Below are 144,179 nucleotides of genomic sequence, written 5' to 3' on the forward strand. Positions count from 1 at the left end.
AGCATCTTCAGCTGCCAAGTTATGATGGATACATAGACATGAACTTTCCTCTTGCCAGTGTTAAATAGCAGGAACACATCATGTTTAGGTAAAAGAATTTAGATTGGTGGGAATGGCTTGGTGTGCTACAAAAGCTGATGTTTATCTCGAGCTCCTTTTTTTCCACCCTAAAATGGGTAAACAGATGGCCTATGGCAGATGATTAGACTTATATCCTGCCCTTTCTCTCTGTGCAAGTATCAGCTGCAAGGGGTCAGATCACCTTATCTTAGCACTATCAGATCCATACCAGAATGTTCCGGAGCAGCTCTACTCTGCAAACACAACTCATGATGTGTTTAATCCTCAGAGCTAGTGGGCATCTCCTCTGACTCCTACTCGCAATCAAAAGATTTGGGAGGTGAGTGAGAATCACTTTCTTTTACTTCTACACCAAATATAGCATGTTCTCAGTTAAATTAACTATGGACTGATTTGTATATTTATGCAATCCTCCCCCACTGACCAGGGAAAATAAGATATTTTTTTCCAAAAGTTGATAACACTACATCCCTCTAAAGGAGACCTGAATCTTTTGCCACTTTGGCTGGAAACTTCCTGGCACTCTCTAGTCTAAAATGTCAGCTCTCCAAGTTAAAGTTATCTCCATGAAGGTGTCTACAGCCAGCGATGTTGGTGCCCTGCAAGAAGGTTTCCTATTCAACCACCCTGCAATTGCTGTTTTTCACATCTGTACCTGTGACCATGTAGAAACTTTGAAGCCAACTTCTAAGGGACACTGTGTCCACTCCAATAATCTTTTAGGATGTCTTCCAAATACCTAGACCACACAACATGTTCACTGAAAGACCTTGTTACATTATTTGCAAGTTAATGGTAAGACGCTCTGGATTACTCACTGCAACCAGATCTACAGAAACTGCTGAATTTCAAGGGTTTTCTATCTTCTCGTTTCTGGAGTTACCCAAAGGGACCTACAGCTATGTTATACCCTCAAGTCCTTGCTTGCCAAGCTAAGGAAGAAAAGAATCACTTATTGTTCTGATCTAAAACAGACTTCTCGTCCAACGCAACTCCTTTTATTCTCCACATTTCACCAAAGTTCTAAGCATGTGCCCTAATGGATAGTCTAGCCCCCTCTCCTCCTCAGCCTTCTCTGAAAGGGATTAGTAACACCTAGTTGACAAAATTAGTTTTGCTTGAGTCTGTTGGTAGAATTTATCAAGCCTTGCACGCCAGCATTCTGGCTTCAAAATGTAGCAAGAAATTAAGGGGCACATTTATTAAGATCAGCGTTTTAGACGCTGGTCTTAATAAAGGCCCATAGCTGCAGGAGGATTCAACAAAGTTATAAAGAGGCACCCGCGCCAGTTCTAAATGTAAGCCAGCTTCCTTGCTGTCTTACGTTTAGACCATTCTTTACACCTAAAATAGGCGTAGAAAGTGGCAAATGAGATGGGCCTGCCTGCCGGCCCATCCCTTTTCCTGCTCACACCACTAGTGGTGCAACTAACAAATTGAATATCTTAGGAACTTTGGCAAAGCTGCCGAATTGAATTTTTCAAAACTTCGCTCATCTCTAGTGATGACCATTAGGTTGGTATTGGAAGGCATTGAGACTCTGAGTGTAACAAATCTGTGGTGCTTTTATGATGTGGCCTGTACCCACCACTGCACCACTCTGCCTGTCAGGAGTGGACGCTATTCTGCTCAATGGCTCCTATGCTCCAGTGGCTCGGACCCGCCGACCCTCCTCTTCTCCTTCCAGATGGGTCCAACTGCCAGAGCCACCTGGCTGTTCCTTCTTGCAGGCCGTGACCTACTTTGTGCTGACAGTCCATGACTATAAAAAAACAGTATAGCTTCAAAACGCATAGGTTAAGAGTTTTATGGGCTGTGCACAAATCTGTTTTTAATACATACCAAATAAAGAAGTGATTTAAGTGCTAGAACAATCTAGGCACCAAGATGTATTATTAACTTAAAGGGGTGATTGTCTGCAGCTACCATGTCATCAATTTGGTAATGGGTGAGTGAACTTCTGACTTTCTACTTTCTTCTTCTTGCAGGCAATGTTTTTCTGTGCCCATAGGGCACACACACATTCCCTCCAGCTCTTAAAGGGTCAGCACTCGCACCCTAATCTTAAGGTATACTTAAGACACCTTTCCCTGTTTGAGAATGCCTGAGCAATAGGTTCTAGTCCTCTAGTTTTCAGGACATCTCATCCTTGAAAAGCAGGATGATAATTACACTAGAAACTAAACTGTCACAAAGTAGGGGAGCACAAAGTAGGGGGAGGGGAGGAACACCAGAATGACAAGAGAAGGAAATGATCAGAAATTAGGCCTCACTGCTAGGGAAAGGAAAAAGGTCACCACCTAGGAAACCCTAAACCTAGCCCTGACTCCTGTCAGTATGAATAGACCCTGAAGGTAGGAATATTCATGCACCGGAAACCTAGGCCCTAGAAACCCTAAAATCCCTGGGAGTAGTGACAGGGTCTGAGACCAGAGGTCTAGTAAACAACAAGCAAATGGGAGCAACAAAATACCAAAATAAGTACACTTATCTTCAATAGAAAATGGATGAGCAGGAACTCAGATGAGGACAAACCAGCTCTTCCAACTCCAGGCAGATAATACCAACCGCATGGTATGAAGTATGAGTCCAGTCTAAATAGAGGGGCAGTAATGACCACAAGCTGCACCTGATACAAGAGGTATGGTCATTCCCAACAAAAACACTGTAACAAGTGAAAACAGATAGGCTGTCAGATAACCTAACGTGTAGCCAGTCTATTGGATCGTCTAACCTCTGTCACAGGAGAGACCGTGACATAAACTTACTCTGCAAAGGTGTGCTGTTCTACATTTGTCTGCCCGTGTACAGACTTCTTCTTGTTTTCTGGATTCGTACAATGATTGCCTAAATTGACCTCTTCCTTATCTCTATGCTGACCCTGAGCTGTCTGCCTTGACCTCGACTTGTCCCTGAACAGAGTTTTGCCTGATCCCTTGGGCTCGTCACTGGTGTCTCTTGTCCCCTGGGGTTCAGAAGTCACTTAAACAGAGACCATTCTAAGAAGTGGCAGCCTGTTGATTCTACTGCAGCAACATCCAGATTCCTGCATAGGGGTTAAAGGGTGAATGCCAGGTGGGCCACTTTGATAATGCCCTTTGGAGTAGCTCCAAGCCAAATCTGTTCAAGTTGCAGAGGATCCACATCCATTTCGTAATAGTTCTAACAGTACACGTAATGCTAAGTTTAGTTTCCAGTGTAATTATCATCCTGCTTTTGCAGGATGAGATGTCCTGAAGACTGCCAGCAAGGTGTTCAGGTTCATTTTCGCAGTTAAATCACAGATCTTCAAATAAACCGGCTATAAGAAAGTGCAGCTGAGATATCCTCTACTTGTCACAGAAAGGGCTCCATTTCCTGTGTGAGAGATAACACTGCTCACAAAGCTGTGCTATAATTGTCTTAATCTGATCTCAGATAAATGACATTGGTGCTGACAATATTTAAACATAATGGTAGTTTCCTGCTGTTATCAGGATTACTGATTATTGAATCAAGCATCATTTTAATGCTGGTTAGATACTCTTACTTGGCAAGTTCCTCATTTGAGCTGCAATCTGCCTGTCTATTGTAAGATCAGAATTAACCATCTGTGCTGGTGGAAGCATGGCAGGGAGCATAATATGTTCCAGTTAACATGAAAATATAGCCTTGAAGAAGAAAAAATTATTGGAATTTACTTTGATCTGTTTGTATTTTTCTGCATTGTTCATTTTGTGGAAGATTTGTTATGCAGAAATGTTCCATATAGCCCACATAATCATATACAGTACTTACATACACTCCTACAACCCAATCCACTATAGCAACCATTCATCTGTGATGGACAGTTGTAGGATCACTTGTCTTAAAGGTGGTCATAAACATTTAATAGCTGTCAGACAATTTGACAGACAGCTATTCCTGACCTGCATGCTCAGTTTGGGTAAGTGTGCATGTATTCTGAATGGGGAGTGCATCACTGCGACACCTCTGATAGTAGCTCATCTCTCTTGAGAACAAAGGATGGGACATGAAATTCAACCTTTTCTTCTCAGACACAGTCTGAATTTCCAATACATATTAAATTATTGCTGGTCCCACTGAAAATTGGTGAGTTTGGCCTGCCTTTGTCTAGGGTGCATGGCCATCCTTAAAATATAATGTAAGAAATATGTAAAAACTGTGTCCCATTTTTACTTACAAAAATGTGCAGACACAGAGACTCTTTCAGAGAGATTTCCACCCTATTGTTTCAGTAATCAACACATTTGCCTTGCGTGATAATTGTCTGTAGACTGCAGAATGCCATGCCATAAGGCTTACATTATAAATACATAAGACACTGATATATTAAATATTTTATTTACAGTTACAAAAACATAAAATATATGATAAAAATGATCATTTATACTATGAAGTCATTGTATGAATCCATTTTGTAGCCTACAAGATGGTGATATTCTGTCACACGTTTTGAGAATAATATCTATAAAAACACCAAATATAAGTAAAACTTCAAATTCACAACTAAAAATATGAGAAGGTCTCAATTCTTCCATTACTTCGCCTATATTCTCTCTATAGTGCATCCATGATACTCTCCTGCTATAGGTTGCTCCACTTGGCCTTCCAGGGATATTTATTTCTTGCTCTGTATGTAATGCAAAGTGTGAAATCATCAGAAACCTGTAAGAGAACAGAGACAAAAAATATGTAAGAAGTGGCATATAATGTAATTATCTCCAACTCTATTTAGTCCCTTAACCCCACACATCCTCGGTTTGGCAGAGAAAGAATAACTGGTGACCTCCAGTGTGAGGAAAACCAAATACCATCCCATATAAGAACCCAAGGAAGTTGTATATGTGAGAAGGGAAAGGGGAAATTAGGGTAACTGGGGTAACTTTCATTGGAATTGGGCTTTTTAAAGAGGACCTTTCATGGGTCCAAACATTGTAAGATAATTATCAGGCTACATAAAGCGGCGCCAGGGATCTCACTGCACTTACTATTATCCCTGGGCGCCGCTTCGGTTGGCTCGCTGTGTCCTCCAGTATCTTCACTGAATTGGTTCTACGAGGCGGAGTATGCCCTGTTTCACCCTGGGCATTCCTTCTACCTGGCTGTAGCGCTGTCCAATCACAGAGCAGATCTCACAGCCTGGGAGGTTTGGAACCAAACCCGAGTTCGGGAAATGTTTTTTTACCGTACAAATTAATTTATGAAGTTATTGTATGAAGTCTCACGAGACTTTGCAAAGCAATAACTTCGCTCTTCGGAGCCAATACATTCTAATACTGTACGGAGCTCCTGTTCCGTACAGTTTTAGAATGAAGTTTTATGCGAATCGACTTTGGATGTTTCATCTAAAGTCAATTCGCTCATCATTAAACACCACCATACAGTGACTGGATAACAATTATACCATGACTGGATAACACCACCATACTGTGAGTGGATAACACCACCATATAGTGACTAAATAACACCACCATTGAGTGATTGGATACCATCATACCATGACTGAATAACACCACCATACAATGGCTGGATAACACCACCATAACATGACTGGGTAACATCACCATACAATGGCTGGATAACACCACCATAACATGGCTGGATAACACCACCATAACATGACTGGGTAACATCACCATACAATGGCTGGATAACACCACCATAACATGATTGGATAACACCACCATAATATGACTGGATAACACCATCATGCAGTGACTGGATAACACTGCAATACCATGATTGGATGACACCACCATACAATGACTGGATAACACCACCATACTGTGAGTGGGTAACACCATCATAACATGACTGGCTAACACCACCATAACATGACTAAATAACACCACCATACTGTGACTGGATAACGCCACCATAACATGACTGGATAACAACATCATACAGTGACAGGATAACATCACCATAACATGACTGGATAACACCATCATTTAGTGACTGGATAACACCACTATACAGTGATTGGATAACATCACCATAAAATGACTGGATAACACCACCATACTGTGACTGGATAACACCACCATACTGTGACTGGATAACACCACTAAACCATAACTGGGTAACACCACCATAACATAACTGGATAAAACCACCATAACATGACTGGATAACACCACCATAACATGACTGGATAACACCACAATACCGTGACTAAATAACACCACCATACTGTGACTGGATAACACCACCATGAAGTGACTGGATAACACCACCATAACATGACTGGATAATGCCATCATACCATGACTGGATAACACCACCATATAGTGATTGGATAACACCACTATACAGGGACCGGATAGCACCACTATGTAGTGGCTGGATATTAAACTACTATGCCATTACCGATACTATATTCAATAAGCTTGCTTAAATGCTCAAAAGCATTCTATCTACTGTGATCATGGCAAGGTGCCATGATCAGCTAGGGTCATACAATTTAGGGCCTCGTGCACATAGCCGTGTTCCACGGCCTAGAGCGGTCCATGGTAACCTGGCTGGGATTCCTGCTGACAGCAGGAGCGCAAGGCATCATTGGTTGCTATGACGCCGTGCGCTTCATGCTGCTGCTGCACTACAGTAATACACTCGTATAGATCATAGGAGTGTATAACTGTAGTGCAGCGGCAGCATAAAGCGCACGGCGTCATAGCAACCAATGACGCCGTGCGCTCCTGCTGTCAGCAGGATGCCAGGCCGGGATAACACGGACCGCTCTCGGCCGTGGAACACTGCCGTGTGCATGAGGCCTAATGATGAAGCTTTTACATTGAAGCTGCACACAGGGGATGTGCACTGCTGGAAGTTGTAGGACATTTGGTGTTATAGGTAGATTAGCACAGGGGTACAGAATGAACCTACACAGGACACTGCAGGCATCTAAGATATGTGTTGTTTTTTTATCTCCAGAAAGATTTGCTAAATCAAAACCATTTGTTTTCTACCTCTAGTAGAATCCTGCACTACTGACCATTGTGGCACTCCACATATCAGTAGAACAGTACAAGGGAATTTCAATGGAAAGCAAGTGTCAAAGCAACTGTGTCCAGACAGGGGAGTGGGCAATTTAGAAGAGTCATCCAAAGTGCACAAGTAATTGAATATTGTAGCGTAATTCTATAAATATGATCATGATTATAGGATGTATGTTATTACAGAGTGCAGATGTTATGCATGTAGTCAGAATATAGTTATGATTTTAAAAAAAATGTGCAATTCCTTATGGTTAAAAAGAAAAAAAAATTGTAGAGCCCAAGCTTAGAATATCTCCCTCCTATTCTTCACAAGTATGTATCATCTGTTGAAGTTATCCTAAATAATACCATTCTTGTGGCTCTAAAGTTCTGTAAAGATTCTCATCCATTAAGTCGTGGGTGTAGTTGTTTTTCACAGAAGTGGTTATCTTGTTTGGTGTAAGGGTGACATAATTGATGAGGTTCTGATTTCCTGCATAACTTCTAGGTAACAGCAATCTGAGTGCAGACCTACTGCTCCTTTAATTCATTTCTGTAAAAGTCTATTTTCAATGGAGCCCTATGTGAACTTCAAATGCCATCGCTATTGTTTATTAAAAAAATTTTTTTAAAAAGGAGAGTAAAAGAAATAAAGATAGAAGAAATACAGTTGGGTGGAGAAAGAGAGAATAAATTATAGATCCATAAACGACCGATCAGTATTTAATGGACACACAGATAGATCCTATAACATTTCATGATTTCATTAGCACATTATAACTATTGCTAGAACCTTGTGGGGTACAATATGTCAACCGTTAGATTGTGCACCTCAATGCATATGTGCTTATTTATCTTTAAATTACGATATACAGTAAGAATCTGTGCACTTGTTCTTACTGATATCAAATAGCATTATCTGATAAACGTCTGGGTTTGTAGGATAAATTGGTTAACGTAGATTTGGTGAATTACATGGATTGAGCCTCAGCTACTATTAGATTTAAAGAAGAAAAAAAATGTTATCATTAAAATAAACTGTATAAAGAATTATAAAAAACATCCAGGTGAATGCCGCTTCTGCAGTTTATTACTCAACTTCACTATTTCAAAACATAACCTTCAGATGGCTTCAAATCTGTCTTTATACTTCTATAAAGATATTACAATATTTAAGATGTAGCACAGAATCATGACCTATAATTCTACAATCTGTATGAAGATTCACAGCATGAATTTTGTGTTATTTCAATTTATAATGCAGCAATATAACTACATAATGTGATATAGTGTCCAGCATGGTGCTGGGTTACATTTCAGTACCATAATGATGGACAGCGACCAGACCAAACCTAGAGCATCTGCGTACACTGTATACCCAAAATCATACACAACTATAGGAAGAGGCATGGAAGGATAGGTAGATAAATAGATGCAGACTAGATGAATATATATAGGTATAGAGATGATAGATAGATCGATAGATAGATAGATAGATAGATAGATAGATAGATAGATAGATAGATATGTAAATTAACACATCAATCTTTATTACATAGATAAATAGATGCATGTAATACTGTATAGATGTTATGTTATTCTACAGATAACTGCAGATAGCTATAGACATGAACAGACAGATATTTACAGATATTATCCACTATATAATTCCATAAAGGTTAATTATGTTGTAATTGTCATTGTAATGTATGTGTTTATCTTTGTATGATCCATTTTATTGATCATTAGAAAAGATGGCATACTCATTATACTTTACTACTAGGGAAGTTTTCACATAGCAAACACACCACTGTTGTTCCCATACATTACAGATTGATGTTGTGCTAGAAGTGATGTGGTGGCCGGTGATCACATTGTAGATGTTGTATGTGGTGATTTTTGCTGTTCTGTTATATCAGCCTGTTTTATTCACACAGTTTAAGTCTCCCCAGCAGTTTTGTCCCCGTCACGTTCCGGCTGCAGATTACTGTGACTGATAATTAGCCGTTGTCACCTCTGAGCAGCTTGCCCATTCGAGAGAGGACAACCCAGCTCTGCAGATGTCATCCTCCTCCTGCCTCTGTGGCACATCCTCTACAAGACGCTATCGTTTACTGCACTCACTTGAAAGACTCTGCCAACCTACACTCCTATCACACTCACAAGACGGTTTCACGATGTCCTTAGGCTAGTTCTTTATTTATCAGACAAGAAGCAGGATCTTCAAGTATTGGAATGAGTCTACAAACTGCTATACAGCACAGAGCATCCAGTGCAGAAAAAGTTAAATCATCCCAATGCATTACCAGCAAGACTGTATTCTACATGTTGTGCATTGTATACATGACATCATCCAAAGTCAATCCATCATGCATTGACTTCCAATGTATTTAGTGATGGATCTGTTTTTTCTTTTCTATTTTGATTTCACACAAGGGAACAGATGCATCCTGATGTGCAAAATAAAAACGGATCAGTTTAATTGCGGTATTGAGATCCTCTGCCAGCTCTCAATACCAGAATTAATAACACAAGTGTGAAAGTAGCCTAAAACATCTCCTGATTGAATGGAGCATTTACCACCTCCACAACCAGGTCTACTGTATCCAGTGACAGGCTGGAGGTTTACAGATTGACTACCTGCTTAATAGAAAGCATGCATGATTGTGTTCCCCTTCACTGTAGCCACTGGAAACAGTTCCCATTAACCCCCAGCCCCCCAAATCATACACTTGCTTCAGAAAAGTCTCTTTCAGTATGAAACAGACGTCTGTCTATAAAACAAGCCGAAACAAGTACGGTACTTTATAACCATTTATAAAAGACTCTTTGTCCCCTCTGCACAGGTCCGTCCTTGATACCAATTTGTGTTCCATTAAAGGTTTTTATAACATTAACAATGGAGTATTGTGGAGATAGAGATTAATAGATTAGTTAAGTGGTTTGGGATTATTAGTGGGAATATGTGCCATAATTAACATGCATCATTTATTTTTTGCATTATTGAATAACAGCTGAAAGGAGTCTATCCAAGCGAATGCGATGCATCAGGAGGTATGAATATAAATATTCAGTAAGCACATTAGTTGATATGGTCAAAATACAGTATCTAATCTACAGACATAACCTACTTACTACAGTATTCATTCTGCTACATAGATGCAACCTACATAAAGTCTACTTTATAGGTACGATATTAAATCAAATCAATAGATAACATATATTCAAGTGTTTCAATAGTTAATAGGAACAACTAATACTCGATAAATACAATATTTAATGGATACTGTGGGGGACATTTATTAAAGTTTTTAAGCTACTATTGTGGAATAAATAAGCCACACATTATGGGGCATGCCATATTTGTGCCATAATTTGTGACTATTTCAGCTTCTCGACACTTTTATGAAGTAGCTATAAATGAGGTGGGGCTTAGCTGGAGCAGGCGGGGCTTCCTGACACCCATTGAGGTGGGGCTTAGCTGGACCAGGCGGGGATTCCTGACGCCCATTGAGGTGGGGCTTAGCTGGAGCAGGCGTGGCTTACTGACACCCATTGAGGTGGGGCTTAGCTGGAGCAGGCGGGGCTTCCTGACGCCCACAGGATCTAGAATAACTTGCACCAGAAAGCAATGTACATTATAGTTCAAGTCTATGCCAGCTCCTGGTTGATGTAGACTTGGGTTTCTGGTGCATAGGGTGCCAGAGATGTGACTAATCTATTAAAGGGGTTGTGTCACTTCAGCAAATGGCATTTATCATTTAGAGAAAGTTAATACGATGCAATTACTAATGTATTGTGATTGTCCATATTGCTTGCTTTCCTGGCTAGATATTTATTTTTTCATTACATTATACAGTGCTGGTTTCCATGGTTACAACCACCCTGCAATCTAGCAGCGGTTGCCATGCTTGTACATTATAGAAAATAGTGTTGGACTTGCGCATTCCCAAGGTCTTGACCACCAGAGAGGCCAGTGCTTTTTCCAATATTGGGCAACCGCGGCCACCACTGCTGAATTGCAGGGTGGTCGTAACCATGGAAATGAGCAGTGTATAATGTGATGGGAAAATTTATCTAACCAGCAAAGGAAGCAATATGGACAATTACAATACATTAGTAAGTACCTTGTATTAACTTTCTCTACATAATCAATGTAATTTGCTGAAGTGAGACAACCAATTTAAGAGGCATTTACCATCTTACTGAAGTGCAGGGAGGTCAAGACTGAAATATGGAAATGCCAATCTTAATAAATTCCCCACAATATACCAAATGCATAGAAAATTCAATGCATTCAATAGATACAGGATGCTGTATAGATACTACACACATTCCATTCCTTAGAAGCTATATACCTATATATACAGCATGCAATATGGTTTATAAATCTATAATGCAAGTTTCTAACTTCAGGCAAAGGGATTGTGTATGTTGCAAATAAGTCACAAGAAGACATGTCATAGTAATGTATACAGTTATGAAAAGTATACAGAGCCTTTCCTGTATGGTCCTAAGACTACCCTCTTATGTTTATAGTGCAGTGGGGGTTTCATTCATCCCAAGTTATGCAAATTTATTTGTGGGGTGTTTCAAGACTTTGTTTATCCCATCGTCTCCTCACTCTAATAAAATCCCTCATTATCGAAGATACATTGATGATCTGTTCTTCATTTGGTCCAGAAATGAAGATGAAAACAGTTTGTACATACTAAGAATTAAAATGAATAGGGCTTGATTTTATATGAACTTATTCCACATCTTCCATTGAATTCCTAGATCTTGTTGTATTTAAACAGGATGACGACAGCATTGCCACAAAACAATGCACTTTAAAAGTGTGGATAACAATAGTTACTGTATCTGCGATTTATCAGTATTCTCCTCCTTATGTGGCTAGAGAATGCACCGTATGGGCAATACAAACACATAAGAAAAAAAATTGTACTAGTGCAGTGGATTTCAAAGACCAATTTAAAAATATATATATATTTTTGGTAAAAGTTTATACCGATTTAATCATAGCTTCTGCCTTCATAGGAACTCAGAAACACTGAGAAATGAAGAAGACCCTAAGAATACACAAGATTACAAACATAAGTTTGCAGCAACCATCATTATTGTTAGCGATCTTATCTTAAAGAAAAAAAAGCAAGTCATCTATAGACGGAATCACACGCTGAGCGCTACTTGCTCCTACTTGTTTACACCCAAGAAAGAACAGTCTAGACCCTGATACTAATCAAACTTTTCCACATCCTTAGTTGGTACATTTAGATGTGACAACAGTGTATATGCTGTCACATCATCCAACAGGATACTGGTAAATTTATGTCTAATACCAGTGGTGACTCATTTCAAATAAAGAGATTTATTTAAACAGTGAATCATCCTATGTTATCTACCTAATCCAATGTGATTGTAAATTACGGTACATTGGAAGAACCACACTAAATATGATATCAATGACTCAATATTACACCACAATCTATCCCATCATCTTCATTTTGTACGTAAAAAGACATCTTCATTGAAATGTATAATATTAGAACAGATACAGAAGGAAACTGGAAATAGACATCTCTTATTAGAAGAAAGTCATACTGGATATTTAGAATGGGTACTCTAGCGCCGAATGACCTAAACTAGGCTATTGAACATTTAAAAAACCCGAAACTGAATAAAGTATTAACATTTCATTCTTATATTCCACATACATATTGCAAATCCATATACATTTTATTGATAAATTGATAACTTAATCAAAGATAAATTAGTAAGCATACACACAAATAGACATCTTTTACATATAGCTTGTAGCTATTATACAGGTGAAACTCGGAAAATTAGAATATCGTGCAAAAGTTCATTTATTTCAGTAATGCAACTTAAAATTATAATTTTGTGAAAAGGTTCAATATTCTAGGCTCAAAGTGTCACACTCTAGTCAGCTAATTAATCCATACCTCCTGAGCAAAGGGGACCTGAGATTGTGACTTTTGGGTTTCATAAGCTGTAAGCCATAATCATCCAAATTATAACAAATAAAGCCCTGAAATATCTCACTTTGCATGTAATGAGTCTATCTCATATATTAGTTTCACTTTTTATGTTGGATTACTGAAATAAATAAACTTTGCACAATATTCTAATTTTTCGAGTTTCACCTGTACATAGTTATATTCACATATTTTCTATATCAAATGTATATATGGATATATCATGGCTATAAATTATATTATGTATTTTTTGTTACAATTAGATACTGTTCTCCGTATTATATATTTTACTGTGATGTATTTTCTGTTAAATTATATTTGTCAAAAGAAGTACCTCCTTAGGTGAACACCACATGCATTCATTGACATTAGCAGAACCTTTGCTTACTGCTTCACTCCGGAGCATCTTCTCCACATGTGTACACTTCATCTATCAGTTTATATTAGTTGGGATCACACTCTTCTATCTTTTGCTTCCCCTTTTCTTTTACTTTCCCAACACATCTACATTTACAATTTCCCCTTTATATTGCTTCATGACTCCCCATCATCCACCTTTCCGCTATATACCATGCACAGTTTGGTTTTATTCCGCTTATAGACACTTTTTAGATCACATTTATAACACTTAAGACGACTACCGTAGTTAGCATTTCTTTATTTACTCTTGCTCTCTCACTTTTATCATTTCTATCACTTCCCCAGCTCTGCGCTTCTGATCTTTCATACATTTTATACATGTCTATTATAGGACACCCTACACTTGTTTCTTCATTTCTAGTGTCTCCTTCTTTTATTTTTAGTAGGTCTCTCGTGCTGACGTAGACTTTCCCCTGATCCCTCCTGTCCGCTTTCCAGCTTCACGCTCCTGATCCTCGCTTTATCCCACATACTGTATATACACTCATTTATTCTACACAACACGTTTGTTCTGATATCTTCTCCTTTTGTTTCTCAGCTGGTCCCTTGTGCTCAAACAATTGAATCTATACTACTTTAAATTTACCTCATGGAATTTTTGGGATTGTACTTTTGTAACGCTATCAATTATTGCTTACATTAATTGCAGGTATGCTCTGCTACTAGTACCCTCCCCCCAATGTATACGTACATATTTTTTTTGAAATATTTTTTTCACTTTATTTTCTTGCTATTTTGTTCATTTATCGATAGACTACCAATTGTGACACACTTGTTTCTTCTAGTTCTTACATATGCCAATACACACACTCTTATATTGTCCCTGTTTAAAAGCCATATTACTACTTACAATTAAACCCCTCTGTAATTGATTACTTTTTCTCCTTCTCATACCACCATTGTCATGTCCACCCACAAGCTCATCCTACCATACTTTAGTTTATCTTTGCTATTCCCTATATATACCTGAACAATTGTTTTTTGTGTAATACCCACATGTTGATGCATATGTAGGTATTTTTCGTTTGAGATGCTATATCCTGTTTGAATGCAATACATTTTATATGAATTCCAATTCTTACAATTGAAATTTCGTTTGATCATTTCTGGGTCAATTGCATTTAAAGGTATGGCCACTATATGTTACTTGCTGCGCATGTGCTGGGAACAACACATAAAGGCAGCCAGTAATTCAGTTATTAAACCAGTGGTGTAGATGTCTGGAGGTTGAGTAAGCATAGTTCTTTACTAGCAGTTCCTCTTACCAGCTGCATTCCCAAAATGACAGCTCATGGAGGGTCATGTGACCAGTCCATCAGCAGCCACCATTGACTTAAGCCTCATTCACACGTCAGTGTTATGGTCAGTGATTTCCATCAGTGATTGTGAGCCAAAACCTGGATTGGAGCCTCCACAGACATAAGGTATAAGGGAAAGATCTGCACCTGTTCTGTGTTTAGAGACACAATCACTGATGGAAATCACTGACCAAAACACTGACGTGTGACTGAGGCATTGTTCTGTGGATGTACAGTGTAGTCAGTGCATGTACAGTCCCTCTGCAGTATTAGTCATGGAGGCCACTGATGGATAGGACTGGTTACTTGAGCCTTCATCCGTGTCAGTTTTGAGACTGTAGCATGGTGCTGGAAATTGGAGAAACTGCTGATGAGCATGAATTACACCTATTAAACCATCAGACATCTACACCAAAAGTTTTATAACAGCTACTAGCCGCCTTTATGTGCTATACCCAACATATATGCAGCAAGTAACATATAGTGGCCAGCCCTTTTAATACCCCACCTTATTTAATATAAACATGTGTCTGATCTGGCTCACCTCTTGGTTTCACCAATCTTTTCCTAAACTGTTCGAGCAGTGCCCTGTGATCCTGCTTTTTACTCCCCTTTTGAACTATATGGATTAGGAACATTATTACATCCAGTGGATAGGGTATAACCCCTTTAATTACCATATTTCATGCTCAATGGCATGAGTTGAGAGCCATTTTTAAAAGATTTGGGCCTGATCTTACACATACAGTACAGACCAAAAGTTTGGACACACCTTCTCATTCAAAGAGTTTTCTTTATTTTCATGACTATGAAGGCATCAAAACTATGAATTAACACATGTGGAATTATATACATAACAAAAAAGTGTGAAACTGAAAATATGTCATATTCTAGGTTCTTCAAAGTAGCCACCTTTTGCTTTGATTACTGCTTTGCACACTCTTGGCATTCTCTTGATGAGCTTCAAGAGGTAGTCACCTGAAATGGTCTTCCTACAGTCTTGAAGGAGTTCCCAGAGATGCTTAGCACTTGTTGGCCCTTTTGCCTTCACTCTGCGGTCCAGCTCACCCCAAACCATCTCGACTGGGTTCAGGTCCGGTGACTGTGGAGGTCAGGTCATCTGGCGCAGCACCCCATCACTCGCCTTCATTGTCAAATAGCCCATACTTTCAAAGTTTTCCCAATTTTTGGGCTGACTGACTGACCTTCATTTCTTCATGGCCACTCGTTTTTCTTTACTTAGCTGCTTTTTTCTTGCCATAATACAAATTCTAACAGTCTATTCAGTAGGACTATCAGCTGTGTATCCACCTGACTTCTCCACAACTCAACTGATGGTCCCAACCCCATTTATAAGGCAAGAAATCCCGCTTATTATTCCTGACAGGGCACACCTGTGAAGTGAAAACCATTTCAGGTGACTACCTCTTGAAGCTCATCAAGAGAATGCCAAGAGTGTGCAAAGCAGTAATCAAAGCAAAAGGTGGCTACTTTGAAGAACCTAGAATATGACATGTTTTTAGTTGTTTCACAATTTTTTGTTATGTATATAATTCCACATGTGTTAATTCATAGTTTTGATGCCTTCAGTGTGAATCTACAATTTTCATAGTCATGAAAATAAAGAAAACTCTTTGAATGAGAAGGTGTGTCCAAACTTTTGGTCTGTACTGTAGATAGGCATATCAATTTCTGAAAATTACTTTACGCATATCACAGAATCTGAGGGAGATGTTGGTAATGAGCCATATATCTTTGGCTCACAAGGCCCACAATGAGAATCACATCTCTGTGAGGATTTTGGAGTGTGCTCCTTAGTGGAAGACAAATAAGCATTATTATTTTTTTATTCAACTAGTTCAAAAGAGTATAACATTGTGCATCATATCATATGCTTCTCAGTGGCAGTGATATATTTTGCAATATGCCTATGCCAATTTATGTATGTTGATTTAACATCATGTGAACTATATGCGAGAATTTTGAAACATATATCAAGGGAGTAATGAAAGCATAGTATCCTGAGAAACTGGCAAAACTCAAGACAACACATTGACACTTTAAGGCCTCTTTCACACGAGCGTCACATGATCGATTTTTCCACGCGAGTGCAAAGCGTTTTAATGCGTTTTGCACACGCGTGAGAAAAATCGGCATGTTTGGTACCCAGACCCGAACCCGGACTTCTTCACAGAAGTTCGGGTTTGGGATCGGTGTTGTGTAAATTTTATTATTTTCCCTTTTACAGAATGCTTAGTAAATTAGGGATGGAGGGGTTAAAAAAATAATAATTATTAATTCACGCAGCCCAGCTTCTCTTCTTTCTTCTTCTTTGAGGACCTGGGAGAAAGGGACCTTTGGTGATGTCACTGCGCTTATCACATGGTCCATCACATGATCCATCACCATGGTGATAGATCATGTGATGTGCCATGTAATGAGCGCAGTGACGTCACCACAGGTCCTTTTCCTCCCAGGTCATCAAAGAAGAAGACAGAAGACGAGCCGGGCAGCGCGAACAAGTGGATGAGGTGAGTTTAAATATTTTTTAAACATTTTTAACCCCTCCATCCCTAATTTACTTAGCATTCTGTATTGGGAATGCTATTATTTTCCAATAAAACCATGTTATAAGGGAAAATAATAATGATCGGGTCCCCATCCCGATCGTCACCTAGCAACCATGCGTGAATATTGCACTGCATCCGCACTTGCTTGCGGATGCTTGCGATTTTCACGCAGCCCCATTCACTTCTATGGGGCCTGTAATGAAAAACGCACAATATAGAGCATGCTGCGATTTTCACGCAACAAGTATACCACTATATAGATGATTATTAGAGACCACCTGAATCAAACAGAAAAATTTAGAGTAAGTGATCAATTATTAAAACTTAACATTTAATATGGTAAACATAGAAAATTGTCCCTACGATAATTGGATATAATAAATACAAAGAAGGAAGCAATGCAGAGGTTCACCACGTCGGTAATAATGGTACTAGCAACCAAAACACATTAATGAAACAAAAGGTGCTCGGCAGCACCAAAAGGTAACCATGTGGTCCTACCGATCTGATGAGATGCTCCTTGGTACAACGAATGCCTAGCCGGTGTTAATAGATGTGCACACCGTTGCTGAAGGCAGTTGTGAAACACAGGGTTAAGGGTGCTAGGTTTGCTGGCCCTAGTAATGCCCTAGGGACCTACAATAACCTAAGTGACCTGACCACGGATAACCTAACCCTGGAATTTGTGCACCCTAGAAAGCCCTTACCTGCATGATCCCAAGGATCAGGTGTAAAATTGAGAGATTAGCCAATATATCCTACTTGGAGGACATGTCTGAGCCTGAGCACTGCGCCAAGGTTTCTCAAGTAGCTCAGGACCTAACGCTAAACCTACCTGGGCCGTATGGGCAATAGCAAGAGCCAGTGGGCGAATTACAGGAGCGCAAGGTCCGACTCACAGCAATCTCCCAGTAACCTCCAGCATGTGACCATGCATACAATGGGAGGAGGCAGAGAGCTCTGAGCCCCACCCAAGACTGGCTGATATAGCCCGAGCCTCACATGTGCACCGGAATGCTGCCTGTGGAAGGAAATAAAGGCACATTCAGACTAGGAGTTTCTACACCACCAAAAAATTAAATATACGAACTACAGAATGGCATAGTATTAAAAAGCAGGAAGTGCTCAACCCCAAATGCAGTGGTGCATCTATACTGGGGGGGGGGGGGAGAGATCCTGCACTTGTGGCCCGCTGCTAATGGCAATCCCCAGCAAAAATGCATACAATGGAGGATGCCTGTAGGGGACCACAAGTACCACAATGGACATCCTACACAAAATTGCAAATGTGTAGATGTGATAAACCGTAAAAATAATATAAGAAAAACAAAGACAGGTGCACTCTGCGGTCTAACTAACCCTCATACTGGTGTAAAATTGAGAGATTAGCCAACATATTCTACTTGGAGGACATGTCTGAGCCTGAGCACCGCGCCAAGGTTTCTCAAGTAGCTTGGGACCTAACGCTAACCTACCTGTGCCGTATGGGCAAACCAGGAGCCAGTGGGTGAATTACAGGAGCACAAGGTCCCAAATTAAGCAGTGGCAATATACAACAAGCTGTGGCCCAAGAAGAGCCAAAAGAGAATGTAAATGGATTAGGGTACTTTCACACTTGCGGCAGAGATCTGGATGCAAACGGATGGATTTGTGAGACGGATTCCGGTTGTCATCTGGAAAAACGGATCCGGTATTTATTTTTCTCTCGTTATTAAAGGTCTGCGCATGCGCAGACTGCAAAACTGGATCTGTTTTGCCAGAACACTTGGGTCCGGATCCGGCATTCCATCAAGTGTTCAGGATTTGTGGCCGGAGAGAGAACTGCAGCATGCTGCGGTATTTTCTCCGGCCAAAAAATGTAAGAGGGACTGAACTGATGCATACTGAGCGGAATGCTCTCCATTCAGAATGCATTAGGATAAAACTGATCATTCTTTTTTCCAGTATTGAGTCCCTGTGATGGAATTCAATACCGGAAAACAAAAACGCTAGTGTGAAAGTGCCCTAATCACATTATGGATGGTAATGCCAAAGGGAATAAATGAAATGAGCTTTTCTCCCTTTTTGAGTTAGATTGGATACTGACCTCTTTTTCACATTCAGGGCATTCAGGTGATGTGGCAATGACATGACTGAATTGGATATATTATGTGGAGAATAAAATATTGTAGATCTGAGGACATGAGCGCATGATTGATAGGATTAATTCATGATGCATCATTTAAAGTGTAACTGTAATTCATTTTTTTTTTTTTGCAATGTGTAGGGGAAGTGATACTGACCATTTTTGTAATATATTTTAGTTAATGAAATTGTACATTTCTATTAGAAAAATAGCTCTAAAGTGCCCATTTTGAGCCTTTTCAACGTTCCTCTGTCTTCTGTTTACATAATGGTGGAGACTTGCTCCACACTGACTGTGCTATGTAAACAGAAGACAGGGAGCATTGCTAAGGCTCAAAATGGGCCACTTTAGAGCTATTTTTCTAATAGAAATGTATTATTTCAGTAATTAAAGTATATAACAGAAATGGTCAGTATCACTGCCCCTACACACCACAAAAAGAATGACAGTAACACTTTAAGTATATATTTTTGTATTGCATTTGGATGTGGAAAATATGTAGACCAAGTATGATGCGTTTTAGGTTATTTGTGGTATATTATATTATTGATTACAGTGAATTGATTTTGGTTATGGTCTCCTCTTATAACCTCCATTTTTTTATTTTTTTATTTTTAACACATTTTATAGTTCACATTATCTTAACAAGGTTTTCTAGGCTCCATATATATTGAGGATCTATTCTCAGGATAGGTCATTAATATTAGATTGGTGGGGGTCCAATATCCAATACTACTATCTGACATAGCCACTAAATTTGAACATAACTCTGTTCCAGCTGGTCAGTATTAGTTACAGTTCCGGAGACTGCAGGGAACATCTGATTGGTGGGCGTGCTCATTTTCAGACCCCACAGATCTGAAATTGATCACCTATCCTGAAGATAAATCATCAGTATCTGGAGCCTGAAAAACCCTTTTAATAGCATATTTTAAAACTATCTCTAAATATTTTCAAATACATCTAATGATCTAATGGTAGGAACCAGACGGCACGGTCATGATCAGTTCAGGTCGCGGCCAGCTGTGATCAAGAACCGCATGGCCAATTAGGCCGCAGTTGCCGTTTATTTAACTAATTAAGATTGTATAGCCAGTCTTCATTGTTAATGGCCGCGCCATATTGAAGGTGCCACGCGGCCATTTACAGCTATACAGTGTAATCTTGATTATTTAAATAAAAGGCAACTTCACCCTAATTTCCCATGCAGTTCTTGACCGGAGTCAGCCAGCTCATGGCCGTGTTGTGTGGTCGTACCCTAACACACCATGAGGTTACGTTCACATGGGGACTAATGCTTTTTTCTTACATCACAGTTTTTGGCGTGTAGGAAGTAGTTTTGGTCACTATAAGATGTGTTAAATAACATATATTGTGAATTGTAGCGTTATGATTAGCACTTTTCCAGGGGTATTATTCATATATACTTCTAATACATGTAATACACATTTAATGGTGTGGCTATATGGGTGATAGAAGCAAATTAATTTATGATATATGTGTATTTACATTAACACATGAATCTTCTAATCCTTTACTAAGGCTGTACACCAGTTTTATGGCATGCAAAAGTTGTATAATGCATATTTTTGACCAGAACAAGATTCTGCTGCTTTCGGGCCAACACATCTACAATAATCACTTTAATATAATTATTGCAACATCATGTAATCATATACCTGTTTTATGATATATTTTATTGTAAGGTCCACTGTGGCATGTGTTCCCCCTTCAAAGATAGTGTAGCCTTTAATGCTGTGGCATGCACATGTGTGGGATGCACTTCCCTATCCATTCAGTGGATATCCACTGTGCATCTGGTTCCTAAGGGAACTTGGCAGAAATCCAGAGCAGAGGCGGATTGGCAATGTACTTTACCAGGAATTTGGATGTTAAAGTCCCTTAGAGTGACTTTAGAGTGAAAATAAATGAGAAAAAGTTTTTACAACTATAAAAAAAGCCATATTAATAACAAAAATAAACAATCAAAATAAAAGACCTTTGTCATTGTTGCACACAAAAATGCCCATAGTATTGAACTATCAACATATTTATACCGTATGGTGAACTCCATAATGGAAAAAAAAACTGTGGATTCTACATTTTTTTAAATAAAAAAATGATTAAAAAGGCATATTCCAAAATGGTATCAATAAAAACTTCAGATTGCCCTGCAAAAAAAAAACACCTAGTTGGCTTGGCCACACCTTCTGCTAGTTTGGCCTACAACATGGAGTCACTTTTATGTTTTTTCCAGGGTCATATGAGTTCCCAATCTATCCCTGATCCAGTACATGCACAAAAAAGGAGAAAAACCTGCCTATAACACCGATTCAGCACCCCCTGATGAAGCAGGGTGCGAAACACATGTTGGGGGGCTAGACAGTGAACTGATAACTGTGAGCACTCAGTTTGGCATTTAGATGCATATGCAGTTGCAAGAAAAAGTATGTGAACCCTTTGGAATGATATGGATTTCTGCACAAATTTGTCATAAAATGTGATCTGATCTTCATCTAAGTCACAACAATAGACAATCACAGTCTGCTTAACCTAATACACAAACAAATAACACAAATAATTAAATGTTACCATGTTTTTAATGAACACACCATGTAAACATTCAAATTGCAGGTGGAAATAATATGTGAACCCCTAGACTAATGACATCTCCAAGAGCTAATTCGAGTGAGGTGTCAGCCAACTGGAGTCCAATCAATGAGATGAGATTGGAGGTGTTGGTTACAGCTGCCCTGCCCTATAAAAAACACACACCAGTTCTGGGTTTGCCTTTAACAAGAAGCATTGCCTGATGTGAATGATGCCTCGCACAAAAGAGCTCTCAGAAGACCTACGATTAAGAATTGTTGACTTGCATAAAGCTGGAAAGGGTTGTAAAAGTATCTCCAAAAGCCTTGTTGTTCATCAGTCTACGGTAAGACAAATTGTCTATAAATGGAGAAAGTTCAGCACTGCTGCTACTTTCCCTACGAGTGGCCGTCCTGTAAAGATGACTACAAGAGCACAGTGCAGACTGCTCAATGAGGTGAAGAAAAATCCTAGAGTGTCAGCTAAAGACTTACAAAAGTCTCTGGCATATGCTAACATCCCAATTAGCGAATCTACGATACGTAAAACACTAAACAAGAATGGATTTCATGGGAGGATACCACAGAGGAAGCCACTGCTGTCCCAAAAAATCATTGCTGCACAGTTACAGTTTGCACAAGAGCACCTGGATGTTCCACAGCAGTACTGGCAAAATATTCTGTGGACAGATGAAACCAAAGTTGAGTTGTTTGGAAGAAACACACAACACTATGTGTGGCGAAAGAGGCACAGCACACCAACATCAAAACCTCATCCCAACTGTGAAGTATGGTGGTGGGGGCATCATGGTTTGGGGCTGCTTTGCTGCGTCAGGGCCTGGACAGATTGCTATCATCAAAGGAGAAATTAATTCCCAAGTTTATCAAGACATTTTGCAGGAGAACTTAAGGCCATCTGTCCACCAGCTGAAGCTCAACAGAAGATGGGTGTTGCTGCCAAAAGAGGTTCAAACAGTTATTAAATCCAAGGGTTTACATACTTTTCCACCTGCACTGTGAATGTTTACATGGTGTGTTCAATAAAAACATGGTAACATTTAATTCTTTGTGTGTTATTAGTTTAAGCAGACTGTGATTGTATATTGTTGTGATTTAGATGAAGATCAGATCACATTTTATGACCAATTTGTGCAGAAACCCATATCATTCCAAAGGGTTCACATACTTTTTCTTGCAACTGTACAAGGTATAATATTGCCATGATATATGTCTGATTGATACTAGCTGTACGTATTTATATTTTCTAGAATGACCATACCCAATCCATATCACAGTGTTCAGTTTGCTAATACATTTGGCACGATTAATGCACCGTTGTGCAGGTAATAAAAGTTAGCTATATTATGATCACTTTGATATCTGTTTGTGGTTACTTGTAAAGGTGTACATGCTTTAAGGGTAGTATGTGGGTAGTACGTAGGTTAATATTAGAATGTTGTCCCTCTTAATACTGAGTGTGCTTAATACTGAAGATGCATTTTTTGTTGGCCCTGGATTGGCTAATATCATCAGACCCTTGCATTTGCACAACTCCGTCTGGTGAGCTTTATACATGGTGTGCACTTTTTATTGGGAGCTTGGGTTTGACACTAGGGTACCTGTGCTCTTACACTATTTATTTTCTTCGCAGTGACAGTGTCCTTTATGAAAATGAGAATATGTATGCATGACAATTACACACTAATATTCAGATTTGGGCATTGTTCTCCTTAATTTCCTGATGGTTTATATATGAATTGTTAACCATAGAGGAACATTAATGTCATTGAATAAACAATATACTCAGTAAGTTCTTATTATATATGCATTTATAGGTGATGATAGATAGATAGATAGCTAGAGACAGAAATTGGTTGCGAGATTAAACCCTTTTTGGCCATAGTAAAGGATTATTAATTGTCTACTCTGTGGTAGCATAAATAAAAGGTATTTGCATAAAAAGCAAACACCTCACCGGGCTTTAATCCCAAAAGATATAAAATATTCACGCAGCCAAGTCCTTAAGGAGTGCTGTGCCATATACATGTATGCAATCTACATGCAACTCTTATAAACGGATGCATAAGTAGGGAGAGGAAGACCAACTCATTATTCCTACATACACTATATGTTATACAGTCAGCTCTCTTGCACCACCTTATGTAATAATATTTATCTTTATGACTGAGTGTTGCGCCAGTAGTCCGATTTTAGCAGATCTGTGTGTGCGCTGTGTCGTATTTCATATATATATAGGTACAGTATACACACAGGCACATGCAGTTATATGAATGTCCCATGTGCTAATGACACTGTCCAATTTTCAACCAATGATGGTCTCTTTTTCTCATCATTTTCTGCAAATGTCTCCTTCCTTCCTTTTTTATTTCCTTCCATACGTCTTTCTTTCTTTCTTTCTTTCTTTTTCTCTCTCTCTTTCTTTCTTTTCTAACCTTTCCTCTTATAACTCCCTTTTATCTGTATGTTGCAGGGTACAGTATGTGCCACTTCAGTGACACCGCTACATATACATAGCAATACCATATCTAAATAAATAATTTCAATAAAGGAAGGAATATTCGGTCATGCAGAAAATAGAAAGTGATGTTGAGTTTAATTACACAAAACCACCCCAGCAGAGGAAGAGTGAAGGATGGCAGCAGTTGGTGAGCAGACATCTACATATGGCTTTGTGTACAGGTCCTTAGGGCCAGGGGAGTTGGGTTTCCACAGGGACGGGCGCAGGGCCAGAGAGATTCATCATTCACAAGATGAGTCTGTGTTTGATGGCAATGAAGATTGCCTATTGAGTTGGGCATGGCATTGCTGTGTGCATGTGCCCAGTCACCCTCTTGCCATGTGCCTGCAGCCTTCATTTCATAGGCCTTTGCTGTCACAAATGATACGTTTGTTCTGTAGGTGGCGCTAGTCCTGTGATGCTCCCCACTTTCTGTACGTCTATAATACACACATTGTATAATCACATAAAGATTCTGGATTCATAATTGAGGAAAAGTAACTCTTTACTGTGTGCTCACATATTTTACTTAAATGTTGATTTGATAAGTGAATAACGTTTTATTCTGTTTACTGATATTCAAAATAGCATTTTCTGTATTTCTATAACTGTTACTCTGATAATACATGGCTGGATTTCAGGGTTACTATTATGTTCGTAGATCTAAAACTATACTTATGGTACATGTTTTTCTGTGTACTGTATGCGTAGTGGGGCTGCATATAATCTTGCATTGTTATGTTTTTTGCAGTTTGCCGTGATTTTTTTTTAACAATTTCATCAAGGCTTACTATATTGGGCCATATAAGAAATGAGGCTAAATGTATTGCTACAGGTGCTGGTATTATGTGTGTATTATGTGTGTAGAGTGTGTAGAGCTTCACAGAACGAGGGTGGGGCCTAAGATGCACCAAAATGTCAAAGAGTAAGCCAACCAATAGGGCACACCTACATTCATCTACACATGGGAGGTTTATATAGATAATGTTTTATTTAGACCGAAAACGTGTATGATAACACATAAAATCGTTATTAAACATATAATTGCATGCTATATGACACTTAATACTTATAAAACCAATAAAATGTAAGTAAAATAAATCAAAAAAAAAAAATCACATATAAGATCCTAGCTGAATAAAATCCTAGAACTATCTTCAATTTAACTGCTACTTCTTACAGCTCTGTGTAGCCATATACCATTGTTCATCCAGCGATTTTAATCGCCAAACTGTTTTGTCACAGTCCGCGGGAGTTTAAGGAAAAAAGTTCAGTATAAACAGAATCTTTTGATATAGTCACTTGTGTTTCTGTTACTTAAATCATCGGTGTATCAAGTACCTCTCTCTGCACTAACTCGGCACTGGATTTTACTCACGGTTCTGTAGAGTTATGCTGATTGTGCTGCAACTATCGCAGCGTCCCACGTGTTGTGCGTTAGGTTGCAGGCAGTGGTATAGCTTCCAGGAGTCCAGGGATCTTCGGTAATCACTTGCAGGAGTGCCGTCTTAGTGATTTATGTGATGTGGTACAAAAAAAAGTAAATCTGGGCCAATAGTTGGTACAAAAAAAAGTGTCTATCCCTGCACCAGATTTATAATCCAGCCTGAGCCCCCGTGATAGATCTGGTCCAGGTCTAGACAACCTGTCTAAGCTTACACCATGTTTTAGATTAGTAAATCTGGGCCACACTGTATTTATAGTGTGCTATTGTAGGTATACATATTTAGTGGAGTCTAATAGCCCATCATTTGCCAAATATGTTTTTTTACTTGTATATTCTATCAAATGATGATATCATTTCTTATAATTTTGGCCTTCTTACTGTAAAGGAACAATTTTTGTTGCTTCTGACTTCCAAGAACCCCTGATCAGGTTCCCAGCAGCACCAGGATTCCAATAAACGTTGGACAGGAAACACTTCCCTAGAGACTTCAAAATTCAAGGACCAGCTTGTCTATCAATTTTTATCTCACAAGAATGAAGTGTAACATCATTCTTTTATAAATCAGTTTATCCTTTCCCATAGACGTTGGGGGAGATTTATCAAAGACCTGCATGTTATGCCGGTCTTTGATACTCTGACAGTGCATGCGCCTAGACAGCTCTGAGCTGCTGTAGATTTCTGCCTTCAGTTGGGCCAGAAAGCTGACGCAAACGAAGATAAATGTGTGGGGCCCGCTGGGCCAAGCTCTTCACCCTTCATAACATCCCATTTTCAGAAAGCAAAAACACTTGCAATGGTGTTTGTGACTTTTTTCTGCCAGAAAACTGGTGCAGGGAGATGATAAATCTCCCCCAATGTATTTTCTTCATTATGCGATTTACATTTTCAGGCCCAGAATAAAAGCATACAATAGCTTTTTATTCTGTCGGATAATAAATTCGACCAAATGCCATACTGGGAGGACTAGCAGCTAACAATCTGGCCCCTTTCATCACTTACTACACAATTGAATTGTACCTTTTTCATGCCATTATATTTATAATATAATAATCTTTTCATTGTTCTAATTGTGATACTCATATCCCAGGCTGGTAATATCAGTGAATATATAGCTTTATTCCATACAAGAACTGTATTTCCTTCCTTTATATTCACTCTGCCTGAATTTTGCATTCCCTCCTTGCTTTCAAGCAAAAAAATGATATTTTTCCAGTCTAACCACATTGTTCTCCCATCTTCTTCTGCCTGATCTGGCACATTGATACTATTAATTATGCATTCTATAGAATAATTATTCAGAAATGCAGCTGCTTACACACCAAGCTTAACCCTCTGTTGGTCCTCTGCCTTTTAAAGACATTCTGCATTTAAAAAATGTCACAGTAAATGCAGGCAGTGTGGTGTAACTACTCATTACCTGCCGGGTGCGAGTATCTGACTGATCCCAGCCATCTTTTATTTTTCAGTGTAGACCCTCATAGATGTGTTTGTCTAGCAGAAGAAATAATTCAGTAGACTAATAGGCTAACGCAAAGTCAACAATTATATAGGTAGCGTTATTAGTATTATATTGTTTAGGCATCACATCATCATGGTTGGATATTTATGACAATTCAATCACATTTAGATAATGTATTTATTGTCTCTGATCACAGACATAGAATATGGTAAAATGTTGCAAACACAATGTTAAGTAGATATTTTAGGACGGCTGGCCCTGTTAATACTAGCTTACTGTATAGCACTGTATATCCCCGTATGTACTAATTTACCAAGGTCAGAATGGATAGAGCATTACAGAAACAGATGCAGAAAATGGCTCAACCACCTCCTTCTGTGCTCTAGAGGGCAATGAAGAGACATATATAGAGTGCAATGAATGTTGAACACAATATTATTATATACAAGATTCCGTGTTATTATCTTGGTTGCGGTTGGCGTGATAAAATATCAGACTGATGCACTGGTTATTTTTACAAAGCTGTAAAGCAGTCTTTTCTCCTCATCGTCTATCCCTGATACAGTTAACAATGTCTTACTGTCTTTACAGTCACTGGAGGACAGAAGAACGTAAAGATATCATTGGGTTCTAGATCTCGCCTACCGATCAGTATTGTTTGTGCCGCCGCACAAGATGGTTGCGAAACACTCCATACCCTCGCTTCCACTCACTTTTTAGAAACGACATGATACTTGCCCACTGTGGCACATGACATCAAGTTGGATCCTCCCACTCACCCCTTCCATTGAACATGTCTGCATCCTTGACATACTGTAACAGCAAGTGTAGGAGTTGATGGAGAGCTAATTGTTAAGGGAATAGATGTGGTAATGAATTCCCTTTGTGCCACTGAAAATCTACAATAAATGATCTTATTCTTCTATGCAGCACGTGGCAAGAAGGTGATCAATGTCTAGTATTTTCTCATTAATTACTAATAATTTTGCATTGTTATCACAGACTGATAGAAGGTGAGGAGAGTCTGTACCCTGTATTTGACAGATGAAATGACCAAACTATGGAGACAAATATATAGATCACACATCCAAATGCTATGCATTGAACTAATGGTTCTCAGTTTCATTTATAAACTATACACAAGGCACTTAGTATAAATTTTGATCAAAATACATAGGCCCGCTCACCACGTCAAGGTGGCCTCTTTTGAGTGAGTCCCTTCTCTAATTTTGCACAGCAACACAGCACCAGCAACATCTAGATTTATTATGTCAAAGGCATACATATACTCCTAAAAAGGTAGTAGACACTCACAAAAAGATGCTGCATACATGGAAGGGAAGTGTGTAATACCAAAAAAACTGCAACAATGTAATTAGCCCTAGATGTACTAGAGGCACAAATAATGCACAGTATCTAATAAGACTAAATCATGAAGCTAAATCAAATGACATGAATAGCAAGGCTTGCAGAGTGTGAGCATCCAGAAACATAATAATACATTCTCACTACACAGCAGCTCCACCACAATGTATGTTTCACATATAGCTTCCTCCGGCGGGTGTATGCTATTGATATCATCTGATTTAGTCCCATGATTTGGTCTTGTTAAACATTGTGTTTGCATGGCTGTATGTGTAGTATTCACATTATTCTGCACTGGAAATAAGGGACCAAGCCCAAACACTGGAGATCAGACCCATAAATGATTACTCCTTAACCAAATTTCACAGAAGGCACATTGCATTCTAGAAGGCAACATTCTCCAGTCATCCTCCAAGCCCAATAGACTGCCAGATACTGAAATGCGATTCAGCACTCCACAGAACAAGTTTATACTGTTTCGAAGTTCTACAGTGGTGCTCTTTACACCACTCCAGGTGAAGCTTGATATTGTGCTTGGTGATGAAGTTCTTGATGCACAATTATTTGGCTGATATCGCTTCCAGTTAAAGGGGTTGTCTGCTTTTTTAAATTGATTACCTATCCTCAGGATAAGTCATCAATATAACATCAGTGTGAGAACTACTCATATCTTGTATTCTCCATTTTTGGACACTGGTGGCAGCAGGAGCTAAACCATTGATTGCAATTTAAGTGTTCGTTCCTGTAGTTTATGCAGTATGTGATCTGTATCTTATATGTATTTTCTATATATGTCTTACACCACTGTTTAGTAAACCTTTTATTCACTTAGCCATTGTTTAATTTTCTCTCTCATAGATGTGTTTGCATAGCAGAAGAAATAATTCAGTAGACAAATAGGCTAACGCAAAGTCAACAATTATATAGGTAGCGTTATTAGTATTATTTTATTTAGCCATCGCTTCATCATGGTTGGATATTAATGACAATCCAATCACATTTAGATAATGTATTTATTGTCTCTGATCACAGACATAGAATATGGTAAAATGTCACAATTCATAGTGTAAAAAGACAGATGCAAACACAATGTTAAGTAGATATTTTAGGAAGGCTGGCCCTGTTAATACTAGCTTACTGTATAGCACTGTATATCCCCATATGTACTAATTTACCAAGGTCAGAATGGATAGAGCATGACAGGAACAGATGCAGAAAATGGCTCAACCACCTCCTTCTGTGCTCTAGAGAGCAATGAAGAGACATATATTGAGTGCAATGAATGTTGAACACAATATTAGACGTCTACATACGAGATTCCGTATTATTATCCTGGTTGCGGTTGGCATGATAAAATACCAGACTGATGCACTGGTCATTTTTACAAAGCTCTGTGCTTTCTGCACTGGTCTTGATATCCCCTGGTCTGCCGGATCATGTACAAAATGTATCAATTTGTTTCTGCTCAGGCACACAGCTTTTGACTTTTTAAATCCACTTTTCTGGCACAAGGGAGATAAATAATCTTCCCCTATATGTGGTATTCATTGAATACGAAGGGCTAAGCAATATTGAACACAGAAGCCAAAAAAGATCAAAAACACACAGAGGCAAATTTATTAAGGTGTTTTAGATGCCTGTCTTAATCTCCCCTATAGCTGGTGGTGGACCCGCCGGAGTTATGAAGAGGCACCGCACTCTACATACCGTATTTTCCACCCTATAAGATGCACCTGCCCATAAGACGCACCTAGGTTTTTGAGGAGGACAATAAGAAAAAAATTATTTTCAACCAAAAGGTGTGCTAATGGTGGTCTGTGGATGACACTATTATGGGGGATATATGGATGACACTGTTATGGGGGATCTGTGGATGGCACTGTTATGGGGGATCTGTGGATGACACTGTTATGGGGGATCTGTGGATGGCACTGTTATGGGAGAACTGTGGATTGCACTGTTATGGGGGCATCTGTGGATGTCACTGTTATGGGGGGATCTGTGGATGACACTGTTATCGGGGGGATCTGTGGATGACACTGTTATCGGGGGGATCTGTGGATGACACTGTTATAGGGGGGATCTGTGGATGACACTGCTATGGGGGGATCTGTTGATGACACTGCTATGGGGGGATCTGTGGATGACACATATATAGCTTCTTATGATATATATGTGTCATCCACAGATCCCCCCATAACAGTGTCATCCACAGATCCACAGATCCCCCATAACAGTGTCATCCACAGATCCCCCATAACAGTGTCATCCACAGATCCCCCCGATAACAGGATGATGTACAAGCAAATTGTCTGGAAAGAACACTTACTTCCCAGCAATCTGCTGATCGTTAAAGGAGGAGACCAGTGTATTTACATGAAGTGATCTCCTCCAGTTACTCCAGAGTATGGGGAGCAGTGATCGCTAATGCCACCGCTCTTCCGCATACTGTTGCATACTGATCGCACGGTCTGCTGTCGGGAAACAAGGATTTTTGTCCTGCACTAACGATCCAATTACCCGTCTTGCTCGTTCATTGGGTAATTGACAGTGCATTTACACCGCCAGAATATGGCTAACGAATGTTCATAGGATCGATGTCAGTGTACAGGGCCCTTTAGTCCCCTTGTCGTGGCACCCAATCGACATAGGCGTTCAAAGGCCGTGGGGGTGTAATATAGTCTTTAACTTTTAATAGGGCATGTAATATAGTCTTTATCTTTAACAAGACATATCCTATAGTCTTTACCGATTACACACCCTTTAATATAGGCTTTTTCCTTCATGGGGCATATAATAACGTGATTTAGTCTGTACACATGCAATTTAACATAGTCTTTGCTCTTTAAAGGAAATGTGATATGCTCTATTAAGGTCTAAGTTTGAGTCAAGTAATTGATGTTGGAAAGTTTGTGTGCTGTAGGTAAACTGTAGGCCCAAGCTTTGATATTTCATAGACCAATCAGTGGCAAGGATATGTACTGTATCTTGATATAACGATAACAGAATACTGGTTTAATAGTTCCTTAGAAAAGAGTTGGAGTGCTTTACAACAACAGTTCATGCCACCAGGCTGCAATTTGATACTATTATTGATGTTAAGTCCATATCTCATTTAATTTAGAAGAAGCCTTCACAATATTGGATGAGTGCTTTGTGAAACAGGGCTGATGCAACATAAATAGCTAGATGGGTAGGTTATAAACCATACAAATAGACCACCTTATAAAACCATTAAATATCAGAGTTTAGCTACTTATGAGAGTAAAGTGTAGATGTTGCTTAAAGCATTCATATATTGGCAATTTAATGCACCATGCTACTTTTTAATACACTCAACTGAGTTTGTCTGATTTTCTTTAAACTCTTAAGAATACTTTTACTAAAAGAATAGCAAAATGATAACATTCATGTAAGCACAGCCACGGGGAACTTGTTTTAAGGAGGATAGTATCACTAACGAAAGATAGGTTAAGATAAATGGATAAGAGTTGGCCTGACCCACTAGTGTTCAGCGAATCAAGCTTTGGATCATAGTTTATAGCTACTCCTTTCAGCTAGTTTATAGCTCCTCACACCCAGCTAGTTACATAGGCACTCCCCTGTCATTGCCTCTAACAACGCCCAGCTAGTTTATAGCTCCTCCCACCACCTAGTAACATAGACACTCCCCTATCACTGCCCCTAACACACAGCTAATGTATAGCTCCTCCCATGCCACTAGTTACATAGACAATCCCCTATCACTGCCCCTAATAACGCCCAGCTAGTTTATAGCTCCTCTCACCCAGCTAGTTACATAGACACTACCTATCACTGCCCCTAACATCCAGTTAGTTTATAGCTCCTCCCACCAGCTAGTTACATAGACACTCCCTATCACTGCCCACTGCAGACTATTCTTCCCATGATAAGGAATACAAATTTGAAACAAGGCTCACTTGCATACAAAATTAATTGTTAGTCACCTTACACGGTTCCATTGTGTGTTCTTTCGACTCCTCATCTGTTCATCAGTAGTGTTGGGCGTGAATATTCAAATCGCAAATTTTAATTGCGAATATCGCCACTTAGAGAATTCGCGAAGATTTAGAATATAGTGCTATATATTCATATTCACAAATATTCTAGATTGTTTTTAAATCTGAACCCATGATCCCTCCCTGCTTCTTGCTTGTGGGCCAATGAGAAGGCTGCAATGTCTTTGTCTGAGCTTAGCAACATCCCTAGCAACCAATAGGAAAGTTGCCTACCCCATACTATATAAGAACCTCCCCAGCAGCCATTTTCTGTAGTTTTATGGAGTTCTGAGAGAGACAGCAGTGTCATTACTGTGCTCTGTGCTTTACTGTTTAATTATATTAGATAGATAGATAGTTAGTTAGTTAGTTAGTTAGTTAGTTTATATATATATAATACAGATAGTCAGTGTAGGTTAGATCCTGATATAGTGTAGCTGATAGGTTCTGCTGCCCATAGATACATGCTACAGACATAGTGCTGGGATGTTACAACAATACTTAGTGCACCAATCAGTAATATCTACTCAGACCTGCTAAAATATGAAGTTGCACGTATTGCGCCAAAATATGCGCATCATTATATGCCGATTTGCGCAATCACGAATATATTGGACCACTCTCTGCATATAAAGCTATTGTAATGTTCTGCTGTGCCAACCATTTTCTCCAGTCTCAGGAAAATTCTAGAATCTTGAAAAATTTAGCAAAAGTAATCCACGCCTGTATTGCGCGCGCAATATGTTCATATTACATTGCTTATTTTCGCAATCAAGCAAATCATGTCGAATTCGCAAATTTATGATGAATATTCACCTAAATATTCGCGAAATATCGCAAATTCGAATATTGCCCCTGCCGCTCATCACTATTCATCAGCTGTGACCCTACTGGATCTACCTGCAGCTCTCCTCTTCTGTACCTTCAGCAGCGCAGTTTTCCAGGACAACCAGCAAACATGGATAATATCTGCCCTGGCTGCCTATTTAAAGGCAGGCAACTCCAGCATTTGGCAGGCAACTCCCTGTTTTTGTATTGACTATTAGAGATGAGAGAAGTTATGAAAAATCGGATTTGGTTGCTTCACCAAATTTCACAAATAAATTTGATTTGAGCACAAATGGATAAGGTGGATACGTTTTGGGGGTTTTTAACCGCCATTTCAGGAAAAATAGATTCGTTACCACGACACTTGAGGAAATTCAAATTTTTTCCCTAAATTTGGATCAAAGCCCACTTTGCTAACCTCGATTCGCTCAATGCTATTGACTATGTTCCTGATTGTGATCCTACAGTAACCCTGATCTTGGACCTTGGACATGTTCCCTGAAAAAGCTCCTCCAATGTCGTTTGGTTACCTGGCTCCTGTGGTTCTACACCTGATATTGAATCCTGGCCTATCCACTGACAATAGATCTGTCTCATGCTCTGGCTTATTGCATCCTGACTGCTATCCTGTTGACAATCCCTGGCTATGTTCCTGAATTTGCAGCAAGTTCTTCGCTACAACGCTCCCGACAACAATCAATGACTATTCTGGGAACACGACATGGGAATCCAGCCAAGAAAGTGCATACATCCTTGCAGGGGTTTGGGGGGGAAGAACAATGAGATTCCTTAGACTTGGCACCCCAGTTTGGTCATACCAAAACAATATCTGCATAGAGGATCTCAATCTGTAGCGAAAAACACAACACTAAAATACTGAGTGTGACTAGGCTCTTCTGAACTGTAGACACCCATAATCAGACAACAGATGTTTCACCTACATTTAAAACCAGTAAGACACCGGGGGCTCATAAAAAATGACATCAAAATACATTTAAAAAAATGGCCTACAGCTAGTATGGCATATTTACATTATTCCATTTTATTCGACCACAGTCCGACAATCCCAACATATTTAAAACTGTAGCAAATCACAGTATGTTGCAGATTCTACAGCTCCACTATTAAATGTGTTGTCCATACATTAGTTTACTATTGATACCTTACATTTAACAACAAACGCACTGCCAGTGAGGTATTCTCTATCACACCAAAAGGTTGGGCGCAGTGAACACCATTAGCCCTCTTTCCCATAGTAGAATTCTATCCTGATTCTCTCTTGACTCAAATTAGACTACCAAATCAGGCCTGGCTTAAAAATGTATATAACCAGCCTTATGCTTTGTCTACATATGCCTGCCCTAAACTATCCTTGTCCAACAAAAAGTCACTTAGATATGTATATTGAGATAAATCCATTTATCTTTTCATTATCTCACTTAGCCCCCCTCCCCATCCCCCCAACAGACCTATCTATCACAGTCAATGGCTGCACACTTTCCTCAATCTCACAAGTGTGCTACCTTGGGGTAACCTGTGATTCTGCTCTTTCCTTTAAACCACACATCCATGCCCTTTCCACCTCCTGCCACCTCTAACTCAATAATATCTCTCAGATCCACACATTCCTCCATCAAGAGTCTGAAAAAATGCTAGTACATGCTCTCATTATCTCCTGCCTAACCACTGCATCATCTTCCCCTATGGCCTCCCATCTAGCACTCTGCTGCCTGACTAATCCACCTCTCCCGTAATAGTCCTCTGTCTCTTCTGCCTTGTCAATTCCTTCACTGGCTCCCCATTATCCAGAGAACCCAGTACAACCCACTAGTATCACATACAAAGCTGTTCACAACCTATCCCCTTTTTGTGATCCTGGTACCTTCCCACATGTCATCTCCGATCCTCACAAGACCTCCATCTCTACTCTCCTCTTTTCTCCTCTTCCCACAACTGTCCCCAAGATTTCACCTGTGTATCACCAAACTCTGGAACTCTCTTCCCCAACATATCATATGTTCAACTACCATGGAGACCTTCAAAAGAAACCTAAATACCCACCTCTTCAGACAAGCCTACAACCTAGAGCAGTGATGGCGAACCTTTTAGAGACCGGGTGCCCAAACTGCAGCCCAAAACCCACTTATTTATCGCAAAGTGCAAACACGCCAATTTACCCTGAATACTACAGTCCAGTATAGTATATCTTCCATGTACTTTATCATTTACCTATAATAGCCTGTCTACATTCAGTGCGCTGCCTGTGCTGTTCATAGTGCGCCCAGCGCTGATGAAGGGCTGGTAAAGTCCAGAGTATATTGGTACACCATAGACTTTTTCCAGGGTGCGGGTGCCCACAGAGAGAGCTCTGAGTGCCGCCTCTGGCACTCGTGCCATAGGTTCGCCATCACTGACCTAGAGTAATCCTGCTGCCGCTATAGCACTGTATGACCAGCTTCACCCTCACCTACACATACTGGAAATGCGCCTTAAAGGGGTTGTGTCATGAAACATATTGTACATTTTACAAACCAGCACCTGTATCTGAATACTTTTGTAATTGTATGTAGCTAAAAATTTAGCATAACCACTTAGCTATTCAATAAAATGTATCTGTATAGCGCCATCTGCTGTTTGTTCTTTTCCTTATTTTTTTTGTCCGTCTCACTATGCTGGTCGAACATGCTCAGTTTAAATCTTTAACTGCCACCAGCCATATGTTCTGCTAGAAGCTGTGGCAGTTAGGATCCTTGCACACGACCGTATGCCCTCCGAGATATACGGTCCGTGAGCGAGCCATATGTCCCGGAGCCCCATTGATTGTGCTCATGGGAGCACACAGCATCATAGATTACAATGGTGCTGTGCACGTCGGGCAGCCCGCGGGGCTACTATCCCGCACTCATAAGATCATATGAGTGCGAGACAATAGCCCTGCGGGCGGCCCGACGTGAGAGAGCATGAATGTGTGGTTTAAAGAAAGAGAAAGCTGCCACAGACAGGACACACACCCTGAGCAGAACAATGAATCTGGAGATCTCTGGACCCATGTGAGGTACAGGGCTGGTTCTAGCTTTGTTAGAAAGGGGTTATCCTGTACTATATGAGGTCTGATTTTCCTTTTTTACACCAATCGTGGCATAGCCCCTTTAGGGGAATGCATACCTGCATTTATATCTAAAACCCCAGTTAGCACAGCTTTATGCAGCCACATTTTAGTGTCTGTATCACCAGCATTATACCTGGATTTTGTGTGGCTCTGTGTTATGACTTTAACATGTGTTTATATTATAACCATCTGAAAATGATCCTAAAGGGGGGGCTATAATCAGCAGCAACTCTAATAATCTAAGTGCATGGGAAAATAGGCTTTGCTCACCTGAATTTAACCATTTCTTTATTTTAAAATGTTATGCCTCCATTGTGCCGCAATAACACTTTTAAAAAATATGCCGTTCCGTGCACCACCGGTTTTCCCACCACACTTGGTTCCCACTACACTTCCTTTAGCCTCCCAGCCACTCCCTCTGAATGTTGGTTGACAGGGCCAGGCATTAGGTACATTATCTTGCCTGGTCCTGTCTTCTCATGCAAGTGCCACGCAGTTACATGTCGGCGCATGCGCAGTAGATTTGTCTTCGTTTTGACAGAGACTCCTGGCTCTACTGCACATGCGCTGATGGAATATGTTATGCTGAGCCCTGTCAATCACCATTAATGGGGAGTGGTTGGGCAGCTGAAGGAAGGGATCTTTCATGCACCAAGGGTAGCGGACCATTATAGGGAGGTGTTTGGGCAGCTGAAGGAAGGGATCTTTCATGCACCAAGGGTAGCGGACCATTAATGGGGAGTGGTTGGGCAGCTGAAGGAAGGGATCTTTCATGCACCAAGGGTAGCGGGAATGCCATCAATGAATGGAAGTACTAATTTGGCACAACAGAGACATTGATTTTTAAAACAAAGACGTTTTAATTCAGGTTAGCAATGCCTAATAGTAAATGCACTTGGTTTATTAGAGTTAAGAATGTCCCACATTTAACTGTCTATAACATGAACATAAAATCCCAGGGCTCTGCTGTACCAAATGTAGATCACCCTATTGAGTTTAACTTTGAGATACCTAGGCCATAGTATACATTAAAAAAAAAAAAGTACCGGTAGTCCCTTAATTCATCAGTTCGGAAGTGGAATAAATGTGCAATAAATTGTGTAACTATTTGTCAGTGTGTTGTCATTTTCTAAGTTCTTTTGGTCTTAACATTCTAAACCAATTTGATGACAAAAACCCATTACCGTAATCCAATCGATTGCTCTAAACTTGCAAATGAAAAAAATGAAACAGTAAAGAGATGGATTAAGTCTGAGATTCAAAGGGACCATTATAGGGCTCCAAATCCGACAATATGTTCCCTAGCTGAATACACAAAAAACACACAACAAGAAAACGGTCAATGGTCGTACTCCTCATTTGCCTATCGAACACTGTGTCTTTGATAAATGAATCCTTGCAAACAATGCATTTAGGGATTAACATGTAAAAGAATCATTGCTGAAGCGTAAATTTCAAAACATATATTTGTGTTGTTAAGCACGTTTTTTTTGTGTATGTGGTTTTTTTTTTTCTATAAAGCATACAATGTTGTAACAGTCCTTATTCCTCAAAGTAGGACAGCCATTGAAATGGAAGCAGAGTTCTCATGACTGTTACTCCGTCCTGCCAGCTTGTTGTTTGCACTCTCTCTTCGTCTTTTCTGTATTTATCCGCAGAATTTCCTTTCTAAGCAAGGCCCTTTTGATTATTTCAAAGAAGAGTTGGGGCCTGCAGTTTTAATGAAGTCCATTCAATCAAGCCCATGGAAGTATGCATATTGATGCCAGCCTTGTAAATGACTGACCAGGGAACACATCTGATGATAGAGGGATGCCAGAATAAAATCTACAGCTCCTCCAGTTTATTCATTGCTTTCTCATCCATTACTAATACGTGTGTATTCTGTAGGTATCAATTATAAACGAATACTGGTCTGTTCTAGACTCCTATTATGGCTTATTACACGGCTGGGTATGAGAGATATGTATCTAGACATGTATTATACATTACTAGCATGTATATGAGGTACATGTATATGAATGAGATCTGGACATTTATTAATATATAAAGGGTGTTGGAGGCAGCAATGTAGGTATATGTCTAAAATATAGACATTTTTACGCATTAATTCTGGAGCAACCATGAACTGTAGATCAATGTTATAGTATTAGTTATTTATAATGGATGTTGTATTTTGTATAGACCCTAGATCTGGGTGGTTCTTATATGCGTATGATTTGTAGGCTTTTTTTTATATTGCAAACATATATTATGGTGTTGTATTAAAATAAATAGCAGGTTGAGCTTGGGAGACATCTAACTATGGATGGATGTTAAATGCAGATGCGGCAGAGCTGAGTATTAAATTCTATTCTTTAGGGCTCATTCACACCCGTTGCCGTATTGCAGCCCGCATTTGCGGATCCGCAATACATAGGCACCGTTCCATGTGCATTCCGCACCATTCACTTCAATGGGTCCGCAAATCCGGAGATGCTGAACGGAAGCACGGAACGGAACACTACGGAAGCACTACGGAGTGCTTCCTGGGGTTCCGTTCCGTGCCTCCGCACCGCAAAAAGATAGAACATGCTCTATCTTTTTGCGGAACGGACGGATCGATGACCCATTCAAGTGAATGGGTCTGCGATCCCCAATTTGCGGTCCCCAGCACGGGCAAGGGCTTTACACGGTCGTGTGAACAAACCCTTAGGTTGCAATCACGCAACTGTTTTAATTCATTGTGATTATGCAGCAGGTTTAACTAAAGCTATATGCACAAATCACACCGTGTACAAAAGGACAAGCCATAGCTATAGCTCAAATATCAAAAGAAGATATAAAACATTATTTTAAGGGCTATGTTGAAAAGCAGTGGATAATAAAAAAAATATATATTTATCAAAAAAAAAAATTTGGTGTACAAAAAAATTCATTTTGATAGTTATGTTTCTGAGCTTATACATCCATTTCTGATTAGTCATGAGCTGGCCATGAAACATAGGCACCCACAAATACATATCATAAAAGTCTAAGGCTCCCATCAGCTTTCCGTGACAGGTTTTTGGCCTTTTAAAAAAAAGGCATGAAATTTATGCATTTTTTGGTGGTCTTTTCTTGGTCATACATTTTTGATGTGGTTTTTTTCAGACATTTTTTCCCCATTGAGAATTCTGTGGGAAAAATCCCTGAAAAATTGCCAGACTCAATGCATGTAGAATAAAAAAATAAAAAAAACGCTGTAGAACCCAAAAACAAACAACACAAATTAATTAAAAGAAGACAAAATTCATCATTTTAAATTTATGTACAGCTAAGATCTTTTTTCTTTTTTTACAAAAAAAAACTGTCCAAACACCCTATAGCTTAGATTATAAAAGGTAGAGACCAATGCTTTCACTTCATTTGTGTAGATTATGGTTAGCATTTATGAATCTGTACAAGACACATACCTGAACCTGTTTCTTAGGTGACTCTGGAACATAGAGGGTCAGATTTTGGTGCATTTTGCTAAAAAGAAACTGGGTGCATGCATCACATTTACCAACATGTTTTACACACTTTTCTAAGCATTTTATGCCTCTTCTGACAAGAGGGGCTTTTTGAAAGGGGTGTAACTTTGCACGAGAGGGGGTCTGTCTTAAATGCACCTCTGTGTGGCAAAAAATGCATAAAAATTTGGTACATATTTGGAGTCTAACTACACCAACTTATAAGTGGTGTAAACTTAGACTAAACAGTTTTTTGGCGCAGGAACACAACAGATTTATGGCGTATGGACAGAAATCAAATCTGGCACAGATTTACAATATTAAAATTTTTTAAAGGTCCATACACCAGAATAGTACATTTGTCTAATGTTAAGACTGTGATTCGTATTCTTAGACAGTGCAAAGTACCACACTATAAGTAAGCCTGCTGCAATGTGTAATTACAGGTACAATATGGCCCACCATCCCTCAGTATGGAGACCATTGTACTACAATCATTTAGGTATGTAGAAGAGGGTATGTAAGTGAACCGTAACCGTTGAGCCAATGCAGTGTATACCTAGAATATACTAATATTTATGACAGAGAGGATGACATCTTTCTCCTTTTCATTAGTAATCCTATAAGTGATGATGGATCAAGTTGTACAGTGTAAGATAAAAAGTCTTTCGATGTGGTTGTTCAAATAAATTGTGGTATTCAATTTATAAATGTATATACCATAAATTTTATTTATATATATATATATATATATATATATATATATATATAATAAATATATATTTTTGTAATACTGTGCCATTGCAGCAAGACTGTATTTTTAGGTATATCTGTCATAGCTATTACACTGCAGAGAAAAATGAACAATTTTGCATATTTCCTAGACCACAGGTGCAGTAATGTACTGTATGGATAGTTGAATGTTATATAATAAAGCTGCATACAAGTAAAATAACATATTCATAATAAAAAGTAAATAAACTGTATGACAGCTCGTAACCCATAGGTGGCGCTGTTGCAACTACAGCTTGTTTGATCTGTTCGGCATTGTAAAGAAGGCAGGCTACCCACAAATATTGCTCTTATTTGAAAGAATAAGCTGTTCTTTTTTTGTTGAAATACATTGCTTTGCTCTCTTGTATTTTCACATATTTCGTTTTTGTGAAGTTGCAGTTAATTAGCAGTTACCCTTCAAGACGTATGAAGAAGAAGAAGAAGAAACAAGCAGCTACATTGTAGAAAAAAAAAGAATGTAAATGTATATACAAAAAAGGTAAATGCATGTTGTTATATGTATTCTTTGACTAATGTACATTTTCAGTCTTCTCGGTTCGCCCGCGCCAGAGAACATTGCCAAAACTCCTTGTACCGAACATATTTGCTTAAGACGCTGGGTTTATCGTTTGAGAATATTCAACTCCTGAAAGTTTTTGTTAAGCTCCCATGAAAAGACTCAATGGCTGGGAATACCATTCTAATGACATGGGAGCACAGCTTACTTAGAAGATGAAAAGAGACTTGTAGTCTCATAGCAAACCCTTACATTCGTCAAATAAGGAGCCCTAATGATGGGGTGAGAGCCAGTGAATGCCTAAAACAAACTATAGAACAGCTAAAATAAAGCAGCCAGGGGTTTAAGATATATTAAATTACCATGATTAGGAATTTAGGCATGGCTCAATCCTGTTGGAGAGGCTGGGGAGACTGAAAGTACAGCTATTCATTTCTGGGGAGAAGGTCATGGGGTCAGGGAGGTTCACAGGACCTGCTTCCATTCTTATGCTAACACATAATGCAGACACTGGGGCTTACTGGCCTGGAAGATATAAATGATTTTGCAATAATCCTAGGCCCTCTGTTTGCGAGAGGAGTAGGTCTATAGCTAATTGCAGCTCTGCCTACTTATATTACAATCAGACTTGTTATGATTCCGGTGACAAGGAGGCATTTTCCTTTGGCAATATTATGTTAGTAAGGTGATGATGTTTGGGTGTGTGAATGCCTGGATATCCCAATGACTGTAGTAGTGAAAGAGAAAGTAAGTTGTTGCAACGGTGGACCATTATACTGTCATTGTATAGACCTTCTGCATTTATGTGGACTATTAAAAACAGGGGATGTTTCCAATTATTCCACTGAAACATGTTAAAACCTGGTATAAAGGCCTAGAAGTTTCGTGTCACTATGTCCTTTTGATTTCACTCCAGCAGGACCACAGATTTGCCTGATCCAAGTATAAGTATTAATCACCACATAAACAGTTACACACTGCAGTCACTGCTGATAGAAAGTTCCACAGTCTGATTTAGGGTGTATTCGCCCGACCATATCCGTTTTGCGGTCCGCAAATCACGGATTTGCAAAATACAGATGCAGTCTGTGTGTATCCCATTGAAAAAATGCCTATTATTAGAGAATAGGACATGTTCTATAATTTGCAGGGCAGGTTGCACAGATACTAATTAGCACGCGGATGTGGTCCATATGCTGTCCTGCATTTTTTGCAGCCCCATGCAAATGAATAGGTCCATGTGCCATCTGCAAAAAATATGGATCAAAAGTACGATCGTGTGAATGCACCCTTAAAGGGAACCTGTCACCGGGATTTTGTGTATAGAGCTGAGGACATGGGTTGCTAGATGGCCGCTAGCACATCCGCAATATCCAGTCCCCATAGCTCTGTGTGCTTTTATTGTGTAAAAAAAACAATTTAAAAACATATGCAAATTAACCTGAGATGAGTCAGAGCTTGAAAATATGACTCTTCTCTGGTTACACAAGTAAGATGTGAGTTTTTTATGTTAATTTGCATATGTATCAAATTGGTTTTTTTACACAATAAAAGCACACAGAGCTATGGGGACTGGGTATTGCGGATGTGCTAGCGGCCATCTAGCAACCCATGTCCTCAGCTCTATACACAAAATCCTGGTGACAGGTTCCCTTTAATTTTAATATAAATTTCCCATATCACCTAAGTACATTTTATCATTTCCATTATGTAAGATTTTAAAAATGAATCAAAAACTAAAAACACCTTTGCATTTTAGCAAGTTTAATGGTACAGCCACACAATCAGGTTTCTGGATCCAGTTTTGGAAGCCAATATCAGGAGAGGATCACAAAAGAATAGAAAATATAAAGGACAGATACGCCTTCTACTGTTTTTTTCTCTTCTCGCCTGATTTTGGTTTCCAAAACTGTACCAGGAAACTTGAATGTATGGCCGTACCCTAACATAAATGGAATTTTTTAGAAATATCGATTATACAAAGCAGATATGTTGCAGAAATTACTTTAACCCCTTCACTACCGAGCCACTTTTCACCTTAACCTGTTCCAGACATAGGGCGTACCGGAACGCCCTGATTTCCAGATCGCTAAGGACACAGGGCGTACCGGTACGTCCTATGTATTTCCGATCACCGCCGCTCGGCGGGCAATGATCGAAACCCGGTGATCGGAATTGCATTGAGCAGGCATCCCCCCCCCCCCGTGTAGGCGATCGCAGCAAACTGCAGGTCAATTCAGACCTGCAGTTTGCAGTGGTTTCAGAAGTTTCTGATCCCTGCGGTCTGTGACCAAGGGGATCAAAAACTTCAATATTTTAATGTTTAACCAGGGGAGTGCGGCAGGGAAGGGCGGGCGGGCTCGGTGGGCGGTGCGGGTGGTGCTTGGGGGGGTGGGCAGGCATGCGATCATCCGCCCGCCCCCTCTCTCAGGATAGCCGAGCAGTTTGCAGAGTGTCAACACTCTGCTTGAAACGCCTGACATCTGTGCTGGCGTTTAACCCCTTCCATGCCGCGGTCCGTAGGGACCGCTGTATGGAAGAGGTTAAGAGGGAGGGAGCTCCCTCCCTCTCCCATCGGGGGCTGCTGTGCCTTTTCAGCTCTGATGGGAGAGGGAGGGGGCCCCCCTCCCTCCCCATCAACCACTGCTCTGCTGTGGCAGCAAGTGATGGTTACCATGGCAACCGAATGCCTTAACAGGCGTCCGGCTGTCCATGGTACTGATCAGAGGCTGTCCACGGTGCTGATTAGACTTCTGCTAAAGGCAGAAGTCTAATCAGACTTTGTAAAGTGAAAATACAGTACGGTACACTATATAGTATTATACACTATATGTATTATACAGACATCAGACCCACTGTATCTTCAAGAACCATGTAAAAAAAAAAGTAAAAATGAAAAAAAAAATTATCACTGATTAAAAATTTTAAAAAAAAATTCCCTACACATGTTTGATATCACCATGTCTGTAACTACCTGATCTATAAAACGGTCATGTTACTATAACCGCATGGTGAACGCCATAAAAAAAAACTATGATGAAATTGAAATTTTGCCCACCTTACTTCCCAAAAACGGTAATAAAAGTGATCAAAAAAGTCATATGTACGCCAAAATAGTACCAATCAAACCATCACCTCATCCCGCAAAAAATAAGACCCTACCTAAGATAATTGCCTAAAAAACTATGGCTCTCAGAATATAGAGACACTAAAACATGATTTTTTTTGTTTCAAAAATGAAATAATTGTGTAAAACTTACATAAATAAAAAAAGTATACATATTAGGTATCGCCGCGTCCATAATAACCTGCTCTATAAAATTATCACATGACCTAACCACTCAGGTGAATACCGTAAAAAAAAAAAAAAAGTGTAACAAAAGCAATTTTTTGTCACCTTACATCACAAAAAGTGTAATAGTAAGCAATCAAAAAGTCATATGCACCCCAAAATAGTGCCAATCAAACCGTCATCTCATCCCGCAAAAATCATACCCTATCCAAGATATTCGCCCAAAAACTGAAAAAACGATGGCTCTCAGACTATGGAGACACTAAAACATGATTTTTTTTGTTTCAAAAATGAAATAATTGTGTAAAACTTATATAAATAAAAAGAAAGTATACATCTTAGGTATCGCCGCATCCGTAATAACCTGCTCTAAAAAATTATAACATGACCTAACCCCTCAGGTGAATACCGTAAAAAAAGAAAAGAAAAGGTGTAAAAAAAGCTATTTTTTGTCACCTTACATCACAAAAAGTGTAATAGCAAGCGATCAAAAAGTCATACGCACCCCAAAATAATGCCAATCAAACCGTCATCTCATCCCGCAAAAAACATACCCTATCCAATACCCTATCCTATTATTCGCACAAAAAATGAAAAAACTATGTCTCTCAGACTATGGAGACACTAAAACATGATTTTTTTTGTTTCAAAAATGAAATCATTGTGTAAAACTCACATAAATAAACAAATAGTATACATATTAGGTATTGCCGCGTCCGTGACAACCTGCTCTATAAAAACACCACATGATCTAACCTGTCAGAAGAATGTTGTAAATAAAAAATAAAAACGGTGCCAAAACAGCTATTTCTTGTTACCTTGCCTCACAAAAAGTGTAATATAGAGCAACCAAAAATCATATGTACCCTAAACTAGTACCAACAATACTGCCACCCTATCCAGTAGTTTCTAAAATGGGGCCACTTTTTTGGAGTTTCTACTCTAGGGGTGCATCAGATGGGGTTCAAATGTGACATGGTATCAAAAAATCGGTCCAGCAAAATCTGCCTTCCAAAAACCGTATGGCATTCATTTCCTTCTGTGCCCTGCCGTGTGCCCGTACAGCGGTTTACAACCACATATGGGATGTTTCTGTAAACTTCAGAATCAGAGCCATAAATATGGAATTTTGTTTGGCTGTTAACCCTTGCTTTGTAACTGGAAAAAAATGGATTAAATGGAAATATTGCCCAAAAATTTAAATTCTCGAATTTCATCTCCATTTGCCAATAACTCTTGTGCAACACCTAAAGGGTTAACAAAGTTTGTAAAATCAGTTTTGAATACCTTGAGGGGTGTAGTTTCTTAGATGGGGTGACTTTTATGGAGGTTCTACTCTAGGGGTGCATCAGGGGGGCTTCAAATGGGACATGGTGTAAATAAACCAGTCCAGCAAAATCTGCCTTCCAAAAACCATACGGCGCACCTTTCCCTCTACGCCCTACTGTGTGACCGTACAGTAGTTTACGGCCACATATGGGGTGTTTCTGAAAACTACAGAATCTGGGCAATAATTATAGCATTTTGTTTGGCTGTTAACCCTTGCTTTGTTACTGGAAAAAATGGATTAAATTTGAAAATTTTCCCAAAAATTGAAATTTTCAAATGTCATCTTCATTTGCCAATAACTTTTGTGCAACACCTAAAGGGTTAACAAAGTTTGTAAAATCAGCTTTAAATACCTTAAGGGGTGTAGTTTCTTATATGGGGTCACTTTTATGGAGTTTCTACTCTAGGGGTGCATCAGGGGGGCTTCAAATGGGACATGGTGTAAATAAACCAGTCCAGCAAAATCTGCCTTCCAAAAACCATACGGTGCACCTTTTCCTCTACGCCCTACTGTGTGCCCGTACAGTAGTTTACGGCCACATATGGGGTGCTTCTGTAACTACAGAATTGGGGCAATAAATATAGCATTTTGTTTGGCTGTTAACCCTTGCTTTGTTACTGGAAAAAATGGATTAAAATGGAAAATTTGACAAAAAATTCTGCAATGTTATCACCATTTGCCATTAACTCTTGTGGAACACCTAAAGGGTTAACGATGTTTGTAAAATAATTTTTTAATACATTGAGGGGTGTAGTTTCTAGAATGGGATCATTTTTGGGTGGTTTCTATTACGTAAGCCTCACAAAGTGACTTCAGACCTGAACTGGTCGGGGGGGGGGGGGCAATTGCCCCCCCCCCCCCCCCGAGCTGGCGGCGGGCGGCGGCGGCTGGGCACAGGGAGATGAGCGCTTCCATTGTGGAAGCGCTCATCTCCAGGCATCTGTATCGCCGTCCTCAGGACAGCGATACAGATGCCTGCCTGTGCTGCGGCAGGGAAGGGAGAGGCGTGTCCCTTTCCCTTCCTCTGATAGGCTGCCGGCCTAGTGCCTGCAGCCTATCAGAGGCCTGGGGGCGGTTATTACTGCTAAAGGGGGGCTATTACTGGCAAAGGGGGGCTATTACTGGCAAAGGGGGGCTATTACTGGCAAAGGAGGGCTATTACTGGCAAAGGGGGGGCTATTACTGGCAAAGGGGGGCTATTACTGGCAAAGGGGGGCTCTTATTATTGGCAAAGGGGGGCTCTTATTATTGGCAAAGGGGGGGCTCTTATTTCTGGCAAAGGGGGGTCTCTTATTACTGGCAAAGGGGGGGGCTGTTATTACTGGCAAAGGGGGGCTGTTATTACTGGCAAAGGGGGCTCTTATTACTGGGGGCTGTTATTACTGGAGGCTCTTATTACTAGCTCAGAGGGGCTGTTATTACTGGCACAGAGCAGCTCTTATTACTGGGGGCTGTTATTACTGGCACAGAGGGGCTCTTATTACTGGGGGCTGTTATTACTGGCACAGGGGGGGCTGTTATTACTGGCACAGGGGGGGCTGTTATTACTGGGGGCTGCTATTACTGGCATAGGGGGGCTGCTATTACTGGCACAGGGGGGCTATTATTACTGGAACAGGGGGGGCTGCTATTACTGGCACAGGGGGGCTGCTATTACTGGCACAGGGGGCTATTACTGGCACATGATTGGGGGCACTATAGGGGCATCTACTGAGGCCACAAAGAAGGGGTATTTTATATGGGCTCTCTGTACAGTACAATTTTATACTGGGACACATTATGGTGGGTACTATGGGGAAGGGGGAGAGGAGTACTATGGGGTCATCTACGGGGGGCACTAAGAAGGGGTATTTTATAGTTGCAAATTATGGGGGACACTGAGGGCATCTACTGGGGCATTTTATACTGGTACATTATGGGGGGCACTAGGAGGAAGGAGGGTGTGGAGCACTATGGGGTCATTTACTAGGGGCATTATATAGGGGTATTTTATACTGGCACATTATGGGGGCACTATGGGGACATTAGCTCAACTGGGGGCATTACAAGGGGGTATTTTTGCACTGTCACATTATAAGGAGAATTATTACTACTGGGGGGGGGCATTATGGTGGGCTTTATTACTCCCCCATGGTATGACCCCCTAGTAGCAGCACCAGCCTCTCCTTGCTCTGCTCTCCCTCTGCCCCTTCTCCAAATACTTATTATGAAATCTTTCTCATTAGGATAAAACACATCAGTTCCGCCAAGCCCCCGGCCAAAGTGTGGAAGTGGCGTCCGAGACCCCCAAGGGCCAAGTGACTGTAAGTGTTCATGTGGAATATGTTTGTTATACATATATAGCCTACACTGTGTAGTCTGTTCTATAAGCACCATTGTTTTGTGGCGGCGGACAGAAAATAATCTGAAAGTGCCCCTCCCGAGACCAGGCTCTGGATCCGCCACTGACGGGGAGAGGGGGAGGAAGGGACAGGGACACAGGGTGGTTTAGGGATCTAGAACTGCTGCAAATGGGAAAACAAAATTCACTGCAGCAGCTCCATATGTTGTTCTTCTTTTCTTCTTCTTTACAGGAACAGTTGAAGTCGCAGTGGTGGTTCACCGCAAGTCCCAGCAAGCCAACCAGCAGCACAGAGGGGCACAGAACCAGCTAGAATGGCTGCATGCAGGGAAGTTCAGCCCTTTCCTGTGCAGCTGTAGTGTTGCCATTGGCTGGAGCATTGTTCCAGCCAATAGCAGCGCTGGCAGGGGACGCCAAACGCTGGTGTCCCCTGCCTGACCAAGTTCAGCACCAGTCACCCCTGTACAAACCCTGTTCCACCCCCCTGCAGCTTCCTGGATGAATGAAAAATCATCAGGGGCTGCGATGGGCCTGTCTGCAGAAATCGGCCAATCGCAGCGATCAATGTTGCAGGGGGGCGGATAAACCTCCCTGTACCCCTAGGAAAGATGTCTGTCATCGTCACCCGGTCACCGAGCAATTTCGCTCAGGGATCGGGTTAACACCGTGCCGTAGCTGTACGGCGCTGGTATTTTGTACCCTAGTTCGCAGCGCCGTACAGCTACGGCACTGGTAGCGAACGGCTTAAGGGTCTAAGGGTACTTTCACACTAGCGTTAGAAGAATCTGGCAGGGAGTTCCGTTGCCGTAACTGCCTGCCGGATCTGGAAATCCGTATGCAAACGGATACCATTTGTTTCCTGATCCGGATAAGAATCTGTCTGACAAATGCATTGAAATACCGGATCCATCTCTCTGGTGTCATCCGGGAAAAACGGATCCGGTATTTTTATGTTTTTTGCATTTTTAAAGGTCTGCGCATGCGGAGACCGGAAAACAGGATCCGTCAATGCGGCAATTTCCTGAACACTCAGTACCGGATCCGGCATTAATACATTTCAATGGAAATTAATGCCGGATCCGGCATTCCGGCAAGTGTTTTGGGGAAGAACATGAAAAACTGAAACAAGACGTGAATATAGCCCGAACGTACAGTTCAATGGTGGTCACATTCTTTTTTCACATTGACTTTACCGTTCACATAGTCATAGGAGGGCTTGGCACTTAAAGGGAACTTGTCATTTAGAACATGGTACCTGAGTTGCAGGCAGCATGTTATAGAACGGGAGGAGCTGAGCAGATTGATATATAGTTTTATGGGAAAAGATTGAGTAAAACTTGTATTTCATTTACACTGAACAAAAATATAAATGCAAAACTTTTGGTTTTGCTCCCATTTTGCATGAGCTGAACTCAAAGATCTGAAACATTTTCTACATACATAAAAGACCCATGTCATGGTCATATTGGTGTTGACCGTGATGCGGTTGCTGTGCAGACTGGTTGCCAGGGGCAACGTGTAGTTTGTAGTTTGCACATGCACTTCCCCTTTAAGGTGTGCCTCCCTGCTGTTTGGTGAGTAAGGGGTTAATCTTCTGGCTAGTGGGGATTAAGGTGTTTCCTGGTTGTTGCCGCAAGCTTGATATAAACCTGTGGCTTGCTGGCTGGGTGCAGTTGTACTACAGCCTTGCTTGGTGTTGGAGCATTGTTCCTTGCCTGGGTGTCCCAGCCCAGTCTTTGTACCCCCATGTATCTTTACCCTCACTTGTATGTGTGGTGTGGGTTTATGTTCTGGGTGTGTTAAGCATTTTGTTGGTTGTTGCATGTATGGGCTTTTGTTGGTGTTAGTCCCTGCATGTATGCTATATGTCACCCAGTATGTTGATACCTCCGTGAGGGGGCTGGTTTCCTGGAGGGGTTAACCATTAGTCTGTATGCAGTACTGCCTGGTGCTGCGTGCTCCTTGTGGCATGGGGTCCAGGCAGTATCAGGAGTGCCGGATACCTGTGTGTGTTGTCTGTACGGTGTCCTGTTTGGTGTGTGGACACCTGTACTTATGCTCGGGTTCCAGTCGTGGTGGCAGCGGCAGGTAAGTGAGTTTTCCGGTGTTCTTACCTGCCGATCCAGATGCTGCATATGGTCATTTCCCTTCCACCTGTTACTAAGCAGCTGGAGACTCTGGTTCGTCTGAGTCCCTGCGGAACCGGTTGTCTACTATTCCTGACCCTATGCCAGAGACGTCAGGGTCAGCAGGATCCAGGTACCAGTGCATGAGCCCTCCCACCTTCAGGGTTTGCTCATGCGGTCAGGAGATCAGGGTCAGGATTAGGTTGTGGGCGGCTGTAGGTTGTGGCCTGCTCCCTTCTCTGTAGTCTGGCTGTCACGGAAAGTGTACAGGAAACAAGACAACACAAAATGAATATACGACTCACTGGATCCAAAACTAAGGAACAAAAAGGGAGACCCCTGCATCAGACCTGGCACTCTCCCTGACTGCTCAGCCTATGCGAAAATCCCAATGGTAGATGATCGCATATCCTCGTACCTCGACTGTATAACACCTGAACACCCTATAATAGTGAGGGGACACGACCACCGGCTCCCTACACTAGATACGGAGGGAGTCAGGGTCACCTGGGATCCAGCAAACAGAAAAACACAAATGAATGCACAACACTTATCTTGTAGAAGACTGTGAAGTAGGATCAGCATGCACACACACTCCAGGAAGAAATATAAACCGCAAAGTGATGCACTATGGGGAGGAATTTAAAGGGATGCAATCAGTACAACTACATGACAGCTGAGATAGGCTAACTAGATGAGGAACTGAAAGCAAAACAAAGGAAGCTCAAGGAGGAGGTTCTGAAAGGCATCTGTCAGAGCTTCTCAGATGTCTGGTGGTGACACTGGCCTAGTAACAGTTTCCATTATAAGGTGGGGAGTTTCCCCCACTCCCCACCGTGACAATCCATTACTCTCAAAAATTGTTCACAAATCTGTCTAATCTGTGTTAGTGAGCACTTCTCCTTTGCCAAGATACTCCATCCCACCTCACAGGTGTGTCATATAAAGGTGCTGATTAGACAGAATGAATATTGCACAGGTGTGCCTTAGACTACCCACAATAAAAGGACACTCTGAAATATGCAGTTTGATCACACAGCAGAATGCCGTAGATTTCGCAACATTTGAGGCAGCGTGCAATTAGCATGCTGACTGCAGGAATGTCTACCAGAGCTGTTGCCCGTGCAAGGAATGTTCATTTCTCTACCATAAGCTGTCTCCAAAGGCGTTTCAGAGAATTTGGCAGTATATCCAACCGGCCTCACAACCGCAGACCATGTTTAACCACTCCAGCCCAGGGCCTCACCATCCAGCATATTCACCTCCATGATCATCTGAGACAAGCCACCGGACAACTGTAGCAACAATCGGTTTGCATAACCAAAGAATTTCTGCACAAACTGTCAGAAACCGTCTCAGGGAAGCTCATCTGCATGCTCGTTGTCCTCATCGGGGTCTGGACCTGACTGCAGTTCGTCGTCATAACCGACTTGAGTGGGCAAATGCTCGCATTCGATGGCATCTGGCACTTTGGAGAGGCGTTCTGTTCACTGATGAGTCCCGGTTTTCACTGTTCAGAGCAGATTGCAGACAGCGTGTGTGGCGTCGTGTGGGTGAGCGGTTTGTTGACGTCAATGTTGTGGATCGAGTGGCCCATGGTGGCGGTAGGGTTATGGTATGGGCAGGCATATCTTATGGACAACAAGCACAGAGATACCGTGATGAGATCCTGAGGCCCATTGTTGTGCCATTCATCCACGACCATCACCTAATGTTGCAGCATGATAATGCATGGCCCCATATTGCAAAGATCTGTACACAATTCCTGGAATCTGAAAACATCCTAGTTCTTGCATGGCCAGCATACTCACCGGACATGTCACCCATTGAGCATGTTTGGGATCCTCTGGATCGGTGTATACGACAGCGTGTTCCAGTTCCTGCCAATATTCTGCAACTTTGCACAGCTATTGAATAGGAGTGGACCAACATTCCACAGGCCACAATCAACAACCTGATCAACTATGCAACGGAGATGTGTTGCACTACGTGAGGCAAATGGTGGCCACACCAGATACTGACTGGTTTTCTGACCCCACCCCCCAGTAAGGCAAAACTGTGCACATTTCAGAGTGGCCTTTTATTGTGGGCAGTCTAAGGCACACCTGTGCAATATTCATGCTGTCTAATCAGCACCTTGATATGCCACACCTGTGAGGTGGGATGGATTATCTCAGCAAAGGAGAAGTGCTCACTAACACAGACTTAGACAGATTTGTGAACGATATTTGAGAGTAATGGGTCATTTGTGTATGTAGAATACAGTTCAGCTCATGCAAAATGGGAGCAAAACTGAAAGTGCTGCATTAATATTTTTGTTCAGTGTATTAAAATTCCTACTCATTCGGGGCTTTGAAGTCAAGGAGGCGGTTAAATCAGTGATTGACAGCTATCTCTAGATCCAAAAGCTAAATGTACCCCAAAATGGTACCAATAGAAATTACAGCTTGTTCCACAAAAGAAAAACCTTCAAACAGTTCAGTCAACAAAAAATAAAGAAAAGTCATGGCTCTTAAAAACCTTTTTAGAAAATTCTAGATGTCACTCCTTCCCTTCTGTGTCCTCAAACACCAGTATATGACCATATTAAGGGAATTTTTAGAGAAATTGTCTAACAAATAATTTGGTACTTTTTCTCCCTTTAACCTGAAAAATTTGGGGCTACAGCATAGTACTATTGGAAAAGATAACTTTTTTTTTTTTCATGGTTCAGTGTTAATGACTTCTATGAAACACCTATGGAGTCAAAATCATCACTGCACCCCTAGCTGAATTCCTTGGAATGTAGTTTCTAAAATGGGGTTATTTATTGGGGTTTTCACTATACTAGAACCTCAGGAGTGTTGCAAGTTTGACATGGTCCCTAAACCCATTCCAGTAAAATCTGTATTTCAAAACCCAAATGATGCTTCTTCCCTTCTGAGACCTGCTGTGTGCCCAAATGCTGGGAATCATGAACAATCATTTGTATAATATTTGGCCAATGTTTATGTCATCCATGGGTGGACTGGCCATAGGGAAATTTCCCGGTGGGACGATGCCCATGGGGCCTCCAAAGCCCTTATCATGGCCACCAGACAGGTACATAAAGATCTGATGCGCTCAGCATTAATTAATGTAGGAGCATCAGGCACTTATATATCTGGCCAGTGGCCACAGGTGTCCTCCTGAATTCAACTATATTGGTGTCCTCAGGACACTAGCAGCAGCATTTTGTGCTGCATTGTAGTATTGCTGGCCCCGCCTACTTGGTCGGGTGCTGGCACTGATTAAGGGACAATGAGGGGTGTTATTATTATTACTGGAGGCATTTTAGGGGATATTATTATTGGAGGCACTATAGGAGCATTATTATTGCTAGAAGCACTGTAGGCGCATTATTACTACTGGGCACACTACTGTATATATAGGCATTGTTATTAATGAAGGCCTTTTATGGGCATTATTACTATAGGGAGCACTATTTTTTCCAGCAGTATAGTGTTCTGGGGCATTGGGGAGAACAGCAGGTACAGTATACAGTATATGTGAGGCAAATTTTACAGAGATGAGATGTGGCTGAAAGAATTTGTCATGGTGGTCTGGGCAGATTGAGGAAGATGAACAAAGAAAATGTCTACATCAGTGGAGATATCACCAGATTTAAGAGGTATGTGATGCTGCATTCTCCTTATATGTGTGGTAGTTCTGGCAGGCACTATGCTGTTGGTAGAGCTGGTTCCCTGTTGTGATTCCTGTCTCTCCTTCTCCGCCACCTCCTCCATATCTTAGGCTACTTTGACATCTGCGCCAGGTGTTCCAGCCAGCTGTTCCACAAAGAATGTCAGGAATCAGCCAGACAAAAAACACTGGCAGAGCAGGATCTCTGCCAGATCCCATTATAGTCAATGGGCAGCAGTATGCGGCAGGCTGTTCTATGCCGCAAACAGCCTGCCAGAGAGGCCAGCCTTAGTCTAGCCTGGTATTTGGTTCTGCTGGGGTAGTATTATTTGAGACACTGTGGTATTTTGTTCTGCTGGGGCAGTATTTTGTGATACACTATGCTATTTGGTTCTGCTGCCAAACCAAATACCAAAGTGTAGCACAATATACTGCCCTTCTATGGTATTACTTGCCCCGATCTATATATTAGTCCCATACACTTAAGTTGACCCTGCCTACATGTGTTGGCCCCACCGTCTGTCAATTTTGGCCCTGATACGAAGTATTCAGACTTGATGCCAAGAGTGAAACTAGCTATAAATACAACCCTGCCTAGCGTTGCTGAATAAGTGGCACTGTATACGAAAGGGAAATGGGGAAACTGGTTAAGGCTTTTAAATGAAGTATTGCATTTCTATTTTCATAAAAGCAGTTTTTTTTGGACATTTCCTTGCACTGGTTCTTTAAAACAATAAAGATACAGATATTAATGCTAAAACCATGGAAAACATATGTATAGTTCTTGCAGTTTGTTGATAAAAGTAAGTTATAACTAGAGATGAGTGAATTTTTAAAAAATTCTATTTGGCCAGTTCGCCAAATTTTTCAGGAAAAATTTGCTTCGATCCGAATTTATTCGCGGTGAATCGCGTTAAAAAACGTCTATTTCCGGGCTGCAGAGAGCCTTTATAGGGGTGTAGAAACTTGTGCCTTGCAGTAACACACATAGGGAGTCTGCTTTGGTAGTGAAATAATATTGTGAGTCAGTATGACAAGCACATGACAGGCGTCGCGCTTAGAATCAATGCACACTTCACTAATTTAGGCAGTCATGGGGCCAACACTGACCAAATAACTCAACTATGAACTCAGCCTTACAGGTCAATGTTAGCGTCAAGAAGAAGCGCACTCCTTTTACATCGTTGTCAGCTGATTCCACATAGATGTCTACAGAACCTCTTTTATTAAACGCTTATACAAGTAAAGCCCCCGGACAGAGTGGAGAGGGTAACATAGTAACATAGTACATAAGGCTGAAAAAAGACATTTTGTCCATCCAGTTCGGCCTGTTATCCTGCAAGTTGATCCAGAGGAAGGCAAACAAAAACTGTGAGGTAGAAGGCAATTTCCCCCACTTTAGGGGAATAAAAAATTCCTTCCCGATTCCAATCAGGCAATCAGAATAACTCCCTGGATCAACGACCCCTCTCTAGTAGCTATAGTCTGTAATATTATAACGCTCCAGAAATACATCCAGGCCCCTCTTGAATTCCTTTATTGTCAGCAGTAAGTTTGTGTTGACATCACTGATTAATTTGCCCTTCCTCTGATCCGTCAGGACAATAACCTACAAAAAACGGATTCAGCCTGTGGAGTATACGCCTTCACTCGGTCAGCATTTGCTCAATAATCCATCAGTATTGCTAATGCCAAAAAAAAAAAAAACAGGAGTGGATGTAAAACAGAGATGACACAGAATTGAATAGAATATTAGTTTTCTGTGTTTTGTACCCACTCCTGCTTTTGGCTACCAAATCATAAGCTAATTCTGATGGGACTATACAGGCTGTACAGCTGCTACAGAGACAGGATCCGTTGTGCATCTCATTTTTCCTTCCTTCTGTCAGATCAGAAGAAAGGTCAAAAAAATCATTATGCCAGCCAGGCCGAAAGGCAAAATAGTGGCCCAATCATGAAATGGGGATGGTGGGAACAGCATGAGAAGTCCACAGAGTGGCCCTATGACATAGTGGTGGGAAGGAAGCAAGAGGAGGCCACAGAATGGCACAATGACAGATACTGAAGGTGGCGGCAGCATCAGGAGGCCACAGAGTGGCACAATGACAGGAGATGACGACAGTAACAGCATCAGGAGGAGACCACAGAGTGGCAAGGTGACATAGTGTGGAGATGGCAGTAGCAGCAGCAGCATCAGGAGACCACATAGTGGCAAGATTACATAATTTGTAGATGGCAGTAGCAGCAGCAGCATCAGTAGGATACCACAGAGTAGCAAGGCGACATAGTGGGGAGTTGGCAGCATCAGGAGGATACCACAGAGTGGCAAGGTGACATAGTGTGGAGATGACAGTAGCAGCAGCAGTTTTAGGAGACCACATAGTAGCAAGATGACATAATATGTAGATGTCAGTAGCAGCAGCATCAGAAGGATACCACAGAGTGGCAAGGTGACATAGTGTGTAGTTGGCAGCAGCATGAGGAGACCACAGAGTGGAAAGGTGACATAATGTGGAGATAGCAGCAGCGGCATACCACAGAGTGGCAAGGTGACATAGTGTGGAGTTGGCAGCATCATGAGGATACCACAGAGTGGCAAGGTGACATAGTGTGGAGATGGCAGTAGCAGCAGCATCCGGAGACCACAGAGTGGCAAGGTGACATAATGTGGAGATGGCAGCAGCAGCAGGATATCACAAAGTGGCAAGGTGACATAGTGTGGAGTTGGCAGCAGCATGAGGAGACCACAGAGTGCCAAGGTGACATAATGTGGAGATGGAAGCAGCAGCAGGATATCACAGAGTGGCAAGGTGACCTAATGTGGAGATGGCAGCAGCAGGATACTACAGAGTGGCAAGGTGACATAGTGTGGAGATGGCAGCAGCAGCATCAGGAGGCCACAGAGTGGCACAATGACAGGAGATGACGACAGTAACAGCATCAGGAGGAGACCACAGAGTGGCAAGGTGACATAGTGTGGAGATGGCAGTAGCAGCAGCAGCAGCATCAGGAGACCACATAGTGGCAAGATTACATAATTTGTAGATGGCAGTAGCAGCAGCATCAGTAGGATACCACAGAGTAGCAAGGCGACATAGTGGGGAGTTGGCAGCATCAGGAGGATACCACAGAGTGGCAAGGTGACATAGTGTGGAGATGACAGTAGCAGCAGCAGTATCAGGAGACCACATAGTAGCAAGATGACATAATATGTAGATGTCAGTAGCAGCAGCATCAGAAGGATACCACAGAGTGGCAAGGTGACATAGTGTGTAGTTGGCAGCAGCATGAGGAGACCACAGAGTGGAAAGGTGACATAATGTGGAGATGGCAGCAGCGGCATACCACAGAGTGGCAAGGAGACATAGTGTGGAGTTGGCAGCATCATGAGGATACCACAGAGTGGCAAGGTGACATAGTGTGGAGATGGCAGTAGCAGCAGCATCAGAAGACCACAGAGTGGCAAGATGACATAGTGTGCAGATGATAGCAGCATGAGGAAACCACAGAATGACAAGGTGACATAGTTTGGAGGTGGCGGCAGCATGAGGATACCACAGAGTGGCAAGGTGGCATAATGTGGAGATGGCAGCAGCAGCAGGATATCACAAAGTGGCAAGGTGACATAGTGTGGAGTTGGCAGCAGCATGAGGAGACCACAGAGTGCCAAGGTGACATAATGTGGAGATGGAAGCAGCAGCAGGATATCACAGAGTGGCAAGGTGACCTAATGTGGAGATGGCAGCAGCAGGATACTACAGAGTGGCAAGGTGACATAGTGTGGAGATGGCAGCAGCAGCATCAGGAGACCACAGAGTGGCAAGGTGACATAGTGTGGAGATGGCAGTAGCAGCATCAGGAGACTACAGAGTGGCAAGGTGACATAGTGTGGAGATGGCAGCAGCATGAGGAGACCACAGAGTGGCAAGATGACATAGTTTGGAGGTGGCAGCAGCATCAGGAGGCCACAGAGTGACAAGGTGACATAGTGTGTATATGGCACCGGCATGAGGAGACCACAGAGTGGCAAGGTTACATAGTGTGGAAATGGCTGGAGCAGCAGCAGCATCAGGAGGATACCACAGAGTGGTAAGGTGACATAGTGTGGAGATGGCAGTAGCAGTTGCAGCATCAGGAGACCACAGGGTGGCAAGGTGACATAGTATGGATATGGCAACAGCATGAGGAGACCACAGAGTGGCAAGGTGAAATAGTGTGGAGATGGCAGTAGCAGCAGCAGCATCAGGAGACCACAGAGTGGCAAGGTGACATAGTTTGGAGATGGCAGCAGCAGCTGCATCAGAACACCGCAAAGTGACCCGGTAACAGAGTGGGGTGGTGGATGGCAATACCAGTACCCAGCTGACGAAGGTGGTTGAAATAATGAGCACTTGGCATCACATGTGTGGCATCAGGTGGGTTTCAGCATCAGAGTTTTAGCTGAGGCAAGTAGCCAGAAGAAACCGGTCTCTTTTATCAAAGTGTTGGTGTGGCACCATGGATGATCTAGTCTTATGCATCAGGAATTGGTGGTGGAAAATCCTGGCTGATCCACTCCTGATTCATTTTGACAAAGGTCAGTCTCTCCACATTTTGGGTGGACAGGCGAGTTCTTCTTGGGGTAACTATGGTCCCCGCCGCACTAAAAACCCGCTCTGTTACCACACTACTGGCCGGGCAGGACAGCTTTTCCAGGGCAAACTCTGCCGGTTGCGGACACAAATCCAGTTTGGCTACAATGTTGGGTGACAGGGTGCTGTCCATGTATGCTACCATCTGCTGGTTAAGTTCCGTCTCCAGGTCTACCTGCTGCTGCTGCTGGTGAGTAGTTTCTTCACAATGCGGGTGAAGAAAGCTACTCATCAGCGACTGTAGACTCAGGCTGCTGCTGATGGAGCTAGTACTGCTCCTGCCACCCCACCCCTCCCCAGCAGCCATGGCAGTGGAACGTGAGTGCAGAGGGCCCCCCGGTCAGACTTGCAAGAGGATGGACTATGGCGCAGATAGGCAGCAGCCAACTGACTACATAGGATGTCTCTGTAGTAGTTCAGTTTGTCCTCCCTCTCGGTGGGTGTAAAAAAACGGTAGCGAGGGTCTAACAAGATGGAGAGCCAGAACGCATCCCTCTGCCAAATGATGACAATTCGGCTGTTACTACGCAAGCAAGTGAGCATGCATCGTGCCATTTGTGCAAGTGACTTGGAGGGACTCCCTGCCTCCATCTCCACTGCATACTACTACCACGGTGTGTCCGGGTCCCCTGTCTCGTCTTCCTCATCTTCCCCTGTAGCTCCTAAGGCTGCTCCTGCTCCTCCTCTCCTGTCATCTGAGTAGAAAAACACCCATTTTGCTACACATTGCCTGTGCTCCAATGTCCTCCTCCCCCTCCTCCTCTTCCAGTTCATCCCCCACAGGGCTCATGTGGCCGTGAGATCGAGGCGCCACAGTCTCCTGTCCCCTGACCAGCCATAGTTACCACCATCTCTTCCAGGACATGAAGCAGTGGAATTATGTTTATTCTATAGTCCTGGCGACTGACAAATAATGTGGCCTACTCAAAGGGCCTAAGCAAACGGCAGGTGTCACTCATGAGATGCCACTGACTGACATCGAAGTTACACAGTGGAGTACTCCCATCCGCTTGCATCATCAAGAAATTGTTGATGGCCTTTCTCTGTTTGTATAGTCGGTCAACATATGGAGGGTGGATTCCAATGGGTGGAAATGTTGCATATCAGCCTATGTTGGGGATGCCGTTCTGCCATTGCAGCTCAAGGAGGTTGTGTTTTGCAGTGTACGAGTGGCTGAAGTGCATGCAAAGTTTCCTGCCCATTTTTAGGATGTCTTGCAGATGGGTGGAAGACTTCAGGAACTGCTTGACAACCAGATTGAACACGTCATGCAGGGCGCATGGCTTAGCCTTCCTTGACGCAGCGCCGACACCATGTTTTTCCTATTGTCGGTCAGCATGGTTCCGATTCTCAGTTGGCGCGGAGAAAGCCAGGATTCGATTTCTTGATGCATCACACGGAGCATATCCTCCCCTGTGTGACTCAGTTCGCCAAGGCAAACCAGGTGCAGAACAGCGTGATACCGCCGAGCCCTGCATATGTGGTATGCTGGAGGGGCACTGTGACCTTGTCCCTGCAGTGGAGGCTGAGGACACAGTGGAGGATGAGGAGGCAGAGGCGGACATTGTCGCAGGACCAAGAGCATTACAACGTGGATGCAGAAGCGGCGTGAGCTGGCCAAGTTGCTGGTGTGGCTGTGCAGAAACCACATTCACCCAGTGGGCCGTAAAGAACATGTACTGTCCCTGACCGTAGTTACAGCTCCACACGTCGGCGCTGCCGTGCACTTTGGCAGATACTGAGAGGCTCAAGGACTGGCCTACCTTCTGTTCAACATATTTGTGCCCGGCTGGTATTGTGTTTTTCGCAAAGAAATGACGGTTTGGGTCTCTCCACCTCGGCTCGGCACAAACCATCAGTCCACCACTTAAAAAGGGAGTTATGTACCTTCCCTGCCCGTGTTTGCTAGACCACGTGTCTGTGGTCAGATGTATCTTGGCACCGACACTGTGTGCCAGAGATATATAAAATTATTGCCCTTCTGGGAGAAATACTTCCTTCCGGCGACCTTCCATTGCGGTGTGCCAATGGCCACAAATTTTCTAAAGACCTCAGAGTCCACCAATTTATATGGCAGTAGTTTGCGGAGTAGAAGTACCGACAAGCCAGCAGTCAGCCATTGGGCAAGAGGATTATCCGGCGTCATCATTTTTTTACGCTCGAACATTTGGGACACAGAAGCCTGCCTTGTGCCAGATGAATGCGACGACAGCACGGTGGAAGGTGGAGTGGAGGACAAATGGGAGGAGAAGAAGTAGAGGCAGGACGTGGAGCACCGGGAGTGTTACTTTGTGGGTTTTGACGGTGTTGCTCCCACTGGGCTCGGTGATGGGAGGCCGGTGTCTTCTTAAGGCGGTCATCCCTTGGTGAGTGTTGGGCTTACCTCGACTTACAGTCATGTGAAAAAATTAGGACACCCTTTGAAAGCATGTGGTTTTTTGTAACATTTTTAATAAAAGGTTATTTCATCTCCGTTTCAACAATACAGAGAGATTAAAGTAATCCAACTAAACAAAGAAAACTGAAGAAAAGTCTTTTCAAGATCTTCTGTAAATGTCATTCTACAAAAATGCCTATTCTAACTGAGGAAAAAGATAGGACACCCTCACATGTATTCCCTCTTAAATTGGCTCAGATATCACACAGGTATATCACACCAGGTGCACATAATTAGTAGATCGTTACTCTGCATGTTGAATGAGGCTTGCCCTATTTAAACCTCAGACATTTAGTTTGGTGTGCTCCTGACTGTTGAAGTGAGAGTGAGCACCATGGTGAGAGCAAAAGAGCTGTCAGAGGACTTCAGAAAAAAGATTGTAGCAGCCTATGAGTCTGGGAAGGGATTTAAAAAGATCTCAAAAGATTTTGAAATCAGCCATTCCACTGTCCGGAAGATAGTCTACAAGTGGAGGGCTTTCAAAACAACTGCCAACATGCCCAGGACTGGTCGCCCCAGCAAGTTCACCCCAAGAGCAGACCGCAAGATGCTAAAAGAGGTCTCCAAAAACCCTAAAGTGTCATCTCGAGAACTACAGCAGGCTCTGGCTACTGTTGATGTAGAAGTACATGCCTCTACAATCAGAAAGAGACTGTACAAGTTTAACTTGCATGGGAGGTGTGCAAGGAGGAAACCTTTGCTTTCCAAGAGAAACATCGAGGCCAGACTGACATTTGCCAGAGATAAAGTTGACAAAGACCAGGACTTCTGGAATAATGTTCTTTGGACAGATGAGTCCAAAATTGAATTATTTGGACACAACAGCAGAGGACATGTTTGGCGTAAACCAAACACAGCATTCCAAGAAAAGAACCTCATACCAACTGTGAAGCATGGAGGTGGAAGTGTCATGGTTTGGGGCTGCTTTGCTGCAGCAGGACCTGGTCAGCTCACCATCATAGAATCCACGATGAATTCTACTGTGTATCAGAAGGTGCTTGAAGAACATGTGAGACCATCAGTTAGAAAATTAAAGCTGAAGCGGAACTGGACCATGCAACATGACAATGACCCAAAACATACTAGTAAATCAACCAAAGATTGGCTGAAAAAGAAGAAATGGAGAGTCCTGGAATGGCCAAGTCAAAGTCCAGATTTGAATCCCATTGAGATGCTGTGGGGTGACTTGAAAAGGGCTGTACGTGCAAGAAACCCCTCAAACATCTCACAGCTGAAAAAGTTCTGCATTGAGGAGTGGGGTAAAATTTCCTCAGACCGATGTCGAAGACTGGTAGATGGCTACAAGAACCGTCTCACTGCAGTTATTTCAGCCAAAGGAGGTAACACTCGCTATTAGGGGCAAGGGTGTCCTATCTTTTTCCTCAGTTAGAATAGGCATTTTTGTAGAATGACATTTACAGAAGATCTTGAAAAGTTTTTTCTTAAGTTTTCTTTGTTTAGTTGGATTACTTTAATCTCTCTGTATTGTTGAAACGGAGATGAAATAACCTTTTATTAAAAATGTTACAAAAAACCACATGCTTTCAAAGGGTGTCCTAATTTTTTCACATGACTGTATGTATTTTTCTTGTTGGACTGAAATACACTCCGGTATTTATTCCGTCATAATAGAGGTCCATGGTCTGCAAAACGGATCCATCCCGTTTCTGTTATGCAGGGGAGTTCTCTCCTGCCTATCGGAAACGGGACAAATCCGTTATGCAGGCCATAGACTTCTATTATGACGGAATGAATAACGGCATGCCTCTAAAGGCATTCCATTATGCATTCTGTCATAGAATTGTGTTATATTCCGGGGTAACGGAATCCATAACAAAATTCTGCTTTTACCACTAAACAAAGCACAAACGAATTTGATAACATGAAATTCGCTCATCCCTAATTACAACATGTCATGTAATAACTCTGAATACTGAAATACTGAAAATACACAAATCTTTTGCATAAAGCATGGTCACTGTCACGCCTATGGCATTTCTGTCATGTGTATATTTCTGCACCTTGTATTCATGCTGTTATAGCTCCATCTAGTGGCCGTTTGTGAAAACAGTTTCTAGCTTGCCAACATTTAAAGGGGTATTACGGTTACCATAATTATAACTTATGTTTTTGACTAATCATCATCAATTATTACCTAATATAATGTATATGTCACATATTTACCATTCAGTAATTATAAAAGTAGTGTTCTTTATCTGCTACTGTTTCCTCATAAATTACCATGGCATCGACCTGTAGTTCTGAGCCTTCATTAGGTCGAGCATGCTCATTGTGTTGCTATTCTCTAGCTAAATGTCTTGTGAAACAAAGGGAGTGTTAGCGTGCTGCTGATTACTGAGTAGAGGGGGTGTGGCTGGACTGTATCAGGCAGCCAATCAAATAAACATGAACACTCACGAACAAGCACAAACTCATGCAGCATCCCACATATCTGTGCAAAAGGGACACTTTAAACATCTGCCTATTTATCTAAAGTATTTTCAATGTATGGTATTTCCTATTTATCAGGCTGGCATTGTCATTGCACCCATTTGCCACTAGGTGGTGCTGGCGCCACATAATAAACATAGCTGGAGTGTGCTAGCTTAAAGAAGAGTTAACAGGAAGTGAATTCACTTAGTTCAAAGTGTAGTCAAGGAGAGGAGGAAAGCAAGTGTATGGAGGAGAGAAACAGGCCTTATCCACGATGTAGCTGCAATTTCTGTCCTCCCGGAGCTAATCAATCCTGGAGAGGACAAACTAGGAGTTGTTACAGCAGCTTAGCACTGGACAGTAAGTCTATGTCTAAATATGAAGTAAGCCAAGTGAAGGTTAGAGCTGAGTCTGCCTATGGACTTTACAAGCACAAGTGACCAAGAGTTACTTTCCAAGTTCCTGGACACGACTGGATGATTAAAGGCCATAATTATCCTTATACACTAGAAGCCTTCTGGGATATAGTGAACCTGAATACTTCAGGAGAGCATCCTGCAAATAATGTCACAGAGAGTTTGCCTGCCGCGAGGGAGAAACGTCGTTATTGGATAGCTCAAGATAAGTAGAAAACAGCATATTTAGTACCAGAGTGCTATAGTTTGGACTTATTACAGAAGTCTTGCCTGTAAGGTTTCAGCCTTAAAGAGAACTCCTCAACTGCCGATTGCGTAAACCTGATAAAAGAAATACTACTGAACCTATTTCTGAGTCATCACTCATACCATACAAATAAACTGTATCTGTACTAACTACCTGAAGGCAATTGATTCAGTAAATGTTCAACTGTTTGAGAACAACCAACTCCTCATAATTTTTACTACTACACTGAACATTTGCACCTTACAGTGCTGGCGTCACGAACATAGGGGCCCAGCCACCAAAGCACCTTAAACACCTATACCATCAAGAGCACCTCAACTTCCATCTGGCTGGTGTTCCCTGCAATAGAGAGTGCCCCAGTGCCCTGGAGGATTTAGTGCTATCTTCCCATCCACTGCACTGCCGGCCCAGGGAGGCTCTGCTAACCGTGAGTAGAAACAATTACTACCCCCCATCGGCCCACCATAGCCTCACGTGTTTCTCATGTGGTCCAGCTCACTGCACTCACAGCAGGATAGCTAGGGATAGTGGGGATTGTAGTTTTGTGAGGGAAGATCAGGCGCCATGATACTGTGTTGCAGGCTCACAAAGTAGCTAGACAAATGGATTGCAAGGTAAATTGAAACTCTGGTTAAATGTATAGGTATGGGTTCTGGTTGGGTAACAGCTTGCAGCCTTAATGTAGGTTTTCAAAAATTAAGTTACTTTACCAGAATACCCCTTTAATCCTTTGTATGTCCTATGAGGGTTACTGTATCCATCTCCTATAACTCTTGTGACATCATCAAGTCAGCTCATAGCAGCTATCTTTTCCAAGACCTATAGGACATGCAGCATCTTTAAAGGGGTTCCCCAGGATAAGAAAAACATGGCTGCTTTCTTCTAAAGACAGCACCATACCTGTCCACAGATTGTGTATGGTAATGCAACTGAGCTTTATTCACTTCAGTGAATTCAACCTATAGACAGATGTGGTGCTGTTTTCGGTAGAAAGCAGCCATGCTTTTTTGTTTTATCCTGGAAAGCCCTTTAATCATTCACTTCACCAAAACCTAATGTGACATCACTGGTATGTTAAAGGCTATGTACACCTTTGGAGCCAATTTTTGTTTATGACTGCCTTTTACAAATTTTGGGCTAAAAATTATATTTTAAATTGGCCTTTATTAAAAATATTGAGCCGTTCTGTCACAAAGGGTTAACTGTTTTTCTAACTGTGTGACTGGCACTTTCACTTTGTGCCGGTCATCTACTAACCCTTATCTCTAAACTACTGAGAGGTCATAAATACTCATTTAAGCCATATTCTTACCAGTAAGATAAGGATTGAGCTTTAATGAGTGTTTATAAGGTCTGAGAGCAGAGATAAGGAGTATGTGTGCTCCCCAGATGACGGAAAAGACAAAAAATCCACAGGCTGCTACTACAGCATCTCAGCTCTGTACACAAAAAATGATTACATATTTTTAATAAAGACCAATTGAAAAAATGATTTTAAGTACAATGCAATAATAAAAAGAATTGCCCCCAAAGGTGTACATAGCCTTTAAGTTTATCATTTAGCATTGTAGTTGTAGTATTGTATGTTCATGCACACTGATATGCTGTATGTCACCTGTACTTCATGCACATGTTTGTGTTCACCTAGCTTTATACAGTAATGGGTTATAGCATACTCCCACATGCTGATCAACAATAGTAAGCAGTTTTTCCTTCTGTTCCTCAGTATCACCTGATCCTTGCAGTAAAAATTAAAGTTGGTCCTAAGTCAATGACTTGCCACGAGGGAGTTTAGCTGCCTGTCAACTTATACCCAGCTCATACAGGTAAATATAAGTGTTTTTTTGGGGGGTTCTTTTTAATACCGGACTATCTGTTACTGCCACATGGGGGGAGCGGGAGGCACTTGATACTGGCACATAGGGGTGGGGGGGTTGGCACTTGATACTGCCACATGGGGGGTTGGCACTTGATATTGGCACAAGGGGGGGTTGGCATTCGATACTGGCACATGGGGGGGTTTGGCACTTGATACTGGTACACGGGGGGTTTGGCACTTGATACTGGCACATGGGGGTTTGGCACTTGATACTGGCACATGGGGGGTTTGGCATTTGATACTGGCACATAGGGGGGTTTGGCACTTGATACTGGCACATGGGGGGATGGCACTTGTTACTGGCACAAGGGGGGTTTGGTACTTGTTACTGGCACATGGGAGGGTTTGGCACTTGTTACTGGCACATTGGGTGTTTGGCACTTGATACTGGCACATAGGGTGTTTGGCACTTGATACTGGCACATGGGGTGTTTGGCACTTGATACTGGAACATGGGGGTTGGCACTTGATACTGCCACATGGGGGGTTGGCACTTGATATTGGCACAAGGGGGGGTTGGCATTTGATACTGGCACATGGGGGGGTTTGGCACTTGATACTGGCACATGGGAGGGTTAGCACTTGATACTAGCACACGGGGGGTTGGCACTTGTTACCGGCACATGGGGGGGTTGGCACTTGATATTGGCACATGAGGGGGGGTTGGCACTTGATACTGGCACATGGGGAGTTTGGCACTTGATACTGGCACATGGGGAGTTTGGCACTTCATACTGGCACATGGGGGGTTTAGCACTTGATACTGGTACATGGGGTGGCACTTGATACTGGCACATGGGGGGGTTTGGCACTTGATGCTGGCACATGGAAGGAGTTTGGCACTTGATACTGGCACATGGGGGGTTGGCACTTGATACTGGCACATGGGGGGGTTGGCACTTGATACTTGACCATGGTGATGGATCATGTGATGGACCATGTGATGAGCACAGTGACTCCATCACAGGTCCTTTTTCTCACAGATCAAAGAAGAAGACAGAAGATAAGCCGGGCTGCGCGAACAAGTGGATGAGGTGAGTTAAAAAAAATTATTTATTTTTTTAACCCCTTTATCACTTATTTTACTAAGCATTCTGTATTAAGAATGCTATTATTTTCCCTTATAACCATGTTATAAGGGAAAATAATAAAGATCGAGTCCCCATCCCGATTTTCTCCTAGCAATCATGCGTGAAAATCGCACTGCATTCGCACTTGCTTCGCGCAACCTTATTCAATTCTATGGGGCCTGCGTTGTGTGAAAAATGCACAATATAGAGCTTGCTGCAATTTTCACGCAACGCACAAGTGATGCGTGAAAATCACTGCTTATGTGCACAGCCCCATAGAAATGAATGGAGGATGGATTCAGTGCAGGTGCAAAGCGTTCACCTCACGCATTGCACCCTGCGCGGAAAATTCGCCCATGTGAAAGGGGCCTTACAGTAGATTGTCCACAGATTGTTTTAGAATATGTAGACACATGGCAGAAACAAACACATCTAAGGTTACTTTCACACTTGCAGCAGAGTGATCTGGGCCATAAATATTGAGTTTTGTTTGGCTGTTAACCCTTGCTTTTTTACTGGAAAAAATTTATTAAAATGGAAAATCTGCCAAAAAAGTTAAATTCTGAAATGTCATCTCCATTTCCCATTAATTCTTGTGGAACACCTAAAGGGTCAACAAAGTTTGTAAAAATCAGTTTTGAATACCTTGAGTTGTGTGTTTTCTAAAATGGAGTAACTTTTTTGGAGTTTCTATTCTAGAGGGTGCAACAGGGTTGTAGCTGGCCAGCTAAGACCTGTCCTAAGTTGCTAACATAGATTATATGTTTATACAGCTGGACCTGCCAATACCCTAAATACAGTTCCTATGTTTGTGTGTTAAAGACAAAAGCAGAGTTATTTACACAGAAGCAGAAAAGATAATATGCCTTTAAGATTCATTATACCGGTATGTGCAAAGTTCACAATCCAAATTCAAATTCCATATTGCAATCCAAATTGCATACAACCATACCAGATCATACTCAACCAATCTGCAAATAGTTACTGCAAACTGCATACTGCAAATTGTGACCAAATTCAGCAAGTGAACTATTAGTTAGACCTCAGATATACCTCTCAGAGAGATCATAAAGTGCTTAAATAACTTAAAGTGAGAGTACAGATACTGAAGAGAGAAATATATCCACCATTTTATGTTGAATGACAAGCTTGAACAGTTGAACCACCATCTTATGCATACCGCCATTTTATGATATCTTTTCAACACGTGTTATGTACATGGACTATCTTCTTCAGAGGTGGCAGTGTTATATATGAAGAAAAGTTGAAGTTAATAAAGAAGTTATTACAAGCATTTGGTGTGCTTTAAACCTACTGTTTCCATAAAACGGCACTAGAGGAATTACAGAGTAATAGACAGTCTGGTTAGACTAAAAAGTCAGAGATATTAGAATTCTTCTAATGCCACAGCGCAAAAGGTACTTCATAGTGCTGCGCCTGCCACACAGGGGGGGTTCAAATGGGACATGGTGTCAAAAAAACAGTTCAGCAAAATCTGCCTGTTCTTTTCCATACAGCAGTTTATGACCACATATGGGGTGTTTCTGTAAACTACAGAATCAGGGCCATAAATAATTAGTTTTGTTTGGCTGTTAACCCTTGCTTTGTTAGTGGGGGAAAAAATAGATTAAAATGGAAAATCAGCCAAAAATGTGAAATTCTGAAGTCTCAATTTTTCTTGTTGAACACATAAAGGGTTAACAAAGTTTGTAAAATCAGTTTTGAATACCTTGAGTGGTGTAGTTTCTAAAATAAGGTAACTTCTTTGGAGTTTCTACTCTTGGGGTGCATCAGGGGGTCTTCAAATGTGACATGGCAGCTTAAAATTATCCCAGTGAAATCTGCCTTCCAAAAACCATATGGCGTACCTTTCCCTATGCGCCCTGCCGTGTGCCCGTACAGCAGTTTACGACCACATATGGGTGTTTCTGTAAACTACAGAATCAGGGAAATAAATATTGAGTTTTGTTTGGCTGTTAACCCTTGCTTTGTTACTGGAATTTTTTTTATTAAAATGGAAAATCTGCCAAAAAAGTGAAATTCTGAAATTTTATCTCCATTTTCCATAAAATCTTGTGGAACAACTAAAGGGTTAACAAAGTTAGTAAAATCAGTTTTGAATACATTGAGGGGAGTAGTTTGTAAAATGGGGTAATTTTTGGGTGTTTTTTATTTTGTAAGCCTTACAAAGTGACTTCAGACCTGAACTGGTCCTTAAGAAGTGGGTTTTGCTTCTAAACTTCTAAGCCTTCTAACTTCCTCAAAAAATAAAATGGCATTCACAAAATAATTGAAACATGAAGTAGACATATTATAAAAGTAGAGAAATTGAGATTTTAAAATTTTTCTAAATTTCACTGTCATGAAGTACAATATGTGACGAAAAAACAATCTCTGAACGGCCTGGATAAGTAAAAGCGTTTTAAAAGTTATCACTACATAAAGTGACACAAATTTGCAAAAAAGGGGTTAAAGAATGTCTGGTGATTCCATTTTTAATTTTCCATATCACTATCTATATTTAAAACACTAAGGGGGCAATTTACTAACTGATATACGCCAGTTTTCAGGCGTATATCTGTCACAGATTGTGGCGCAAAGGTTATTTGTGCTGCAATCTGCTACTTTTCCCTGCTCACGCCAGATCTAAGAACGGGATCATGGTATGGGTGGGGAAGGGGGCAGGCCGTCAGGTCCGTCTCCTTTATTATTTTCTATGCCTGTTTTAAAGTTCTAAATCTTTGCCAGCAAGGGAGCTTGAGTAGATTTAGACCAGTGGTGGATGCTACATAACTTTGGCGGCACCACCACCAACGACCACTAAGCCTTCTTGGTCTGTACAGATCACTTTTCTGAAGTCATCCCCTTATCATAACAGGAAGGATCATACAGATAGCACTCTATATACAGATAACACAGAATCCACCATTCACAATGGGTGATATCGCAGCTTCCCGACATCTGCACAGGTCACATAGCATTCCTAGAAAACTCTTCCACATTGCTAGTATATGCCCCCAATGTCTGATAGGTGCAGGTCCCACTTCTGGGACCCTCATCTATACTTAAAACCAAGCCAGCAGAGTCCCAGAGGGTGCACACGCGGCTATCCTCTATTCATTTATATGGGAGTGCCGAAAATAGCTGAGCAGCATGCTAAACTATTTTCGGAACTCCCACTGAAATAAATGGGAAGCGCACTGTGCAAACACGGCCACCGCTCCATTCATTTTTATGGGGCTTACACACATTAGGGGCATATTGCTAGTCTGATATGGGAATACCCTTTTAATAACCTAGCCTAGGCAATAGTCACCTGCTTGTTCCCAGCCCCTGGCATCCAGCATCTGTGATACAGAGTACACGTCCATTTTAGCTATACCCCTGTGAATTGCCATTTAAGTGACCGCCCTGTCTATAGCAGTACAGCCGCAATCGGCCATGTGATAATGGCCCTTTCCTGATATTATTATTTTCTCTACACAACCTTTTTATCACAGCTGACATACAGTACAATTCATAGCCACCTGCAATATGCCAGAGACTGAAATGTTTTTGCCACTTCCATTTGGGAATAGCGGGAACACAGTTCTGTTCTGTATAGAAATGTGCCATACGTTAGCGTGGGAGTATTGCTTAAAGCATGCTGCTATATGGAGATATATACCGCTGCTCCTAACACGCTGCACTCTGCTTGAACTCAATCTTGTTTAAAAATGTACACTTGCCAGAAACCATTTGATTATGCCGCTTTTACTGTCCTCCTGGATTGCCGCCTTGGCATTCATGCAATTATAGTTTGTATTTTTGGAATTCTTACACCTTCCTTTCATCGCCATACAAAATAGACAATAAGCCGCAACAACGTCTGCAGCTTTCAGCCTTATAAATGAAGTTATACGTTTTTTATAGAAAGAAGTTTATCATGCATACTTGCATATACACAGTAATTTCTAGATGCCTGCGTGGAACAAGAGGATCTTGTCTGGTGCTATGTATAATGGGGCCTATTCATCTCACTGACAAGCAGAAAATCACCAAAGAATAAATGAATTAAAACAAGTCATCAACACTGGCCACGTGACCTTACACCTGCATTCAGAAGGAGCCGGCCAGACCAGCAGGGCTGCTCGCAGTACATTTCCAGTGCTCTTTTAGTAGCGACTGTAGGCGGAGATGCTCTAATCCCTTAATCATTCCAGCTTTTAAGCTGATTGGACCTATGCAGAGTTTCAGTTAGGTCCAATATGTTGACTTTCATTTTTTCCTTTTTTTTTTTTTTTTACAAGCGGCCTTCAAAGTAGCATTTGTTTGTCCTAATAACTTGATTGCGACACCATCCCTTCCTATGGAGATTTGGTGGTATTGCTGATTTTCTCTATAGCGAGTATGCATTTGTGTGTACCAGACATGCAAATCTCTGAAAAACACAAAGGCTGTTTGATCAAGTCACGACACCAATCATTTCCAGACCTCTTATGAAGTGGAAAATTCTTTTAAGAATGGTTTTATGTGGTACAAAGATACAGTATATCAAATAGCCGAGCTGGCTATTTACAAAGATATTTTTTTTTTTAGGTCCTCCAATGTATTCAAACAATATTCCCACCCCCCAGGCCCTTACCCTGAGCCAGTGGCGGATCCAGAGCCTGGTCTCGGGAGAGGCACTTTCAGATTATTTTCTGTCCGCCGCCACAAAACAATGGTGCTTATAGAGCAGACTCCACAGTGTAGCGGTATACTGTATATTGTGTTGCACAGTGTACGCTATACACTCACCTAAAGAATTATTAGGAACACCATACTAATACAGTGTTGGACCCCCTTTTGCCTTCAGAACTGCCTTAATTCTACGTGGCATTGATTCAACAAGGTGCTGATAGCATTCTTTAGAAATGTTGGCCCATATTGATAGGATAGCATCCACAGTTGATGGAGATTTGAGGGATGCACATCCAGGGCACGAAGCTCCCGTTCCACCACATCCCAAAGATTCTCTATTGGGTTAAGATCTGGTGACTGTGGGGGACATTTTAGTACAGTGAACTCATTGTCATGTTCAAGAAACCAATTTGAAATGATTCGAGCTTTGTGACATGGTGCATTATCCTGTTGGAAGTAGCCATCAGAGGATGGGTACATGGTGGTCATGAAGGGATGGACATGGTCAGAAACAATGCTCAGGTAGCCCGTGGCATTTAAACGATAGCCAATTGGCACTAAGGGGCCTAAAGTGTAACCAGAAAACATCCCCCACACCATTACACCACCACCACCAGCCTGAACCGTGGTAACAAAGCATGATGGATACATGTTCTCATTCTGTTTACGCCAAATTCAGACTCTACCATTTGAATGTCTCAACAGAAATCGAGACTCATCAGACCAGGCAACATTTTTCCAGTCTTCAACAGTCCAATTTTGGTGAGCTCGTGCAAATTGTAGCCTCTTTTTCCTATTTGTAGTGGAGATGAGTGGTACCCGGTGGGGTCTTCTGCTGTTGTAGCCCATCCGCCTCAATGTTGTGTGTGTTATGGCTTCACAAATGCTTTGCTGCATACCTCGGTTGTAACGAGTGGTTATTTCAGTCAACGTTGCTCTTCTATCAGCTTGAATCAGTCAGCCCATTCTCCTCTGACCTCTAGCATCAACAAGGCATTTTCGCCCACAGGACTGCCGCATACTGAATGTTTTTCCCTTTTCACACCATTCTTTGTAAACCCTAGAAATGGCAGTGCGTGAAAATCCCAGTAACTGAGCAGATTGTGAAATACTCAGACCGGCCCGTCTGGCACCAACAACCATGCCACGCTCAAAATTGCTTAAATCACCTTTCTTTCCCATTCTGACTTTCAGTTTGGAGTTCAGGAGATTGTCATGACCAGGACCACAACCCTACATGCATTGAAGCAACTGCCATGTGATTGGTTGACTAGATAATCGCATTAATGAGAAATAGAACAGGTATTCCTAATAATTCTTTAGGTGAGTGTATGTGTATAACAAACATATTTCACATGAAAACTTACAATTACTTTGCTTGGCCCTTGGGGGTCTCGGACGCCACTTCAACACTTTGGCCAGGGGCTCGGTGGAGCTGATGATGTGTTTTATCCTAATATGAAAGATTTCATAATAAGGATTTGGAGAAGGGGCAGAGGGATAGCAGAGCAGGGAGAGGCTGGTGCTGCTACTAGGGGGTCATACCATGAGGGAGTAATAAAGCCCACCATAATGCCCCCCCCCCCCAGTAGTAATAATTCTCCTTATAATGTGACAGTGCAAAAAATACCCCCTTGTAATGCCCCCATTTGAGCTAATGTCCTCATAGTGCCCCCATAATGTGCCAGTATAAAATACCCCTATATAGTGCCGCTAGTAAATGACCCCATAGTGCTCCACACCCTCCTTCCTCCTAGTGCCCCCCATAATGTACCAGTATAAAATGCTCCAGTAGATGCCCTCAGTGTCCCCCATAATTTGCAGGTATAAAATACCCCTTCTTAGTGCCCCCCGTAGATGACCCCATAGTACTCCTCTTCCCCATAGTACCCACCATGTGTCCCAGTATAAAATTGTACTGTACAGAGAGCCCATATAAAATACCCCTTCTTTGTGGCCTCAAAAGATGCCCCTATAGTGCCCCCAATCATGTGCCAGTATTAACAGCCCCCCTGTGCCAGTAATAACAGCCCCCAGTAATAACAGCCCCCCTTTGCCAGTAATAACAGCCCCCTGTAATAACAGCCCCCAGGTGCCAGTAATAACAGCCCCCAGTAATAAGAGCCCCTCTGTGCCAGTAATAACAGCCCCCAGTAATAACAGCCCCCGCCAGTAATAACAGCCCCCCCTTTGCCAGTAATAACAGCCCCCGCCAGTAATAAAAGCCCCCCTTTGCCAGTAATAACAGCCCCCGCCAGTAATAACAGCCCCCCCTTTGCCAGTAATAACAGCCCCCCCCTTTGCCAGTAATAACAGCCCCATGCCAGAAATAACAGCCCCCGCCAGTAATAACAGCCCCCCCTTTGCCAGTAATAACAGCCCCCGCCAGTAATAACAGCCCCCCCTTTGCCAGTAATAACAGCCCCTGCCAGTAATAACAGCCCCCCCCTTTGCCAGTAATAACAGCCCCCCCCCTTTGCCAGTAATAACAGCCCCCTTTGCCAGTAATAACAGCCCCCACTTTGCCAGTAATAACAGCCCCCTTTGCCAGTAATAACAGCCCCCTTTGCCAGTAATAACAGCCCCCCCTTTGCCAGTAATAACAGACCCCCCTTTGCCAGTAATAACAGCCCCCGCCAGTAAAAGTATTGTATATAATAAAAAAAAACACAAAAAAAAACCACATACTTACCTCCATGTCAGTGATGCGATGCAGGCCTCTTCTGGCCTGTGTCCCACGCTGTATGGCTCAGGCGGCGCGATGACGTCATCGCGCCGCCTGCGCTGGCCTCTGATAGGCTGCAGGCACTAGGCCGGCAGCCTATCAGAGGAAGGGAAAGGGACACGCCTCTCCCTCCCCTACCGCTGCACAGGCAGGCATCTGTATCGCTGTACTGAGGACGGCGATACAGATGACTGGAGATGAGCGCTTCCACAATGGAAGCGCTCATCTCCCTATGCCCAGCCGCCCGCCGCCAGCTCGGGGGGACAATTGCCCCGTTGCCCCCCCCCCTGGATCCGCCACTGCCCTGAGGATTCTCTTATTTTAATGTGCAATAATATTGAGTTACAGTGGATTTAAAAGGTTTGTTCACCCCTAGGGGCCTTTTCTGTAGAACCCCCCCAGCGTCGTCAGAGCCATCGTGGGAATCATACTTACCTAATGCCCACTGCTGCGTTCCAGCTCCACATGACCTGCATCAAACCAGATGTTCACATAAAACCTGCAGCATCCAAGGGGGAGCAAGCAATGGAGCTGTAATCAAGCAGCAGGGATCAGGTAAGTATGATTCCCTTTAAAGGGGTTGTCCAGTGGCAGAAAAAATCTTTGTTTAATTAATAAAGCCTAATAACTGACCTTCATTCTGAAAACTGCTGTTTTTAGGCCCCCTTCAAATAGTCCCGGATGTGTAGATTCTGCAGTTTTGCTGTAATGACCGACACCAGCAGACATCTTTCACTTCCTCTCTGTGTCTGCGACATGTTAAAGGAGCATAGCTGTTTGGCACAGTTCATTAGCTAAGCCAGCCCCCTTGTCTGTCTCTAAATTAGCCATTCCAGAGAAGGGGTCTGACTTAGCTAGGTAACTAAGCCGGACAGACAGCCCAAAAACATTAGGAGGAGGAAGCTCTCAGCCTGTGTCAGAACAACCATATACCCGAAACCTCTTGGACCAAAAGAGGGGGTCTGAAAGAGGGAATCTTTGCATTTTTCAGAATAAAAGTTTATTACTACCTTTTTTATATTTGCAAAACAACCATATAACATTTTAGATCATTGAACATCCCCTTTAATCTAAGATTTTTTTCACCTGAATCAACAAAAGAAGACATCTTAGCATCAAAATTAACAAACATTTATCTAGTTATCTATATTATTTGTATATTATTTTGTTGTTAGAGACATTGCATTAGTGATGTAGTGATATAGGGGTCATGTGTATAGAATCAAGTTCTTTCAAGTGATTGTTGATATACCAGTATCTAGATAAGGTGACACGAAAACAAAAGACCACTCCAAACCATTCCATTGCACAGTTGTCAAAAAGTTCCAGTTGGGAACATTTTCAAGTCAATGAATCTCTCAATTACAGTTAAAATAGAATTATCACATCATTTTTTTAGATTGTAATGTGTGTACTTATCACATAGGAGTCGGTGCTTAGTTTTCTGAAAAGAAATCAGCAAATACTTGAAAAACTTTGTCAACCATTAAATAATTACTTTGATAGAAATTTTGGGGGCTAAATTTAGGCAGATAAGAGATTGGAAATAGTATGCACAATAGTGTTGGTGGTGGGAAAATGACAAAAAAGTCACTTCTAAGGAAAACTTATATGATATCTTGACTATAACTTTAAAAAGACATGTGTATCTCAGATCTAGTCATCTAGCAAAACCAAAACAGATTTTTTTTTTTTTGTGATGAATAAAAAAAAAAGCAGTTTGCCTTAAAAAGAGCATTCTTATCTTGGATGTTTGTGGTATATCCACGGTATATGCCATAAATGACTGATAGAGGGGAGTCCCACATACAGCTGAGCACGTGAATTGAGAGAACCACACAGTCCCTTTTCCATTTATAGAGGCCACAGCATTATGCAGGACTGACGATCGAGGACCCTCATTTAGGAGACAAGTCCCAGAGGTAGGATCCCATCTGACATTTATGCCATATCTTATGGATAGTCCATAATGTTTAACATGCAAATACCTTTTTACGTTAAAACTACACAGTAGTAACATGTACCGTACCATCCTTATCATCCCCAGGTTGGTGACATTATCATATTGTAGGGACTGGGCTCTTCAACAGGTCCTTGAAAGCTTGTAAAGATGTAAGGGGGTAGAGGTAGACCGTACTGCTTATCATTACTGCAGTCTAATGTGTAACTGCTTTACAGGTTGTGCATGCTTTCTGTATGCTTCATTTTCAAGATGGACCGGGTTTGAGGAAATTTCACAAACTTCACAATTTGCCTAGTTGACGGTTCTTCACTAGGAATATGTGACATAGACATAGATAAAAAGGAATGTCTCCCACCAGAATAGGGTAATTATTGTTGTTGCTAAGTAATGAGAGCTTAATAGCCAAGTCAGTCATGCTGCTTCCATAGTAAGGTCCAGTTGAGTGGAAACGGCACAGAACTAGTTTTTCCTGAGGTCTGGTACAGTTTTGCTGAGCCCTGACCATTGCATGGTGGAGTTCATCTCCAGTACTCTGATTACTTATAAAGCCTATTAGATCCCTAATAGCAACATTGCAACATTAACCAGCAGCGCATCGCCTGAAGGTGTATTAGCTGCCATCCTGCTGTTTATTCTGTGATCTTGTATCCTATATGGATAGCAGAAATAAAGAGACATGTTCCAGGACTGGGTATTGTGTATGCTGCTCTTGTAAAGATTTAGAAGTGCGTCCTACGAAGGTAAAGGGAGAAAGGGCTGCAAAAAAAGAAAGTAAAATATTTACATGCAACAAAACTGGGACTTTTCCAACAAGCGAGTGATCTTAAAATTAACCAGTCAGTAGTTTTATGCTGACTGCTGTAACGGCGCTATACTGTACATACTAGAGAGATCTCTCTGAATATACCCCTATGTGGCACCAATAGTGCAGCTTACCCCTGGAAGAGAAGTCTTAAAGGGTTGTCCAGCCGACAACCACAATGCGCACTGAGCCCCATTAGGGAAAAAAAAAAACACTGTGCCTGTGCCATGTTAATTTCTCAGAAGGTTCCAATCCCCAAGGTCCAGAATGTGGCTTGGTCCTGTGACTGCTGCAGCCACGGTCACATCCTGCATTGGAGTCTTGTAATGTAAGAACAAGGGGGGGGGTCACATGCCCTGCTCATGTCAGGACACATCTCACTCCCTGTCATTGCGCCAACTACTTACAAAATGCGCTTCGTGACAAAGTCATTCATCACAAACCCAATTTTTTTGTAAATTCGGGGAAGCAGCCGAGTCAAATTTTTCAGTACTTTGCTCATCTCTATAAGGCCTTTTTCACACAGGCGTGTGCGCCCCGTGGTCATGCTGTGGCCCGCAAAATGCGGGCCGCAATGCACAAGCACAGTCCGTGGGGCAGAATGCTGCGGCCGTTCCGCAAAAAGATAGGACATGTTCTATATTTTTACGGAAGTACGGGACGAAACCGTTCCGTGGTTCCGTTCTGCACCATTCCGCATCTCCGGATTTGCGGACCCATTGAAGTGAATGGGTCCGCATCCGTGATGCGGAATGCCCATGGAACGGAACCCGTGATCCGCAAATGCGGTCCGCAATACGGCAACGGGGCACACACGCCCGTGTGAAAGAGGCCTAATGCATCATGGGACTGCAGACACATGACAAACCAGGAAGTAAGATTCAAGCATGGGGCATAAGAGAAAACTGCAAATGAGGTAGCTTTGGGGGAAAAAAACAATCCAAGGAGGGATAGGAGCTAGATTAATTGATGAAAATAAACTTTAGAATGAAAATTAGTTTATGGCACTACTCATTTAACCTCTCTGAGCAGGATCTACAGAACCAGTGCATGCGCACAAGACATGTGGAGCAATCTGGAATCCTGCAGTTACACACTAGTACTACAGTCTTTGTTGTCTTATACATCAATCATAGAAAGCTAGGCAGGATTAAATCCAAGATCGCCAGGCAATTCGCTGACAATGGGCATTTCGTTGTTCGCTTGCATGTAGCATAGGAGAGATAAAAATTTCTCTTTCTAGGGTAAGTTGTACTATTGGGTTTGTTTACAAAGATCTCTGTACCCATATTATGGTTAGGCTGAAAATGCACATTTAGTTTGAGGTACAGATTTTAACCCCTTTAGGATATTTCACCTTAAGGACCAGGCCATTTTTTGCAAATCTGACCAGTGTCACTTTAAGTGGTGATAACTTTAAAACTCTTTTACTTATCCAGGCCATTCTGAGACATGTTTTTTCGTCACATATTGTACTTCATGACACTGGTAAAATGGAGTAAAAAAAATTCATTTTTATTTATCAAAAAATACCATATTTACCCCAAAAAATTAAAAAAATGGAAATTTCCAAGTTTCAATTTCTCTACTTCTATAATACATAGTAATACCTCCAAAAATAGTTATTACTTTAAATTCCCCATATGTCTACTTCATATTTGGATCCTTTTGGGAATGACATATTCGTTTTTGGGGACGTTGCAAGGTTTAGAAGTTTAGAAGCAAATCTTTAAATTTTTCAGAAATTTTCAAAAACCCACTTTTTAAAGACCAGTTCAGGTCTGAAGTCACTTTGTGAGGATTACATAATAGAAACTACCCAAATGACCCCATTCTAGAAACTACACCCCTCAAGGTATTCAAAACTGATTTTACAAATGTCGTTAACCCTTTAGGTGTTTTACAAGAGTTAATGGCAAATGGAGATAACATTTCAGAATTTCGATTTTTGGCCAAATTTTCAAATTTAATCCATTTTTTCCAGTAACAAAGCAAGGGTTAACAGCTAACCAAAATGCTATATTTATTGCCCCGATTCTGTAGTTTGCAGAAACACCCCATATGTGGTCGTAAACTACTGTACGGGCACACGGTAGGGCGTAGAGGGAAAGGATAGCCATACGGTTTTTGGAAGGCAGATTTTGCTGGACTGGTTTTTTTGACACCATGTCCCATTTGAAGCCCCCCTGATGCACCCCTAGAGTAGAAACTCCAGAAAAGTGACCCCATTTAAGAAACTACACCCTCAAGGTATTTAAAACTGATTTTACTAACTTTGTTTACCCTTTAGGTGTTGCACAAGAGTTATTGGCAAATGGAGATGAAATTTTAAAATTTAATTTTTTTTGGAAAGCTTTCCATTTTAATCCATTTTTTCCAGTAACAAAGCAAGGGTTAACAGTCAAACAAAATGCTATATTTATTGCCCTGATTCTGTAGTTTGCAGAAACACCCCATATGTGGCCGTAAACTACTGTACGGCCACACAGTAGGGCGTAGTGGGAAAGGTGTGCCGTATGGTTTTTGGAAAGCAAATTTTGCTGGACTGGTTTATTTACACCATGTCCCATTTGAAGCCCCCCTGATGCACCCCTAGAGTAGAAACTCCATAAAAGAAACTACACCCCTCAAGGTATTCAAAACTGATTTTACAAACTTAATTAACCCTTTATGTGTTCCTCAACAGTTTATGGCAAATGGAGATGACAAGAGTCTTTTTTTTTTGTTTTTAGACAATTATCTTAGGTAGGGGCTCATTTTTTGCTGGATGAGAGGACGGTTTTATTGGCACTATTTTGGGGGGCATATGACTTTTTGATCTCTTGCTATTACAATTTTTGTGATGTAAGGTGACAAAAAATACCTTTTTTTGCAGCGTTTTTATAAAAAAAATTGACCGTGTTCATCTGAGGGAGGGGTATTTTTATAGAGCAGATTCTTAAGGATGCGGCGATACCTAATATGTCTAGTTTATTTATTTATTTTAGTTTTACTAAATAATATTTTGGGGAAAATATAAATTTGTTTTAGTGTCTCAAATCTGAGAACCAGTTTTTTATCCGATTGGCAGTGGCTAAATTGGGATATAAATTTAGTACTCCATGGAAGTGTGGTACGCCCTAAAGCAAACAATAATGCAGAGGCTCGGATCATCGGGGCACGTGTCACACTGAGTAGTGGTGTCCTTCCGTATCCCCGTCCTGTGACACATTCTGTACTTTTTTGGGGTCCGTCCCTTCTTTCTAGTATGGGGGACCACACCTGGAAAGTGTTGGACAGGGACAATCCAGGCACCTCCAGTTCCCGAAGTACTCCGGCCTGCTTTATCCCGGTCCGAAAAGATCAGGGCCTTGAGGACTGCCTCATAGAACTGAAGGAATGTCCCCGTGTTGCCAGCTCTCCGGGACAGCACAAAAGAGTTGTACAAGGCAACCTGTACCAAGTAGACCGCAACATTTTTGTACCATGCCCGGGTTTTGCGCATGGCGTTATATGGCTTGAGGACTTGATCAGAGAGATCAAGTCCTCCCATATACCGATTGTAGTCGACGATACAATCAGGCTTAAGGACCGTTGCTGCGGTACCTCGCACAGGGACAAGTTACCATGAATTGTGGACAGTACAAGGACATCCCTCTTGTCCTTATATCTGACCAGCAACAGGTTTCCACTGGTAAGGGCACGGGTCTCACCCCTGGGCATAGGTACCTGGAGGGGGTAGGTAGGGAGGCCGCGTTGATTTTTCTGCACGGTCCCACTAGCGGATGTGGATCTGGCGGCGAGGGACTGGAACAAGGGGATACTAGTATAAAAGTTATTCACGTACAGGTGGTAACCCTTATCTAGCAGTGGGTGCATAAGGTCCCACACAGGTTTCCCGCTAACACCCAGAGTGGGGGGACATTCTGGGGGTTGAATACGGGAATCTCGCCCCTCGTACACACGAAACTTGTAAGTGTACCCTGAGGTACTCTGACAAAGTTTGTACAGCTTCACGCCATACCTCGCCCGCTTAGAGGGAACATACTGGCGGAAAAGGAATCTCCCCTTGAAAGCAATGAAAGACTCATCAACCGCGACCTCCCTTCCAGGTACATAGGCCTCCCAAAATTGGCCCCAAAGTGATCGATGGCCGTCTTGATTTTGTACAGGCGGTCATAGGCAGGATCACCTTGGGGGGGACATGCTGCATTATTTGAATAATGCAGGAATTTCCAGATGGCCTCAAACCGGGAGCGTGTCATAGCAGTACTGTAAAGCGGGGTCTGGTAGAGGACGTCCCCACTCCAGTAATGCCTGACACTAGGTTTCTTGACTAGGCCCATGTGCAACACGAGGCCCCAAAATGTCCTCATCTCGGCTGCACTGACCGGGGTCCAGCCACCAGGCCTAGCCTAAAAGGAGCCCGGGTGTTGAGCAACAAACTGTTTGGCGTACAGGTTTGTTTGCTCCACCATTAGATTTACAAAGTGGTCACTGAAAAAAAGACTAAAATAGTCGTATTCAGTGAAGCCCACTGTGGAAATCTGGATTCCTGGTTGGCCTACAAAATCAGGAATCACTGGCTCAAAACGCTCTGGGGTATACCAGACAAGTTCACCGGCAGGGGGCTCTGGTGGACTTAACTGGTGGGCCGGAAAACTAGTACAAGCCCCAGAGCTGCTCGTACTAGTGTGGGCCACAGGATCCCTAGCATGGCGGTTCCCTTGCTCCGCCTGGCGGCGTCTCCGCCGCCTTGGGGGCTCATCATCATCGCTAGATGATGAGGAGGATGTGGATGTGTCCCTCACTGGGACTCTCAGAGTCAGAGGCAAGCGGGACGTATGCCTCCTCGGCCGAGAACATCCGTCTGGCCTTAGGGGAGTGTGTGTCTGCGTGTGTGTGTGCGTGTAAATCTTTATTCAGTGTGCGTGTGTGTGGGGGCACGGGTGTTCGCGAACTTAGCCTAAATCTAACAGACAAAAAAAAAAAGACTAACTAAAAAAAGGGCAAAAAATGTGAATTTGTTTTTAAAAAAATTCAAAATCGCTGATCAACCGTCTGAAGTTGATCAGCAGGGGGGTGTGCGATGTGCTAACAGTGGCCGGATGCTAAATATCCCTGCCTAATCTATCTTGTCCCTAGCCTTTCCCTAAATACCTGGTGGTGCTGGGGGTGCTGGGGCACAGATGGGGTGCTAGATCCTGAGCTCTGAACAGATGGGGGGTGCTGGCTCTGATGATCGATGCAGCGCTCCTCTCTCCTCGGGCTCCCGGAATAAAAAGGAGGAAGAGAGGAGCGCTGCGATAATTTGAACCTCCCGCCCGCCGAGCTGACCAATGAGAGGCGATCCTGAGAGGTGGTCACATCACCTCTCAGGATTGCAGGATGGTGATTGGTGGTGTATTATCACACCACCGATCACCATCCTGTTCCGGGTTATCGGGTCCCCAGAGACCCGAATAACCCGGAAACGCAGCAAACCGCAGGTATGAATTGACCTGTGGTTTGCTGCGATCGCCTACACGGGGAGGTCACAGGACCCCCCCCAGCGCATTGTCCCCAGGTGCCTGCTCAATGATTTGAGCAGGCACCGGGTTCCGATCACCGCCCGTCGACCGGCGGTGATCCGAAATACATAGGACGTACCGGTACGTCCTGTGTCCTTAAGGATCAGGACATCAGGGCGTACTGGTACGCCCTATGTCCTAAACAGGTTAATATAATTTTTTAAGACAACATTAGAAGTGGATCTGCCGTGGCCAAGGAGGAGCGGAGGATGGGAGTGTTAGTGGTTCTGGCTGCAATAATTATTCACAGTGACAATTGTCACACCATTGCTCTCTTAGGGCTAAAACAGTGATAGGACGGCACACCCTTTCTTCCCTTGGAGCACATCCTAATGTAGGAGCACCTGCCTGATGGTAGTGGGGGTGCCCTTTGTGTTATGAGTGTTTTACAGGTGCAAGGAGATGTAGGTGCAATGGCTGGCATATGGTGCTAGAGTTAGTAACAAGGCCAGTTGTAGAAGATAAATGTCTCTCTTTACAAAAGTGCAGAACACCCAATGATATCAAAACACAGTTTCAAACAATTCTCAGTGCAAATCTCTCCAGATGGCAATATATGGATATATGCCAGAATAGGGGATTGCAGCATTCTTACCTCTGTCTTTCCAAAGTTTCTTTCTGCAGAATCTAACGCTGACAATATTATTCTTGCAATGGTGTCTGTAATTCCCAGCTGAGTGGTACAGGCAAGGCATGGTAGGGAAGACTGTGTCCAAGAGTGAAGAGTGTTTTTAGCAATGTCCCTCTCACTACAGTAAAGTCTTTGTCAGCCTTAAATAGCAAATCTGTCTGCATACAGCTTTTTCAGAGCTGAGTTTTCATATCGTGAAAACTCAGATCCAACAGTATATTCTAACACAGAGGAGTTCCCATAGTGATGGGGACGCTTCAAGTTAGAATATACTAAGAACTGTGTACATGACTGCCCCCTGCTGCCTGGCAGCATCCGATCTCTTACAGGGGGCTGTGATCCTCACCTGAGGGGTTAATTGTGCGTATCATAGCCCCCTGTAAGAGATCAGGTGCTGGCAGGCAGCAGGGGGCAGTCATGTACACAGTTCTTAGTATATTCTAACTTGAAGCGTCCCCATCACTATGGGAACTCCTCTGTGTTAGAATATACTGTCGGATCTGAGTTTTCACGATATGAAAACTCAGCTCTGAAAAAGCTGTATGCAGACCCCCCTCCCTCCCCAGTTTTAAATTCATTGGTGGCCAGTGCGGCCCCCCTCCCTCCCCAGTATTAAATTCATTGGTGGCCAGTGCAGCCCCCCCTCCCTCTCTCCCCAGTATTAAGTTCATTGGTGGCCAGTGCGGCCCCCCCCTCCCTCCCTTCCCTGTATTAAATTCATTGGTGGCCAGTGCGGGCCCCCCCTCCCTCCCTCCCTTCCTCCCTCTCCTGTATTAAATTCATTGGTGGCCAGTGCGGCCCCCCATCCCCCCCTCCCTCCCTCCCCTGTATTAAATTCATTGGTGGCCAGTGCGGCCCCCCTCCCTCCCCTGTATTAAATTAATTGGTGGCCAGTGCGGCCTCCCTTCTCCTCCCCCCCTAATTAAAATCACCCCCCCCCCATCATTGGTGGCAGCGGAGAGTTCCGATCGGAGTCCCAGTTTAATTGCTGGGGCTCCGATCGGTAACCATGGCAACCAGGACGCTACTGCAGTTCTGGCTGCCATGGTTACTTAGCAATTTTAGAAGCAGTATACTTACCTGCGCTGTCTGTGACCGGCCGGGCACTCCTCCTACTGGTAAGTAACAGGTCTGTGCTATAAGCAATGCGCCGCACAGACCTTTCACTTACCAGTAGGAGGAGCGTCCGACCGGTCACAGACAGTGCAGGTAAGTATACTGCTTCTAAAATTGCTAAGTAACCATGGCAGCCAGAACTGCAGTAGCATCCTGGTTGCCATGGTTACCGATCGGAGCCCCAGCAATTAAACTGGGACTCCGATCGGAACTCTCCGCTGCCACCAATGATGGGGGGGTGATTTTAATTAGGGGGGGAGGAGAAGGGAGGCCGCACTGGCCACCAATGAATTTAATACAGGGGAGGGAGGGGGGGCCGCACTGGCCACCAATGAATTTAATACAGGGGAGGGAGGGGGGGGATGGGGGGGCCGCACTGGCCACCAATGAATTTAAAACTGGGGAGGGAGGGGGGTCTGCCCCCTGCAGCCTGGCAGCACCTGATCTCTTACAGGGGGCTATGATATGCACAATTAACCCCTCAGGTGCGGCACCTGAGGGGTTAATTGTGCGGATCACAGCCCCCTGTAAGAGATTGGATGCTGCCAGGCAGCAGGGGGCAGTCATGTCCACAGTTCTTAGTATATTCTAACTTGAAGCGCCCCCATCACCATGGGAACGCCTCTGTGTTAGAATATACTGTCGGATCTAAGTTTTCACGATGTAACTCAAATCCGATGGTATATTCTAACATAGAGGCGTTCCCATGCTGATGGGGAATCTTCAAGTTAAAATATACCATCGGATTGGAGAAAACTCTGATATGGACTCCTGACTTTACATTGAAAGTCAATGGGGGACGGATCCGTTTGCAATTGCACCATATTGTGTCAACGTCAAACAGATCCATCCCCATTGACTTGCATTGTAAGACAGGACGGATCCGTTTGGCTCCGGACGGCCATGTCTGGTGATCCTCCAAAAATCACGGAAGACACACGGAAGAAAAAACGGACACGGATCACAGAACAACGAAACCTTGTTTTGCGGACCGTGAAAAAATACTGTTGTGTGCATGAGGCCTTAGATGAAAATCAGATCACATTTTATGACCAATTTGTGCAGAAATCCATATAATTCCAAAGGGTTCACATACTTTTTCTTGCAAATGTAGATATGCTGGTATTAAGGAATTAACATATTAACTTACATTATGTAACTAGAACAGTTTGCAATTACCCTATTCTGGAGTACTGCAGATCCAGCCACGAGAAGTATGTCCTTCCTTTATATTTCCCATTCCTTTTGAATCCACTTCTGGCTTTGGTTTAAAAAAAAACTGCTTCAAAAACACTTGAAGCTATGGGCTATAAAACTGCCAACAGGGGTCTTTTGAGCATAAAGCTGCCTAAAAATGTTTTAAAAATAACAATTTTAATGTCATAGAGCACCAACGTCAGCAAGTCCGGACCTCAATACAGCGTCAATTTCATGGCAGGTCTTAATTATAGATGTTTACCTGACAAGGTTTGAGCAGTTTTACAGAGAAGGTTGGCGGCAATGTATAAAGCTGTTGTAGACTTATCCACACAGACTCAAGACTGTAATTGCTGCATAAAGGCCCCTAAATACTACATACTGACATGAAGGTATGGAATAGTCAGGCACATATGATTTACTTGTGATTCCTATTTAAAAAAGTTGTCACAATAAGATAAGAACTTGGTCCAGGGAGAGTGACTATTTTATAAACGCTATTCATCCAAGAAATCTTCCTCCTTACAAATGACTTCTTTGCCATATTCTGCTCTTATAACGGTATCTTCACATATAGAAACTTACTTTTGTAAAAATGTAAGTATTAGAAATCCATTCCAAACATCTGAATGGGATTTGCAAAAATGCAGAAGAGAGAACCCCATTCAGATGTACTATATGTATTGTAACATATTTAACTGTCCTGTTCTTTGTCAAACATCTTTTAGCTGTGTACTTCATATCTGCATTGGAAAAACTGTGTTCAGCCATGCCACACCGCCATCGCCACATTGTGCAACACAAAATTGTCAGATAAAAGGGTGTGATTTGTTAGGGTTCGTTCACATCAGCACTACACCTCCACTAAGAGCTGCAACAGCATTCGTGTCCAGTGCACCAAATTATCGGTAATGGGGTCCAATCGGTGTTTAGGGTTCAAAATATGCTTTATGCTGTGACCACACGGGGTGGTTGTGATGCAGTCATAATGTAGTTAGGAACTATAGCATCTAATTTCCTAAAAGAAGTCAATGGGGAAAAAAGGTTTCTGAGATACAGGTACACCTGGCACTTACAAGGTTGCGATGACTGCACCTGTTGTATGTACAGTTGGCTGCACATAAACATGTCCTGCTGCTTGTGGCTGCTGACCGCATGGGGTATGGAGTTGAGTAGCCTTTTGCGGTTATATGTTTACCATATTTTACCACATGGGTCATTCATTGAAGTTAATCAGAATGCTAAAGAACCATGAAAATTCACAACAGTCCGTAAACAACTGTGGGTAAAAAACACATAAGGCCCGTTTCACACGAGCGCGTATTCCACGCGGGTCAAATGCGTGATGCAAACGCATTGCGCCTGCACTGAATCCGTAACCATTTATTTCAATGGGGCTGTGTACATGAGCGTTGGTTTTCACGCATCCCTTGTGAACTGCGTGAAAATCGCAGCATGTTCTATATTCAGCGATTTTCAAGCAACGCAGGCCCCATAGAAGTGAATGGGGCTCCCAGAGATGCTGTTTGTATACTTTCATTTTTTTATCACGCGCGTGCAAAACGCATTAAATCGCATTGCACCGCACGATAAAAACTGAACGCGATCGCATACAAAACTGAATGAACTTGCTTGCGAAATTGCGCATTTTTCACTGAACTCATCCGCAGCGTATCCAGACCTAATACGCTCATGCTCGTCTGCAAGGGGCCTTGGGCTACATTCACACGACTGTATGAATGAGTCCACATCCGTTCCGCAATTTTGCGGAATGGGTGCGGACCCATCCATTTCTATGGAGCCGCAAAAGATGTAGACAGCATCCCTTGCTTTAAAAAAAATATAGAACATGTCCTATTCTTGTCCGCAATTGCAGACAAGAATAGGTATTTTCCACGGCATGTGCGTTCGTGTGAAAATTGCGGATCTGCAAAACACCATGTTGGTGTGAATATAGCCTTATAGTGGAATCTACAACAGAGACCCCTATTGAAGCCTACAAAGCAGATGTGAACACACCTCGTGAACGCGTTCCCATTTTGAACTGAGGCATGCTTTGCGCATTTTCTGCGGACAGCATACATTCCCGCTGATTTTAATATGTTTAGTCACACATCAGTATTTTATTTTTTTACTGACTGTGGGATAGTGAAAAAATCACAGAGACATGCACAACTTTGGTCCATGATGCAGACCAAACATGCCCATTGAAGTCTATGGGTCCGTGTTAGGTCTGTTTTTTATTGACCACTGATAGGATAAGCTTTTGAATTAATTTTCAGCTGAGCAGTGTCCCTGAAATACAGATGACACACGGAGAGCAAAAAGACAAACACACGGATGTCATACGGACACAGAAATGTGAACGAAGCCTAGGTTGTACCACAGGAGCTTTCTACTTTTAAAAAGTGGTAGTGCTCTGGTAAGCTCTCATTAACAGTTGCTCAAGTTGTAATTATAGCTGCACAAATACCTGTGAACAGCAAGTGGTAGGTGGTGATTACAGCATCCATATGCAGCAGGTTCTTCTTTCATCACTGTGTGTCATCTGATCAACTGACATGAGGCCTAGGCTCCAGAAATTCTGATTATCTATGGCAGAGGGTTCCTGCCTCACCATTCACCCGTCATAGGGCACAAGCAGCTTCAGATCTGCAGCCTTACAAGCTGGTGGGACCTCAATGCAGGCTGGTGCGATGCAGTCACTGCAGTGGCCATACACCTACATGACTGTAACAGCCAATCACTGGCCTCAGTAGTGATTCTACAATAAACGGCACAAGACTGCTGAGGTCAGTGATTGGCTGCAGTGGTCCCATGCATGTACGGCACATCATCGCTGCCAGGAAACATACAAGGATTGGCAGCTACAAAAAAAAACTCTGTAACGCAGCGCCAATGTTACAATTTTGGAGCACTAAGATGGCGCTATTACTGGTTTGGGAAACTAAGAGGGTGCTATTACTATGTTCAGGAAATATTACTGTGTAGGGACATAAAGGAAGCATTATCACAATGTGGTGACATTAAAGGTGCATTTAGAAGCACCAATAATCATTCAGGATCAGGAACAACGGTTCCTGCAAACCGTCGTTCCCGATCATCTAGCCGTCTAAATGTGCCGCCAATCACTTGATGAATGAATAAAATGCTCGTTCATCGGGCGATCATTTTGCTTGTGCAGACACCACTGATCATGGCTTCTGAGCAGCAGATCGTGGGATCGAAACAGCGATCTACTGCTCAAAAGCCATGGTTCTGTATGAGGTTATGATTCACTCTTACAGTGAAGAAGATCGCTGCATGTAAATGCGCGGTCTCCTTCAGTGAACGAGCAGCCGACTGTAGGAAAGGAATGCTTCCTTCCCGACAATTGGCAGCTCAGTTGGTCCTTCTAAATCCATCTTAAAGGGGTTTTGCCATCACATACAATGGGGGCATATCGCTAGGATATGCCCCCAATGTCTGGGACCCGCACCTACAATGAGAACAGAGCGGGAAATTAATGGAGGGCGCACTGCGCTTGCGCAGCCGCCCTCCATTCATTTCAATGGGGCCACCGAAAATAGCAGAGCACTGGCTCAGCTACAGGGAGTGCAGAATTATTAGGCAAATGAGTATTTTGACCACATCATCCTCTTTATGCATGTTGTCTTACTCCAAGCTGTATAGGCTCGAAAGCCTACTACCAATTAAGCATATTAGGTGATGTGCATCTCTGTAATGAGAAGGGGTGTGGTCTAATGACATCAACACCCTATATCAGGTGTGCATAATTATTAGGCAACTTCCTTTCCTTTGGCAAAATGGGTCAAAAGAAGGACTTGACAGGCTCAGAAAAGTCTAAAATAGTGAGATATCTTGCAGAGGGATGCAGCACTCTTAAAATTGCAAAGCTTCTGAAGCGTGATCATCGAACAATCAAGCGTTTCATTCAAAATAGTCAACAGGGTCGCAAGAAGCGTGTGGAAAAACCAAGGCGCAAAATAATTGCCCATGAACTGAGAAAAGTCAAGCGTGCAGCTGCCAAGATGCCACTTGCCACCAGTTTGGCCATATTTCAGAGCTGCAACATCACTGGAGTGCCCAAAAGCACAAGGTGTGCAATACTCAGAGACATGGCCAAGGTAAGAAAGGCTGAAAGACGACCACCACTGAACAAGACACACAAGCTGAAACGTCAAGACTGGGCCAAGAAATATCTCAAGACTGATTTTTCTAAGGTTTTATGGACTGATGAAATGAGAGTGAGTCTTGATGGGCCAGATGGATGGGCCCGTGGCTGGATTGTTAAAGGGCAGAGAGCTCCAGTCCGACTCAGACGCCAGCAAGGTGGAGGTGGAGTACTGGTTTGGGCTGGTATCATCAAAGATGAGCTTGTGGGGCCTTTTCGGGTTGAGGATGGAGTCAAGCTCAACTCCCAGTCCTACTGCCAGTTTCTGGAAGACACCTTCTTCAAGCATTGGTACAGGAAGAAGTCTGCATCCTTCAAGAAAAACATGATTTTCATGCAGGACAATGCTCCATCACATGCGTCCAAGTACTCCACAGCGTGGCTGGCAAGAAAGGATATAAAAGAAGAAAATCTAATGACATGGCCTCCTTGTTTACCTGATCTGAACCCCATTGAGAACCTGTGGTCCATCATCAAATGTGAGATTTACAAGGAGGGAAAACAGTACACCTCTCTGAACAGTGTCTGGGAGGCTGTGGTTGCTGTTGCACGCAATGTTGATGGTGAACAGATCAAAACACTGACAGAATCCATGGATGGCAGGCTTTTGAGTGTCCTTGCAAAGAAAGGTGGCTATATTGGTCACTGATTTGTTTTTGTTTTGTTTTTGAATGTCAGAAATGTATATTTGTGAATGTTGAGATGTTATATTGGTTTCACTGGTAAAAATAAATAATTGAAATGGGTATATATTTGTTTTTTGTTAAGTTGCCTAATAATTATGCACAGTAATAGTCACCTGCACACACAGATATCCCCCTAAAATAGCTAAAACTAAAAACAAACTAAAAACTACTTCCAAAAATATTCAGCTTTGATATTAATGAGTTTTTTGGGTTCATTGAGAACATGTTTGTTGTTCAATAATAAAATTAATCCTCAAAAATACAACTTGCCTAATAATTCTGCACTCCCTGTATTTCCGTCTGCCCTATAGAAATGAATGGGAGCAGGGGCCGCGCGTGCGCGGTGCGCTCCCATTCACTTGTATGGGAGCAGCGCTTGGTGGTGGACGAACTCCAGGAAACCCGGGGTCGTCCAGCCACAGCTTTCCCCGCTCCGTTCTCCTTGTAGGGGACCCGCAACTATCCTACAATGGGGGAATATCCCAGCGATATGCCCCCATTGTATGTGATGGTAATACCCCTTTAAGACAGTACTAGTACTATGTTTAAGCTACTAAAGGGTGGTATTAGTGTTTGGGGCACACTACCGTCTGGGAAACTATTACTGTGGGGGGCACTGTCTGTTTGGCACCAGACAGAAGCGATGAGCAGGGGAAGTCAACTGAATTGCTTCCTAGCCCTCGCACCCATGAACTTTCAAAGGACAAGTGAGGTGGAGGAGCAGACCAGCCAGCTTCCCGCAGAGAGAAATGTCTGTGTATACAGTGGCGTACAGGACTGTAGAGGAGGTCAGAAAGTGCAGATAACGGTGGCTAATAGTGAGCCACGCCTGAGGACGGACATGTGTGTGTGTCGCATATCAAGAGGTTGTGGCACATCTGTATGCTGCGTGGAGAGACGCTATGGCTTGTACCAGGTAGCACTGAGCCACCTTTGTGGATTTAATGCAGTAAATGCAAGGTGGTATTTTTCAGACATTAGGTTTTGGTAATATGTGCTCATGATGCAGCGATATTATTTGGTCCTTGTATACTAGTATTACATGGTAGCTGTATGACTGTACTATTTCTGTTTGACATGCGCTCTGGGAGTTCCAGGACACTGACGTTTGCCGGATGTTAGCTTTCCTGGGAGACATGTGGTATGGCCGAGACTATGTACATTATTTTTCCCCTGATGTGGGAGTCTGATAGGCCCACCCATTGGACCCCTATGCACTAAGCTTCTGCCTGTTTGAAGGGATGCAGGAGATTTAGAGCTGTATGAAGGAGATTTATCAGTGTATTTTTGCCAGTTGGCTAGTGTGAACCCATAGAGAAGTATAGTGTTCAGAATAACCATATTTATAAACCCCCCTTAGGGTACTTTCACACTTGCGGCAGGACGGATCCGGCAGGCTGGTCTCCCTGTCGGATCCGTCCTTCCGCTGTTTCGCCGGACCGCCGCTCCGTCCCCATTGACTATAATGGGGACGGGGGGCTGAGCTCCGGCGCAGCACGGTGGTGCACGGCGAAAGCCGCCGGACTAAAAAGTCGGACATGCAGGACTTTTTAGTCCGGCGGTTTTCGCCGTGCTGCGCCGGAGCTCGCCCCCGTCCCCATTATAGTCAATGGTGACGGTGCGGCGGTCCGGCGAAACAGCGGAAGGACGGATCCGACAGGGAGACCAGCCTGCCGGATCCGTCCTGCCGCAAGTGTGAAAGTAGCCTTATTCAGATATAGAAGTCAAGTACAGTGACCATAGGAGCGACTCCAGGAATATAACATTTTTTAATTCGTCAGTAATCTCACTGACTGGTCCATATTCACTTTTGCTACAGGATCCTATGATATCAGTGCACATGGAAACATCAATGTTTGTGGATGTAGCCATAAAAATTAAGGGTGTGGTTAGGAACTGTGGTAAGGTACTGCATCCAGACATGAACTGTGAACTTAACCCCTTCACTACTGAGCCACTTTTCACCTTAAGGACTCATGCACACGACCATATGTATTTTGCGGTCTGCAAAAAACGGATTCGCAAAAAAATACGGATGACGTCCGTATTTTGCAGAACGGAACATCTGGCCCCTAATATAACAGTTCTATCCTTGTCTGTAATGCGGACAATAATAGGACATGTTCTATTTTTTTGCGGATTGGAAATACGGACATACAGAAACAAAATGCACACGGAGTAGCTTCCGTTTTTTTATTTACGGACCCATTGAAATGAATAGTTCCGTATACGGTCTGCAAAAAAATGGAAAGGACGCGGAAAGAAAATACGTTTGTGTGCATGAGGCCTAAGACAGATAGTAATACCTCATAAAATAGTTATCAATCAACATTCGCCATATGTCTGCTTTATGTTGGCATAATTTTTTAAATGTCATTTTATTTTTTTAGGACGTTATAAGGCTTAGGCCTCTTTCACAAAGGCGTTGCGTGTGAGGGCCAAACAAGATGCGGGTGCGTTGCGGGAAAATGCGCAATTTTAATGCGTTTTGCACGCACGTGAGAAAAATGTTTGGTACCCGGACTTCTTCACAGAAGTTCGTGTTTGTGTTAGGTGTTGTGTAGATTTTATTATTTTCCCTTATAACATGGTTATAAGGGAAAATAATAGCATTCTTAATACAGAGTGCTTAGTAAAATGTCCATTGAGGGGTTAAAAATAGCAAACAAATTTAACTCACCCCATGCACTTGATCACATAGCGGATATCCTCTTCTTTCTACTTTCTTCAGGACCTGGCTGAAGGACCTTCGATGACGTCTCTGCGCATGGTGATGGAACATGTGATGAGCGCAGTGACATCGCCACAGGTCCTTTTCATCAAAAAAGAAAGAAGACATGCCAGGCTGAGCGTTCAAGTGGATTAAGGTGAGTTTATTAATAGTTTTTTTTATTTTTTAACCCCTCCATCACTATTTTACTAAGCATTCTGTAATAATAAAGATCGGGTCCCCATCCCGATCGTCTCCTAGCAACTATGCATGAAAATCGCACCGCATCCGCACTTGCTTGCGGATGCTTGCGATTTTTACGCAGCCCCATCCACTTCTATGGGGCCTGCGTTGCGTGAAAAACGCAGAATATAGAGCTTGCTGCGATTTTCACGCAACACACCAGTGATGCATGAAATTCACAGCTCATGCGCGCAGCCCCATTGAAGAGAATGGGTCCGGATTCAGTGCAGGTGCAATGCGTTCACCTCACGCATTGCACCCGCACGGAATTCTCGCCCCGCGTGAAAGGAGCCTTAAAATTTTAGAAGCAATTTTTCTAATTTTCAACAAAATTTTAAGCACTAATTCAGTTATAAAGTGATTTTGAGGGGCTTACGTAATGGAAACCACCCATAAATTACTCCATTTTAGAAACTACACCCCACAAATTATTCAAAACTGTTGTTACAAACTTTGTTAACTCTTGAGGTCTTCCACAAGAATTAAAGGAAAATGGAGGTCAAATTTAAATTTTTGGGCAGATTTTTCATGTTAATCAATTTTTTCTTGCAACACAGCAAAGATTAACAGCAAAATAAACCTTAATATATATTACTCTGATTCTGCAGTTTACAGAAATACCCCATATGTGGTGGTAAACTGCTCTATGGGCACATGGCAGTGGTCAGAAGGAAAGGCGCTCCATATGGATATTGGAGGTAGATTTTAGAGGCAGTTTTTAGGCACCATTTTGTATTTGAAGAGACCCTGACGTACCCCTACAGTGGAAACCCTCAAAAAGTGACCCCATTTTGGAAACTACACCCTTTAAAGAATATATTAGGGGGTACTGAGCACTTTAACCCTCTAAGTGTTTTATAGAATTAGGAAACACTTGGCTGTGAAAATGAAAATTTTCATTTCTTCCAATAAAATGGTTCTTTAGCCCTAAATTGTTCATTTTTACAAGGGGTAACAGGAGAAAAAGCACCTAATAATTTGTTACTCATTTTCTCCTAAATATGGCAGCACCCCATATGTGGTGGTAAACTGCTGTGGGGGCACATGGCAGGACTCAGAACAGAAGGAGTGCCATATGGCTTTTGCAGCGCAGATTTTGATGGATTAGTTTACGGGTGCCATTGGTTTTTATTTTTTGAGTGATTGTCTTATGTGGCGGTTAATTTTTTTTGCGGGGTGAGGTGACGTTGTCATTAATACCATTTTGGGGTACATAAGACTTTTTGATTGCTTGATATTACACTTTTATTTTTGTTAAGTTTTACACAGTGAAAACCCTTTTGAACAGACTAAAATCTTGTTTTTGTGTTGCCATTTTCTGAGAGCCATATATTTTTTATTTTTTGTGTAATTGTCTTAGGTATGGGCTCATTTTTTGCAGGATGAGATGACAATTTGATTCGTACCATTTTGGGGAACATAAAACTTTTTGATCACTTAATATTACACTTTTTGTGAGGCAAGGTGACAAAAAAAACTATTTTTACAGCATTCACCTGAGGGAATGTGGGATCTTATGTGATATTTCTATCGAGCAGGTTGTTACAGACTTGGCAATACCCAATGTATCTATTATTGTTATTTTTGTTAAAGGGGTATTCCCATCACATACAATGGGGGCTTATCCTAGTGATATGTCCCCATTGTCTGAGATGGCAAAACCCCTTTACGTTTTACACAGTGAAAGCCTTTTTGAACAGAATAAAATCTTGGTTTTGTGTTGCCATTTTCTGAGAGCTATATTTATTTATTTATTTTGGGCGATTGTCTTAGGTAGCGTCTCATTTTTTGCAGGATGAGATGACGGTTTGATTGGTACCATTTGAGCTAAATCTGCCTTTTTTATTGCTTGGTATTACACTTTTTGTGAGGCAAGGTGACCAGAAATGTTTTGGCACTTTTTATTTTTTTTATTTTTTTTACGGCGTTCACCTGACGGGGTGGATTATGTGAAATTGTTATAGAGCTGGTTGATACGGACGCAGCGATATGTAATATGTCTACATTTTTTTTTTTCCTTATTTTTAAACAAATGTTAAAATTTAGGCTCCTTTCACACTAGCGTTCGTCGGTCCGCTCGTGAGCTCCGTTTGAAGGGGCTCACGAGCGGACCCGAACGCCTCCGTCCAGCCCTGATGCAGTCTGAATGGATGCGGATCTGCTCAGACTGCATCAGTCTGGTGGCGTTCAGCCTCCGCTCCGCTCGCCTCCGCACGGACAGGCGGACAGCTGAACGCTACTTGCAGCGTTCGGGTGTCCGCCTGGCCGTGCGGAGGCGTGCGGATCCGTCCAGACTTACAATGTAAGTCAATGGGGACGGATCCGTTTGAAGATGCCACAATATGGCTCAATCTTCAAGCGGATCCGTCCCCCATTGACTTTACATTGAAAGTCTGGACGGATCCGTCCGAGGCTATTTTCACACTTAATAAAAACGTGCAGAGAGTGACGCACAGGAATGGTGCAAACAATGGAGGAGGTGCTCTCAGTAAAAAAGGAATCACCCTTCCTTTTAAAAGTGAATAATATATAAATAAAATACTGGGCACTCTCCAAATATATGTACCTCACAGTTTATTGATAATATTAAGCAAGCAATTCATAAAACACACATGATTAGAATGATTAGTAAAACATATATATAAAAAGTGTAAAAAACTGAATAAGTTAATAAAAATATCAAGAGCCCTGGATAATGATATGTCCCAAATCTGTGGGGATGATAATGCTAAAAGTAAATGTCCATTCCACTTTGATGGTAAAATTCTGTACAGTCTTTGCAAGAAAAATGAAATCCACAGTGTTATTGTCCTTCAAGTAGAAGACAGAAAAGTAGCTGGTGAATAGCAGTGATTGTTATGTGCGGCGTCCCGCTGTTACTCACTGTTACGATGTTACACCAGATTCTGCTGCTATGCCAAAGCCTTTAGGAGTTGTAGATAGGATCGGTATTTCCTTCGGTCCTTTCCCCACGCTGTCTTTTAACACGCCGCTCTATAGATGTGAGTTTCGGCGCTTGTTGCATTCATCGGCTCCTTTTTCAGCGCTGGACGAGCGTCATACGTCCCTCTAGTGAATCTATGTCGGATGCGCCTTGGATCTCCGATCTTGACAGTGGGTGAGGAAGGGGTGATAAAGGACCCCGAAACGCGTTTGGTGTAAAGAAAAACCCCCCTATGGACATTGAACTTGCCAGCTGAAGGACCACGTACACCCCAAGTTAACCCTGTCAAGATCGGAGATCCAAGGCGCATCCGACATAGATTCACTAGAGGGACGTATGACGCTCGTCCAGCGCTGAAAAAGGAGCCGATGAATGCAACAAGCGCCGAAACTCACATCTATAGAGCGGCGTGTTAAAAGACAGCGTGGGGAAAGGACCGAAGGAAATACCGATCCTATCTACAACTCCTAAAGGCTTTGGCATAGCAGCAGAATCTGGTGTAACATCGTAACAGTGAGTAACAGCGGGACGCCGCACATAACAATCACTGCTATTCACCAGCTACTTTTCTGTCTTCTACTTGAAGGACAATAACACTGTGGATTTCATTTTTCTTGCAAAGACTGTACAGAATTTTACCATCAAAGTGGAATGGACATTTACTTTTAGCATTATCATCCCCACAGATTTGGGACATATCATTATCCAGGGCTCTTGATATTTTTATTAACTTATTCAGTTTTTTACACTTTTTATATATATGTTTTACTAATCATTCTAATCATGTGTGTTTTATGAATTGCTTGCTTAATATTATCAATAAACTGTGAGGTACATATATTTGGAGAGTGCCCAGTATTTTATTTATATATTTTCACACTTAGCTTTTTTTTGCCATTTTAATGCAGACGGATCCGTTCTGAACGGAGCCTCCGTCTGCATTAATATGATCGGATCCGTTCAGAACGGATCCGATCGAACGCTAGTGTGAAAGTAGCCTTATTTAGCTAAAAGGAAGCTTCTTTTTATTTTTACTTGAAACTATAAAAAAAAAATTTACTTTATTTTTGGTCCCACTCTGGGACTTCAACTTTTGGAGGTTTGATCCCCTGTACAATGCATTACAATACATCTGTATTAATACACTTACAGTCTGCTTCTTGTGAGATCCAGGGGGCTAGGTCTCACAGGCTGGCAGAGAAGGCAGCCACGATGCCTAAGGAAGGCATCAGGCTGCCTTCCCAGCCATTGAGTCCCCGTCACAGCAGCTCGGGGACCCGATGGCAGCTCCCTCCCCATACATTGCACGTGCTGCAGTCAACACTGACGGCGGCACATCTAGGGTTAATGCGCCGGCATTAGTGTTTTCACCGATGCCGGCGCATACAGCAGGGGTCCGGCTATCAGTGACTGCCGGACGCCTGCAGCTGATTGGGCGGGCACAGCTCCTGCACCCCCTGATCAGTACGCCGTAGTACTATGGCGCTGGGATTTTGGACACAGTAGCCAGCACCGTACATGTAAGGCGCTGGTACTGTACAGGTTAAAGGGACCCTGGAAAACAACTAAAAGTGTATGATGTCTGTGTATGCCCCTGTCACACACAACAGATTTGTTGCACAACTGTGATGTAATCCTAAAGAAAAACTGGCAGGGATACAACTTCAGTAGTGTGTTAGAATGGAGGAGACATCACATGGAGGTGATTTGCCTGGTCACATGACCCTCCATCAGCAGCCATCTTATGGACAAGGACCTCTTTGCTTTGTGGACTGCACAAAAGTCTTTGTAAGAAAGGAGGCATAACTTATGAAATACCTACAGATCTGTCCATTTCGGGACAAACACAGACGTCTTCAGCTGCCAAGTGCACATGTAACAGGTCAGCCAGTTTCAACTGTCCCTCCCATAGAGAACAACGTGACAAACCCTACTCACACCTTCACCCTATGCCCATTAAAACTTGAAGACCTAACAAAAAGCATGAAAAACATGTCCAAAGCAACTTATCCCCTCTCCAATATCCAAACTAAACCTCTTATTGAATGCACGACCACCATTGCCCCGTTAATTCTAACAATTATAAACGACTCCTTTCTCAGTGGCAACGTCCCTGAGACTCTCAAGTTAGGAATCATAACTCCCCTTCTCAAGAAACCAGGAGCAGACATAAATATAATGGCCAACTTCAGACCGATTACCAACATCCACCTAATAGCTAAAATCATGGAGACAGCAGTGGCAAGCCAACTCCAGCTGCACGTAGAAAAGCATCGACTTCTAGATGAACACCAGTCAGGCTTTAGGCCAACACACAGCACGGAATCAGCCCTGGTCAGCCTATCGGATGAAGCCCTAGGGGTCGCAGACGAGGGAGGGGGGACCTGGTTGGTCCTCATAGACATGTCGGCAGCTTTTGACACTATCAGTCATCCCATCCTCCTAAATAGATTAAAAGCTGACATCGGAGTAGATAGCCACGGACTTGCCTGGTTTGACTCCTTTCTGAAAAACAGAACTCAGAGAGTCAAACTGGGCTCATTCTTTTCCCCAGTCGAGAAGGTGAAGTGGGGAGTCCCTCAGGGATCTCCCCTCTCGCCATTACTCTTTAACATATATGTCCGACCTCTGCTCGCTATTCTGAAGGAGTATAACATCAGCTATGAGTCTTATGCGGACGATACACAGATCCTTTTGAGAGTATCGAAATCCGCTGATGACTACAAGCTCACGCAAGAAGGACTAAATAAGGCCAGGAACTGGCTAGCACATAACCACCTCAAACTCAACCCGACCAAGACTGAGCTTATTGCACTACATAAAACACCTGAGGCTGCCGCCCCGTCTATCTTCGGGGAAAACGTTGCCATCGCCACACAAGGAAAGAGTCTGGGGATAATCTTGGATCAAGAAATGGGCCTCCGTCCCCAGATTAAAGAAGTAATACGGAAAGCAAACTTCGCTCTATTCCTTCTAAAAAAAAGCCCTACCATTTCTCCCCAACACATGCAGACAGGTCGTGGTGGGAGCTCTAGTCAACTCCCACCTGGACTATGGTAATGCAATGTATGCGGGGCTGCCAGAGAAAGATCTGGGAGCTCTGCAACACTGTCAAAACAGAGCCATCCGGCTCATCAAGAAACTAGACTGGACAGATTCTGTCACAAAAGCACGCAGGGAACTCCACTGGCTCCCAGTGAAAGAGAGAGTGCAGTTTAAGCTGTGCTGCTTAACACACAAAGCTCTCTACAAAACAGGTCCCATCTACCTGCAAAAAAAGATAACACGTCACCATCCTCCTAGAGAACTGAGATCCACCTCAGCCTCCCTTTTGTCGGTGCCAAGAACCCGCCTCAAGACAAGGGGGGACAGACGTTTCTCAGTATTGGCCCCCAAGATCTGGAACTCCCTCCCAGAACACATTAGAACAACATCAAATTATCTGGAATTTAGGAAGTTGGTTAAGACCTGGCTTTTTGTGTAGGATGACGTAGGGGCCCACCAATATAGTCGTCGACAAGCGCTTCGATCGGATTGAGTTCCTCTAGAGCGCTATACAAGGACTTAGTAACATAACATAACATAGGTACAAATCTGCTGACAGATGCACTTTAATTCATATATATTACATATTTCCCATAGACCTTAAGCTAACATCACCAAAAAAAAGCATATGTAAAAAAGTTTGTAGTGCTTCCGTGGCTTGCGGACCCTCTCAAGGGAATGCGTCCGGATCCGTTATACGGTGCACACACGGCCAGTGTCCGTATATTGCGGACCAGCTGTTTGAATGTGCACATTCATGTGCATGAGCCCCCAGGCACGGATACATCAGTATTGTCATCAGTATTGCTTCAGGATTTCATCAGGATTTACTTGTGTGTTCTTTCCTCCCTAATGTGCCGTTTTGGAAACAAATACGCATAAAAACTCGAGCATGCTGTGGATTTCAACGCTGACGGAAATGATACGCCCATGTGAACAGCTCTATTCAGTAACATTAGTAGAGGATACCAGTACATAAAATATGGGCCATATGCAGACTGCAAATAGGCTCATGTGAAAGCAACCTTTTTGTGGTGTTTTTAATATTTTTTTTGCCTAAATAGTGTGCTTTTATCAACTGGCAGTTTTTTGTATGCCTGCCGTTTTTTTATAGCAATTTAACTTCCTCTGTAAAGCTATATGGGGAAAAAGCATTAGTAAAAAATTCCAAAGACGTAATTAAAAAATGCCAACACACATAACACATGCATATTTGAAGCTATAAAAAAAACTATGGAAGTCTATGGGAGAAAAACACCAAGCAATGGGGGGAAATAAAGGCCAGACCTAGAGTATGCTGCAATTTTGAAAATAAATCCCATTGGCGCAAAAAATACACCACAAGGTTTTATAAAACGTCACTACAAAAAAAATCACCTGTTTATCTTGTGTTTAATATTTCCCATAGGCTTCTATGCAACATCTATAACTGGCATTGATTTAAAAAAAACGATGTGTGATACCAGCCTAAGACTTAGTTTTCAGGTGTTTTTGGAGCTTGTAGAAAACGCCATGACTTTCATGCATTTTTTTCAAACTTTTTTTTGTTAGAGATTTTTGCAAGCCTTTTTTTCAGATGTATTTTCCCTATATAGAAGTTCTTTTGAAAATCGTCTGAAAAAAACTCCATACCCACAGCAAGCTGTGATTTGAAGAAAAAAAAATGCCATGGGGCCAAAAAAAATCTAAAATTTTTTGACATACAGCTATCATCTGACCACAACAGTTTTTTGCTGCAAAAAAGGTCTGAAAAAAACCGCACTGTCTAATCATCAGTTTTCTTAGCTGACTGAAATGACAGCAAGTTATGTACTATGTTAGTTAATATAATAAAAAAAATTGCTATTTTCTGTGGAAATTATTCATCGTCACAGCAAAAAGATGTTAAATGTAGGTTCACATGTAAGTTTTTCCTGGCGGTTTTCTGTACTTTTGCGTTTTCAGTGGGGGGTTTTGCACCAGAAGTTAGTTTAAAGGCTATGTATACCTTTGGGGGCATTTTATTTTATTTTTGCATTGTACTTATTTTGAGCTAAACATATTTTTTTTTCAGTTGGTCTTTATTCTGTGCATAGCTGAGATGCTGCAGTTGCAGCCTGTGGATTTCTGTCTTTTCTGTCAGACCAGGAGCAGACGGACTCCTTATCTCTGAATCTCTGACCTTATAAACACTCACTATAGCTCAAACCATATCTTACTGATAAGGATGTGACTTAAATAAGTGATTATGACCTTTTAGTAATTTACAGATAAGGGTTATTAGATGACTGGCACAAAGTGAAAGTACCAGTCACACACTTAGGGCTCATGCACACGAACGTAGTTTCTTTCCGTTTCCATTACGGGTTTTTTCGGGACTGTATACAGAACCATTCATGGGTCTGCCAAAAAAACGAAGTTACTCTGTGTGCATAGCATTTAAGTATGTCCGTTTCGCCCAAAAAATAACATGTCCTATTATTGTCCGTATTTTTTTCGGATCCGTGTTTTGCAGACCGCAAAATGCGCACGGTTGTGTGCATGAGCCCTTAGAAAAACAGTTAACCCTTTGTGACAGAACAGCTCAATATTTTTAATAAAGGCCAATTGAAAAAAAAAATTGCCAAAAATTAGTAAAATGCAATAATTAAAAAAAAAAAATTGCCTCCGAAGGTGTACATAGCCTTTAAGGTCTATGGAAAATATGAATGAAACGCAGAATCGATTTTTGCGTCTGGCATTTTTTTTAATTAGGTGGCTTTTTTGTCTTCCTTGCTTCTTTTCAAAGATGCAGCATGCATTATTTTATTCATTTTCACATCACCTTCTCTATAGGAGAAAAACACAATGAAGAAAACACTAGTGGGAAAACACACTAGAAAAATGCCCGAAAATTCCACACCAAAAATTTTAACCAAAGCTTTTTTGCCAGCTCTAAAGAGGAAATGACAGTACAGGGGTACATACTTTCCTCTGTATAAAACACTAGGCATTTAAAAAAAAAAACGCCATTAAAGATGCCTGGTGCTAAAAGACACTATGAGGGAGATTTATCAAAATTGTTGTGAAGGAAAACTGACTTAGTTGTCCATAGCAGCCAATCGGATTTCACCTTTCATTTTCCAAAGGTGTGCTAAAAAATAAAAGGTGGAATCTGATTGGTTGCTATTGGCAACTAAGCCGTTTTCGTAAATCAGCCCCTATGATCAGGTCAGGCATTGTTTGAGTCTTTTATTTTGGCCCAATAACAAAAACTGTGTCTGAAGAAGCCCTAAACATGGCATTTACTTCTTTGATGTGGTGACATCCTCATTCTTGGGGTTTATGCACTGCTTTAAAAAATGTCCTATCCTTGTCTGCAAAATGGACTAGAATAGGACATGTTCTATTTTTTTTGCGGATCCGATGCGGACCAAAACTGCAGCCGTGCACATGAGCCCTTAGCACTTCTCCAGCTTTCCAGGTGGATCAGTGAGGCCTGAGCCCTCTTGTACAAGCTGTATATGCCATTTAGTCAGCAGGGCCACGTACACATCTGTATGTATTCATACTGAGTCCACATGATGCTGTGTGATGGCTATAGCCGAGCATAGTGGTACATCAGAAAAAGTAATAAAAAAAGAACTAATAATGCAGATATGCATTTTACATTCATATGACATCTAAACTGTGGATCATTTTTTATATATCTACAGCCGAGAAGAAATGTATCGTGCATGAAAATCGACATAAAAAATCGAACTAAAAAAACACAGAGCTTATAAAATGAAACACCTATAGAAAAGTGTCTCCAATACTGAGCCAGATGCAGACAACCCCATTCGCCTTTCGTGCCCTATTATTTCCCTCCAGTTGTGTGCATGAGGCCCGATCCTGCAGGAGCTGCTGAGTCGGCAGGGTAGTCAGATAACAATTAGCAGTAATCTATTCGGTGTCATTTAGACTGTGAAGTACAGCGTGTTAGGGTGCGTTCACACTAGCATCTTTTTTAGACGTGTGAACCTGTAAATTTTTAAAGGAAGAAAAGACTGGACAACTGAGAACTGACTTGCATGTCTCTTTTCCAGAGGAGCGTCTCTCGCTCCCTGTCTCAATCTCTCTCTCTCTCTGTAATTCTCCCAATATGAATCACAAGAAATTCGGGTTCATTAGAATCAGAATTTTTAGGGAAATTCGGGACGAATTCCAAGTTGGCAGAATCTATTCACTTATCTCTACCGTAGACTTGCCGGGCAAACATCTACCATAAGCATGTCCACAGTTGCATAGTCTGACGACATGCTGGTTGGGGTCATTTTGAACGGTCTCACTAATCAGAAACACAGAACGCAATGTGAGGTTATTCCAAGGGTGACTGCACACAATGGGGACTACGAGGGAAAAACGCAGAGTAGTACAGTACCAGCAACGGGATTAGACAAATCTCCTGTACACTTTGATTTGATTTTAATTTAGGTGCGGCAAATGACCTGCTGTGCGGATTTTGAAATCTGCAGCATGTCAATTGTTTGTGCGTTTTTCTTGTCAATGGAAGGATGAGATCTGCGGAAAGTCTGCACCAAAAACTGCATTATAAAAACTTACCAAAAACATAATAAATAGTGCGGAACTATGTGTGTTTTTGGTGCGAATTTTCTGCACATCCACCCTAAGGGTATCAGCAAACAGTGCATATTACAGATTTTCCATGTTTCCACACCAAAATCCTCATGTGTTAGGCCTCATGCACACGACCGTTCCGTTTTTTTTGCGGTCCGCAAAGCGCGGATCCGCTAAAAACTGAATCCGCCCGTGTGACTTCCGCAATTTGCGGAACGGACGGCCCATTGTAGAAATGCCTATTTCGGACAAGAATAGGACATGTTCTATTTTTTTTTGCGGGGCCACAGAACGGAACAACGGATGCGGAAAGCACACGGAGTGCTGTCTACATCTTTTGCGGCCCCATTGAAGTGAATGGGTCCGCATCCTAAACCAGCAAAACTGCAGGCACGGATGCGGACCAAAACAACGGCCGTGTGCATGAGGCCTGACTTGTAGATTTTTTACATGGATTTGCCCCAGATCTCATCCTTTTTATGGCAAGAGGTGAAAATCGGCACAAACAATGGACATGCTGTGGATTTCAAAATCCACACCACAGGTTAATGTCCATGCAGAAAATGTCCACACTGTGTAGGGGAGATTCGGAAGATCTCCTCCTCTTAGCTGGGACTAAGTCAGAGCACAAAATCTGCACTTAATATGCACCATGTGCATTTCTCCTAAAAGAAAAAGCGCTAGTGTGAAGTTCCCTGTACAGTGCTCCTTATTGTAAAATAATTCTACCATACTGAATAGGTTTTCTTGCAGTTTGAGGTCCTATTTTATGTGCCATAAATGCCACGGATTATATTGTGCCATTAATATGGTATTAGGGGGGTATTCTGCCCTTTACCCTGACCAGCAGTGTAGTCATCGTGGAGGTGTGTGGTCCTGATGAGGCTGGAGGTTGATGCTTTCACGCAGGTCACAGATACATAGTAGAGACATTAGAAGTCTGCATTCAGAGTTGACCACATTACGGACCTTGGGTGTGTGTATCAGATGTCACTAATGTGTGCCCTCAAGAAACTATACCCTCTATTCATTTACAATAGACCTGCCTGATTTGACTAGTGACTACTGGTGGAAATTTATCAATATAATTATGTCAATCAGGGATGTTGTCCTTTAAGGCTAAGGCTATATGGCGACATGTCTTGCGTGAAAAGTACAACTACATGTTTTGCAACATTTATTATAATGATAGTCAATGGTGTCGCACTGCGACATGCTGCGACCGCCACGTGACAGTCGCACAGAAATCCAACTTGGATGAATTTTTTGCGACTGTCGTGTTGCAGTGGCAGCATGTCATAATGCAACACCATTGACTACCATTAGAAAAAATGCTGCGCAACTTTTCTGCGAAAAGAAGTCGCACAACACATGTCATTGTGTAGCCCTAGCCTAAGGGTGGGTTCACACACAGGTTTTTAATGGTTTCTGTTAGGTATTTTAGCGGTTTCTATGGCCCTGGACCTGTGCACTAAATGCACTACATATACATCAGTTGTGTCCAGCTCTGCAGAAGTAAAAGAAAAGAGCCAGACACAACAGATACATGTGTGCCCAGCCTGTCTGGTAGTACACAGGGGGAAAAGCCCAAAAAGGACACCTTCACCAAAAGACCCTTGGTTTCAGAGACCACCCAGGAGCAACTACAGGTCACATGCCCATGGGATACATGTATAAAAATGCTATAAATAACGCATATATTTAGCCTAGTCCAATACAGAGTATAAACATAAATGGAAAGCTGCCATGCAATACCAACGGCGATTCCCTCCAGTCCTGCAATATATAGAAGACACTAGGGGAAATAATGCCCCATATCAAAGATCCACGGTAAGAACTATACTCAGCAGGACATGGATATAAAGACCACACGGCAAATAAAGGTGGAAATAGAAACTCAAATTATATTACCCATAGTGGACAGGTGACCCAGGGCTCCCGGTACAGCTGCTGCCTCGACGAGCGTTTCGCCAACCCACTGGCTTCGTCATGTATTTGTTTAATTATATTCAATAAATATTTTTTGTTATATTTTATATGATATTTTCTGAGTATTTATTTGGGGCTATTAGTTACTTCTAATGTAGAAGTTGGTCCATGGTTTTCTAGGCCCTTATGATTCACTGCTTTATGATATCTGAGGTACTGGTTGCTTCTAAGGCTGGGTTCACACCTGAGCGTTTTTACAGCGCGTTCCTACGCTCTGTAAAATGCTCAACAAGGAGAAACCAATGCTTCCCTATGGGAATGGTTCTCACCTGGGCGTTTTACAGCGCGTACGATCGTGCTGTAAAACGCCAGATGCCCCAAGAAGTACATGAGCTTCTTTGGGGCGTCTTGTCGCGCGTTCCCGTACATAGACTTTCGGAGAACGCGCGACAATGGGCGTTCACTTCTCTCTGTATGCGCGATTGCAAACGCCGGTACAATCGCGCATACAGAGCGCTCCTTTCAGAACGCTCAGGTCTGAACCCAGCGTGATGGTAGTACAGAGGTACAGAACAACTGTGGATAGGTGCACTCCTAATAAGGTCTCATGCACACGGCCGTTGTGCGGCTGTTCCGTTTGCGGTCCCCAATGCACGGGCAACATCTATGTGGCGGCCGGGACGGATCGAGACCCATTCAACGTGAATAGGTCCGTGATCCGTCCGCACTGCAAAAAAAAATAGAACATGTTCTATTATTTTTGTGGTGCGGAGGCACGTACAGAAACAGCACGGAAGCACTCCGTAGTGCTTCCGTGGGGTTCCGTGTGGTGCGGAGGCACGTACAGAAACAGCACGGAAGCACTCCGTAGTGCTTCCGTGGGGTTCCGTGCCTCTATTCCGCACCGCAGCTCCGGATTGCGAACCCATTCAAGGGAATGGGTCCGCATGCGTGATGCGGGGAGCACACGGTCGGTGCCCACATATTGCGGACCTGCTGTTTGCAGGCCGCAATATGGCCACGGCCGGGCAACGGCCATGTGCATGATACCTGACTGTGCCCCTATAACTGGTGCTCAGATAGAACTTCTGGTGGGCAGAATTAACCTGTCACACTGTTTACATACAAGCACGCTTTAGGTGGTAGTATGTATTCTGCAGTTTATACATTAATGGAGGGCAGTCCATGTGCTTATCTAAGGTAGACAAAGTATAAGGGTACGGCCACACCGTCAGGTTTCCTGATGCAGTTTTGGAAGCCAAAACCAGGAGTGAAGTGGCATCTGTCCTTTATACTTTGCCTCCTTTTATGATCCACACCTGATTTTGGCTGTACAAAACTGCATCCAGAAACCTGACCGTGTGGCCGGACCCTAAAGATTTCCTGCAGATCAGAATTCTCCAATACTTAATGAATCTTATCATAGTCTAATGTGAATACATTTCTCAGCTTGATGTTGAACTGAGAAGACTTTTTAAGCAATGTCTGATATACTTTCTGACTGATAAAATGTATTATAATTTCTTATTACTATTTATATAGCTTTACCATCTTCTATACTTAGAACACAATGATGTGGTGAAACCTTGTCTGCAAGATACATTAGGTAGGAGCCCTGCCCAAATAAGCTGTCTACAAATTGATTTCACAGACATGAGAATTATGGCCCCAACCACAACCAATTTTAAGGCAACATGGGACACAGAAGTATAGCTCTATGGGTAAATCTAGGTATTTTGTGTGCTGCCCTATGGTGCCCCCACGGGGCAAGATATTTTCCCCTAAAAGCAGTGGCTCAATGCAGCACCCCAAGGAGCATGCCACAACCCTTGTGTATGAGCCCTAACACAGGCATATACATACTTTCTCTGCCATTTTAATCTTTCTATTCATGATTAGGATTATGCTGACCAATTCTATCATATTATTATTATTATTATTATTATTATTATTATTATTATTATTATTGTTATCCAGGTGATAGGTCCATTTGAAAACACACAAGAATACACAAAAATACACAGAAATGAGTGGCAATGTGAAAGGTTAGAAGTAGCTTCCAAGGTGTATACTGTATAGAGCAGTTTTTATCAGTATTAAGCAGGTTTATCATTCCACACAGTTATGTTATTATATTAATATGAAGCTCTTTATAGACCCTGAGGAGTAGATATAGTAATTTTCTTCACACTTTAAGGCATTATATTTGCTGTAGCTCAGTGAATCCATACTTGCTCCAGTAACCTTATTAATATATCTATTTTTTATTATTTTCCCCTTAATATGTTCTGCATATGAAATAAACACACCTTCTCTTTCTGGGAGTAAAAATAAAAGTTTTATACTTTATAAACTTATGTACTTTCTAAAAGCCTGCACATATCATGCAGATAGCATGATTCCCACACCATCTGTCATTGACATCTGAATCCTACAAATATGAGAGCATCTCTAGACATTTACATATGATAAGGTGATAGCACTCTCCAACCTTTGGGAGACATTTGTAAGTATCTGATCAGCCCTGAACTATGAATTAAAGCATAGGTGATTGTTCTGTCTGTGTATGTGTCTATTTTCTGGATCTATTAGATGAATTAGCCATCTAAAACTATTCATAGTAATGGCTCATTGTGCAAATGATGTGAGGGAAATACAGAGCAGTAATTGTGAGGAGGGGCTTACAAATACCAGCCATAGCCTGCCCTATGCTGCAGATATTACTCTGAAGAATGGGTGATATGCTGTATTTCCACCCATCTAAGGGTGAAGGGCTGGGTATAAGCTTCTTCTCAGTATTTGGAGTTAGACATGCACGACCACTTCATCCATTATTCCATAAATACAATACATACATTAATAGCACATAAAGCATGAGTGTGCACCAACCCTCCCAGCAGCCCGTGACGTCATAGTCACATATTCTAGACTTCTATTCTATGCAGCTCATATTGAGGGGATCCCAGCGTGTCTGTCCGATGTGGTCAGTGGCTGAGAAGTCACAGGGGACTGCTGCTGGCCATTAATGCTGTTATAGCCAGGTGTGATTGTAAACTACATGAGAGATGTATAACATAAACCAAATATTATAGATAGTAAGGATAGATAGATAGATAGATAGATAGGAGATAGATAGGTAGATAGATAGATAGATAGATAGATAGGAGATAGGTAGGTAGATAGATAGATAATAGGAGATAGATAGATAGATAGATAGATAGATAGATAGATAGATAGATAGATAGATAATAGGAGATAGATAGATAGATAGATAGATAGATAGATAGATAGATCATTACGAAAATTGCTATGCGTTTGCTTTAAAAAAAAATATTAAAATGTGTAAAAGAAAACAAATAGTTTGATATATTTTACAGTAACTGCTCGTTTTCTTAAATTTGCAAAAGGACTCTATTCACTTCATATCTATATATCTAATTATCTAATATCTATCTATTATCTATCTATTTATCTATCTAATATCTATTTATCTATCTATCTAATATCTATTTATTATCTATCTATCTATCTAATATATATCTATTTATTATCTATTTATCTATCTATCTAATATATATCTATTTAGTATCTATTTATCTATCTAATATCCATGTATTATCTATTTATCTATTTATCTATCTGTCTAAGATTTATTTATCATAACTTATGTATACATTACTGTCTATATGTCTATTTCTCTAACGTTTATTTTATATTTGCGACCTAACCTCTCTCTGTAGTTTATGTACATTTTACACGTGGTTTACTGGTATTTTATTATCTCACAAAACGATATGTCTATGTGCACTGTATCTTTTTTGTCTTTCTTGTTTTGTTTCTTTCTACTTATAGTTTATATATTTATTTGCGTATCTATAGTTTTTGCATGCTAATATCTATTTATAATTGATCTATTACTGTATGTTTATCTATACTTTATGTATCATTTATGTACGGATATCTTACTATTTGTCTATGTTGTATATGTTACTTTCTGTAAATCCTGAGCAGGATGCAATCATGTTGATGTGAATATACCTGGATGAATAGGTTGCACTGATGGAGCCCTATACGAGTTTGCAATGCAAACCGGTATAACACAAATTACATTTATTAGCAGGGAGAAAAATAGGGGGAAAAAGTCTAAATAAGGTGTCCCTGTGTCATTTGATTACATTTTTTTCCATGTATATTTGTTTAATAATCCAATGGCAATTTGTCGCCAGAAATAAAGTCGGTTTTAACGTTATACATATCACAATGGGTTTAACAGATTTTTGCAGCAAATGGGAACCAGAGCAGAATCTCAGGAGAAGACATAAAGAGCATATTGACACTGCCAACAACAAAAATGTGTTTTTTTAATAAAGGAGCATTGATTGCACTTTTAAATGAGCACTTTCATTAGGAAAAGCTGGTTTGTTTAACAATCAGCTGGGCTGGAATGAGAGGTATTGTGTGTCCATAAATTGTATTGTAGATTTGTTTAGTGGAGGCTGTCAGGAGATGAAGCATTTTGCTAAATAATAAGTGCTAAGTACCTTGTATAAATGCATGTAGTGTTTATTCACCGTCAGGTACTGTGCAGAATGCTGGGAGGCTCTGTGCATTGTGAGCAAGGAGGGTCCTTCAGCCAGCAGGTGCTGCAGGCACACACAAGTGTCTGAATGGGGGGCTACACTCAGGGACACCCATATGCATCACGCCTTTTGTTCTTCATTTCAGGTCAATTCCACTTAACTGAATGTCTTACATTTTAAAGACGCTCCCTTAATTGGGAAGGAATAAGAAAGTCTAGAACAGACTAGACCACTCAATGTCATTCTTGTAAAGAGGTTGTCCCACAATAGAAGTGTTCCCCATTCCTTATAGACCAATTACTGGGGGTCAACATATGATCTGTATAAGGACAGACATGCATGTATATGCCCCCTGTATATTCAGCAAAATAACACAAACCATGCCTGTATAAGAACATATCCATGTATATGTACATTGTATATTCACCAATCTAACACAAACCATGTCTGTATAAGAACATATCCATGTATATGTACATTGTATATTCACCAATCTAATACAAACCATGTCTGTATAAGGACATATCCATGTATATGTACATTGTATATTCACCAATCTAATACAAACCATGTCTGTATAAGAACATATCCATGTATATGTACATTGTATATTCACCAATCTAACACAAACCATGTCTGTATAAGGACATATCCATGTATATGTACATTGTATATTCACCAATCTAATACAAACCATGTCTGTCTAAGGACATATCCATGTATATGTACGTTGTATATGCATCTATGTAACACATATCATGTCTGTATAAGGATACATGCATGTGCATTCATTAATCTAATACAGGAGCATGTCTGTGTAAAGACATATCCATTCATATTAATCAATATAACACAAACCATGTCTGTATAAGGGCACATGCCTGTACAGTATATGTACATTGTATATGTAACACAAACCATGTCTGTATAAGGAGAGACCCATGAATATGTCCCATGTATATTCATCAATATTATACAAACCATGTTGCATCTATCACATGCCACATATGTTTGTCTATGGTGGTTGCACTGCTTGCATGTCATCAGATATTGTAGGAAGATTGGGAAGTTATGAAATGTGTAGGTAGAAGCTTTTCATTCATTCATATACTTTACTCAAATGAGTTATGCCCAAGTAGAATCAACCTGTTGCTCCCCACCAGCACTGGCAGGGTTAATCTCTGCCCTGAGCACACTCTGCAGTTAACCCCCTGCATTCTGTACAAATGTCCTGTTTGGAAGTTCCATGCAGCGTCTTGGTGTGGGCTCATTCACTCAGTGGGTGCTGCCCACCTCACATCAGTGCCATCCTGGCTGCAGCAGCGGAGCAGTTGCTACAGCTTTGCAATGCGGCTCAGCCCAGGGACTACATATTACAGACCACTCGTCTATTCCCATCACATTTGCATAAGACAAGGTGTAAACAAGGACTTGCCCATCAGACAAGCGCCCCCTTCTGTCTGCTCTGCTTCCCCCGCAGGGTGGCATGACACCTGGATGGCACACATAGCCCTGGCACTGCAGCGCGCTCTGCTCATCGAGGTTGGTGATGCCATCAGGGGGGCGCTGGATGGGCATAAGAGCTGGGTGGTAGGTGTGCTCAGTGGGTGGTTACATTCTGCATCCAGTACTGTACAGCGTCCTGTGTACCATTCAGCTGCTACAAAATGGCTGCTGCTTGCAAAATGGAATTTCACCATGTGAATCCTGTCCACGGGGGCACCGACTGGCAGCTCTCCCCTATCTTCCATCTATTAGGTCCAGAAGCTGGCATACAAACTAGAGCATTAACCTTCATGTTAATGACAGCCGCCCATCTCTGCTTGCCAGGAATACACAATACCGGACCTGCTGGCAGTGTTCTTGCAGGCTCTGATCTCGTCCTAGGTGATCATGTCAGACGTGTCCCTCCTGTGCCCCTCTACCAGCCTGCCGGCTTTTTAATTGTTGTATTCGCGGAGAATAAAGAGCTGCAGTACCGGTGGGCCGCCGGTGGGGGCAGCAGAGAGCGCGCTGCCAATCTCCTGGTAGCCTGGCAAGTCTTATAAGGGTGAAAATTGTGTAACCACTTTACTGACAAATGAGAGAGCCAAAGAAAAGCATTGATTGAGCATTTCCAGATTACAGCTCCATCCCTCTCATACAATAGCCATTACATCTCTGCCATTTTATGTGCTCCCTTTATCAATATTGAGGTATGTTTCCATGGCAAAGACTATTATTCTAGTGTTCTGCTTGTCCATCATAATTAGGGTCTATTCTGCACATCAGACATTAACTATGCACCACTGGTGAGCCAACCATATACATATTAATGGATGGCACCACATACTGTAATGATCGGATTGTTATCTAAGCTTCTTGAGAGGGGCTGAAGATCTTTATGGAAAATGTCTGCACAAGCCCCATGAGGGCATATTAGTGGGTTCCTCATCACTGGGTAGAGTGGGGGTCCTGTACATATATATGCATATATACTGAAAGGATTACTGGATGGAGGTCAGTTCCTATAAGAATCAAGCCTGTATTGTGTCTTGGTGTTCATGGTGACTCTTGTGGTCTTCATGTGGAGAAGTCCTTTGACTACAGGACTCCTTCTCTGAATAGTGCATTTTAAAGGGAACCTTTTTAGGTTGAACATTGTGTATTAGCTGCAGGCAGCATACTATAGAGCAGGAGGAGCTGAGCAGACCGATATATAGTTTTATGGGAAAAGATTCAGTATAACTTGTAATTTATTCATGTATATCCCTGGACTGTGCAGTCCAGGAGGCGGCCCTATCAGTGATTGACAGCTCTCTCTGTATACACAGTCATATAGGGAAGGCTGTCAATCACTGATAGGACCGCCTCCTGGACTTCAAAGCTCAGAATGAAAAGGAATTTTAATAAATAAATTATACGTTTTACTGAATCTTTTCCCATAAAACTGTATATCAATCTGCTCAGCTTCTGCTGTTCTATAAGAAGCTGCCTGCAGCCTAAAGGGAACCTATCACCATGAAAATGTAATGTAATCTACAGACTGCAAGTTATAGAGCAGGAGGAGCTGCTGAGTATTTTCTCATAAAACTATATATCAGTCTGCTCAGCTCCTCCTGCTCTATAATATGCTGCCTGCAGCTTCCACTGCATTTTCATGGTGACAGGTTCCCTTCAAGGTACCTACTATGAGCATCCACAAGTCCACCCTGTGACAGCTAGAGCATGCAGAGATGAATAAGAGTTAGATAGAAGATAGGTCAAGTGTATTAGTAGAAATTGTGCATTTTACAATACTGCCACTGAACAGCCCTTCTGGGGTATCCTAACACTGTGTTCTACTAATAGATATAAGGGTCACTAAACCTAAAATCTATCCCATGTTCAGGAGCTGTGTAGTTGAATAGCAATCTGTTAGGATAGGATAAGTTCACTGCTGTAGTGAGCACAAGGGTCCACATCAAGGTATATGTCACCTATATGGTGGTGGCTGGTATACAAGGACAGGATCAGGACATGTGGAGGAGCATTCCACAGAAGAGGCTCGAGATGTCACAGTCTGGGCCTGGGAGGGATTGTGGAAGGATTTCACTAGGTGCATAGACAATGACCACACTGGGAGTTATCCTCCCCATTATTAGTCTGTGTACTATACACATGATAGGAGCAAGTCAGAGAAAGGGGCTCACAGTTATATCCATTTACAACTGGTAAATACAAGAATTCATCTTCTATGTGACACCTATACTTCCACTAGCAGTCTGTTGTGTCACATCCAGACAGCTGAAGCCTATGTGTGCACCTAATACATAACAGCAATATGTGTGTGCTGGGGACATTATCTGTCTGTATATCCGCCTATCTACCATCTATCTACCTATCTGTATATCCACCTATCTATACGACTATCTAATATCTATATATCTCATGTCTATCTATCTCCTCTCTATCATCTATCTAATATTTGTCTATCTAATATCTATCTACCTGTCTGTATATCCACCTATCTATATGTCTATCTCCTCTCTTTCATTTATCTATCTATCTAATATCTGTCTATCTCATATCTATCTCCTCTCTATCTATCTATCTCATATCTATCTCCTCTCTATCTATCTATCTCCTATCTATCAATCAATCTATCTGTCTAATATCTATCTACCTATCTGTATTTTGACCTATCTATACATATATCTAATATCTATCTCTATCTATCTACCTGTCTGTATATACACTTATCTATATGTCTATCTACCTCCTCTCTATCATGTATCTATCTATCTATCTATCTATCTAATATATGTATATCTCATATCTATCTACTATCTATCTAATATCTATCTCCTATCTATCCCATATATATATTTACCTGTCTAGTATCTATTTCTATCATCTGTTTGTATCATTTATCTATCTGTCTTTCTATCTATATGTCAGTCATTTATCTATCTATATGTCTATCTGTCATGTCTTTCTATCTATCTAGCTTCCTATTGATTGCACATATTTCCTATGTATCGTTATGCAATGACTTGCTGTCTGATACAGGATACTTCTCTCACAGTGCAGAGGGTTCACCTGCAATTCTCTACAAACCCATCCGAGTGGTGGCACCTCTGCTACACCTGACAAATCAAGCTCTGCTATGCGGGACTGGAGTCAGCCCAGTCCTGGTAACTAGTGCAGCGGATGTGGTGCAGGGCAGTAATAAGACCTCTCCTAATATCCGGGGCTTTTCTGTCATATATGAGTCGGGATAGTGACAACAAGCGGCCATATTGCCAGGAAATCTCAGTCACTACACAACATGGCCAAGTGCTTGTGGGACCGGAGCGCGAGGATCCTGCGGGTTGCTGGGCAACACTCCACGCACAAGTGCAAAGCAGCAGCTCAGACATGATGGTGACTGATCGTGCAAGGTGACATCTACATAGTCAGATCCCCCACAGCCTGGGGCTTAAAGGGTTAAATTGCAATAGCTTGACTTTGTACATCTTGCCCTTTGGGACAATTTTAAACTCTTGCTAAAACTTGCTAACAGGACACAAATCACCGCTAAGGTCATTTATCATATTTATGCACATCATTGATGCATTTCATTTTTATGTCTAAGTATGTTTTTTTTCATAAATCCGGTCTATTATACAATAGTATATGGTCAAATACAGTTAACCCTTTACAGTGTGCACAGCTCTCCTCCTAGTATGCATAGTAGTGTCATAGGTCACCTGGATGACACCAGGATCTTGCACCCAATAGTGTTTTGTCAAGTCATATCCTTAATCCAACATCAACTTCCCCACCTCACAGGTCACCCTGTGCCCCTTCCCCCACAGCAGGTCACACTTTTGATTTATTGACTATGTGCACAAGCCATCAACATGCAGCAAAACTCAAACTGCTTCTACAAATGCCCATGAGGAACACGATTTGAAGACTCTTACCTTTATCCCAGTGGAGCTCCTGTAGGGAGGATAGTACAGGAGGACCCTTACACCTTCTTTGATTCTTTTCATGAACTATATGGAAAAGTTTCTTCTCCTATATGAGAGATCTGCTCTATAAAATCAAGCTCTGGTGGGATGCCATAAACCTTGTGGTGATGCCTCCTCCACTCCCTGGTGGATAAGTTGGACAGGGATCTAGCACATTGAAATATGTATGCTAGAAGAGACTTATGTGAGATGGAAGGTTGTTGGGTTTGCAGTCAGACAGCTAAACAGTGCCAAGCACAGAAGAACCAATAAAGAGCAATTGTTAGAGAGGACAAAAGCCTGGGAGGAAAGTAGCTGAGATTCCTGGGCAAAGCCTACAAACTTGCACTTGAACTTGAATATAGGTCTGTGTCTGTCACCCTGCAGAATAAATGTGTGTCTGTCCCGCCAGCGCACATTAAATCATGTCAATCCTTGGCCATTAAACTGTGTTGCTAAGAGAATTATCACAGTAGATGAAGACTTTCACACCACCTTGTATGGTAGACATCAGAATGTCCAGATGTACTCAATTTATTTATTTCCTCCTTGCATTTCACCATCATGTTCCCACTGTTTGTCCCAGTGTTGAATTAACCCACTCCATGCCTTATTAGCCCACAGATTTGGTGCCTGCTGGGGGGAGGGTGGAGGAGGGGGGTCTTTCTCCTGTAGAAGGCCTGTCTCCTGAGGGCTGTTGTCATGACTAATGTTTTGGTTTGGAGGGCAGGGATTGTCTGGCTTTGGGGATCCCTCAGTATTTTAGTGGCAAGCTGCTGAGTTTTCTCACAGTCTGGCTAGAAGACAGGATTCTGCTCAGCCAATGCTGCTATTCAACACTTAATTAAACGCTAATGGCAGCTGTGGATGAGGTCACCCCAGACAGCTTTTCTCACACATTTTTCATGCAAATCTACTAAACTCAAAACAAATTTGAATAAAACGCCCTTTGTGAAGCCACTGTATGGACTGTCTTGTGTTCCTCCAAGGTCATTATGTCTGGCTCAACAGACTCCAAAACTTTGCCTTCACCGCCACAAAATGGAGCCCTGATTGTTGCAAACCAATAAATATTGTTTTAGGCCTCCTGCACACGACCGTAGGTGTCCTGTTGCCGTATTGCGGACCGCAATAGACGGGCGACCGTTCCGCGTGCATTCCGCATCACGGATGTGGACCCTATAACTTTAATGCGTCCACAAATCCAGAGATGTGGAATGTTGCATAAGGGAAGCACGGAACGGAACCCTACGGAAGCACTACGAAGTGCTTCCGTCCTGTACTCCCGTTCCGCAAAAAGAAACAACATGTCCTATCTTTTTGCAGAACGGGCGGATCGCGAACCCATTCACTTTAATCCGCTGCGGCTGCCCCACAGTCGGTGTTTGTGCATTGCGGCCCGCAGCATGGCCATGTGCAGGAGACCTTACCCAACTTAATATTATTATTATTATTACTACTATTCAGTGTTACAGTTACATAACATTTTTTATTTATTTTGCATTTGAGACCACATAAAAAACACCTTCCAAAATTGGATTTTTATATTTACTGCCATGTGTTTATCCTGGTATTTTTCAAGTACTATAGTGAAGGGGGTGAGCCAGAAAAAAATGCCATGTCCAGAGCATGCCGCATTTTGAATAAAAGATCATAGGCCCAAAATATACCCCCTTTATATGTAGTGTGTTTTATATTTGACTTTAAGGTAATATTTTTTTTGTAGCCCCCAAAAACACTGATTGATATGTGCTGCCCATATCCGGAATTGCAGATCCGCACTTCCGGGTCCGCAATTCCGATCCGCAATTGCGGACAAGAATAGGCATTTTCTATTAAGTGCCGGTGATGTCTGTGTTTTGTGGATTCACGGATCCGTGGATCCGCCAAAACACACATGGACAAGTGAATGGACCCTAACACCGCCTCCCCAGTGTGAAGCAGAAAATGCTGGAGAGGAAGTGAGCCCGAATGGACATTCAAGTATATATATGCACATACATCTGGTGCATCAGTTGTGATGTCGGATGCCAAATAGCGCCGGACAGAAAAACGCTAGATCAGGGGTGTCAAACTCAAACTCATCGGGGGCCGCATCAGCAGTTTGGTCACCCTCAAAGGGCCGGTTGCATCTGTAGGACTATGTGTCCACTCTTTATTATCATAAATTATTGTCACTGTATTAAATTATTACTGTTTTTTGTAATAATGTAAGTAATAACTAGCTCTGAAAGCTTGACCTGCAAGCGCTGACTGGGGTCACATAGCATTATACAGATTTATGATGCTATGTAACCCTTACAGTTCTGGAATGTGTTGGATAACACTGACATAATGCTGTCAGTGTTATGCAACACATTCCAGAACTGCAAGGGTTACCGTATTTTTCGCCCTATAAGACGCACCGGCCCATAAGACGCACCTAGGTTTTTGAGGAGGAAAATAAGAAGAAAAAAAAAATTTGAACCAAAAGGTGTGCTTTTGGTGGGTTTTGAACTAATTGTGGTCTGTGGGTGGCACTGTTATGGGGGATCTGTGGATGGCACTGTTATGGGGGATCTGTGGGTGACGCACTGTTATGGGGGATCTGTGGGTGACGCACTGTTATGGGGGATCTGTGGGTGACGCACTGTTATGGGGGATCTGTGGGTGACACTTATGGGGGATCTGTGGGTGACACTTATGGGGGATCTGTGGGTGACACTTATGGGGAATCTGTGGGTGGCTCTTATGGGGGATCTGTGTATGACACTTATGTGGGATCTGTGGGTGACACATATATAGCATCTTATGCTATGTGTCATCCACAGATCCCCTCCATAAGTGTCCCTGTAGTAGTGAATGACCCTCAATACACGGGCTAGGGGCCGGCATCTGCTTTTATAATGACAGCGGGGCCCGTGCAGTGACTATTCTACTACACGGGCCCCGCTCACTGTATAATCGTATCCCTAATGGTTACCGTATGTATATAATAGCATAAGGAGCGCTGTGTATTACCGGTACTTACAACTACAAGCGCTCGCCGAGAGGAGGGAGGAGGCAGGCCGGGAGGACAGGCGCTGGCAGCGTGAGTCATACGTCATGCGCCCACGCTGCCTGCTTCATTCATAAAGTGGGCGGCGCAGGCGCGTGACGTATGACTCACACTGCCAGCGCCTGTCCTCCCGGCCTGCCTCCTGCCTCCTCCCTCCTCTCGGCGAGCGCTTGTAGTTGTAAGTACCGGTAATACACAGCACTCCTTAAGCGATTATATACATATGGTAACCATTAACTATTAGAGATACGATTATACAGTGAGCAGGGCCCGTGTAGTAGAATAGTCACTGCACGGGCCCCACTGTCATTATAAAAGCAGATGCCGGCCCCCAGCCCCTTCTCCCTCACAGCTGGTGGCCGGCGGCGGCTACGCGGGCCACATGACGAGGTCTGGCGGGCCGGATTCGGCCCGCGGGCCTTGTGTTTGACACCCGTGCGCTAGATGCTCAGTTTGTCTCTGGCTCCAGCATAAAACCACTGGCCAAAAACTGATATATGTGAACCTAGCCTAAGCATGCAGCGTTTTTCTGTGCGCCGCAATTTGACATCCAGCATTACAACTTATGCGCCGGATGTACGATCTCAGAAAGCTATGGGATCAGTTTCTGCTTCACGCCGGAGGGGAACTGAGACATATAGCCGGAGATATATGTAGGGGGCCTTAGAGTTGTAAAACCAAATGATGTCCCCATTTATAAAATATTTGTCACACTGAATGGTTAATATTAGATGAAGTGACTCTTAATATAAAACTTTTGAATTGTTTAAATATTTAATTTAAGAACTAGGCTTTTCACTAAAGTGACGTCCCCTAAAACATATTTATTATATAATTGTTTATATGTAATAATTACAATTAATAGTGTAATATAAATCTCATTGCAATATTTCACATCTCTTTTGAGTTCAAGTTAAGCAGCAATGACTAGACTAATCCACGTTTTTCATTATGCTTCTCCTCCGCCATTTAGAAGTAGACTCGTTTTTGTTCTTTGATTGTTTTCTTGCAGTATAAACCAATTGCATTTACATTTAATCTTACAGACAACGTGGGGAGATTTACTAAGCTCATTTTCCCAGAATTCTGTCTGAATTTGCACATAAAAATGGAGCGCTTTCTTTACATTTAAAAGGGGGGGCATAGGTTAATGAGAGAGGGGCAAGGCTTAGCAGGAACAGGCCACAGCTTAAGATATACCAATGTTCTTTAACATTAAGCCACAAAGTAAGCCTGTCTACCCCATGCATATAAGTTTTCCGGTACATTGAAGTCAGGTTCCATTCAACATTGGCAAGTTGTTTAGGTCCTGAAGTAGTAAAACGTCTACCACTGTCTACAGGGCCGGCGTTAGGAAGGGGGGCAAACTGGGCAATTGCCCAGGGCCCCCATTGTCTAAGGGGCCCCCTGCTTCAGTGCTGCTGTTCAGCTGAACGTCTGAGGAAGGAAACCGGCAGACAGCTGAACAGCTGCACTTTACAATGCAGTGTATGGTCTCCTCCCTCACATATAAGAGAAATAATTGCCCTAGTGCTGACAGGACCTGAGCAGCAGAGAAGGGATGAAGGACCTGTGATGACCTCACCATCATGTGATCAGAACAGGAGGCGGAGCTCAGAAGTGCTGTAAAGTAATGAAGAAGAAGACCGGTGTTCTGCCAGATTCCTATACCTGGCAGAATGCTATACCCGGAAGTGACGCGGCTGCACTGCTATCAGCTGGAGGAGGAAAAAATAATTGCAACGCCGCGGGAGAAGCACCTACTTAATTTGCATGCGCGAAACCGTACACCGCGCGTGCGCACTCAGGGGTAGGTACATTTTTCAGTGCAAAATGTTCCATCAGATCTCCCTACCCCTGAGTGCGCACGCGCGGACACATCATCTGGAGCAGTTCAGCCTCACCACATAGCAGAGCTGAGTGCAGGATATTGGGGTGGTGGGGTCATTTACATAGCAGTGCTGAGTGCGGTCCCTGAGTGCACACGCACGGTGTATGGTTTCGCGCATGCAAATTAAGTAGGTGCTTCTCCCATGGCGGTGAAATTATTTTTACAAATCCAGTCAATCTGTGCTTGCGCAGATCCACACACATCCTCCTCCAGCTGATTCCAGTGCGGCCGCGTCACTTCCGGTATAGCATTCTGCCAAGGTATAGGAATCTGGCAGAACACCGACCATGCATTTGAAGAAGTATGGATTCAATGAAAGTGCAAGGGAAATGCTGGGAGCTGTAGTCCTCGCCTCTTATACCTCCTGTTATGTAATATCAGAGTACATTACAAGAGGAGGTATAAGGAGTGAACTAGAACTCTCAGCATGTCCAGCTTGTTATATAATATCAGAGTACATTACAAGAGGAGGTATGAGGAGAGGACTACAACTCTCAGCATGTCCAGGCAATTATTATATAATAGGGTACATTACAACACCCTGGATTAGCTGGGAGGTGTATACCTCCTCTTATAATGTACTTTGATATTACATAATAACTGCTTGGACATGCTGGGAGTTGTAGTCTTCTCTTATACCTCCTCTTGTAATGTACTCTGATATTACATAATAAAGGCTTGAACATGCTGGGAGTTATAGTTCCATCCTCTTATACGTCCCCCTGTAATGTGCTCTGATATTAAATAATAATGGCTTAGACATGCTGGGAGTTATAGTCCTCTCCTGTTATACCTCCTGCAGTAATGTTCTCTGATTTAGGGCCGGGACGAGGGTAGTCATCCGCCTAGGGCGCCACTTTGCCCCATAAAGGGGGGCACATTCATGGCCATCCAACTTTACAAGCCTCAAGCCGCAATGACATCACTGCAACCTCCTGCTCTGGGTCTCTCATAATGACGTCATCACGTGTGACCCGAAGCAGGAGTGGTGATGCCATTAGGACCGCATGCATCAGGACGCAGCAACACAAGCCACAGATAAAACTGTGGTCTGCATTGCAGACAGTGGCGGAGGGACGGGAGGGAGGCATTTTCTTTTATTTTTTATACTAAATGTCCACACTGCTGGGGGCATCAGGGAAGGAAGGAGATCATTATATATACTTGGCACTACTGGGGAGGGATGGAGGAGCATTATATACATACTAGCACTACGGTGGAACATTATTTATATATATATATTGGCACTATGGGGGAAAACATTATATATTGGAACTAGTGGTGGGCACTACAGGGGGACATTAGAGCCACTGGGAGCATTATGGTTATGTTATTACTACTAGGGTACTGTAGGGGCTTTATTATTATTTGACACAATATGGAGAGCATTGCTACTAATGGGGGCTATCTTGGGGAGTATTATCACTATTGGGGGCACCATTACTAATGAGGGCTGTCTGGGTATATAGTATAGTACAGTGATGGTGAACCTTTTACAGACCGAGTGCCCAAACTGTAACCCAAAACCCACTTATTTATCGTAAAGTGCCAACACGGCAATTTACCCTGAATACAACAGTCCAATATAATATATCCTCCATGTACTTTATCATTTAGCTATAATAGCCTGCCTACATTCAATGCGCTGCCTGTGCTGTTCATAGTGCGCCCTGTGCTGATGAATGGCAGGAAAAGTCTAAGGCATATTGGTACACCTTAGACTTTTTCCATGGTGTGGGTGCCCACAGAGAGGGCTCTTAGTGCCACCTCTGGCACCCGTGCCATAGGTTCGCCAACACTGGTATAGTGTTTGTGGACATGGGGGGAGCACAACAGGCACAGTATTGGGGGTAGCTTCAAGAGATTCTCCGTATTTTTTCATATTGATGACCTATCCTTAGGAAAGGCCATCAATTTTAGATCGGTAGGGTCTGACACCCGGCACTACCGACGATCAGCTGTTTGAGGAGATGGCGTGCGTTGTGTGCACGTTCCTTCTCCCTCCTCTCTTCCTGCTCTTCTGCTGTATGTCTATGGGACAGCAGCAGTGAACAGCACACGCTGTCTCCTCAAACAGCTGATCAGTGGGGGTACATACATATGGGTCCACGCTAAACTTGAATGGGGAGTGTTTCACAAACATGAGTAGGGTATTGTCCATTCCTCGGGGGCCTACCTCTAATCCCCATTAAACCTTATTCCAACCCCACCTTGACAATAATACACTGAGACCGATTTTTGGATTTAAATGGCCACAGCAGCCATTTATTAATAAATACATAACATAAATAACATAACTCCAGTTGTTTATTCCCTGACGAGGGAGGTCCTTGAAGCCCCAAAACTCGTTATCACAACTGTTGCCTCCAGCCGTAAAACACCAGCTCGGAGACCAACTGACGGACGCCTTTTTACACCAGCCAACCGTCCAACCATGGGAGTCCAGCCCCCACCATTGAGGCCCTCCCATTCTCCCGAAGTATCCGTACCACCAGCTTCAAGGACCTCCCACCGCCAACGACTGCCACGACAATAAGAACATACAAGCACACACAACACAAACATGGAAACAGAAACCCAACCAACACTCACATCATCCCTAGCACTCCCCCTAAACTATACATTACCCCCGTTCCACAAGGACGGGCAGGTGGGAGTTGTAATCTGTAGCTAACTACTCTCAAAATGGCGCCGGTTACCACTCTCTCTTATAACCTAACCTATAAGCCCACCCATACCTATTCTCCGCCCCCATACTTTCAAACTCTTTAACCCTTACACTGCTGGCCCCCTCCATCCAAAACCTATCATGACGGCCTCCCCTCAGCTTACGCCCCAGTACGGCCTCACTGGAAGTCTTCACTGAGATTTCGCAACTTCACAGATGCATCCCCGGTATATGGTCTCGATACCAACCAGCAAAGCAACTTCCTTCAAGAGGAACAGATCATAGTGCTATACCCGAATCTTTTTAAAAAGGTATAATTTATTGTACTTACAATAAAACAATTTGCATATAGCGTGTAAACTTGCCCAACCCCGGTTTCGCCTTCGCTTTGTCTGGGGCGTCACAATCAAATCCACCCGAACTCTGATCTCATGAGCTTAGGGTGGTATGTCATTTCCAGTTTCCAGAATAAAAGTTAGTACAAAATCTCATAATGTTCTCATATATAAAAATAAAATACGCTGCATATATTCAAACACTTACAGCGATAAATGCAGAAATCACTCTGTCACTACTCACGCCAATTGCCCTTCTCTGTTCTTCTAGCAACTCCTCATTATACCCCTTTTCTCTGAACCTATTTAAAATGATAGTACTCTGTACCTCCTAATCTTCCTGACGGGAACAATTCCTTTTTATGCGCTGGAACTGACCCTTAGGGACCTTTTGTAACCATGGGCTATAGTGACAGCTAGTTGCGTCAATATACCCATTCCTATCCGTGGGTTTAAAAAAAGTTTTGGTTGTTATACACTGATTTGTTATCGATATTTCCAGGTCAAGGAAATTAACCTTGACCTTGCTAGTATCCTCAGTGAACTTAATATTCCAATTTTTAATATGCCTTATAAAACACATGAGAGAGGACTCATCACCCTTCCAAATGCACAGGCAGTCGTCGATGTATCTTTTCCATAGAATCAACATCCCTCCTGCTCCTTCTTTTTGTATAAGTGGGGTAATGAAAAATTGTTCCCAATAAGACATAAAAAGATTGGCAAAACTGGGTGCGAATTTCGGACCCATCGCCACTCCAGATGTCTGTAAATAGAAAGAATCAACATACCAAAAATAATTATGGGTCAAACAATAATCTATACATTTTATAATGAACTCCTTCTGATCCTTTTCCATATGCTCATCCTTATCCATAAAAAACTTCACTGCCTCCAATCCCTTATCATTTGGAATGATAGTATACAGCGATGTGACATCTGCTGTCATCAGATGCACATCATCTGTGACTGGACCCAACTCCTTCAGAACTTTCAGAACATGACCTGTATCTTTAAGGTAAGAAGGTGCAGTGGGCACATATCTCTGGAGAAATACATCCACATATTCTGAAACCGTCAGACGTCGGACTGCGTTTTTAGCACATTATTACAAGATGTGGTGCCCCACCCCCACCCTTTTGAATTTGCCCAGGGTCACATTTTGCCTAAAACAGGCCCTGACTGTCTACGACCACCATAATGGCTGAGAAGATGTTATTCTTTGTGGTTATGTTATTAGTGTGAAATTTAGATTTGCTGTAGATTTTTTTATAGCAGTGCTTCCACTTTGCCACTATCCAGTGATTCCCATTTTTGTCCAGTCTCTGTCCTAGTGTGGAGTCATACACCCTGACCTTAGTCTACAGTTTGGGGACAGTGATCTACTACACTATAGCTTAAGTTTCAGAACCTTAGACATGGCCTTGTAGTTTGGAATTATATTTGTGGCTCTTGTACAATATGTATAGGGAGGTGTAGATTCAGCATGGCCGTATGCATTCTAACCCAGCTATTTTCAGTCAGCTATGTTCATATACAGTAAAATAGATACTCCTACATCTGTCACATTGCTACATCATATCTCAGTGTTGTACGTCCATGTAAAGAATGGATAACTATTAGGGCTCGTTCACACAACCGTTGGTGTGCCGTTCCCGTATTGCAGACCGCATTTGCTGATCCACAATACACGGGCACCGTTCCGTTGTCATTCCGCATCACAGATGCGGACCCATTCATTTCAATGGGTCCGCAAATCCGGAGATGCGGAACGGACACTACGGAAGCACTACGGATTGCTTTCTGGGGTTCCGTTCTGGGCCTCCGCACCGCAAAAAGATAGAACATGCTCTATCTTTTTGCGGAACAGAGGGATCGTGGACCCATTCAAGTGAATGGGTCTGCGATCCCCATGCGCCTGCCCCACGGAAGGTGCCGGTGCATTGTGGACCGCAATTTGCGGTTTACAGCCTGGGCTCGTGTGAACGAGCCCTTAGACTGATGATTCAACTTAAAATAACATGGTACTAGGTCACTACAGTTTACAGATAATTACGGTATATAATTTTTCTGCTTAAAATATATATATATATATATATATATATTCCAAGCATTTTTAAAAACACTATTTCTTTTCCAAGAAGTAATGGTCAATCACCTGATAAGATATCCCCATAGACAACAATACATTTCTGCCTTTGTAAATCAGAGAAAAGCAGATGTGCCTTTCCCTTTAGAGAGATAGTAGGAAACAGAAGGTAGAATGATATTTTTTCATTTTTTCCACTGATTTTATGATAATACAAATGCCTCACCTTATCTTGGTGCGCAAGGTGAAACAAAAAGCAGATAACGCTTCTGTAGAGTTATAAAATATAGCGAGGAGTGTGTTAATGTATTACCTTTTGATACTGACTGTGATAAAATTGAAACCTACCCTACAAGTTCTGCAACAGGGCATGTAAAATAGGAGACAGGAATAATGCGGGCCTAGATGCCAGGTGATAGATGGAAGTTTAGACTGGTAGGGTTAGAAGGAGTCTGCCTTGTATTATCTCCGCCTGATTATTCATAGTACAACAGAGCAAGCCTCTAATATAAGTGGACCATTTCATTTACTGAAGAAATCTGTACACAATAATGCTTTTCTTTCATACCCCCTACTGGAAACCCCTTTATTGGAAGGGAGCCAAGACAACCTTATTTTCTGTGCCATTGTCACTTTATGGACTGTAAAAGGAAGAGAGGAACGTTGCTGCCATAGCAGGAGATTGAAATGAAGTTTGCCAAACAAGCATACAATTTCATTTGCACTTAAACTTTCCTTCCAACAAAAAGCCATTGCTGGTGGATTGACATGTTTACACCCTGTGATTTTCCTTAAAGAAAGGGATATAAAAAAAAGCTCACTGCTGATGTGTTCAATAGGCTCTGGCCAAAAATACATTGTTGTGTGACGTTGGAGCAAACCTTTGCATTCATTATAATATTGTGTATTGTGTAGGGAACATGATTCCATTGAGGAGCCATTGGGCTAAAAAGTAGATTGTAGAGCCCAGTGGGATCCAGCCCGTCAGAGCCATTCATGCACTACAATAGTCAGTGTATGACCTTCACGGGACACACAAAACTTAACCTAAAAAGCTTCAGAAACTACTATCAATCAGCCATACGTCTATACATCATTATATGTTCCTGGAGGTTATCTAAACTGAAGGTACATAAAATATAGTAGTGTTCATGGGGCAGACATTTTTTATGAGCATCTACTGAGTAATCTCATTGACAAACATTACAGTCACCCTCTTCCAAATCTGAGATGGATGCTGATAGACAACAATAGATTGGAGTCAATTGAAGAGCAAGTGTGCAGAATATTTAGAACAATGTAAAGGGGGTGCCAATGATTAGAAAAAAGAGCTTCTATTTCAGAAACAGCCTCATTCTTGTCCAGGGGTTGCCTCTGGTATTGCAACGGAGTAGTGATACCAGACACAACTCATCTGGTGCCGTTTCTGGGGGAAAAAAACATGTAGAGTCTTGTTACTTTTACTGGAACCCTATCTTAGAGGGGGTGTGTAGTGCACAGATATTGATGAGCTATCCTCAGGATAGGTCATCAATATCAGATTGACGGGATCCGATTCGCGGCATCCCTGCCGATCCGCTGTTTAAAGAGGTAGTGATGCTCAGGGGAGGACTCGCCATAGACCCTACAGGGAAAATTCCCAGAGGGCCCATGTCCAGTGGGCCACCGAAGCCGGCTAGCCAGGTACATAATGATCTGGCGTCATCCTGAGAATTTCAGCTGGGGCAGTATATTATGCTGCACTTTGGATTTGGTTCTGCTGCAGAACCATATACCAAAGTGTAGTACAATATACTGCCACTCTGAGTTTGATGGCCCCACCTTGTGTCAATTTGGCGCCACTTTCATTATTTTTTTCCAGGGCAACTTTAAATTCTGCGGTACTTATGCAAGCACTGCTTCCACTTCAAAATTACCTGATCGTCATCTCACTTGTACAAACGGCATAGTGTAATATAACTTCTCGTCCCATTCAAGTGAATGGGATGAGCATTTGCAAATACACTGTGCTGCTGCTGCAAAGGGGATGGCATACAAGTAAATTCGGAGCAGACGCAGCACTTACACCAGCACCACTACCTCTTCAAACAGAGGATCTGCAGGGGGCGCCGGGAGTCAGACCCTCGTCGATCTGATATTGATTACCTATCCTGTACAACCTCTATATGGGCTCATACAACAATTTTTGCACAGAACCATAACATAGCACCCATAGAAATCTGAGGGCCACGGTTTACCTTCCTATGCGTCAAATTTCAAATGGAAGTGCACAGACTTTTTTCTCTTGATTTTGTATAGCAGTATGACAGTGGAAGGACTCCTTGCACTCTGCCGTGTACATGAGTCTTTAGGCTAGGGCTACATGGTGACGTGAAGATTGTAATGTCACATTGCATTTAATAACTATCAATAGGTTTGTGTTGCAAACCCTGATCTTACATGACTGCAACATAAAATGTTGCAAATATCCAACACTATTGGATTTTTGGTTGCAAGTTGCACACAATTATGCCAGCAACTTTGCCAGCAGACAGTAATGCAAGTTATAGCCAAGTTACATAAATCTAAAATAGTAATGTGACAGTGAGTCGCACAAATGTTTTTGGTTGCGCAACTTGTCTAAAACCTGCTGTTGCACGACACATTGAACTGTGTAGCCCTAGCCTTAAGGCCCCCATACACAGGCCAACAGTCTAAGGACTCATGCACACAACCATATTTTGTATCCATCTCCGATCCTCAAGTTTTGCGGATTGCACACAGACCCAATAATTTCTATGGGTCCGCAAAAAATAAAATAAAATGGACAGCAGGCGGATGTCATCTATGTGCTGTCCGCATCCGTGTGTCTGTTCTGCAAATTATAGAACATGTTCTATTCTTGTCTATATTGCAGACAAAAATAGTTATTTGTAATAGGAGTGAGAAAAAAAACAGATTGAACATGGAAGGTCCATGGTTTGCAGACCGCAATACAGATTCAGTTGTGTGCATGATGACTAATGTATATGGGGAGCTTCCAACTCAACAGATGATGTCAGGGGGAGAAGGATTAGGCAAAGTGAATATTTTTGCCCAATCCATTTGGTCTCCCAGAGAGAAGCTACTGCCAGAAGTATCTGGCAGTGGATTTTCCATCTCCCCCCCTCCCCCCATTGACAACATATACATATTTGGACAAATCGAACACATATGTGTATGGGGGAATAGGGAGAAGTAGCTGTCAGCCGAATTATTGTTTGGCCAACAGCTATTGAATGTGTGCAGCCAGCTTTACGTAGAGCAATTTGTGGAAAGAAGTTTAGCAGTGTGCTCACCGATTTATCTGTGTATCTTTTTGCCTCTATCATATCCTAATTTTTTCATTTACTTCAGTATAGTTCTTAACATAGCCAAAAGGTCTGCCTTGTCACTATTCCCAATGAGCCGACCATATGGCAGGTTAGACGTGTCAATGTACAACTGAGGTTATAGGACTGCTAGCTGCACGGCAAGAGACAGTCGGATAGATAATCTCTACAGATCTACAATATGTTCTTTTTGTTTATTTTTTTCCCAGAATGAAGGTTCAATTCACTTCAATACAGAAGTTCAGCACAATTTCACTTTCTTGGGAAAATCCAGACAATGATTAATGAGAACCTCTTGGGTCAACAGTTTATTAAAAGAGCCATGTCAACCTTTCCTTTCTGGGTCATTGAGTGTAGAGGTTACTTAGACATAGTGTGAATTAATGCTTTGATTTGACACCTTTTATTTTTATCAAACATTCAAATACATAGACTATGGAGACTGCTGGATGCTTATTTTTTCTTTATCCTTCTATTTTATTTTACAAAATATATATGAAAAAGGTTAGGGCAGCAGTGATGGTAACTTATTTAACTGTTTTATTTTCAGCAGAAAATGAAGAAAATAATGTCTTCAATCCACAAACTCAGTATTAGCATCATGGTCCGTAGAATGTATTTCAGACTGGTGCTATAATAATACTGAAATCAGAAGTAACTCATATAGACTTAAAAATGCTTTATTTATTTCATCAAGAAATTTCCACACTTAATTGTTATACAGTTACATACATAAAGTTACATACATTAAGCAGGGATATATATAATTTCATGCATATTTTATCTCTGATCCCTTGAGAAAACTGGCTAGGATATGCTTGATAATTGCCGATACTTGACGGTTCATCTTGGAGACCTGGAAGACAAGATAAAAATCCAGTCACTTTAGTACTCAGAGATCCTCAAAGCAGCAATAAAGACTTCAACCACATAGACCAACCCTGGGATCGATTCAGTTTACAAGGAAGGTGCCTGTGGCCTGCTATTATCTAGGGTGGGGGATTTCATGGACATCCCTTCCTAATATGCATTATTCCCAGATAAATCCTCTCCCTCTGAGTATTTTATCATTATCTCCAAAGTCCAAGATCATCTTGTGGACAGAGAGTGTGTATGTGGGAAGTGAAGACCCCAGGACACCAGGATTACCCTGCATGTCAGACTGCCTATACAAACCACTCTGTGATGTTTTAATCTTCATGTTAACTTTGCCTGGATTTATCCATCAGTACTGGACCCCCTACAGCCAATATTGACCAGACGCCACTAGTCTCTTCTGTCTTATTACAACACAACTCTCCCCCGTGGGAATTTGTCAAAGGTTGAGGTCCTCCCAACCACCAACTCCACAGCATGCTTCATAATATAATCAAATACCTATCACTGCACAGGCCTGGCAACTAGCCTAAAAATGCACTAAATACATCTCATACCACAAATATATAAGTTCTTCAAATCAATGCAGATAATTTTCTGACACATATGGTGCTCAATTACAGTTTATACATCTACTGAGATAATACCCACTAATAAGACAACAAATGAGCACTCTGCTTCAAAAATCCATAAAAAGTATATCTTTATTACACTACATATGATATCATACTCTAAAACCACATGAAGGTGCGAAAATATGGTCTTATTACAAGTCCTTTGTCTCCCCTGAGGAAGCTAACACAAAACACTTGTTGGGGTGTTCTGCGGAGGTGCTCTTTTTGGGTCTCTATACTGTCCATGTACTGTATGATACTCAGGCTTTTGTGGATGTACTACAGTGTGGATACACCTGCTCAGTGATATTCTTTATATCTTGTAACAGTTGTAATAAGACCATATTTTTGCACCTCCTTGTGGTTTTGGATTATGATACCATATAAATATCCTTCTAACTCTTTGGTAGTGTAATAAATAGATTTTTGAAGCAGAGTGCTAATTTGTTGTCCTATTGGTGTGTATGGTTCTATGTATGCATCTACGGTCACTTGTGTGATCTTTGTTCCTGATCCTTCTAGGTGTTTCATCTATTGAGATAAGACAAGTTCCTCATGATAGTCTCAAATAAGTGCATGAATAAATGTGCATAAGGCTGAAAATATACATGGAGGGTACTGACTACACCTGTCGTTTGCAAGCTGAACTAGGTGGAATATTGTAAATCGATACTAGGCATATCTTTAAGGTGTGCAGAAGGCCCAAAGACTCTGTGATCACATACAAAGACACCAGTAATATAAAGGTCACATAGAAGCAGATGTGAGGCCCTGTTAAAGATTTTGTACTGGGGCCAAAGACCCTCAAGTTCTGGTCTAACCCGGTGTACATGCACTGGATTAACTAGTAAAACCAAATAGATATTGATGAAGCCTTTACAAAATGTGAGTTCTGTCATAAGTGATTAAATAATGGTACAATTGCATTAAGTAATATGGTTATACTGTAACTTGCATGTTTCTTCAATTTTAGAATAGTCATATACAGGATTAAATAATAAGTCACTATTCCTAACAAGGGCAGAAGATACATGAAGCATTATGCAAAACATATATATGCCGAGATACTTTTTGTCCTTTACTGGGTTGGATGCTTGATTACCTTGTCATCATCAATTACCTAAATCTTTATGTTATTTTGCAAGTGCATAATAAAACTTCTAGGCCAAGGAAATTGATTCTATATGAAAGATCACAATAAAAATCTATCTAAATAATGTTGTCCGAAAAATTGCACCACCAGAACTTTACCATTGTTATCTTGCCATAGGTGTTGTCTCCAGATTTACGGTAATCTTAGGGTACAGCCACATGGTCAGGTTTCTTGATGCAGTTTTTGGAAGCCAAAAGCAGGATAAAATTTAAAAACCAGACGTTGTATCTATCCTTTATGCTCTTTCTCCTTTTATGATCCACTGCTGATCTTGGCTTCCAAAACTGCAAGCAGAAACCAGACCACGTGGCCGTACCATTATTATTTTACTCTTGCAAAACGTATTGGGGTAGATTTATTATAAACCCGGTCTATGATAACCAGGGATACTGGTATGAGTGGTAAAGACTGGCACCAATAGACTGGTGAGTGTTCTCCATACTAAGAGGCAGACACATTCTTTCACTAACAGTAGAATATATGCTATCCACACACGTGAGGTAGCATTAAATATACACTGGACCAAGACACGAGCATCACATTGTTTTCCTGTTGACCCAATACAGTCACAACCCGCGTCCAATCTGCTATAATTGTTCTATTACTTTAAATCATTCTTATTGTTATGTAAAAAAGTGCCAGTCTTTAACTCTGAAATTACGGTACCTTCCATGTGAACATGATTTTAATTTCCTAAGCACTGGCACATTTCCTTTTCTAACTAATAAAGATCTCTTTCTTCGCCTATTTCCCATTCATGCACTTAGGGAGGTGTTGCCCACCCCACCCCCTCTGTACACCCCATTGCCCATTTCGCAAAATCATGGGGAGAAACTTTCTGGACAATTTAATCTCTCCAGGGTGTTACTTAGCTAAACCCCTTTCACTATCAGGTTTGCCTCACCCCTCCTCTCCCTCTCTCCCTTATTTTCCTTCAAGTCTAGATTAAATTTTGCTACCCCTGATATCTTTCTTTCTCTTGCAGACACATGCTGCTTATGTAAATGAAGTTCTTTATACTCCCTCCCCATCTAAGGACCTCAGACTTAAATGTGCGCAAAAGCTGCTCTCCCCTGCTAACTCTTTAGCACAATTACACCTCTATTCTGTTACAGAGGCCTGGTGAGGGGGAAAAAATCATTTTAAACTAATAACACGTGCTGGCTGGCTTGGATAATTACTGGGAAGTCGGCTTATAAGGGCGGTTAAATATTCGCTACAGATGAATAAAAGACAAACTGGACATTTTATGGTTATGTTTCACATCACATCATCCCTCTGCTGGAGCTGAGATTTTTCACATATGGCCATGGGGGGGCGGCAAAAATATAAAAAAAAAATAATAATAATATATATTTTTTGCTAATAAAGGTCTATTACATTGGTGAGACCATGGTGTTGTGTTTATAATAATTATCCCTCGTAGGGATGATACATAGGTATCGATAGATTTGTGTTGCGGCTCCATACAATAATCTTCATACATGGCCGTGTGCATACGACTGGCGTATTATTATATTTATGGCTACCGTCTGCCTGCTGCATACAGATTAATCATCATAGAGCCATGGGGGTGGGTCGTGTGTAGATTCTGTGGAGAGCGAGCCTGTTGTATACAGATAAAATATGATGGCGTGAACGAGCCACGCATTTGCATAGTTAAGATAGAAAGGCCATTTTGTCAGTCAAAGTTTGTCTGTAGGGATAGTAAGGGAGCAGACGGGCTTGCAACTCGATGGCTTCTTCCTTTCAGCGTATTTCTGCAGACATTGTCCTCCTCGCCTCATACTACAGTTTATGCACGGTCTTGTGTAAGGACAAATAGACAAAGCAGGAGAGGGGGAAGCTCTTTTTTTTTCTACCAAAGACACCGAGGAATGTGTCAAAGATGGAGAAAAAAAAGGACAGAGGAGAAGAGTGGGAACATCAAGGCCCCTGACTAATGAATATCAAGTTTGCCCTTGAACCTCACTGGGCTTTGCCATTCCCAGGCCCCAGACAAGGGCTGAGGCATGTCTGAGACCAGCTGCAGGGGGACTGGGCTATGGCTCATCTCAGACACTTTGACAGGCTAGGCCTTTGCTATGCATATTTCGGGCCTGCCTAGCATCTCCCCTGGCAACCAGGCAGAGCAGGAGCCAGCCTCCTGTCTGAGCTCCACAGAGGAGTCAGCTAGGGGAGAGGCTGTCTGCAAGCGCTGGAGAACGCTTTCCATGCTGGTTTCATCTGTCACAATGACAAGAACTTCTCATGCAATTCATGTGGGTGTTTGCTTGGGAAAAAAAAATGAAAAAAAAAAAAATCTGCCATTTTATGCATACTCCTTCCAGTGCGCAAGCCATTCACATTACTCAGATCTGAAAGTCTCTAATGCATTTTGCTGCAGTAACTGGAAGCTTTTAGGCGTGTAATTTGGCCAAACCATGTCAAAACTCTTTACAGGAACCTAGTGATTAAACTGAGATCCAACTTATGCAGGTGCTTAACTGGCTTTTAGAGTGGTGGGAATGTAAATTTAGTAAATGTGTAAAGACGGCATTTATTATGTGGAAATGGGAACAGATTACAACACACAATTAAATAGTATATACCGTATATATATATATATATATATATATATAGGTACCCATACACATTAGTCTAAAGTTGATCAAAATGGACAATCATTAATTGGCTGAAATGTAAAGAGGTTTTCCTATCATCAGAATAAGTCATCAGTATCTGATTGGAGGGCATCTGACACCTGGGACCCCCGCCGATCTGCTCACCAAGCACAGCGCCATACAATGGGCAGCGGCTGTGCTTGGTATTGCAGCTCAGCCCCATTCACCTGAATAGAGATGAGCTACACCTAGGCCATGTGACTGAAGAACGTGATTCAATAGTCTGATGTTTTTTCCCATAATTTTTTTAAACACTGCAACCTAATGTTTATTGTAAGTCAAGTCAATAGGCAACTATAAAACACATTGCGAGCAGGTTGCGTTTTTTGTGGTATTTTCCCAAATCTTGGCGCATTTTTTGTTTATTTATTATGTTTTTCAAAACGCATAGAGCTCTAAATGCTAAATTTTTCATGCATTTTTGCATAGACTTCTCTAGAGGAAATTAGAAAATCTATGAAAAAAATGTGTGAATAAAAGAATAAAAAAAAAAGAAGAAGCCTTAGAACTCTTTCACACACAGTTTTGTCCCTGCCCAAAAAAATGAAAATAGCAATGGTTAAAAAAAAGGTCATGCAAAAACATTTTAAAAATGTCATCACACATACGTTTTTTGTTTTTTGGGGGGAGGGGTTTGCAAAAAAAAAAAAACAGGCAATGAGGAAAAGAGTATGCCAGACCCAGAGCATCCTGCGATTTGAAAAAATAAAATAAAAAATGCCCCAGACTGAAAAAATAAACCTTAAGGGTGAAAAAACACCAGTACAAAAGTTTGTCCTTCATTTAATATTTCCCATAGACATCCAAGCAACATCTGAAACTGACATTTGTTGCCTAAAAACATGGCAAAAACGTCAAAAGACACTTATGTGTGAAACCACCTTTATGGAAGCAGCTAACTGTGCTACGTAACTCCATGTTAGGCTACATTCACACATCTGTATGAATAAGTCTGCATCCGTTCCGCAATTTTGCGAAACGGGTGCGGACCTATTCATTTCAATGGGGCTCAGCAAAAAAAATTGAATATGTCCTATTCTTGTCCACAGTTTCGGACAAGAATAGGCATTTTCTTTAATAGCGGTGGTATGTGCGGTCCGCAAATTGCTGAACGGCCAGTATCCGTGTTTTGCGTATCCACAAAACACCATGGTCGTGTGAATGTAGCCTTAGTCTATGTTGCAGAAGCCTGCTCACAAGAACACCACTGCTTTTTGAAAGAAAGCAGACATGTTTTTCTAAGCGCTCTTTCACACGAGCAGACGCAATGTGTTTTTTTACTGATGGTTGCTAGGAGTTTTTTTGACACACTTAGAAAACGCATGCTATCCAGATACAATCCGGAAGGGAAAAAACTGGCACGCTGAATGCATTTGCAGAAAAAAACTGATTGAATTTGCATGCAATACCATTAGTTTTTCCATGAACAGATCCTGACACAATCCGTATCACTCGTGTGAAAGAGGCCTAGTCCTGGGCAACCCCTTCAAAAGTGTTTGCATACAAGCTAGTGTTTTTGCCTTGTACTCCATCTTGGGCCGTTGTGTAATTATACAGAAGAGTGAGAAGGAATAGTTTAGTAATATAAATGTTATATCTGATTGGTATTGCCTTCCTTTGCTTTGCATAGCAACAAAAGAAGAGGAAATCTCCAGGTGACTGACTTCACAAGCGGTCTCTTAACATCGTCAGAGCGCCACTCCCCCCTTTATTTGTGTGCAGTGGTCTGTTCCACATCTCTCCTCAGCTGACTGCCTCATAGAGGGACAGACCACTGCACCCATACTGGAGGGCTCTGACTGGCAGAAGAAACAATTAGTGAATTACCTCAGGATTTTTATTTCTGGGGATGCAAAGTAAAACAGTAATAAATACTGTAGATATTAATTCACAATTAACTGAACCTCATCTTTAGGTGCAATTTAAAATTTATGCTGACTTTTTTTTTTACTTTGGCCAAGCAGGTGCTAATATCTAGCTTCCTCTTTCCTCCTTCAGAATAAGATCCTAATAAAATCCACACGCGCACGAGTCAATTCCACGCATTGTGCTCACACCAGCAAGAGATGCACAGCCACGCATAAGGTCTCATCCCTGGCTTTGTACGCCACTCTGCCTTGAATTCTCTGCTGTTACTGGCACAAAGCTCCAAACAGCCCATCCGTGGATTATCACCCTTATCTGCAGATTAGAACGGACAGGGCCACAGCTGAGCTTGGAAGCATGCAAGGGAACGCCCACTCTTTTCTTCTGCACACAGCCATTTAACATACTGAAGTGTTTCTTGGAGAAACCTTAGAAAAGGCTTAGCCACGCTATCCTTCGTCTTTCCTAATACCGAGCAATAGAAATTGCCTCGCAACAACTTGGGAACATCAATTGTAGATTCTCTGATTACAGAAATGGAACACACTGGATCTAAGATGAAGATCTTCCCCGTGGATCCTGCTGTAATCCTCCCCAATTCTGTCAGTGCGCACCATGACTAAATAGTGCTAAATGTTCACCAGGATCAAAACCAGAAATAGAACTAGAAGCTAAATCTAACCCTTCAGTCTAAATGAAGCAGAATTACCCCAAGTCCAGTATCTGCTTTAGGGCACACGACAGTATGTATTTTGCGGTCTGCAGAAAAATGGATGGCATCCATGTGACGTTCATGTCGCATCCGTTTTTTTCGGGGATCCATTGTAACAATGCCTGTCTTTGTCCGTCCAAACGGACAAGAATAGGACATGTCCGATTTTGCTGCGGAACGGACATGAGGAAATACGGACACAGAATGCACACAGAGTAATTTCCATTTATTTTCAAGCCCCATTGAGGTGAATGGTTCCGCATACAGACCTGTAAAAAGACGGAACGGAAATGGGAAACCCGACTTAAGCATCCACAAAGTTTTTGTTTTACTTTGGTGGACATGTATCAATCCCTTTAGAACAGAAAACGGACGTCAAAAAGTGGCGCAGGCCCTGCTTGAGCAAAATTTGTAAACCTTTTCAGTGTTTTGCATCCTGCTCAACACTTTTCCAAAAAAAAGTGGGCAGTGAGGGGTAAGGCATAACCAGCCCAGCACTTTTATTATAATCCACGCCATGAAACAGGAGTAGAATATACTCCAAGGAAAGCTGGTGTAGATTTTAGTTCTGAAGCATGGACCTGCACACATGTGCCAAAATTATTAAGAGACATACGCATGTCCTTATGGCACCTCTAAATATACACATAGGGGGTCATTTATTAAGACTCCCTATGTCCGTTTTTGGTGTAAAAAGTTGCATGCCACCATCTGTGACTTTTTAAATGCCCATAGGTACACACTGCAGTTTTACGCTGCCTAAAAACTGGGAAGTGGCAGGGGTGGTGTGGGGGAGGATGTGGCAAAGGCAAGGCCATCAGCCCCAGCTAACATTTATGATCCATTCAGGGGCCAGAGTAGATTTCAATCTAGGCGCACAGACTGGTGGAGGATGCACATAATTTATGACGAGCCAGCCCCTCCTCATATATACGTAGCTTCTGGCAGTGCAGAAAATGTATCAAAGATTGACGTAAAACACGGTCCCCTGGCTACATTTATAGATACAGGTGTCCCTCAAGATGCAATATTAATAGGTTCCATAATTACTATTGTATGTTGAAACCATTGTAAGTTGAGTAATCGGTTCCAAAGCCCCAAAAATGTCATCCAAGATAATGGAAAATGAAGATTTAAGAAAAATAAGCAGATAACTAAGACAGATAAAACAAGTCCTTACATATAACATCCAGATACAGCTGCTAACTAGCAACTAATACAGCTATTTTACCAGAGAAGTGGCCTGGATTGGTTGGATCTGAGGCTGAGACATTGTATATGGAGTCTAGTTTCAACTTACGATGGGTCAGAAAAGACCATTGTATGTTGAAAATATTGTATCCTGAGGCCATTGTATTTTGAGGGATCACTGTATAGCAGTGAATTGCAATAGTGTTAGGCCCCATCATTCCTTCCTTTCGTTCTAGAAATGCATGGCTAGCCCTATAATTACCTGATTAAGGAAGCATTAAATATGTACAGAAGGGTATGCACCGCCCAACAAATAACCAAATAGGTTGCTACACAATCATACTAAGCCGATGCTACAAACAGTGAGCACACCTGAAAGTAAGCAATAAATGGTCTTTATTAAGTAACAGTCCAATACCATACAAAACCGCCCCATAAAATCACTTAAAACCATAAAAATCCTGTAAAGCACACTGGGAGAGTGCCATGATAAGTACTCCCCTTACCTATCCCCCGTAGTAATACATGAATACACAACCGGGGAACCACAGGACCAGTAATATCATAATCAATGCAAATGAAACACACACACAAAAAATTAATGTGTGAATAATATACAATGTAGAAAATATACAAAACCCAAGTAGCCCAGAAAAGGGGGGGGGGGGGGGGGGGGAGAAAGCCCATGCCTATAGACAGCTCTACTGCTTCATCAGGGGTGCTTTTTAAGTGATTTTATGGGAAAGTTTTGTATGGTATAGGAATGTTACTAAATAAAGACCATTTATTGCTTGTTTTCAGGTGTGCTCACTGTTTGTAGCCATAATAGCCATAAATATTTTCTCTTTACTATTGAAGCACTAGATATAGTATGAACCTACATCTTGCTTCTGGAAAACGATGCTGGTAGACAACCAAAATGACAGCTATTTCCCCAGAATGAATATCATGTAGCTTACAGTCTCTCAGCCAAAGAAGGGGTTAATCTTCCTCTTCAGACATAGCCAAAGCACAGACTGATTATGTGACTTTAACTGGGCCAACCAGCCTTTCCAGAGAAAATACATTATCCACATATTCATTAAGAAGCTTTCCTCATATGGAATTTTTTTTTATCCCTGCAGGCATATCTTTTTCACATCAACATGTTAAGACTTTACAAAGCAATTTGTGCCTTGTAATGAAGTAAAGAAACTGTCCACGTATACGTAGAAGACTTAGGTGAAAGAAAATGATTTTTTTTACTCACACTGACAAAACATGCCAATTTGCTATGTGCTCATTCATGTAACGTGATGTGGCTAAAAACTAATGCCAGGGAATTATTTTCCCACATGAGAGCTGTAATCCGATTCGATTCTATGTATATTTATACCCACTCTATGATGAATAGATAGATAGATAGATACCGATTTATTAATAATGTCTAAAAGACAGCATAAAGCAAAAGGAGACAGGAAGATGATGCACCAAATTTATTACAATGAAGCACGCTATGTGCCAGATTTCTTGACAGGTGTGTTAGATACGCTCACTTAAAAGGGTTATCCCATGACTAATGTTAAACATGAAAATCAGGTGTTATATAGAACATGACAACCTATTTCTAACAAAGCTAGAACCAGCCCTGTACCTCACATGGATCAAGAGATCTCCACATTCATTGCTCTGCTATATTTATATCAAGCTGACAGCTCAGGGGAGTGTCTTTTCTGCTGCAGCTCAGGGGGCGTGTCTCGGCTCTCCCTATCACAGCTCAGGGGGCGTGTCTCAGCTCTCCCTATCACAGCTCAGGAGGCAGCTGAAGGATGAAACTGAGCATGTGCGGCCGTGTCAGTGAGCAGGTCAAAGAAATAAGAAAAAAAACAAACAGCAGGTGGCGCTACAAAGATACATTTTATTGAATAGGTCAGTGGCTACTTTCAGATCTGCGCTTTCCCTTTCCGCTATTGAGATCCGTCATAGGATCTCTGAAGGGAACAAAGTCACTAGAATGCATTCTATTCCGCTTCACTGCGTTCCTATGACGCACACAAAAGAGCTTCAAGCAGCATTTCTAAGTGCATCCTGGGATGCAGAGCAAGTTGGACGGATCCATTTTCTCTGACACAAAAGAAAACGGATCCGTCCCCCATTGACTTACAATGGTTTTAGAGATGGATCCATCTTGGCCAGTTTAGAAAAAAATACAACTGTACATAATGGATGCAGACGGTTATATTATTATGACGGAAGCATTTTTGGATCCAGCAAAAATGCTGAAGTGAAAGTAGCTTTAGCCACACACCCTTTCTAGAGTGTCCAGCAAGTAAGAACTGTCTAGCCGCTGGCCTAACACAAATACTCACATAGGGTCAGATTAAAGGATATTCTGTTACTGGCACAAAGCTCCAATCACTTCTGTCTGGACAACAGTCCAATCACTTCTGTCTGGATTTATTACTAGTTATTATTAGTTGTTGAGAATATGTGTAATATGCACTTGTTCTTCTTAAAAGAGTTGTGCACCTTTGGGTGGGTGGGGGGGCAGCAATGGCTTCCGGCTCCTTCGTTTCACGGCCTCCACTGCTCTCCCAGGATGTAAACTGTCTGACTCTGCTGCAGCAAATCGACGGCCACAGCGTTGACCTGCTCCCCTTGCATCATGTGACCATTTGTTATGATGCAAGGGGAGCAAGTCAACGCTGCAACCAGTGATTGGTTGCAGCAGCGTCAAACAGAAAGTTTACATCCTGGAAACCCAGCAGAGCAGGGGAGGCTGTGGAACGAAGGAGCCAGCGCCAGTAAGCAGATAAGTGTTTCCCTTCGCTGGTCTACCTAGCAAGGGGGTTTGGTAAAATCCCCTTCCACCCCAAAGGTACACAACCACTTTACACATTAGTGCAATGTTAGCCAAACCTCCAAAAAATGGCGGGGTCACCCGACTATTTAATGTGCAGGAGAGAACCCCAACTCTGCCCAACTGATGATATCGGGGGAGAGAAGGATAGGGCAAACTGAATATTTTCACCCAACCCTTCTACCAAGGAGATAAGCCTCCTCCTAGGCTGTCTGGCAGCGGCTCTTTCCTTCCTTCCCACTGACAATAAATACATGCTTGGCCAAACCAAGCATGTATGAGGGAGTAAGGAGCAGGGGTGGACTGGGAACTTAAAGTGGCCCTGAAAAAAAAAAAAAATAATGGCCGCATGTTGTAGGCATGTCCAAACTGACAAAAGGCAGGGCAACACAAGTAGGCAGAGACAACAGAAGTAGACGGGGCCAGCAATATCATAGTGCAGCACAAAATACTGCCCTGTGGAATATAGTAGAGCTTTATAAGTGCATAAAATACATAAATATGAGGAGCTGTTGGGGGTTGAAGGACCTGTGATGATGCCCTGGGCAGTTCCTTTACTAGATGCACAGGACCTGTGATGATGATGATGTCATCATCACAGGTTCAGGCAGATGCTCCTATCTAACCTGGAACTACACCATGCCCTGTACAGTTCCTTTACTAAATGTACAGGACCTGTGATGCTGAAGATGATGTCATCACAGGTCCTGGCAGATACATAGAAACATAGAAACATAGAATGTGTCGGCAGATAAGAACCATTTGGCCCATCTAGTCTGCCCAATATATCTGAATCCTATGAATAGCCCCGGCCCTATCTTATATGAAGGATGGCCTTATGCCTATCCCATGCATGCTTAAACTCCTTCACTGTATTTGCAGCTACCACTTCTGCAGGAAGGCTATTCCATGCATCCACTACCCTCTCAGTAAAGTAATACTTCCTTATATTACTTTTAAACCTTTGCCCCTCTAATTTAAAACTGTGTCCTCTTGTGGTAGTTTTTCTTCTTTTAAATATGCTCTCCTCCTTTACCGAGTTGATTCCCTTTATGTATTTAAAAGTTTCTATCATATCCCCTCGGTCTCTTCTTTCTTCCAAGCTATACATATTAAGGTCTTTTAACCTTTCCTGGTAAGTTTTATCCTGCAATCCATGGACCAGTTTAGTAGCTCTTCTCTGAACTCTCTCTAGAGTATCTATATCCTTCTGGAGATATGGCCTCCAGTACTGCGCACAATACTCCAAGTGAGGTCTCACCAGTGTTCTGTACAGCGGCATAAGCACTTCACTCTTTCTACTGCTTATACCTCTCCCTATACATCCAAGCATTCTGCTTGCATTTCGTGCTGCTTTATTACATTGTCTTCCCACCTTTAAGTCTTCTGAAATAATTACTCCTAAATCCCTTTCCTCAGATACTGAGGTCAGGACTGTGTCGAATATTCTATATTCTGCCCTTGGGTTTTTACGCCCCAGGTGCATTATCTTGCACTTATCCACATTAAATTTCAGTTGCCAGAGTTCTGACCATTCTTCTAGTTTTCCTAAGTCCTTTTCCATTTGGCGTTTCCCTCCAGGAACATCAACCCTGTTACATATCTTTGTGTCATCAGCAAAAAGACAAACCTTACCATCGAGGCCTTTTGCAATATCACTTATGAAGATATTAAACAAAATTGGTCCCAGTACAGATCCCTGTGGAACCCCACTGGTAACATGACCTTGTTTTGAATGTTCTCCATTGACTACAACCCTCTGTTGCCTGTCACTCAGCCACTGCCTAATCCACTCAACAATATGGGAGTCCATGCTCAATGACTGCAGTTTATTGATAAGTCTTCTATGTGGGACAGTGTCAAAAGCCTTACTAAAATCTAGATATGCGATGTCTACTGCACCTCCACCGTCTATTATTTTAGTCACCCAGTCAAAAAAATCTATAAGATTTGTTTGACATGATCTCCCTGAAGTAAACCCATGCTGTTTTTCATCTTGCAATCCATGGGATTTTAGATGTTCCACAATCCTATCCTTTAATAGGGTTTCCATTAATTTGCCTACTATTGATGTCAGACTCACTGGTCTATAGTTGCTCGATTCCTCCCTACTACCTTTCTTGTGAATGGGCACGACATTTGCCAATTTCCAATCTTCCGGGATGACTCCTGTTACTAGATGCTCCTATCTAACCATTGAACAACACCATTATTTGTGCAGTTGCTTTACTAAATGTACAGGATTTGCAATGACATCATCACAGGTCCTTTAGCTTTCTCCACTGATGATTGGGATACCATACTGGAGCTGGACTGTAATGTGTATAATTAGGGGACGGGGCATTTGGTTCACTCTACTGGAGGTACGCCACTGCTCCTAGCAACTTCTTTATTTTGAGGGGAATTTGCTATTGTAATACAGAATGCTGATACCACATAAGACACTGTCACCATAAGGATACGTCTAGAAAGG

Source organism: Bufo gargarizans, chromosome 2 (assembly GCF_014858855.1).
Source record: "Bufo gargarizans isolate SCDJY-AF-19 chromosome 2, ASM1485885v1, whole genome shotgun sequence".
Classification (NCBI taxonomy): domain Eukaryota; kingdom Metazoa; phylum Chordata; class Amphibia; order Anura; family Bufonidae; genus Bufo; species Bufo gargarizans.